The 144,179-nt window shown below is 41.0% G+C and overlaps 3 protein-coding genes across 3 annotated transcripts; 2 read left to right on the forward strand and 1 right to left on the reverse strand.

Annotated features, from left to right (window-relative positions):
* Nucleotides 1-3,957: 3,957 nt before the first annotated feature.
* Nucleotides 3,958-34,496, forward strand: FAM180A (family with sequence similarity 180 member A). The gene is made up of 3 exons (XM_075050872.1): nucleotides 3,958-4,255; nucleotides 30,427-30,527; nucleotides 31,557-34,496. The coding sequence occupies exons 1-3, from the start codon at nucleotides 4,180-4,182 to the stop codon at nucleotides 31,896-31,898; spliced, it is 519 nt and encodes a 172-aa protein (XP_074906973.1). The 5' UTR covers nucleotides 3,958-4,179; the 3' UTR covers nucleotides 31,899-34,496.
* A 1,235-nt stretch (nucleotides 34,497-35,731) lies between these two features.
* Nucleotides 35,732-64,261, forward strand: SLC13A4 (solute carrier family 13 member 4). The gene is made up of 16 exons (XM_075050874.1): nucleotides 35,732-36,965; nucleotides 42,532-42,660; nucleotides 45,221-45,357; nucleotides 45,904-46,085; nucleotides 46,837-46,891; nucleotides 48,546-48,585; nucleotides 49,286-49,363; nucleotides 50,843-51,033; nucleotides 52,360-52,479; nucleotides 55,347-55,448; nucleotides 56,593-56,694; nucleotides 57,794-57,933; nucleotides 59,044-59,174; nucleotides 59,976-60,137; nucleotides 61,816-61,953; nucleotides 62,578-64,261. Exons 1-16 carry the CDS (start codon nucleotides 36,867-36,869, stop codon nucleotides 62,713-62,715), a joined length of 1,944 nt encoding a protein of 647 aa, XP_074906975.1. The 5' UTR covers nucleotides 35,732-36,866; the 3' UTR covers nucleotides 62,716-64,261.
* Nucleotides 64,262-68,787: 4,526 nt separating this feature from the next.
* STMP1 (short transmembrane mitochondrial protein 1) lies at nucleotides 68,788-75,413 on the reverse strand. Its single transcript, XM_075050873.1, has 3 exons — nucleotides 75,254-75,413; nucleotides 71,640-71,693; nucleotides 68,788-69,251 (listed from the first exon to the last, which is right to left on the reverse strand). The coding sequence occupies exons 1-3, from the start codon at nucleotides 75,266-75,268 to the stop codon at nucleotides 69,171-69,173; spliced, it is 150 nt and encodes a 49-aa protein (XP_074906974.1). The 5' UTR covers nucleotides 75,269-75,413; the 3' UTR covers nucleotides 68,788-69,170.
* Between the last annotated feature and the right edge of the window lie 68,766 nt (nucleotides 75,414-144,179).

Consider the following 144,179-nt stretch of genomic DNA (forward strand, 5'->3'; position numbering starts at 1 on the left):
CAGGGCAGACTGGAACCCCGCCTTGGGCTTGACAGAAAGTCATCAAAGCCAAAGCTGAACTGACGTCATAAGCTGGTATTCTCCAGTGAAAAAGACCTTATTTTTCTTGGAAGACCCACAGGCTGCTGATCTTGGAGCACCCATTGCCTTGTTTCCCCTTCTATTCTCTGTTTAGATTATATGTTATCTCACCCAGTGGGTTACTGAAGAGGACATAGAGGTACCTCACCTGAAGCACTGGTCGCTCCAGAGCATCCCCCGGGGAATACAGGGTTTCTATACTCCCAGCCTGCTGAAGTTGTCTTTTCGCCATGACAGCGTCTATGATGGGATGGAAGGACATCTGTGGAGTACCACTGCCAGCTCTCTGCTCTCACTGTGCATGGGCTGTAAAAGGCAGGTGGCAGCTTCCCTGTTCGGTCTTCACTCACTCCTTTCCTCCCTGCCCTGTTTCCAGGTTTCTTAAAAAGACTAAACAGACACTCACTGACAGCATCAGGATGGAGGAATCAAGTGGAAAAGCTGCTCCCTTGGTATGTAGTCATATCGCTGAGAGTTGCATAAATGTCCATTTTCACCTCAAACAGCCTGTCAGAGGCAGCAGTTGGTCACACTTTTCTTGTGCCTGAAAGGTCTTGCAGATACTGGGAACACCGGAGGACTTGCAGCTCCAACATGTAAATTTATGAGAATTGGCAAAACATAAATATTCACCTTAACATAACTGTGACAGTGTCTCACCTGACACTGATTTAAGACCTGAATATTGACCTGCCAGCAGACCAGCTCTCAGCATCCCAGCTTCAGCAGCATGGTACCCTCTCCTACCAGACACATCTTCAGGATGAATTCACCATAAAACTCCTCTGCTTGATACTTCCAAAGCCATCTAGGAGCATTTAATATTTATAAATAGTGAGGATTTCTACCCTGCTTCAGCATTCATTATAGTTGCAGTAATTCAAACCTCCAGCATAGGCAGAAACTGCCTTGAGCTGAAACCAAGCAACTATCTAATAAAATATAGTCATGAGATGAATAGAAGCTGTACAGTTGAAGTGCCCTGAGCATGCTTGAAAGATTTATTTCCTGGCTTCGTCTGAGGGCTTTTTAATAGGGAGGATATGACTTTCTATGTATATACTTCCACATGGGAGAGAAAAAGATCTTAAATTTTAAGGGGGAAAAGGGGCATTTACACTTCTTGAGGAGATGCCACAGGGAAAGCATTCTTTATTTTACATGGACCTGTTATATTTACAGCTACATTTCCTGTAAGAGAACAGATGTGGGTACATCATTCACAGTCTTAAAGTAAAATTTGCCCTACAGTTGTGGTACCTAGAGAGAGGCAGTCAAAGCTGGAACGTCTGCAGACTGTACTGTGGGGATTTGAAACACGGATGAGGAGAGTTTGTACTTGAGTTCAGATGAGGAAAAGGCTGCTAGAGAGGATTCTGTAGCCAGACTCAGATTAAGGAAAAGTAAATAAATAAATTAATTTAAAAAAAAAAATCACATAAAATGTAGCTTCAGAGCAACATCTCCAGGGTCTGAAAAAGGAGAGATCAGTAATCATTTCATACTTTCATATCCCTTTGACCCGTATCCAGTCTTACGCATCTCTTCTGTCTCTCTCAGCTGCTGCTCCTCTGTTGCTCCTAGGGTGCTTGCTCCAGAGGCTGGAGGTGGAGGGGAAAATTAGGGAAGGAAATTCCTGGGATTGTTCTCCTCTCCTTTTCTAGGCTGGATGTATTAAGCAGTGACAATGAACGAGCAGAGGAAGTGTCCCATTCCTGGCAGCCAGGAGGCAGAGCCATCCTGCAGGGATCTTTCTGCAAAATAGTTCCGATTCTGGTTTAGAGGGGGACGAAGCCTGTCTGGCCTCCTTCATCCTCTCTTATCGGCTGCTGTTTCCTTAGATGTAAACAATGAAATAATACAGCACCTCAGAAGAGTTTCCACCCCCCTTCCCCAAATACCACTGAAAATGTGTTCCTCTCTTATCCCACAGGATTTTAAGTTTTCTTGTAATTTTCTTTAATTTCTCAAGCCTGCAATGTGCATCCTAAGTGCTGCTTCTCCCTTGTCTACCTGACTTTGAAACATCTTGTTCACAGACCCTGCTGACGTTAAGACCATTGCGCCAGCATAGCTAGGCTGATGCAGTTAATGAAGCCATCTATACCCACTGTGTTTGCTTGCTAGAGGGCTTTTACTAAGGTGGTTTACTAAATTAAAGTGTACTTCCTCAAGCCCTCCCTTCTGGTTGAAGTCTTTCCAGTAGGAGTTATACCACAATGTTTTTTCCTCAGCAGTTGACAGATTATTATCCCCTCACTATGGTGCAACTTGCACCTTCCTGATGCAAATCATCATGATGCACATCATCTCAGAATTGGCCATGCTGATGACTGGATCCACGTCCTCCAGACAGCAACTCATGCTGTCCTAAGTGACTTATCTGAGCTAAGTAGGAATAATCATCCTCTTGTGGCATCTCCCTTTCTCTGTCCCCCTCTCTAGGGAACATAAAACTACTTTATTCCAGCTCCATAATTTCCGGACAGATACATGAGTGAGCCCACTCCTAGCTTTAACCTTGCATTCAGACCCATCCCTAATACATCACGGTAACAAGAAGAGTATATAGCAAGAGACTTAGTTAGCCACCCTCTGCTTGAATTATACCTTTCGTCATCCCCTTGGCATGTAAAATACTGTCTTACGTTCATGTGCTGTTCATGTGGGAGTAACCTGAGGCAATCTGAGCGTAGGAAAATCTGTACATGTAGGAAAAGAAGTGGAGTCGCCTTAAGCAAGACAACCTTATTTGACCCTCCTCCTGCCTTTACAGCTGGTGTTACTTGAAGCTGGGACAGAGAAGAATGAGGGGACTGAGACCAATGCCAGATGTTGGCATGCGGCACACAGGAGCTGAACAGGTTTTCTCCATGCCTTCCTGCCAGTGCCCATTAATACTGAGCCACACTGTCCTCTGTCATTCCAGCTCTTGGCCCTTTCCCTTAATTCTTCTATTTATACTTTCTGAGCTGGAGTCTCCTTTCTTATGTGCCAGTTTTACGCCAGTGTAAATTCGTGGATTTGTTCCTGGCTTACACTCACCTATAAAAGAAGAGTATTAGATTCATCACTTCTAGGCACCAAATGGAGTATCCCCTATCCCTCGATTTTGCTAAATACTCCTTGTGTTCCTATTTTTCATCGGTCTCTTCCAACACACAGCAACCTGCTGTTATTCCAGTGCTGTATTCCCACAAAGCACCCCCTGATGCTGCTGCTGAAGCTGTGCCAGGGACACTACATACCTGCAGCTTCCCCCATGCTGGGTCGCTCTGGGATAAACACTCCCAGTGTGGTCTTCCCTGGGGCCAGTGTCAGCAAGGAGACGTCTATCGGTAGCCTTTTTGTCCAGCATCACCTCTCCACGTTCAGCCTGGCTATTGTAGATTGTCCTTAGGATTGCTTAGTGTTCCCTGTAGTAGTGTTGAAGAGAGCCAGTCAAGGATTTGGACCTTCCTGCTCTCTGCACTGGGCATACGGAGGAAAAGGCCAGGATTTGTCTTGCAGACTGAAGTCTAAGCGCGGCATTATATGTTCTTAATAAAGGAGTGATTATACGAATCACAGTAGCAAAATGCTCTCGCAGAGCACATGCCCCACTCCCTCGCTTCAGCATCCAAGGGCAGCCGTACATCATCCCAGAGGAGGCTTTCACCTTAGACACGGGTTAGTGTATAGCCCACTGTGTTACAGAGGAGTAGCTGCAGAGCTAGGATTCAAGAGTGTCCTTTAATGAAGTTACTTGTGGCTGTTTATTGGACAAAAATAAATTCCAACTGGCCCATATAACAAATGAAACTCAACTACAAAAATGTAATGATATTTATTCACACAGCTGCCAGCAAACTCACATGCACCATGAGTCATTCCAGATGTGGATAAAAACAAAGTCTGTCTGTGAAAGTAAGTTTCCTGATCCCGAGGAGACTTGGTTTGGGAGAGGAGCTGCACACTGACTTCAGCTGTACTCAGAAGAACAGACAGGTTCTCCTTCAAAGGGGGAGGGGGAAAGGAAAAGCCATTTATTTATTCCTGAAAAGAAACGAGGTAGGAAATTGAAAAGCTAATATTCAGCTAGACATTTTAAAGAGAAGGATGCTTTGGAAGACTTTGCTGCTGCTGCTGTTCTATTACAGTGCTCATGCCACTGTGACCCACAGATGGAGCAGAGGTAAGATTTAAACATGAAAAATTATTTAAGAGAAAATGAGTTTGTAGACTTGGTCTGAAATTATGTTCCATTATACATATACGTACATATATATACAATTTTTCCCTCCCAACTCTGGAATTCTTTTTCTCCATTAAACAGGAGGTCAGCTAAATAATTATATAGACAAATAGAAAAATACACAGGCATAAATGCATAAAGGTAAATTTAGATATTTATTCTATTATAATACAAATATAGATATAAAAAAATATCCCAAGAAACAAAACTACATTATTTTCTCACTTTTCCTTTCTCTCTCCTTCTCCTTTTTCTCTTGCATTAACAAAAATTACAGATCATGAAACCTTAAAGCAAAATCCTTTGCAGTCACAGGTGGCATAATCTTCTGCTCCAGCAGGCAGATACCTGGTAATAATAAACACAACAATGCCTGGCTTGTGTAAGGTGCCTGGGAATGCCCACCACCCTACCCTGACAGACTGGCACATACAACACAGAGAAAGCTACCTGCAGCGTTGTCAGGATTCAGCTGCCAATATGACGATGTATAGTTGTGACATTATTCAAGTGTGTGACAGTAACATATGAAATGGTTTGGGACTATTGGGCTGCACAGGAGATGCTTGCTTAAAAGCTAGTGATGATGTCCTTTCCCTTTTTTCGTTTCATTCTCTCCTCTGGTATTTGGCACATGTTCGGTAGCTGCTGGAAGTGGAGAAAGGAAACACCTCCCAAAAGATTTCTTTGGTTCTGATGTTGAAATTCACAGATACTTAAAGGAACAGGAGTCTGTTAAAAAATTAAGCATTCAGATGCCCCTCTCCCCACCCCAGTCTCCCTTGTCTTCCTCATTATAGCTAGTTCCTTTGTAGTCTGCTGTTTGGGTTTGGTTTCGATTTTTAGGGGAGGCAATGGCTGAATAAGGCAATGAAGAGCTATGCAGTTCTGCTAAGGCTGGACGAATGCTTAATTGTTCCTTACAGTTAGTGGGGGCTCACTGACAGGGCATTGACCTGGGACTCAGAATGGCAGGTTCTTTCCCCAGCTTTTCCATCAGCCTCTTGGATGATGCTGGATGAGTCATTATAACTGCATGTACCTTACTTTTCTCTTACTGTATAACAGAAGTAATGACATGAATTGTCATGTAATTTAATTCTGTAGATAAGAGTTTGTCCTTCTAGGGATGGCACATAAAAAGGTGAGGAAACCAGAACTAGATCTGTATATACGAAAAAAACCAACCCTACCTTTTGGAAGAATGAGGTCAGCTCACCTATGAAATGAAAAAAAGGCAAAGCGGGTTCATTTCCATGGAATAATCACTATGCAATTTAAGGATGTTCTTCACTTTTGCAGACACACTTATTTTAATTAAACAATAACAACACAACTCTAAAAGAAATCCATGCAACTATTAAAGTCCAATTTTAATCACCATGAATATTTAAAGGAAAACATCAGAACTCTATTGTATCTTGGGAAAGCAGATTGTTTTCAAGCTGGAAGCTCTAGAGCTTCTTTTTGGAGACTTCAGAGGGAAGGGAAGATTCATTCCCTGTTGTGATAAGGAGTTCAGTTCTCACAAATATTGTGTACAGCCATCTGCTGACGAGGAAACCAGATTTCTTCTCCACAGCTGCTGGGACTGTTCAGCTCCAAATATGTTTTAGAGGCATGACTCCTTCAACAACAGGTAGTTCAGGGAACCTCCACTCCCCTAAGCTATCTATGTGTCAGCTCAACCAATCTCATCCCAATCTACAGTATCTAGAGGGCCAAAGCACTGTCCTAATTTTTAATTGCTTAGAAATCTCAGAGAAAATTTGAGCACCGAGGCACGACACACCCTTCTGCACACTCAGAGCTCTTCCCTCCCTCCAGAAACAACAGACTCTTGTCTGGGTTAAACCTCAGACATTTAAGTCTTATCCAACTCCTGATCTGAGTTTTGCAATGGAAAAGCAAAGACAGATCAGCATCTGGTCTGATGGAAATGAAAGACAGATCTGCATATCATCTCCATGTTGACTAGTAGTCCAGAGTGTTTACAAAACAGTAGGACAAAGGGTCTTGCTTTAATTACCAACAGTTGTTGCTTGCAATAGAAATGAACAGTCAATATTGAATAAAACAAGGTCTAGCCTTTACTGTTTTTTCACTGGGGGCACCCAGGCAGCCTTGGATGCCCAGTCCTTGTAACCAAGTATTTAAGCTTTGGCTCAAGAAATAAGTCAGACGTGAGGAAAGACTTGTGCTGACTGGTGAGTGGGAACTCCAGACTGCCACCTCCCTTTTCCCTTTGCTTTTACGAGCATCAATGAATGGAAAAAAAAGTATTTCTGGAAGGAAAACTGAGCGCTTTTTTTTTGTTTTTTTTTTACTCCCTCAAACATTTGTGTTAAAAATCTCACACACTTCTCAGCCTGCCTATATCCAGCTGTGGACATTGGTCCAGAAGTTACATGCAAAGCTTGGTCCCTAGGACGGACATGTTCAGAATAATAAAGAAAAGATCCTGAGTGGTGATGAAATAATTTGCTTGTCATCACCTCAGGTTTCCTTGAGCCTCTTGGGGGCTTAGCTGTATGGTATTACTCTCTCAGATTTTGTGAAGCACCTGTCTAGGAAGAAAAGGTAATGTTAGGTCTCTACTGAGTGATATTCCCTATGCGATGGTAGAGGTGTGGTGATATTAATTTCGGAAGGTCTCAAATAAGAATTCCAGATCTTAAGAGATGTTTTTGCTGGAGAAACCAAGGAACAAATCCTGTTCTTTGACATCAAAAATAAACAAAAAACCCCATGCAGCTGTTGTAACAGGAGACAGTGTCACTGCTTGCCACCCAGCTGCTTTTATCAAACTGCTCTGATGAGTACCAATACATTGGAAAGCAGAAGTTAGCTCCAGACCTGCATTATAAGAATTGCCCATTCCCTGAGGAGAAACCCTAAGGGAATCCTTATTAGCAAGTTTCATCTCAGCTGGCTGTAGTTTATTTGCTCTAAGGGCTTCCTGATTCAAATAAATGGCACACAAACAGTAGCATGCTTGCTGCGTGGTTGCTCAGGGAGTGAAGATGCAGTACAATTTCTTGTGGCTGTGGCTTCTTGGACAGTGGGGAAGCAGCTGCAATGGGAAGTTCACCCTTCAGTGGAGGCTGGAAAAGGAGATGTTGAAAGACACAAAATGAGAAGGTAAAACTCTTTTCACCCATCAGCGAGAAAAGGATGTATGAGCTATATTAGCACCACTGAGGTTTCATGCTTTTGGGGAATGGCTGTGCTGTGCCTTCCAGACCTCAAAAGCAGTACTGCAGTTACAGCCAGATCTATCTGGTCCACATGCATTATTTTGTACCATCTTTAGTGCTCGGTGAAAGTCAAATGGTTGTTCCATAACATCAGGGAAACAGTTTGTTCTCCTTAGAGGCTTACTGCAGAAGGAATTACTCGGGAGAACAGAAGGCCCATCCTCCTTGATTTCCCCACAACAGCGCAAGCTTTTCGTATTTGCTCTAGCGTTGTGGCAACTGAGTTTGTGAGTTTGATGGAGCAGCTGCTACATGAGCAACTTCTGCAGGCTGCTTCTGCTCGTGGGTTTAGCTACAGCAGGCTGGCAGCTCTCCGGTGCCAGGAGAGGGAATCCAGCCTGTCCTTTTATAAGGAAGCAAAGTTTAACATATTCTATACTCTGTGATCATTTGCTACATACCAGGTTGCTGGTGATCTTGGTGCGTGGGCAAAGGATGAGTGCCTTGGAGATTAGGGCATGCACGGCACCCCCCCACGTTTGGACCTTATTTGCCTCTCTTCCCCCCATCTCATATTGCCCCCTTACAGCCAGGCACTCCAGTCTCGAGCAGCTTCTGGGATTCCACCACCGACAGTAACACTTGTTTGATATTTTCGACGTGGACAGCACAAGTAAAGGGAATGTGACCTGAACACAGCATGTAATTACAACACAAATGGTCAAACACATATATGCCCAGCGGGCCTTGAGTATACCAGGTTATGGTCTTGGTTTATTTAGGACATGCTGGGGTTTCAAAAGGTCTGGTCCAAGGGTAAAAAGAAATTACACCAGCTGGACTGGATACAAGAACTTTTTAAAATGCAACATCTATTTAATTTCCTTTAATTTCCATGAAGCCATTGTTATCCAATTCTTAAAATATTTCGTGCATATAAACCAATGAAAGATATGAAATGTTATGAAACAGAGCCAACTCTGCCTAAGCCTGGCTGTGTAAAGAATGTTTCTTCTTATGGAGAAAATGTAATATTTCCCTTTTCTTTGGCTCCCATGTGATCACTTGGAAAATTGCCTCAACTGCCCCAACTTCCCTGCTTGTTGGACCCATTCCAATGACCTCACTGGAGCTGCAAAAGGCTTGATTGAGCTGCTGCAGAGGTTTTTTCCCACCTACCCTGAGTCTGTTCCATAAGTCTGTGCCAGTTCCCAGGAATGTGTGTTTGTAGGCTGGACTGTCCTGGTCTGGGGCTTTATTTGCCTGATGCAAATTAGTACTGCACCAAGTACCGCAACTGTACCTGTAAAGAGAGGGAGGCACTGCCTGAAGGGCAGTCTGGGATTGAAATTCAGAGGAATTAGCTTTGCAGCTGGATGACCTGAAGACGACAATTTATATATCTATGCTTTTACTTCCTGAATTCCTTTGCAGAGCTGTATAAGAGATGAGTATAAATCTATGTCAGAGACCTAAAATAGATCCATAAAACCCAAATTGTCCGACACTGTAAGTAGTAGGAAGGAGGCATTAGAAGAATATTTTCTGCCCTTTAAAAAATTAGAAGAAAGCAAGGACAAAAATATGTTTTCAAGCAGGTCTGGAAAATATTTGAGAATTAATGAACCAAGGAGGCAACTAGGACATCTGCATGGCACAATGGTGTGTAGAGCAGAGAACACAGACCCAGGGCTGAGGCAAGCTGCCTGCCTTGCACATCACAGGAGACTGCAGGGACTGTAGCTGGTGTCCCAGCAGGGTGACAGCTACGTGTATGGCATGTGCCCAAGGGAACGAGCTCTGCCTTTCAACAGGGATCAAGTGGTTGGACCCGGTGCCGCAGTGATATGGCCGTACTGCTTCTGGCTCTGACATCTCTGCCCTGTGCTTTGCTGTGCCGTGCAGACGTGGCCATCCCTTTCCTCGTGGCAGATCCCTTGGGCACCAGCTGTGGTGGGAGTCTCAAACTGTTAAACAAAGCGCTACTGCAGGAAGACCAGGGAGAGGACTGAAGAAGGCGCTGAAAAGGGATTAGTTATTAGTACCTGGGAAAGCTGGTTGGTGTTGTGAAAGGTAGCTAGAATATAACAGTCTCTGAATGGATTGAACCTGTGTAGGATAAATAGCCAATAAGGTAGGGCTGCAACTGTAATCAAAATCCTTTCTAGCATGTCCTGATTCCCCAAATGCTCCTTTAGGGGCAAACTTAATTAATTAAACCTTCATGGAGTTTGATCCCTGAATCAGAATTCACAGTGGATACCTGAAACTGAAAGACATACAAAGGATGCTTAAAAATATCAAAGTTTATAATCTCTTCTAGGGCAGTGATGCTAAACTGTGATGAGATCAGAGGGAGGATAGATTATAGAAGCTTCCACATCTTAGTTTAGATCGCAGATGGATATTGTACTCTATAAAAGCAGTCATGCTGTTAGCAAGGAAGGATCTAAGTGATTCTGAGGCTCTTTTCACCACAAGAAGCAGCCAAAAAATGGCTAAATCTTAAAGCTCATACAGTCATAAACCAGTTGACAGAATAAAGGTTAAAAAGAGAAAGGAGCTAGACAATTTTGAGGAAATCTTGGTAAGCAACAAGAGGAAGACACATGAGGTAAAACTGTTTTCTCTTTGGTATGTGCTAGTGAGAACTATGAGCTGAAAGTGGGACCGGTAGAATGTTCTCAGTGATCCCAGTACTGAGGAATGGCAAGTCAATAAAGCATTTGCTGCCACTTTGGTTGTTTTTTTAGGATTCCTGCATGCTGTAGTGTCCCATCTATTTGCCTCAGTCCCAGGTATAGAGCTGTCATGGGAATCCAGATCAGTTTGCACAAGGGTCCTCATGTCCCAACCAAAGTCCAGCTCAGAAGCACCTCCTGCCATTCAAATCCCTCCTTACACTTTCACATGGAAATAGCTCCCTTCACCTTACCTTTAACAACCACCTCACTGCTCTTACTGCATGCTGTTAAGCCAATGTTCCCTTCCATAGGTGAAGCAGCTCTGTTACAAATTAAATAACATGTACTCATGCAAAGACTGTAGAGCACTCTGTGAGTTCCCTCCTGATTATCTTATACTCGACTGCTGAGCCCAGAGACCCCTCTGGTACCTGGTTATGGGAACACATAGAGTAAAAAAAAATCTTTCCTTCTGCAAAGAACTTTCCGTGTAATTAAGGAGAGGAAAAGTTAGCATCCTTTTTCATTGTGAGGCAGGGAATAATTAGATCACTTGCCCCAGATCTCTTCAGGATGACTGCGTGCATGTAGTCCTGTATGTTGTTAATAGTGGTGATTTTTTTCTAATTCTGTTTCCGAAGCATAAAGTGCTTTTCTTGTTTTCTTGGGGTAGATCATGCCAGATTCAGCAGGAGCGTAATGACTTCACAGGCGGAAAGAAATCCTGTCACAAGCACTGAACAGTACAATGTCATTTGAAAGGAAAGTCAGCAGGTCTTAATGAACATCATCAGGCTGCAGAGGCTCTGATTACTCAAATAGTGACAGGCAAGATGTAAATTGCTGAGGTAAAGCACTGAGCGGTGGAGCAATTAACTTTGCACGCAGTGCCTGTGCTCGGGTTCAGGGCAGGGCAGGACCCACAGGGCTGGCCCAGGGTGCTGGAGACCAACACGGGTGCTTGCCCATGTGCACAGCCTGCAAGCATCTCGAACCGGGGCTCTGCAAAGCCACGCGCTCTCCTTCTGCATGCCTGTTGGTCTTCTGAAGGGACCTGAGTCCATCCAAGGTGCAGAGAAGCATCTCTGGGCACGTGGAACCAGCTGCAGCAAAACAGGGAGCTGTGCAAGTGCCTTGGTTTAAGTGGGCAAACCGGTCTGCTCTTCGCTTTAACGTTAGAAGCACTGAAATGTGCAAACCAGTACCACTGGAGACAAGGAGGGTTTTGCCGCTCTCCGGAGTGAGGTCGCAGTCTCAATCATTATCTGGAATTTGGTTTCCTGTAGTAACCCTGATTGTTAAAAGCTTCCAGCGCAAACACGGTATTTGTTGGTGAAAGTGTTTTTCAGCGCTGGCACTGGCATGGGTGAAGCTGATGCAGGTCAGCTACATGGACAGCTGATGGTGGGAAGCAGAGGAGGAAATGTATCAAAGCATGATAAAAAAGAAAAAAAAAAAGCAACTTGAGGATAAGCTGCAAATAACACTTGTGGGGAGACACAGAAACAAAAGTCCCCAAGGGGACAGTCACCCATGGGGTTTTCTCTCCCACTGGAAGGAAAGAAAGACAAAGAAGGGATCCTGTATGCCTCTATTGTCCCTGTGTCTCCCATTACCCCAAAATCCTGTTTTATTTGGCTGTTGCTACGGCAGCTTTATGATATACCCTCCACAGCATACTTGCTCGTACAGAGACATTAAACTAGCCCAGGTCTGCACCACAAGTCACGGGGGTCCCTTCTAACCCTTAGCTGGTAACTTTTTTTTATCCCCCCTGAGATGCTCCAGGCTGCAGCAATAACCAGGCTCCTCTTGCCTCACTATCACGGTGCTTGTGGCAGAGCGAGCTCAGTGCTGGGCTTGGGACTGAGAAGAATGTGAGGAGGAGAAAAGCGAAGTTAAAAAAGCTCCACTATTCCCAGTTTCCACAAACATTCTTTTCCTCTGGTGAAAGCATCTGTGGGGCCTTTCCTGGCCCAGTTTGCCGGTTAGGTTTGGCAGCTGCCCGGTTCCCCTGAGATCGGCACGCATACCACTCGTCCTCTGGAAATTCCTCCCCGGCCGCAGGGAAACAGGTCACCAGCCAGAAGCCGGGCTCCAAACTCACTGAGTCTCTCTCCGCTCAGGAGGAGCCAGGTGGGTAGCTGAAAAAAAGTTGCTGACAAAGGGAAAAATAAATTGTTCAAAGCTCGGAGGTTATTTGAGAGGAAATGGGGCAGTGGAAAGGCGATGCTGAACGGCATTTGGAGAACCAAATGCACAGGTCTCCTGCGATGCCTGCCTGACACCCACCCCTCCATGGCACTGGGGGAGCAGAACACTGATTAGGTTTTGCCTAATTGTGAAGAGAATGAACTGCATCGGGCTGGATGTGGATATCTGCTGTGAGCCAGAACATTAGGATTTCATCCTCTCCATCTATTTGGCAGGTGGTGGCATGCCCCAAATGGAGTTGATGCTTCTAATCTCTTCTCTGTCTTGGAAAGAGTGCAGGTTTTCCAATCTGGCAGGGCTTATTTGAGCCACAGAGAGGGAGACAAGAGAGGTGAAGGCAAAAGGCAGAGATGCTAAGAAAGAATAAAGAGCTGGAGGTAAAAATGGCAAATGGAAGGAAGTAGTATGAATGAGAGAAAAAGAGGAAGAGAAAGGAAAAGTGCAGAGAAAATGTGATAAATGTGGATGGGAAAGATTAAAGCACACATATGTTTGTGATTAGGGTGGCATTCACCCCCTTGTCAGCATGGTATGCATCCCTATTTGAACCCCTCCAAAGATGTCCATCTGTGACAGCTGGTCTTCATCTTATCCGTCTGCTTCTCAGGCTCGTGGGGTAGCTGCATTTCTCTGGAGCTAGCACTGCCTTTTTCTCACATAAGCAGGATTCATGTTTGCTTCTGGTCCCCACCAGCCTCTCGGTACACCAGGATATTGAGATACACTAGTCTGGGCAATTCACCACTGGTCACAGTATAAAAGTTAAAGTTACTGAATCAGCAATATGTTGAGGTCTCTACACATTTTTTTTTTTTTTTTCCCCCCTCACTTTGAGCTTTCTAAACTATGTAGGTATGAAAAAAGACTCTTCCCACTGCCCAAGCAACAGCCTGTTTTATTCCATGGAAGCTGCAAGGAACTTGCTCTTTTACAGGGCTATAGCATTTCCCATTAGTACCGGTCAAGCTTTTCCATTAACACTAGTCATACTAACAGTGCCACAGCCGCACAAGTCCCTGTTTCACCCTATCAGTCCCTAGAGAAATGGATCACGTTTTGCAAGCCCTCAGTTTCCTCCCTGGTTTTCATAATGCTCACAGCCATGACATTACATTTTTGTTTATGCCTGGTTCTGAAGAAACACAAAGTAATTGTTTATTGAGTTTATTTATTAAACACAGACTTTATGTCTGAGGGAACTGTTCGTGTCTTAATCCCCCTCCTAAAATAAAAGACATGTAAGGCATGCCTCATTTTTATTTACGGCAATTGTTCAGGGCTTGGCACTGAACAAACTCCATTTCCAGTTAAACACTACTTGTAGACATCCTAATATAGTACAGCATGTGTTAAGTGAAACCATTCATTTGTCGTAGTCGCAGCAATTTCTGGTTTTCTGGATTACCATGCCAATTTGGCAGAAAGTTTTGGAAGGTAATAAGTGTAATGATAAAAACGTATATACTGCTTGTTTTGTTGCTTTCTACTGCCAGGGTTTTTAATAAACAGAGCTCAAAAGGGCTGACCTATCTTGACTTGTACTTAGCAAATCTAAAGCTCAGTTCGGTCCTCACAAAGATACAAGGACAGAAAAGTACCCAAAGATCTTTCCACACTGAGGCATCCCGTAACAGGCATGTGATAAAATCAACAAAAATCAGATACAGTCAGGCCCATTTAGGCTCACGTGGCAAAGGGCAGCGTGTGACTGCTGTGTTGGGCTCTCCAGCAGGAGGAGGATGACGATGATGTGGCCCTGGTTCCCCACAGGATGCCTGGGAGAAGCCAGGGTGAAACGACCAGGCAGCACGGTGTCTGAGCTCAGCTCAGAGGATCCCAGTTTTGATGAATGCCCTACAGATACCAGGTGCCCTCTGCCAACCATCAACAACAGCCAAAACCTGCTTTCTGGCCCAGGCTTGGGCTTTTTAGCCGCATTATCTAACCTTCCTGCCTTCCCGCACCAGGTCGCTGTCTCTCAGTGTCCCCCATCCCTCCCTAAAACCAGCCCTGCCGCACAGAGGGACGTCAGCAGCCACTTGGCTGAGGTCTGGGTAATGCTGAATGCTGCGGACCAAGGGAATCCTCCAGGAACACAGAGAGCTGAGAGGGGGATTTAGATGTTTAGCAACGGGACTGAGAAAGATGAGGCAGTCACGAGCTGGCAATCGCACGGACGGGGGCCTTGTCTTGCCACGGTGCTCTGTTTCTCATGTTCACAGCGGGGAAATGCTGTGGGCTCCAGCTGATGAAGAAGACTGTCTTTAAAGAGTCTGCCTGCTAAATAGCTAAGTGTTAGGGATACCGGAATAAATTATACTTCCCTAGAAAGACACTCCTTTTCTAGCCAGAAATTGTGTTTAGGGAGCAGGCTGCTGGACATTTGCTGGGAATTTCTGGAGGCCTTTCAAACCCTGAAAGTCTAACTGCATGTGCCACAGACCATCAATCCAGCACGCATCTGGTTATGTCAGCCCGAATCTCTGTGCATGGCGCTCACAGGCAGCTGAGGTGAACTCCAAAGCTGAACAACACGTGCACATATATCCTCCAAAGGAACATATGGGGACTCGTAAGCAAAATATCACCATCAAGGCAAAGAGCTTGGTTTCTACTTGCATAAATTTGTCACTGAAGTAAATGCAACCAACTCGTCACGTTTTCAATACTCTATACCTCTCCCTCCTTTCTATTTACATGGTCAAAGATGGAAGGGTGTATCATGTCCAGCTGGCTTTTTGGACCCATCTATGATGTCCCCCAGCAGCTTTTCACTCCTGGTTGAATTCATGCTGCCAAACAAGACATAAACTCTCAAAGAGGCAAATGTATTTCCCCAGATGCCTCTGTATATGAATGCCGTAGCTTATGTATGTGTATATGTATATGAACCCAAGGCTGGACCTCAGGACCCCCTGAATGTCTGCCCGCTGAGGTGGAAAAGAGTGCTATTCCTTCTCACTGCAATTCAGCTGGGAGCACCTACCTGAACATATAGTAGTTATCTGTTTTCAAACCCCATGCATCTCCTTATGGGTGCTTTTGTTGACAAAGTAGTGCATGCATTATTTAAACAAAGTTATAAATCACCTTCTGAGTGTCCCTTTCACAACAAAATGGAATGCTCATGCCAGCCTCTCTCTGTAACCCAATGCAATGGGTGACATCTATTAACCCAGTGTGCCCGAGGAGCTCAGCCATGACAAGCTAGTTTGCATTCTGCTTCATCCTTAATATCTGCACGCTGCTCAGAGGTTGTGGTGGGTTGATCCTGGCTGGATGCCAGGTACCCACCAAAGCCGTTCTATCACTCCCCCCCCCTCAGCTGGACAGGGGAGAGAAATATAACAAAGGGCTCGTGGGTCAAGATAAAGACAGGGAGAGATCACTCACCAATTACCGTCATGGGCAAAACAGACTCAACTTGGGGAAAATTAACTCAATTTATTACCAATCAACCAGAGTGGGGTAATGAGAAATAAAACCAAATCTCAAAACACCTTCCCTCCACCCTTTCCTTCTTCCTCGGTGCAGCTTCACTCCTGAATTCTCTACCTATCCCCCAGCAGCACAGGGGGACGGGGAATGGGGGTTATGGTCAGTTCATCACACATTATCTCTGCCACTTCATCCTCTTCAGGGGCAGGACTCCTCACACTCTTCCCCTGCTCCAGTGTGGGGTCCCTCCCATGGGAGACTGTCCTTGATGAACTTCTCCAATGTGGGTCTTTCCCACGGGCTGCAGCTCTTCACAAACTGCTCCAGCGTGGGTCCCTGCCACGGGCTGCAGTCCCTCAGGCACGGACTGCTCCAGCGTGGGTCCCCCGCGGGGTCACAAGTCCTGCCAGAAAACCTGCTCCAGCGTGGGCTCCTCTCTCCACGGGGCCACAGGTCCTGCCAGGAGCCTGCTCCAGAGCGGGCTTCCCACAGGGTCACAGCCTCCTTTGGGCACCCACCTGCTCCAGCGTGGGGTCCTCCCCGGGCTGCAGGTGGAGATCTGCTCCACCGTGGACCTCCCTGGGCTGCAGGGGGACAGCCTGCCTCACCATGGTCTTCATCACGGGCTGCAGGGGGACAGCCTGCCTCACCATGGTCTTCATCACGGGCTGCAGGGGAATCTCTGCTCTGGCACCTGAAGCACCTCCTGCCCTCCTTCTGCACTGACCTGGGGGTCTGCAGGGTTGTTTCTCTTACATGTTCTCACTCCTCTCTCTGGCTGCTGTTTCTGTGCCTGCTGCAACTTTTTTTCCCTTCTTAAATCTGTTATCATAGAGGCACTAATCCCATCGCTGATGGGCTTGGACTTGGCCAGCAGTGGGTCCATCTTGGAGCCGGCTGGCATTGGCTCTGTCAGACACAGAGGAAGCTTCTAGCAGCTTCTCACAGAAGCCACCCCTGTAACCTCCCTGTTACCAAAACCTTGCCACACAAACCCAATACAGAGGTCAAAACAGAAATTAAAGATTAGTGGGGCTAGCATTTAGAAGTATAAATAGGGGAACAATGGTTAGTTTGTTGTATTAATGTGCTGCAGTATCTCAGACAATGATTACCTCTTCCCTATAGGCCAAAGACCAGTAATAAAATTCCCCTAATATGACAAAAGGAAGTCTTCTGAAGATGACGCAAGACAAATATCAATCACATGTTCAAAACCAGATGATCTCTATAAGCTTACCTGGGAGATCATCATCACTACCAAGCTGAGGAAGAACTGTCATGCAGAATTATCACACGATGAAGTCTAGTTTTCACAAGGAGTGCTTCTCTAGGCACAAGACAACAGATATCAGATTTACCAAAACACTTTTCATTAGCGGCCTATAATAACAACCCATGGAGTGTATACATGCTGGCAAAAATTTTTCTAAGTAAGCACACATTTCATTATGCAAGCTTCAGAGTCTTTGAATTAGTAAGAAGAAAGCCCAAATCCAGGAAAAGATAGGTTCAAATTTACAGTGTGAGTACCACAGCAGCTTATCTAAAGTGCTTCTCCACAGTAATACTGTTTTCTTTACCAGTCCCCACGCAGATGAATTAAATCAAAGAATAAACTCCCAGCTGGTTTTAGTCAGCAATATGCTAGAGGTTTTCACTGGAAATCAAGTCTTCCTCCCTTTCTCCAAATTTATTCTTCCTAAGTTTAGAGCATGAGGTCATTAACATTTTTTCCTTAAATATTTGCTTAGACTATTTTACTGTAAGCCAAAATCTATTTTACAAGTTCAGCTCAAAAGAGTCCAGGAGAAGAGAATGTATGGTAAGGAAGAATAGCACTGAATCAAATACATGGGACAAATTGGCAGGGTCCTCTTGGGCTGAAGCCATTGAGAGATGGCATCCACAGGGGCAGAAACTGCAGCAGCAAAAGATGTTGAGTTTGGAATTTCCACTGATTTTAAGAGCAACTGTCAGCGTTTTGTGCCTTCCAGGTCCCACTCCTCAGAAAACAAGATATTTGGGTTATTTTGTTGGCTGTAAGATTTCTGTAAGCCTGAATCTGACCTTCTCTCCCCTCGGATCCCAAGCGTGCCTTTCACAGCACGGGGCTCTCTGTGACCTGGCTGCCCGCAGAGCGGCATCAAAGGGCTGGTGGTGCCAGCTCGGGTCATCTGAGGCCCTCGTCCGTGGTGTCCAGCTGCCTTTAGCAATTTGCAGTACTCAAGGTTCTGGCAGGGCTTTCGGTATTTAATGGTGAATCCGGTTGTACGTCAGTCTCAGCTTTAGTTCAGCAGATTGTGAAACCTGAAATATCTAGGAATAGTCAGATTTTGCGAGCATGCAATAACAAGGAACAGTGGAAAAATGACAGCTTTTTAAAATGGAAATCCCATGTGTGTGTTTGTGGAGTGGGGAAGGCAGCTATAATAATAATCCATTTTGCGTTCATCCTTCAGATTTCATTGCTATGTTTCCAGCAATATCACAAAGACTGTCTTGGCCCACCATTGCATCTGTACACATTGAAATCCACCAATAGATTTTTGTGGATGATTATATTTGAGTTCCATTAACTTTTTGATATTAGTTTCATGCAGATGCACAAATTAACATAATGGGGCCCAGACTTTCTTGCAGGTGTGAACTTGACAGAATAGACGCCTTCTCAGAGTGACCCTCACTCACTGCTCCAGGAGAGACACATGGTTCCCCTGCCTCTTACCCAGGGACAGAGCAGCTTTTCACCCTTCATGTTCTGCTCAGGTGGTGAAACAGCTGTACCAGTCCAGTTCAGAAACATACCTGAATCCATCTTCAGCTCTTAGTTACTTTCTCAGACTTCTTGTCTTTATCATCACTACTAGAAAACATACAATGCTTTGAAAAGGCATTGCCTCCAGAAGTAACTCATTCCCTCACAAAGACCCAGTATCCCCCTGCTTTCTGTTTATTGGGCAAGGCTGATTTATACACTTTCTCCATCCAGCACATATTCATGTCGTTAAGAAAACCAGCAGCAGGTGCTCTGATATTTGGAGCTCAATGAACAGCTGGAAAGGCAGCTGGGGTTTCCCTGGTTTTGAAGAACAAGTGAAATCCCAGAGCAGAGGAAGCAGAAAACTGGGGTTTCTGTATTCTCCTCCTAACAATTTATTTCAACTTGGATGGGGTTTTGGAGGAAAGGGGAAGACAATTCTGGTTCTTTCTAATCTGAGGGAGAAGAAATGGTCAATATAATGTTTATTGCTCCTCAGTTTTGAGCTGCAATATTGATAGTTAGTGAGTTTGAGGAATAGGTTCTTGTTTCACATGTGCTACTATATGTGTTAGCAGTTCATACGCGAATAAAGTAATAAATAGTTTGTTATCAGTTCAACAACAGTCCCTAGATTCACCATCAAACACTTGAATTTACTTCTTAGTTGAAACTATTCACAGATAGCTTAAGTGAATAATTCCAGGGTCCCCATCATTTCTTCTTTCACCTCAACTAACAGCTCCATGATCTCAGTGGGACAGTTCCCATAGAATAATTCAGCACAGGACAATTCAATCAGCAATAACAGGAAACCTTCATTATTTTTCTTAATCTGCAGATCATATGGCCATAGATTTTAAAGTCGGGATGCCCACGTATTTTTTTGATTTGGCCACCTGCACAGAATTTCAGGTAGAATTTCAACAGATCCAATGCATCGCGTTCCATTAATGCATATCTTCTGAAAAGGCAGACAGTTTGAACTGGAAGACATCACGAGGTGGAAGTCTGTTAATTCTCTCCTTAGCTCGTAGCAGGGCATTGCCATTCTCCCAGATAAAAAGGCAAGGTAATTTCAGAGAGCTCCTAAATCTACATAGTATTGGTTGTTTAGATAAAGCACATGATATTGTTCCTATTCTCTGAACAGACATTTTATGGAACTAGTCAATGACAACAGTTAATACTTGGACTGAAGAATCTGAGCTGTCATTCATGACAATGAAATAAAATTCATACTGCTTGCTGCTAGGTCTGTGGTTCAAACTGGACCTTTGATTCCTTTCTCACCATCCGGTCTTGGAATAAATTTTAGATATTCTTTGTGCCAGTCGAATTTACTCTGTTAAATATTCAGTGGGATGCAACCATAGAAGGGAAAGAAGTGGTTGGCAGCTAGTGGTCCTGCAGCCAACCCTCACCTCTAGCAGGAGCAATGACTACACCAGTTGATGTGACCATCCACGGAAAGGAGCCCATGAGCTTGGTGGTTAGATCAAGGGTGTGTAAGCATGAGGAAGGGCTTCTGCTAACCAGGGCTGATGTCCATCCTTACGTCATCTGAGAACTGGAATCATCACCAAATGTCCTAAGAGCAGTTGGACCACACTTCCATTGGGAGTTTCTCCCATGTAGGAGCACTGCTGGTGTAGCAGCTGTGACGGGGAGTGGGACAGCTAAAATCTACCAGTCTTTTTTTGGTTTGCTTTTCCCCCTGGCTTGGCTCACTGTGTGGCCACACAAAGTGGTGTCGGCACAGAGGGAAGGAGGGAGAGCCTGACGGGGGGGCAGGCGTGCGGGACTACCCCTTGCAGCTGCAGCTGTGATTAGGTCAGCCTCAGCAAACCCCTAGCTACTCAGTCACCTTCGCCTGCCAGAAAACCAAGGAAGCCAGACTGAAAAAAGAAAGTACAACAAAATAGTAAAAAGGCCATTCTTAACTACTGGACGCCTTTCCTCTGTGCTCAGTGTCTCAGCTGTGTGTAAATGTGTGCCTGGGAGGTGGCGCAGGGCTCGAGCCCCCCGCTTTGGGCTCTGCGATGCTAACATAAAACCGGCAGGGAACTGGAGAGACAAAGACTTGGTTTTGAAGGGCTTTCCTTTCAGAGCAGCAACAGTATGGTGCATAGAACTCTTGGAGCTGCTGCGGCTCTGTCTTTCCCCGTGAAGCAGAGCTCTGATTTCCATTGCTCTCGCTCCACTGTTCAACAGGAGAGTCATCCACTTTGCTCTGCTCCTAGGGTCCTTCCCACAGCTCTGCACCGAAACACCAACACCCAGCTGTATTTCTTCCCTCCCTTACTCCCTCCCTTCTCTGGTCCTTCCTGGGAGAAATGGAAGTAGATTGGATCATCGTTATATCCCTTCGCTTGTTCATTTGTAAGAAACGGTTTCAAATGTGGTTAATTAAGATTGCTTTGTGTCTTCCCCTTCCATAAGGGCTGTTGTGAGCAACACAGATAGGGCAGGAGAGGTGACCCTCCAATGAAGACAGGGATATAAAGCACTGGTTCATTTCCCAGCTCTGCCTGACATTTTCAAATGTTGTCCAAATGTGTTGCCAAAATTGCTTATTGCCTCTGTGTTAAACCTGTGGAACAGGGTTGATATTTCCTTTCTTTATTGCTGTCCTTCACTCATATAGTGTTCACCATAGCCTATCCCCTGTTCCTGGTAATATGGCAGCAAAATGAAGGCTAACAATATGTTTCACCTACTTCTTTCCTTCAGTTTCTCTGCGTGCATTTTTTCTCTCCATGCCTTCTGTGGCAACTTTACTCCAGCACGTTAAATGTCTCTTTTGGCTGACTGCATCTTTTTTTGTGAGCATAAATAATTCCAAGTGGGGACCCCCTCCTTATGACCAAGGGAAGAATAAATAACACGGCATACATTGCTCCAGGCTGGAAACAGGTGAAAATGCTGCATAATGGAAATTCCATCTGAGGGAATAAATTCTCAGACCATTTTAGTTGGTTGATGCTAGTCATATCTTTGAAACCATTTTACTTAAATCATAGAGGAAAAAAAATATCCTCTGCCTCTCACAAATACAGGCTCAGATGCACCATTTCCTTCTCTAGCAATATGCATTTCTGTAAACATAAAGGGTTTTTGGTCTTTTTAATACACCTTTATATTTCTTACTTATGCCAAGTAGCTAGAAAGGCTATTACCACTCTAGTTTTTATATAGAAACTCTGTTGCATGTTAATCTAATCTAACACTTCTCAGGTCATTTATGAAGTGCAGAAGTGCAGGCTGGAGCAGGTTCTGTTTTATGGAACTGAGACACCCTTTCAGAATATGTGTGTTTCTTAAAAAGGAGATAAATTAATAAAAGGTAACTTTGAAAAACTGATTATGTGATGAACTAAGGGATCGATACAATTTGTTGTTAATTTTAAGTGTTTTAAACTGATTTTTTTTTCTAAGAACAGTGTTGCCCGTTGCCAGCTTTTGTAGGGAGATCTACTTCCTACATCCTTACTGACAAAACTTAGACTTTCAGGGTGGAGCTTTTTTCTTTTAACCATTCTTTTTATAATTACAGAAGAAACAAATGTCTGTTCTCACTTTTAGCCAACAGGCAGGAATAAAGAGAGACCATTGCTGCTATTAATTTCAGTCTTAGGAGCTAAGATAGCAAGGATATGGAGCTGAAAGTAAAACAAGGCAAATTCTCTTGGTAGCTGCTTTTAAAAATGTGCTAGTTCATGTTGGTTTGTAATTAAAATGTCTTCTCCATCTCACTGCTGTGTTCTCCTAAGGGGCATTGGGATTTAATCTCCCAATAATGGAGATTTAAATGTATTAAAGTTGGAATGCACAAGCTTTTGCATTGCACTTGTTGTCATGGGAGCTACTTATGTGACTAACTGCAATTCCAGATACAAATTTCAGAAGCTAGCCTATAGCACTGCAATGTTTTTCCCTTGTCTTTCTAGGTTTTTGTATGTGTTTCCCTTATTTTATTCCTCTTATTCTTCCTCCAGCTTCCCGCTCTTTCCATTTCTCCTGTGCTAGGGCAAAGTGTTCAATCATTTCTAATACAGCAGTTTTGATACCAAAAAACAAAAAGTCAGGAAGCATAGAGGAGCTCTGCCTGAGCACACTCCATTGCAGGGCTGACCAGCCAAAGCTCAGGTTCTGCTCTGGCAGTGATTGCATGTCCGGGGCAGTATAAACACCTTGCAGATCATGAGCACGCATCCTTCTGCAGATGAGGCAAGCGCAGGACAAGAAGTAAAGAAGGATGGGATTACCATGCATAAAACCTGTTCATTGCTTATTAACACTGCTGGTTTTGTGATTTACGTTACTACTTTCACTGCCCACAACACACCTCTCATAGGTCAACACCACTTCACCCTGGAGGAAGCAGTGTTTCTAGTACCAAGATCTATTGCAGGCACAAAGCAGATGAAAGGCTCAGGGCAGCAAAATATTTAGTGACTTTGATTGGCTGCAGGATGGTAAGGACAGGTATTTCACAGTTAGCTTGAGGCAGTAAATTGGGGATAGTGAATTATTGTTCTAGCAACGGAGCAACTCAGCATAAGGACCCACTAAAGAGTCAACTGAGAGAAATAAAACTCTTTACATATAAAATACACTTCTGGTCTGATTGTAAACCCTCATAAACAAGGTGATCAAAGAGGAACAAAAAGCCTTTATCAAGGGTATGCAAACTTTGACACTCATGTCCATTTCTCTTCTGCAGTGCATGGTCAAGGAGAAATGTAGACACTGAGTTCAAAACAATGCTTCCCATAAAATGTTAAAGAAAACCCTCTTGTGAGCATTTCAGGCATCTGCCCTGAGATCCAAAGCAACAATGGCTTCTAGGAACTGCCCAGCAGTCTCTGCAACAAAATAGGTCCAGCCAGCCTAGATCACTCATAATTTTGCACAGCATTATAATGGCTGCTGTGTCTGCCTATACAATCACCTTGTAGACAGCACTGAGTTCCTTTGGTTTAGCAAATGCTTGAATTTATCTTGAAGAATCATCTCCATCTTCCAAAGAATTCAGTGCTAGTGAGAAAATCTGTTATCAGGTTATCAACAAATGTCTTGACAGGAGCCTCGGGCTTCTCTGAGATCCATTTAGTGCAAGTTCCAGGCAGGGTAGAAAAAAATGTCGTGACACAAGGAAAATTTCCAGCTCACTCACTAGTGGAACCAGAATATGCTCCCGGCTGACTAACAGCAAGCTTAAAAGGGTTATCCATCTGTCCCAGGATGTGGCTTTTTTGACTCTTGCAGAAGCTAGCATAAAAAAAAAGGCTGAGCATGACCATGGATTTTTTTATTTGCTTTCCTAGCCATGTGATGTTTAGGCTAAGGAAAAGCTCACACCACTGGAGTATAATTCAAATGCTGTTTCTTTGGGCTTGTTGTAAGACAGAACAAAACAACAATAGCCAATGAATTTATAAAAAAATATTTTACATACTTTACCATGCCTTCATAAACAATAACCTATAAAGTTTTACATTTTCCTTTCCTTTCCTTTCGGGGTCAGTACGCATATTTGTTTCCACGCACAAATGCACTCACAGCACTGAACAACTATTTTGTAGTAAATACTTTTATTCACTGCTTTACCAATAAGATAAAGCCAAGCAGGGAGAAATTGCTGTCATTATAATTTGGGATGCATTAACTTCTTTGTATTGAGGCCTACGAGTCCTGACTTCAAAAGCTTTGAGCAGGAAAGGGAAACTTTTGCTGTGATGGATCAAGCTGGATGTACTGCTGAGCTTGTAGCAGTTACTGCTACAGGGTGGTTGTGAGCCTGCAGTAAAAAGACGGTTGTGGTGGTCTGAGAGGATATGGTTTTGTAGAGCCCTATTAATCCCTGTTACAACTCCTGGTGAACACATAAAGGAGTTTCAGAGATCGCTTTTCCTTTTCAGGTCCATCTCTGAACAGGAACTGCTGCCGCCTGTGCAACCGCTCCCTGCCTTGCACTCCCAGAAACAGGGGGCTGGTCCCAGGAAGCCAGTGATGCCAAAAGAAATTATTTTCATGAGTTTCTTTAGAGTCAGGCCCCAGTAATCTAAGACATAAGGACACAACCGGCAGCCTGCTGACTGAATTTGGCTTACAGGACAACTCCAACTGAGCCACTACCTTTCCCTATGCCAACAGGCAATCCTCCTTTGCTTAGCTTGCAGGGAGTCAGGAGTTTTGGCCCCAAAGTCCTCCTTGTTCCTCTGCTCCTCCTATCCTTCATGAAAGGGGTCCCACTGAAGCAATGAGGTAGCCTTTTTGCATGCCCCTGAAGTCAATCAAAATCATTCCTACTGAGTCATGACCCCAGTTAAACTGTGTTCACATCCTGGAGCCCCAGGGAGCTGTACGTGCTTTGGAGCAATGCCTGCGCAGGGCCTGATTCATGTTCTTGGCTTCATACCTTTTCACAGGAGAAGAAAAGGGCATCGATGATGCACAAATAATTGAGCACTACTGCAGCTATGCTCTGTACTTATTGAGCAAACACATCACAGGCAGCAATTGGGAAATCATGAGCAAGAGTGTGAACTGGAAAGCAAAACTAAACATCTGTACCCTCCCCAGTGAAACTGCATGGAAAACCTGGGAGAGGATCATAAATGTTTGTCACGGGGCTCATGAGGTCCAGAAAATTCTGGCACAGTTCTTAAGAAAGATGAAAGCATCTTTAAAATAAAGGCTATTGTCAGCCTCAACTGTGACATTACATTTAAACCATAAAGAAATTTCTAAGCTGACATGAGCTAAATAGTTAGAAGCAGGCCAATGAGTTGGCAAATATGGCTGCAGCTTTTGTTTAAAAACCAAGGTAGTCCTTAAGGAGAAGTGGAGTTGAATCAACAGAGCTGTGGGAGACTGGATGGACTCCTGCAGTGAGCAGTGCCAAAACCAGGGACTGCTGCACCACATTTTGACACGCACTTTTAGCCACCTTTCATGGTTTAACCCCAGCTGGCAACTAAGCCCCACACAGCCGCTCACTCACTCCCCACCGGTGGGACTGGGAAGAGAATCAGAAGAGTAAAAATGAGAAAACTCATTTATGACTCATGTCATGAAGACAGTTCAATAAGTAAAGCAAAAGCCGCATGAACAAGCAAAACAAACCAAGGAATCCATTCCCCACTTCCCATGGGCAGGCAGGTGTTCAGCCACCTCCAGGACAGCAGGGCTCCAGCACACCTAGCGCTTACTTGGGAGAACAAACACCATCACTCCAAACATCCCCCCCTTCCCCCTTCTTCCCCAGCTTTTATTTCTGGGCATGATGTCTTATGGTCTGGAATATCCCCTTGGTCATTTGGGGTCAGCTGTCCCGGCTGTGTCCCCTCCAACTCCTTGTGCCCCCCCAGCCTCCTCGCTGGTGGGGTGGGGTGAGGAGCAGAACAGCCCTTGGCTCTGGGTGAGCACTGCTCAGCAGGAACAAACACATCCCTGTGTTATCCACACCGTTTTCAGCACAAATCAAAACACAGCCCCATTCTAGCTACTGGGAAGACAATTCACCCTATCCCAGCCGAAACCAGCACACCACCCTTAGGACTAGACTTGTTTGGTGCCCACCATCCTGAGGCAGAAGCAGTGGTGAGCTCCAGGGCACAGGGTGAGGCCCTTCAGGGTCGGGCGGGTGGGCTGGGAGTGGGTGGCTGCACGCAGGGACACTGGTCCCATCCACCTCCAGCCCTGAGGACTCAGTGGGCAGGGAGGGAGATCAGATCAGGGAGCACTCCTAAGCCCCCTTTGAAGAAGGGATTTGGAAAAGGATGAGCCTGGTAGTATACAGCTATATAACAGAAAATGCTTTCAGCAAGGATAATCAAAACCTTATTTTTCCTACCTCATCTCTGTGCATCATAAGCTTTTTGTTATGTGACTGTTCAGCCCTTAGGACAGAAGCGCCCACTCCATTGGAGATGTCTCGACACATTTGTAAAAGAGGTAAAAACAATAAATCAATGGGAGTCTTTCCACCGACTTCAGAGATTACAGGGTTGGGCTTTCTCTGTCAATACTGATTAGGGATCTCTGCTCCCCAGACATTCACGGCTACTGCAATTGAAATTAATTGGCTCCAATGTCAACATAAAATAATGCACATTGCTCTGCATCTTCCTATGAAATAATTGCTTGATAACTTTACAGGGAACTCCCTTGGGGAAGAAAATAGTAAAGAGATGGCAAGTCACAGTAATATTCCTCTGCTGTTCTTTGATACAGCCCAACTAACTCATGTCAGAGATGGAATTAAATGCAGGAAGAAGTCAAGTCAGCAGAAAAGTTTCAAGTGGAATTTGCAATCGGTAAATGCAGAAACTGGCTGCAAACCTTTCTCTGTCTCAGCTTTTATGCTTAACTTACATGTGTGTTAAGTCAGTGTAATGAAAATCAGAGAGTGCTTGCTCTAAATGCTCACATAATCTTGGAGGAACTCATGAATTCATGGAGAGGACTGTGGAGGGAGTGATGGTGGAAGGATTTGATGACTGTGCAGGAAGAGAGAGAAAGGGAAGGACTGAAATAAAATGTGGATCAGGAAAATCAGATCACCATGACAAATACAGATGAACTCTGAAAGAGGTTCTGAGTAGAGTCTCTAAGAACTGTAACAAAGTTTGATATGTTTTGGGAACAAGATAATGAGATCGGAGAGTCAGTGCTAGCCCAGTCCCCACAGAGGATCGCGTGCCTCTGATACGCATACAAAGTCCTTTCTCACAATATGTAAGATGTGAGGAAGAAGTTTTTCACTGTGAGGGTGGTGAGGCACTGGAACAGGTTGCCCAGAGAGGCTGTGGCTGCCCCATCCCTGGCAGTGTTCAAGGCCAGGTTGGATTGGGCTTTGAGCAACCTGGTCTAGTGGAAGGTGTCCCTGCCCATGGCAGAGGGTTGGAACTAGGTGGTCTTTAAGGTCCCTTCCAACCCAACCCATTGTATGATTCTATATAGCAGCTCAGGCTTTTGTCCTTCTGAATCTTCTAACCTAATCCATGTTATCCTGGGAACAGCTGAGTAGGAAACCCCAGCTGCTTTCTGAGGTGTTACCTGTGATTCAGCAAGCGGGTCAGTACTAAATTGATAATATGGCATTCGTTTTTGTGCAAGTCCGTCACTCAGGCTTTTCTGGGTGAGTGGTGATGGGCTGAATCTGATGACTCCTAGCTCATCTCCGTGGTGGGAATCTGCACTTGGCCTGAAAACTAAAAGCTATGGGTGTGATGACAATAAACATGACAGCACTGAAGCAAGATGCCACAGACACCTTTTCCGTGGCTCAGGGAATATTTGAGATGTAAACCATCTGCATATGTAGTGGTACTCTGCACTCTGAGGCTGTTTCCACTGAAAGGGCATCTAAAAGGCATAAAAATGAATCGTCATCATTATGGACTGGATTTCTGCCAGCTGCTTAGTAATTAGAGTTTTAATTGCCCAGTAATAAAAGTTTTAACTACTCAGCAATTAGTGCTTGAAGTTTCAAGTGCTTCACATGCACTCAATCGCATTCTCAAATTGCCAAGAGCAAAAGATGGAATAGCTCCAGTGTGTCTCAGCACAGCTCTGAGCAAGAGGGGTGAACATCAGTGATGGAGCAGCAGCAGAAAATGGGTATAGCCCAGTTTCCAGTGGTCAGCCAGGCAAACACTCTCACAGAGCAGAACCTGCAGGCAGCTTGTGACCTTTCCCAAACTCGCCACCTCCTCAGCTGGGCCAGACAAGATGCTCGGGTGGTAAAGGCATCATGCAGGGAAAGGCTACTGCAGAGACAAAGTCCTTTTCAACATCTCTGTTCTTTTACTTGGTACTTTCACTCCTTCAGGCTTTTAGTCACATACCCTGCAAGTACTATTCAGTTATTTAAACAAGTTTTAATCCAAACGTACATGGATCCAACAGGAAGCACCTAGCTCTGTAAGTGTCTTATCAAAATGCCTGAAACCCATCCCTGCAGGATGCATTTACAGTTAGTAGTATCCAGCTGCAGGATGTTTATTGCAATTCAACAAAATATTTTACCTATACTATATTCCCTAGCTAATTCAAGGCCAAAATATCCTTTGCTGGGTCAAGCATGAATTACTTCATACCTAGTATTATCCTAATTAATTTTCCTTATGCTAGATAGTAAAGGTCCTAATTAACACAATCTCTGAGGGCCTGGTTTCTTTCTTCTTGCCTTGCTAGAACTTAAATATCATTAACAAGTCAAACTTTAACAAAGTCAACAGTTGGTAACAGCCCAGGAAACAAGACTGCATTTAGGCTACAGAGTCTAGAAGAAACTGCATATTCGTGATCTGCTTGGGTAATCAAAGAGGCAAATTGTCTGAGGAACCATGTAGTCAGGGAGCAGGGACAACTTTTCCATAAAATAATTACAGTTGCTCCAGCTTTTTTTTGCATGCCCAGAAGAGAGAGCTTTAAGTGACATTCAGGTTTTCTACAGGCAGCATGCAAAACCCATCACAAGAACTTTGGCAAAATAAGACAAAATTGATCTAGTAAAAATATTTCATGGAAAAAATCTGGTAGAGAGAGGGTGGGATGAAACTTTTCAGAAATTCAAAGCAAGCTGCATGTTCTGTTAAATGTTACTTGTAATCGTAGAAGTCTAAATTTTGAGGGGGGGGAATCATAATGCCTTTCAAAATGTGCTTTTTTTTTTTCCTTTTTTTTTAACTAGTTTCAAAATTTATCTATTAGCAAACAACAGTTAAAGTCGAGAAGTGAAGTTTATGAGGAAATGAACTGATAGTCACATAAGCACAGCTTTAAAAAACCTTCCTGTTCCTGAGTATTAGAAAAAAGCCAACAAATCCAAACTATGGTTACCTAAACATCAACATCTAAATCATACACACATAACATTAAACAAAACAGAGTTTTTCCTCTCTGCTCTGAAAAGAACTTACACCTTTTAGTAGTACCTAGTTATGGGGTTAGTAACCTAGTTAGTAACTCAAAGCATTTAGGTGGTCTGTAATGTAGCATGAGATATTTTCTATACTCTGGACTGTACAGGTCATTGATCCCACAAATGCTCTACCTCACTGGGGTGCTGAGTTCAGGGGCTGTACGTCTGTTTTCTGTCTCATTTCCCTGAGACAATATCTGCAGTACACTTCATAGTGGTGAATAAATACCTGATCATAGCAGACTTTGTTGTTTGTAGCTATAACACTGTGAAGTATTAAAGTCATGATAAATTGGGATTCACCTCATTGAATGTAGCTGTCTTGTCTAAGCTGGTAACAGGCTCGATGAATAGACAAAACCATCTCCAAAAGGTGAGTCCCTCCTTCCGGACATCTATGCACAGGACAGATAAGGTGATCTACCCTCTGGAGGAGCTGTCTCTGTCAACTAAGGAGACATCAACATTTAGACGGCTGAAACCAGGAGAAATGTAGGGTCTTAGAAGTGTGACAGTAGAAGAATGGCCTGAAGAAAGTAGGCTTTGTTGAGGGTCAGTATTGATTTCCCCTTGCAGAGCCAGGAGAAGAACATGTATTTCAGGCAAAGTTGATGTTGCATTTATCATTATCATTCCTTACACCGTGTCTGCACCTCAGAGTCGCAGGCCTGCATTATAAACCACTCTGTGTTAGACATTGTAGAGATACAGGACAAACAGCTCAGTCCATGCCACCCATTTTATTTACAGTGAGAAATCATACTGTACAGTAAGTCTTTGCAACAGGCAGTTCTTTGGTTGAATTTACCATTGAAAAGTGTTTCCTCTTTTCAGCATTTGCCACCCTGTGGAACCTCTCTTTTCCTGTTATTGTTTTCCAGCTATGCTTTTCCCATCTGCTCAGCGATTCAAGAGGTCCTCAGCTGCCTTCCTTAACCCAGTGCTACAAAACTCGCTGGAAGATGTCGTCCTGCTTTATGAGGTTCAGTATATGGGAGCAGATGGTGCTTCAAGCTCTAACCAAGACTGGGGTTACTGTCCATACCGGGGTTATCCATTACCTGTTTTCATGTCACTTGTACTCATCCCAGCAGCAAATCCATTGCTGACTGTGTAATAGCTCACCAGAAAGGAGGGAACAGACATATATATTACAAACTCGGCTCTTTCAGCACTTAAGCAGGCAGCAGTTGCCTGCAGTACCTCAAATGTGGGTTCTAGCTCACTGACAGGCAAAATGAAAACCAGAGCAAATGCCTTTCCACTGAAAGCAACTTTCTTCCAGAACAGTTACATATTAAAAACACAATGCATTTAAATTCTTTGGTCTAAGTCTCAGTCCCAAATTATTTGTTCAAATCATTAAAGCCACGAGTATCAGTCATTGCAAAGTAATCTCAAGGGCATGACTGTTTCACTTCAGAATGGTTCAGGTCCCCTCTTTCACAGCAGTGGCAACGGCAGATGTAACACACAGCCTGGAACAGTGTCATATGGTCAGCTAAGGGAAAGTGGCCCACCTGAAGAGGGTACGTGGGTCAAATCTATCTATCCCAGACTTTGAGAAACTGGGATTGAATGTCCAAACAGGGCAGATGGGCTGGGACAGGGAGCTAGGCCACCTCCGCTATCCCTGACAGGGTAAATGGCCTTTTCCAGCTGCGCTGCTGCCTCCACCTCTCTAATCCCCATGTGGCCCCAGCAGCCACCCATGTCTATTTTGGATAACAGAAGACTACCTGCCCTTTCCTTTTCCTCTCTCCTTTCCCCATAGCCTGGCTCTAGTTTTCCCAGGTAGTCCTGGAACATGGACACAGAACTCCTGGAACACAGGAGTCCAACTTTCAGTTGGAGTCTTGATAGTCTGCCCCACCTCCAGCCAGTACAATGAGAGTTTTGTCTCCATTTGACCTAAAGTAGAGACCTAAGGACATGTTGTTAATTCACATTTACTCTGCCTAGAGTCTCTTGGAGAAGATAAATAGCTTTCTGTGTTCTGATTTTGTACCAGTTTCTTTTAGCTGAGCTTGACATTGACAAAGGTCAGAGGATCTCCATCAAAGACGAGGAGCTCGCTTCGCTGAGGAAGGCTGCTGAGTTTGACACCATCTGCAACGAGATTATCCCCAAGAGCATCACAGAGATCCGCAGGCTGACTAGCAGGCTGTCTTCCTACCCAAGGGTCCTCAAGAAAGAAGACTTTGAAAGGACAGTGCTGACCATGGTCTATACGGCCTACAGGGCCGCTCAGTCCCGGGGGCACCAGAAAGACACTTGGGTTGAATCCTTTGTCAATCTTTACAAAGCCCTGAAGCACGACTTGATGTTCCCATACAACAAAGAGCCATCATAGTGGGAGACTTGGTGCAACGGCACCTCAGCCACCTCTTCTGGTTGATAAGGGACACATGTAGCACGTCCACCACTTTATTCTGTAAAGAGTTTAATAGCCTGCTTCATGAAAGATTATTTGTTTTCTAGCTCCCTCTTGTGGAATCCACTTTATAGTTCCATGTTAAATGGGGAAAAATGTTATCGTCAGTCCTGGGAATTTGATTTTTGTGCTGGCTTGGAGGCACACTTTGTGACAGGCAAAGAAGGGAGTCTGCTGTACACCCCAGACAGACATGCCCTTGTTTATCCTGTGGGTTTCGTATAAGCAATACATAAGTATACTATGCTTATGCTCACATACCTATGTGTATGTGCTGGAGAATGCTGCTTTCCTGGCTAGGGAAACATGTTCATATTTTGGCTGGCCAGTAAAAGAATATTATAAAGAGATGCAAAGGCCCTCTGTAAAAGAAAGAGGTTTCATAACTGTCAGCCTTCAGAAATTATGCCACATATTATTCATTCCGAATATTCCTGTAAATAAGCACTGTCTGATGCACTTCATTTGGCTGAGCCAGTTTTTAATCACAAAAACATTTGCAGAAGACAAAGGGCATTGTGAACACCAGCAGCAAACAATGCCTGTGAACATATTCCCTGCTTCCTAGAGCTGCCTTCCCAAATAGTCTGCAATGAATCTTTCATTATTTACACATGACTTTGCTTCTGCTCCTTGTTTTTTGAGGGGAACATGGATTTGTCCTCAGCAGAGTCAAAGGCAAGACAAAGGCCCTGTTTAATTTAACGATGACACATTTTTCCTGGTTCTATCACTTGAACGTAGGTCATCTAAACCCATGCTTCAGAATCCCCCTGAGGCAAGGGAGGAAGGTGCATTAAAACATACCTGGTGCTGAATTTAGCAGTGTGGCTCATTTTTGATGGTAAATTATATATTAATTTGTGTGTGTGTGTATATTCATGCATGTGTGTGCGTGTAAGTGCTGAGTACATGGGAGAATCCTAAATTGTTCAGTCAGGGAACAACTGCATCCGACCACTTAGCAGAAAAGGCCATTCACTAACCCAGTGGTGGGAATTATGAATTTGGAAGCAGTGGAAAAGCAGTACTTGTTTACAGAAAAAATTGTTTTTAGAAATAGTGCAACTGATTATTATAAACTGCAGCATAATGATGGACAGAAAATGCACAGAAAAAGGAGATATATCTTGTCAGATAGATGACTAGCAATGAAAAATACAAACTCTTCTAAAGCAAATCCCCTAATTTTTGTGAACGAGTTATACGAACTCTGTTTCTCTATTGATATTAGAGATGTTTCTACTTTCAGAGCCCAGGAAAACAGCTGAACATTTATTTCATCCTTTCATACCAGCATTCTCTATCTCTCTGTTTGCATTATATCTTAAGGAGACAGGTCCAAATCACAAATCCCTGAGGCTGTAAAAGAGAATTGAGGATTCCAGCCCCAGTTCTGAATCATGTTTAACTGCTTTTGCATTACTTGAACAAAAGGAATGAACTTTTCTGTGTCCCTTAACAGGGATACACTGAGGACTGGAGCTGAAAAAAAATAAAATCCATCCAGCACCACCTTGCTGCAGCAACCAACAAATAGTGCAAGCAGTCAGAGCACGAGGGGTTTGGCAATCACCCGTGGGAATGCGGAACCACAGCAGCCTTGGGGCAGGCTGGCAACAGCATAAGCAGCTGAACAAAGGGCTTATAAAAAAAACAGAGTCAGTCTTGTTTCTCCCAGCAGTTTCTGTATGTGCATGCATGAGTGTGCATGTTTGCATTTAGACGCACGTATGTGTAGGTACACTTTTATACCTGAAGATCTTTGTTGGCTATCTTCAAAGCCTTGCTGCCATATGGCAAAGAAAACTGAAAACCTCAACGACAAAGCTATGAGCCACAAGCATCTCCGTCTCCTCTACTTGTACACACAGCTCAGCACCCACAAAGCAGCCTTGCGCTGCAGTCCACATGCCCTTTAAGCCTTCAGCTTTAACACTGGTGATCTGCTTGTGTTTTCTTCCCACACCATGCTTTACAAACATATGGAGGGGAAATGCCATGGAACGCACTCCTGCCTTTCCAGCTCTGCTTCTTGGCTCCCTGAAGCACCACTTGCAGGAAGAGCCTGGAACCAGGGCAATTCATAAATTCCTTACGGCCAGTGACTCCAAGTCTGCAAAGAGCAAGCACCACAGCAAGTATTAATTGCTAGCAGTCACCATCCAGAGAAATACCTCCCAGCCACTCTCCTCACCCCACAACAGGACTGTCCAGCAGTTGGAGTTTACTCATCAGTAAGTATCCCATAGAAAATAATTACAGATAATTTTGAATATCTGATCATTCCCTATGGCATACATACCTTACTGTACCTTACAAATTGGTAACGGAAACCTTTATCTCCTCAACAGAAAATAAAGTTTTTGCTGAGTTTGTGTCCCTCCTCCCATTACTGTGTGTAGTGTAGGGAAAAGATGTATTCCTTGGGAATGTGCTTGGACTGCCCAGGTTAATTTAACAGAGACTATCAATGTAATAATAAAAATATTCTACATAAAACTAATTGGTTTTGCACTGTATTGATTTCAGCATCAGATTTACTGTTTTGCAGCTTGCAGCATGAGTGACCGGTTATCTTGGACTGTGAAACTCTTCATGGGAGCAATGGTACAGGAGAGAAGAGGGAACAGCCCTTTCCTCTGACAAGTAGGAGGAGGTAATAAATAGGAATGAGAGTGTCTCCTTTTTCCAGAGTTCAGGTGGGAAGGAGCACTCTGCCTCAGGGCAGCTCTTTGGGCTTAGGGCAGCTTCCCTCCCTCAGTATTGCTTAAGATGCAGGTGTAGGTTGCCTGCTCCCTAGCTCAGTTTGCATCTCATCATGTCAGACTGAGTCATGTTTATATACAGTCCTTCTCTCATGGGTTAAAGAGCCATGGCCTCTAAAGGGCACCTTTCATCCACCCTTTGACCTTACAGCTCATAAAAAAAAGTGAAATAAAGCATAGATTTTTTTCATTTAAAATAAAACATTTTTACATTTTTTGAGTATATTAGACATTGTTTTAGTTTCTCTGAAACAACTGACAAAACAGATACAAGACACAGGGCAAATGGGTGTCTGTCTACAGGTCGTGTATACAACCAGCCAATGGATTCAGTACTAAATCTCCAGTACTTTCTGCCCCACAAAGAGCATTAATAACAGCAGAGTTGTAGAAATGTTTCTCCCCTAAAAGAATAGAGTAGAAAGCTGTTGTGGTTTAACTCCAGCCAGCAACTAAGCCCCACGCAGCCACTCACTCAATTCCCCCCCACCCAGTGGGATGGGGGAGAGTATCAGAAGGAAAAAGTCGTGGGTTGAGATAAGAACAGTTTAATAGAACAGAAAGGAAGAAACTAATAATGACAATAGTAACATTAATAAAATGACAATAATAATAAAAAGATTGGAATATACAAAACAAGTGATGCACAATGCAGTTGCTCACCACTCACCAACTGATGCCCAGTTAGTTCCCCAGCAGTGATCCCCCCAGGCCAACTCCTCCCAGTTTATATACTGGGCATGACATCACCTGGTATGGAATACCCCTTTGGCCAGTTTGGGTCAGCTGTCCTGGCTGTGTCCCCTCCCAACTTCTCGTGCCCCTCCAGCCTTCTTGCTGGCTGGGCATGAGAAGCTGAAAAATCCTTACCTTAGTATAAACACTACTTAGCAACAACTGAAAACATCAGTGTGTTATCAACATTCTTCTTATACTGAATCCAAAACACAGCACTATACCAGCTACTAGAAAGAAAATTAACTATCTCAGCTGAAACCAGGACAAAAGCCTCAAAATTCTCAGTCTGAGTCTGAATCCTACTGTTACTAAAGGCACATGAGCCAGTACAGAGTTCAGCCCATGCCTTACGAATAAGTGGTGTTCATGGATCAGGATGGAAGAAACATGAAAGACAAAAGATGCTGTCTAGAAAACAATGATTGTTTATTTATCATCAGTACTGGGACCTTGAAACAATAACAGACTGTTCAGCAACTAAAAAAGGTCTTTTTCTCCATTTGTGTGCATGTCAAAAAAAGGAGGCTGCTGATTTTCTCAAAGGTTCTGACTGGGTTTTGGATAATGGGTGGAGCAACTATTACCTTCCACAGTCCTTATTGGTGAATTAGAGTTGCGTGAAGCTTTTTAACAAGTTTTCATCTTGAGACCAAGTATAATCTGTGTTGGAATTGCCGTCCTGTGAATTCCAAGCTCAGGGTGAAAGTAGGGTAAAGGTAGATACAAAGAAGCCAAAACTATAGCAAAGAGACAAAATTTGGAGGAGCTGCAGATGTTTTTTTGTTTTGTTTTTTTCAAGAAGGAATACCTGCAAGTTTGTTTCTGTGCAGTGAACAATAGATTCTTGGTTTTAATAATTTTCTAGCAGAAAATTAACCTGTATTTGAGACATTCAGACTATCAAACAGGAGGAAAAGAAGCAGCCTGAAACATATCTCACCCAGTTAATGAAAACAGGAATTACACTGCTGGATGATGGAAGAAAAAAACCTTCCAAAACATGGGGATAAGAATGCAACACAGCTACACCTGTGATTCTGAATTAAAAAGAAAAATTATCAAAAGATCACTATGCTCCAACTTGCAAACCTCTGCATCTTATGGTGTGATAATAATTTGGATGTGCTGGTGAGCCCTACTTAAACTGAATGTCTTTTTAATTGAAAAATCATTAAGGTTTCTTTTCAAAACAACAGATTGAAGAATAAACAAATTAAGAAAGCTATTTTAGGTGATTGGGTGGGGATAGGAAATGAGGCAGTGAGAAACCTTTCAGGGAAATCCAGGTACAGGTGAAGAAAAAAGTGGAGTGAAAGTTGGAGTATCCGAGGAACCGGAGAAGAAACCCAAGGAGAAGAAAGCCACCAGAAAGTAAAAGAGCATGGCAATGATGAAGGAGATTCTCCGATCCAGAAATCTCTTGCTTGTTGTTCTCATTCCACTTCTGCTGCTTCCTCTGCCACTCTTATACCCCAGCAGCGTAAGTACCTTTTCATTTTCTTTTTAACAAAGCCTCCGAGTGCAGTAGGTAGTCATGCTGGGTAAGTCTGCAGTGTGCAAGAAGAAAGGCAAAGACCTAAATAAGCATTGCCCTTAGAAAAATCAAGGACTTAAATTTGAAGGACTGGGAAGGTAACTGAGAAGTCATCACAGTAAGAACCAGAGCTACCTTGAGTCATGTCACAAGTGCAGCTGAAGAACCAGGTGAAGCTAGTAAAGCACTACTTTAAAGCAGAAATATTGTATCTCTTCTTTTTGTACAGTAATGTGAGTGTGGAAGAGGGAACAGAACAAACATATCCACTAAAATGTTCTTTAAGGAGAGGTCTTTAAAAGGAGCACTTCTAGTGTCATTAGCTTTTAATAGTAAGTATGCATGGAGGGACTTCTAGTACCTGAGGATTTATGAATACTACCGCTTTATCAAATAGAAATGCAAAGGATTAGAAATTGTATAGCAGTTTTCAAAAATAAAACTGTAGTATTTTGTTTAGAAAGAAAAACAGTATTCATAGCAAGGAAATGTTCCTACACCACTGAACTGTATGTTGCACTTTGAAAAAGTTTTCCTGCTCTGAACTTCAATGTATATCTTGGCTGTCCTCTTATAGTAGTTTTCCATCTCTTCTCTCTCAAGAGAGGGAATGAATGACAGACAATTGTGCTCTTCTTCAGAGAACAGCAGAGCTCACCATTTCACAGAGGCTTGTTTTAGAAAAGGGTTTAATCTCCCCCAATGTCACTGGAAGGGTGACATAAGAACAGATACTCCCTGACATGCCCATATGGCACTGTAACTGCAGCATGCACTATGTGCCTTGAGAACCTCTCCTAGGAAATGAGAGATTCACTGCACTAAAATTTGTCACCCATGTTTGCTCCCTATGGGATTCAGAGACACAGGAATTCAGAAGCAATAAGAAAACTCTTTAATAACCAAGGGAATTGTAATAGCATCGTATGGGTGCTGAAGCAGAAGTTCACTGACAGTATTGCTGCAAGAATTGCTATTATACAGTACAAGCTCTTCTGCGCTATTACTGTGCACTTCATAGTGTTGCTTTACTGCAAAGTGATATGAAAAGCCATCAGATGATGTTTTACATCCACTTTATATATACATGAATGACCACAGATGATAAAGCATAGCCATGAATCTGACCCAGAGTTGGACAAATGTTTATAATGCTGTTAAGAGAACATCTACACCAAATAAACCCAGTTGACAATACACTATTCAAGTGGTTTAGTGTAGCATTTACTCTGTTACAACCAATTGAATATGATTACTTCTTAAACCTGAAGATTAAATTTGTCACCTGCTCACTTACTTACATTTTCATTTATCAGACAATTATGTTAGTTTTCTGTCTTCCTTATAGAGATCAGAATTACCAGGTGGTTTATATTTGCATTTCTGCAGGAAATCAGCTTGCAGCTTCTTTGATGATACCAGCATAACTCTGGAAATATCAAAGGAACATTACATATGTAGTGGCAAGAGCAATCAATGGGAACACAAGGACTCAGAACTGTTTGTACGGCTAATGGGAATAATGTCCACAGCTTCTTTTCTATTATTTTATGACAAGAAATGGTTCGGTAAAAAAAAAAAAAAAAAAAATTTGCTTGAATTCTTCTTCTCTTTCCCAAGTTTATACCTGAACAATGACTTGTACAACAGGTTTTGGACGTGCATAAATGCCTTTCAGGTCATGACACATAAAGAAAAAAACATTGTGTGCTTTACAAACTGTGGGTCTTCTTCATTCTGTCCTTATTCCCCTCATTGTTGACAGTGACACGGAAGCATTTTTGCCTTTTTCTTTTTCATCTTTATCCACCTTTTTTCATAAAGCCACTCTTGATACCATAAAGCATGCCACATGAATTCAATCAGTTGTGGGCAGGGTCTCCTATGACCGGTGACCCTGTGGCCACACTAAACCCAATCAAGGACACGTGGATGCCTCCTCCAAAGTCAGCAAGGGGTGCTGTAAGCTGGGAGACCTGCAGCATCAGGTGACGTTGACACCTTGCCAAATGAGCAGAATGGACCCTAAAGCACAGAACATGCTCTGAACAGCCATGGATGGCAACTTTCATTCAACTTTGTTTTTATTTCCACAAGCTGAAGGGAGGGAAATATAGCACGATCCCATCAGCTCCAAGATGGTAGTCCAGAAGCTAGACTACCTCTTTGCACAGCTTAACCACATGCCTGCCCGCGAGATATGCAATGCACATCCTCAAGTGGGCAAATCTCCAACACAGAGTTTATTCTTCTTCTTAATCACTCTGAGATCCTTAGATGTTTTAGTTACAAAAGTTTTATGTATGACCCTTATTGTGGAATTTTTAGCCTTTCAGCTTCTATTTTCTTTTCACATAAGGGACTGACTGAAGATAGGTGATAGTCCCTCCAACCATCACATGTTTTTCTATTCCCTGCTTCAAGCCCTGAGGTGGGCTTAACAGTAATTTTCAGTGGTACAACAAGAAGTGAGAAGGGTGAAACAGTTAAAATTATACAGCCACTACTTCAGTCCAGTACTTAGTAGCTCTGGTAACCATTAATTAAATATATAAACTCAGTTCAATTAAACAGAGGAGATTAATATGGTTTCTCGTGGAAATGAGCTGATTTAAAGCACTGAGAAAATAAAGAAAGTTGCTAGACAAGCTGATTAAGTGTTTAGTGAAGATTATCAAACTGGACTTTCCTAGTACCCAGTTTTATACCATTTAAAAATCTGCTTTATTTTAGTTTTGTTTGTAAACTGATTAGAGCCTAGCGTGTAGGAAACACAAAGACTCAGTGCCCATTGCAGCTAGGTTTTGATAGAGATGCAACTTCCCTTTGTCTTATTCCATTTCCATTATCAGTCTACTTTATTGCTACACACAGAGGAGTAATAGAAAATAACAATCTATGCTCAAAGAAATTAAAAAGAAGGATATATTTGGAGTGAGAAAATAGTTTGGAATCAGGTTAGGATTAAATTAATTTTATGAATTTTGGCAAAACATATCTCTTGGACCTTACACCTGCACTGCTTCAATATAAAAATCAATGCTTTTTCATTAAAAGGCATTTTTCCCCTCAGACAACTGCTGGATGTCATACAGAGCCCATACAAACATAATAGTTTGTTAGCAGAACCTAATGAGTTAAAAAATAAAAAAAATGTGTCAAATAGTCACTAGGTCACAAAAATGGCCCTATGCTCTGCTCTCTGTGGAATATTAACCATGAAGTATTATGTAGTTAAAGGTGACTAAACAGCAAGTTGGCTAATATTTATAAGCCAATCCATCAGCTCCATGACTCTCATCTAAAATAGTTCTGTCTTCCTAGTAGAGATTACTAAAAATCTCTAATGCCCGTCACCTCACTTCTTAAATTATTTCCATTTTTAAGTCAAAATTATTGTTTGGTTTTTTACTGAGTGATCACTTGAAGTTGTTACAAACTGAACACTGGTCTTCGGAGTTTCAAACAGCATAGCAATTCCATTTTATAAAATGCATGCTTCATAACCCATGAATGTTAAAAAAATCCGTCTGATCTCATCCATCCTAAGCCAACCTTCTCAAGCCTCTCTTGTAATTTTTTCTTGGTAGCAATGAAGCTACAACTGCAGTACAATCTTCTACTGTAATATTTTGCTGAAGGACCTCATCATAGAGGACTAATGAAACATGCACTGGGGAGCATAAAACCTAACCCATTCTTCTATAATAGTTAAGGAAGAGAAACAAATATGCACATTTCTGTGCAGTTCAGAGTACTTGTCCATCCATAAAGGAACAATCCAGAGCTATAGTCTCTAAAGTAATTGGACTTTATCTGATTCAAGGAAATTATTTTTTCTGATGACCTTATCTCAGTTATTTTGGTGGCCCTGCTTACTTGAATCAGAACTGTTTAATATTACACTTTTCTGAAACAGGAGTCAGAGCAAAGTCTGGCAGCTAATTTAAACCCAAGCTTCTAAGCAAGTTTGGCTGCAATTTTTAAGCAAGTAAAGGAAATGGCACATAGCAATCTATCTTAACTGTTTCTCTGGGCTGTGTTCTGCCTGTTGTTACTATAAGCTATACTAAAAAAGAGGAACAGCTGATCGTGGCTCTTTGTCAGAGGTAATGTAAAAAGGGCATGTATAAACATGAATTTAAACAGAAGCTATTGATTCATTCTATTGAACCCACACCCTTGTATAGTCTTACTTTAGACTTCACCACCTTGTTCACAAAACTGATTGCAAAAAAAGGAAGCGTAATACACGATCATCAATTTGCACAAGGATCTGTGGGAATTCCTTGTGTGACTTCTTGAAAGCTGCTTAATTTGGGAGTCATCCAGTCAGGAAACAAAAGGAATGAAATTATATTTTAACACACTCAAATAGCATTTGTGAACAGTGAATTTTCTAAACAATAGCCATTGTGAGCTGTGAATCCATACGGATTGGTAAGTTCTTATGGAATATCCAGTGAATAGTGAAGAACAGGTAGATTTAGAGCTGGTGCAAATCAGTGCAGATCCACTAGCTTCCATAGAACTGCTGGTTAGACCCAGTACAGGAGCTGGCTTCAAATTTGAGAAAAAGAAAGGAAAAACATTTTCCTGAGGGTAATTTCTATAATTATTAGTAGCAAATATCCCCAGGCTTCTAAGGATAACAAACTGAGCCTAAGGAGAACTCCACTGAATACCATAAATAAAGACATATCTATCTAAAAAAATGTACCAGAAGACTTCTGTGGACTAGTTGTGATTTCATGTAAAAATATTCAGCAGATAGCATCTTTCTCCATCATACACCTGCTCTCCAGGGATGCTCAGCGCGATCTTGTGGCTTTCTCTGCCAGAACCTTGGACAGCAGCAAATTGGTCTGATTTCCTCCCGTTAACCCATGGCCTCTAAGGCCTTCAGCTCTGTGGTCGGCTTCCAAGGGTCTGTGGAAATCACCTGAGAAAATAAAAACAACTGACACAAAATGTAGGTTTGCACACTGTTTAAAAAAAGCAATCTTTCAGAGTATTTCCCAAAAGAGCCGTTATGTAGCTTTATCCGTGCTAACGTGGCAAATGTGAATGTTCTCATCTGATCCTGAAAACTATGGGTTCCTATTCTTGTCCAATATTGGAAAGAAAGCTGTGTAGAAATACCAGCTCCACAGGCCAAATCTGAGGAGTCATGGTTGAACATTTGGTAAATATTGGATTATGGAAATCAAACAAACCTGTAAATGCACTTGGAACCATTCTTTTGCCGATAAATATTTTTATCCCAATGTTTTTCCCTAGCTTATGTGCAAAGCCTTTCATTAGTGTCATCTTCTGGAACTGGCTATTCAGGTGGTAGCCTAGATTTCACACCCAAACAGCTGCACCTTAGGAGGTCCTTATGCAGTCCTCGTTGATTCTTTTAAGTCCAGGTACCCACAGCCTGATGAGTCCTATGAACGGGTTCACCAGGCTTCCACAGCAGGTGGTGGGGCAGTTACACATAACCTCTGTGCTTTCTTTCTCCCTTCAGGAAGCCTCATGTGCCTACGTGCTGATCGTGACGGCTGTATACTGGGTCTCTGAAGCCGTACCTCTTGGTGCAGCAGCCTTAGTTCCTGCTTTCCTGTACCCACTTTTTGGAGTCATGAAGTCCAGTGAGGTCAGACCAGTATGCACTTTTTTATCATTTAATATTCTTACTCTCAGTTAATTCTCTGAATAAAACTAATCTTAGTGGGCTAGCAAGACTAAGAGGTGTGGGAAGAAAAAGTGTACGTCTTGTAATGTATAACTTGGGCCAACCAGCTCTTTCTTCTACTGAAGATAGATACAGGGAAGGCTGTATTAGCCAAGAGAGGTGTCCATCCTGTCAGCTACTGCATAACCAGCAATTCCCAAAACCTATTGTATCAAAGGGTTCCACCTTTCCCCTCCTCCAAAACCAGGTAAACAGCAGTTATGGAATAAACTGTAAAGTTTCTTTCCGATTATATTTATTACAGGTGATGTGTAAGACTAGGGAATTTTGTTATCCAGGTGAATGTCTAGTCTTTTTTCCAAGCTGTAATCTTAGTGCTGCCTTGTAGCCATGAGTTCTAAGAAAAAAGGAGTAGCTGTACAAAAAAGTCTCTATGATCAGTTCTGAATTTTCTTACTTGAGGATTTTTTTTTTAAAATGTTACTTTCTTTCATGATATGCCAAGAATTTATTTTATTTAATCTACAGCTTTTTTTCCCCTGCTTTTTTCTCTCTCATTTTTGGGGTTGGGGGGCATCCCACTTGATTTACAAGGACTAGAAATACAGATAAGAACACAGAACAGTATACAGCAACCGTAAAATTGTTTATTTCTAACACAATCTAGCGCTGGGCATACCCATAAATGGATAGAGTCAAGCATGAACCAAGAGTTTTATGACCTGTCTTATTCCTCCCAGTGGTATAACAACTGTGTAATATAATCAGATACATTTCCATACCAACACAGTTAAGTATTTTCAAGATATTTTTTCTACCATAAAGATAAAGTAGTTACGTATTTTCATTACAAAAATTCTGCAGCATATTGGAGAGGGAAAATTTAAGGGCAGCCTGACAGAAATTCAATATAATATCAAATTAAATGACAGTGAGACTACTGCAGAGAATGTATTATTTGCTTTAGGAACAGAATAAAACCCTGTATTTTAAAATAAACAACTCAGATGATGCTGCAGTATTTCCAGTCTGCTGTTCTGGTGTGCCAAAGAAACCAAGGGCCCTTGCCTAGCAGTTTAAGCTACAAATAACTCACAGGGTCTTAAGAACATAAGCCAGTGTGTTGTATATGTTTATGTGTGTATTAATAAGAATATTAGTATTCACTTGTTTCTCCAAAATGACTGTGAAAGGAATAAAGGAAAACAACAGATTCTTTGTGCTGCTGGCTTGATGGATTCCCTTCATTCAGTTCAAGATCTTTTTTTAACAAGGTAGCAGGAAAATAAAGAAAGTTAATGAGAAAGAAACCAGTGGAGGAAAGCCAAAAAAGTGATATTTAAAAGTTCTGGCACACAATTGTGATGGACAAGTCTATTTAGGTCACCATAGGGATTTGTTATAAAAATATAATTAAATACTCAACTTGCTGCAGCTTTCACAAAATAACATTAGTGTCATTCTTGCACTTTTATGGAGCACCATAAGTATAACTGAGGACAATGGAAAAACTACTGCTTCTACTGATTTTAATTGTTTTAAAATGCTGGCATCTACATTTGGTTAGCGGAATAGTTTTAAACTGAAGAAACGATGTTTTTAGAAAAATATTCCAGCAACAGCTTGGGAAGGATTGCATGAGAATGAAATGAAAAATTTAGCTAGACTCCAAGCATCTGCGTGTAACTTTTATTTTCTCCTATTTGTTTGCTTTCACACAAGAGAGTGTGTGTGTGTGAATGTTTTTGTTTGCTTCATTTGTTATTTTTGTAGTCACTTCACAGAACATCTCATATCTTAGCAAGCCCCACATTCAAGAATGCTGATTTGGAGGACCATGCATTGTCTCTGAATTTTTTCCTGAGCCAGTTGATGGTTTTTGCTCATCCCCTTTAAATTAAAGTTTTCTTTTTTTAAACTTTGCCCTGTTTTCCTGATACAATGGAGATGGATTTCCACTGTGAAAAGTTCTAGTACGGGGTTTGTGGATCATCACAGCAATATCCCAACTTTTCATTATTGCATTCAGCGAGCATGTCCCAAAGGACTTTTTTCTGAAGCTGTAAGTTCTAGGGATGCCACATTTTGCCCAACAGTTGAACAAGACATAAGAAATACAAACAAGGTAGACAATGACATCTCCAAAAGCAGATGAAGCACATGAATAAGCTGCCTTCAGTGCAGAGGTTTGTCTGTGGCTGTTTCAGGCTGGGCCTAGCTGAGTGATTAACTGCAGGCAGCGAGCATCCTGCTCAAAGAAGTAAAATCTATCTTGATGTCTTCAAAGCTGAGAAACCTACTAACAAGATAGATATAGAGCCTTGTTATTTGTAAACACAACATGAAAGAGATTAAAGAGAACATTTTGACTCACAAATTCTTCATTTTCTCCAGCTCCCCATCATTCTTTCCGTAAGGGGAAAAATTCCACAATACCATATTTCTTCTCATTCAGCATGATCTCTGTGTAGGGTAGCTACTGCTTTTTTAACTGACTGTTTCCCCCTTGTCCTTAATGCAGGTGGCTGCCGAATATTTCAAGAACACAACTTTGCTCCTCATGGGCGTGATTTGTGTGGCAGCTTCTGTAGAAAAGTGGAATCTCCACAAGCGAATCGCCCTGCGCATGGTCATGATGGCTGGAGCAAAGCCAGGCATGTGAGTGAACCTTTGACTTTGGGGCAGTCTGAGGCTGACAGCAGCAGCGTGAAAGAGCAAATAACAACTCCAACTTTCCCATCCATGGGTACAAGCTAGCTTGGTTTGGGGCTCTTTTTCCTACCCACCTTTCCTTTCAGAGTTTGAAAGCCTACAAATTTTCTTATCCTCTTTCTGCCACCTCCTACTCCTTGGCTTGTTGTCCCTTTGCTTTCTATTTTTTACTGGTACTGAGTTTAGTCTCTCTGTTCCTTCTTCGCCTGTTGTTTAGCAAGCACAAAAGGATGATTAAATCCTGGATAAGCAGAATTCTCACGTCACATGCCGATTTTTACGTGGGGCAGCAAATGGCTTCCAGTGATACATTGTCTTATGACAGTTCTCAGCACAAGGCAGCATTTTATCTGCGCACAGTATGATATTTTGGCACCCACAAAAAGAAAAAGACACCGTGTAGTTATCAGTTGACTAATGAAAACGTTAGGCAAGGAGGCCCTTAATATTTCTGAAAGTGCCTCAAGAAGATTTCCCTGTGTTGTATTCCAGGTTGCTTCTTTGCTTTATGTGTTGCACCACGGTGCTCTCCATGTGGCTTTCCAACACATCCACCACAGCCATGGTGATGCCAATCGTGGAGGCAGTGCTCCAGGAGCTAGTGAATGCTGAGGAGGAGCGCGAGGTCATCAGTACTGCAGGCAGCACCATTATTGAAGAAAACGAGCCAATAGGTATTTGTCAATGTTGGCCATTCTTTTCTCATTTGTTTTTCAGTGACCAGACTCGTCGATACACATTATTCAAATTCTATTGAGGTCAGAGTTGTCTGACTTGTACTGCCAAAGACCTAGTCCATCCTCTTTCTTTCTGTACTCTGATATTTCTTTCAGAAAATGAAAGATAGTTTCAAGATGTGATGGGACAATTGGAATTGGGAAACTATTTATGTTGAATTAGGGCATTACTGGAGTTTGTGTGTCATAAACTCTTAGGTCATAGGATTTTACAGGGCTGGAAGGAAACCTCTGAGAAGAAAGTAACAGAAATGTAGAAAAGGCCCAAAAGTGTGCTCTGTGACAACCCCACACTTGCCTGTTCTACCCCTGCCCTCCCAAGCTGCCCAGGTCAGAGCAGGTGCCACAAAAAAACCTGGTTAGAGCTCTGTTCATTTCGTTCATTCTTTCCCAGAAAGAAAGGATTTGGGAAGAAAAGAATCTCTCTTTTCTTTCCATTCACAGATTCCAGTCTGAAAATGATGTCATTTAACCTTGCCTATTGTACATAGGCATGATAGTCTTTTAATTGCCAGAGGCATGTGATGGGGACAATATGACACAATAAAATGCTGCATAAGGGTCACAGAGTAACTGAGACGGTTTGGACAAGCTTTTGTTTGCAGTAGCTTTTCCAGGTTCGGTGGTGTGGCCCAGAGGCTCAGCTCAGGTCTTACCCCAAGGGCTGCTTTCTCTTCCTTCATTGCAGGTCTCAGCGAAAAGCATGGCCAACCTTCACTGGAGCTTATCTTCATCAATGAGGAGTAAGAATGAACCCTGTACATCACGACTGGAGATTTGAGCCCTACACAGGTTGCAATGAGATGAACCCAGGAGTAGAGCCAGGAAGGGCAAGCAGAAGCTTACGAGTGAATGTTTCAGATGTGACTGACAAGGAAGGCTTATATGAGAAATGGGATTAATGTAATGGTCTGGATCTCACTAAAGCTTCCCAGTATTTACTTATTTCTTAACACTATGGGCATTTTAGAGAGAAGGAAAATGCTTCTCAGGGTTTGAAAGATCTTTTGAAGTTTGTGTTTGTGCTGTATAAGAGAGTTCTGCCCACAGATTTTTATTTCTGTTCCCCTGAAGGAACAGAGGTGGAGAGGATCCGAGCACAGTATGGAGTGCCCACAGGACATATCCAGAGGGAAGACTCTTACAGAGGATTCCTGAGGAAAGTCTGAACTGTCAAGAGCATTCAAGAGAGAGATGTGGGGCAGGGGGGGGAGTACTAACAAAAAACACCCCTCCTCCCCCCAAAAAACCTGTAAAATATTTCTTTTAATATAGACAAATTTCTTCGGAAGTTTGAAACACTAGCAGTTTCAACCAGATCTCTATTTGCGGTAAAATCTAGTAAGGTGAACAGGGCAAATCAAGGAAAGGACTAATTTCTTTGTCAAATCATCAAATCAACTAGCAGTTCAAGGTACACAGGAGAATATACAAAGTTATTGTCCTTAAACTATAGTATAGGTTAAATCCTAAGGAGCATCTTCTTACAAGGTGTGAGAATAAATCACACAGTCCCTTCTTGAGCTCCCTCTATATTATTCACAAGTGTTAAAATAAGAGAAACAAGTTCTTGTTACACCTTTAAAAATTTACTTTAAACCAAACATCATTCAAACAGCACATGTTGATGACTTTAAGTTAACTTGCAAGGTCTAAATAGTTTTCTCATTTCTCTGGAGACTAATGGGTCCTCCAATAGTCTCTCTGTTATCTCTTTCTATCCCAGCCATATTTTCTGTGCAGTATAGAATCAAATTTTCAGTTTGGCATTGTGCCATTAATCCCTTTAAGCCCTATTGAAGAATATGTGTGGGATATTTCATAACAGAACTATTATTAAAATAGTATTACTCGAAAAGAGCTTGAAATTTGGCAGGAAAAGAAAAGAAGCACATCTTCTGGAATTAAATCTGTTTTCAATGTCAAAGTAAAAGTTCAGTGGATTGTTTGCATGGTCCACATGCCACATAGGCCAGATTTTAGTGAAAGCTTTAATGTGGTACAGGTAGGTGCTCAGAAACAGCATTGGAGAGGTCAGCAGAGGAAGAACTTGAGTAGAACAAGACAGTGGTAGTGCTGGATTGCCTGGTGATTCACTCCACTGTGAATGGAGTTCATGCCTAGAATGGGGTATGTACTACCTAGAATACATATTTTTTCTTGCACGGAGGTGGAACCCCATTGCTACACAGTTAGAGATAGAGCTGTGAAACATAATGATGACTCATGTATCTGGCCAAGACACCACATAAAAGGTACTTAAAAATGGTATTCATCACCATTTCAGTAGGCACTAGTTCTCCTGCAGATGTTGCCCCTCCTACCCATGATGTGTGCCTTTTGAGGGAGCTGGGTGAACAGGCAGTTTTAAAGTATATTTTCCTTTCTTTGTTTTAGTGCTACTACTACTGACTTCAGCTCCTTGATGCACTCAAAGGTATTGTCATAGGTAGTATTTTCTGAGCTACACTGTCTTCTAATGCAGGAACCATCAGAGCAGAGTCCACACAGCTCTGCAACAAACTGCTGTTTCCTTTATTTCAAACAAGTAGTGGTTGTTGGCAGAGAGTACGTATTGCAGAATGTCCTGCGTTGTATTTAACCTATCAGCCTGCTTACACATATCAAGTTGGGGAACATTAGCTCTGTAGTGTTGTATTTATTGCTGGAGATCCTGAGATCCTGAGATCCAGTCAGTAAACTAACAATTCCATACGGTTTCTAGCAAGTTCAGATATGACCTTATATTGTCCAAGTATTGCCAACTTCTGCAGCTGAGACACCTCAGTTACTAGAACAACCTACACATACCACAAAGTCACAGCCTCTAGCAAGGGACCTGTTAGATTCTCCTACACGGCAGAGGAAGAAGACCTAAACTTATTATAATCTGACTTCTAAGATCACGTTAAAATAAAATCAGGTTGCTGTTGGTTTTTTTTAAATCTTTTTTTTCTAGTGTAAAGTTTACAGCTGAAATTTTAGTGTGGGGTTTGGGGGTTTTTTTTGGCTGGTTGGTTGGGGTTTTTTTTTCAAAAGCCCACTACCCATGACCTTTACAAAGCATCATAAATTCTAATCTAAGTGCTCCTAGGAACAGAAAAAAGGCTAATCTAAAGGCATTTGCCTCCCTACAGAGTATGAATGGTGTGCACATGATAGCCAATCCTATTGGAACAATGAATTCTAAGAGCAATGGGCAGCACCTACCTCAGGTAAGGAGATGTCAGACCCAGGGGGTGAGGGAAAAGCCAGATGTGAACATCACCTGCTCCCCACTGCTTCATATTTGTTCCCTGTAAGCTGTGTTACATGGAATCCTTCTCCATCATCTTACAGCAGTCATGGCTTGGCCTCTTGCTAGTTCTTGCTCCCATTTAGATGCCCCCAGCACAGGTATATTCAGAAGACTCTCCCCCAATGGCTAGTACAATTCATTTAGCTTTACATTCAGTAAAGTGATCACAAGTTTCCTTTCTTACTTGCTGTTCCACCCACTTTATTTCCACAAAGCCTCCATGCAAAGTAGTCCAACTCAAAAATAACAATCCCTGACACACAAAATCTTGCTCAGAACTAAACCAGCAGCAAGCACAGGCCATTTAACTGTTCAGCCAGTTTGTTAGGTAGTCTTAGTATCCACCTCCTTTTTGTCTTGCCAAATATCCACCATCAAAAGCCTCCATTACATCAGTCCATTCCAGTATTTCTGCTTCTCCTGAGTGGATCCAAGAAGCAATTGATGCTCGGACTATTGCATAAGTTGATGTCCAGGAAAGATCAGGCTAAAATCAACACACGAATTTGCATTCACAGTTCAAAAGAATCTAAGTGTATGTTTCCAAAAAGGGCTAATGTGCTGCTCCTGACACTTAATTTCTTCTTATACCCATTTCCCAAACACATTCAGTGGTTATTTTGTAACTCATATACTCACTTCACTTTCAATCTACAGGAATTTTGGCCAGGGTACCCTCAGGATGATGATGAACTTATAGCATGACCGATTTTACTACATAAAACCAAATCCAAATTAATAAATTTAACAAAGCTAACTGAACCACTTGCTGCCTTTTTCCTGATCCTAAATTGGAGCCTTGGGTTGCATGTGAAGTAATGTACCTTTTTTCCAGTACAAGAACTTGATTTACCAGCATGGAGACTTTCCTGTCACTGCTAAGAAAGCTTCTTTTGGAACAATATTTTCCTGCAGCTTTTTCTTCCATATTCCCATTGCCCAGCCTTTTTCATGCCATTTCTGAGGCCGCTAGCACTCCATTCCTAATTAGACTCCCTGAGCCAGTATAAGTGCAACAAGTCCACCAAACATTTGTCTGGTGGCTGCTCATAAGCCTCAAGGATTATGGATTCCTTCTGCTGCAGTGCTGGCATCCCGCCCCTCAGCCCACAAAGGCTTTCGGTATCCTGCTGAGATTCCAGTCAGAACTGGAGCTGGCCAAAACCATAGCCAGAAGTCCAATTACTGTTTGTCCTACATTTCTGCCACAGACGAGGCAATTTCAGGCCCCTGGACAGGTTTCTAGTTCTGATCCCAGTTAATCCCTGTGAAGAAAAAACTGCCCCCTCTTACGCAAACCTGTTGTTCGTCTGGGACCAGTATCACCATGGCATTAGAGCAAGTTGGGCTGCTGTTCTGATCACCTGCTTTCTTTTGTGAATGTATCCCCTCACAGGCTCAGATACTGGTCCTGCCTCCTAAGCCCTCAGAACTGGGTCTGAGCACTAAGTACCGGTATCAGACCAGACACGACCACATGGTCTGTAAATGCCTCTCACTGAGCATCTCCTACGCGGCAACCATCGGAGGACTGACAACCATCATAGGGACCTCCACTAGCCTCATATTCTTAGAGCACTTCAACAAGTAAGTGATGTTGTGGTTGTGTGAGAATGGCAGATGGGTCTTTATCGTCTCTGTGGCTTTCCCCATGGGTTAGTTACTACCTCCAGGAACCCTTGTAAGACAGTCTTTCTGAAGGTAATTTTGTTTCCTCCTCTACTCTAATGTTATTACTAATGGTTAATGGTTGAAAGGAGGAGCTTAAGTTAATACATATCCATGTCTTTCTCTCATGCAAAATAAAAATAATTCCTCAGCATGTGGTAACATTTAAGTTTCTTCAGCAGCTTCTTTTGATTTTACAAACTGGCTATCATGAAGGCAGCAGGCACTCTGGAAAAGTAAACACTAAAGCCATGAAGATATAGCAAAGATGTCAAAGATAAATACAAAAGAAGAAATGTCATAAAATCAGCTTCAAGTTGTTCTATGGGTTCTTAGAAAGCGGGTTCTTATGGTGAACATAGAGGCATCGCTACTATTACTTGGGCTGCTCAACATGTAGTGCAAAAATAAAAAAACTTAGAAATGTGGCCTTACACTTTTGCTTCAGAGAAGATGAGAAGCAGCTCTGATCAGCTAAGTACTTCCTTTATCATATATGCCCAGGGCTCCCGAAGTCATGAATGTTACCTCTGTCAGAAGACTGGTGGTAATTCTCCTCATGCACAGCTATGCATCCAAGCTCAAACCTGATTCTGATCATCTACTGCTGCCACTGCTGCCATGGTATCCTTCATTTCTCTCTCTGAAATGGTGGTAGCAAAGAAAACTAATTTTGGAAGCCATCCTTAATGCAAGGATTTGGATTTTACAGAATTTCCAAAGATCTTGCTGTTATGACTGTTCCATCAAATGCACATATCAGACATCTTTGTCAGAGTCCAGCAGACTACAATCATTATTTGTGTGGTCCACAATAAGTCATACAAAGAGATTCTGGGTGGAACCATTCTTAAGTCTGCCGACACTAAAAAGGGCTTTAACAAAAACCACAGGTAGGGCCAGAATTTCACTCCTGGTAACTCTAAGGGGTTTTGGAGCTGGCTAGACAATCCAGACCATCTGGCCTTAAAGGTGTGAAGTGCTATAGGCTCATCTGTTGGTCAGGCGTGGTCAATGACTGACATCCTTTGGCAATTGCTTTCACTATGCACATGTAATGCAGCTGTTGCAAACACATACTGATGCAATTTGTCTATCATGCCATGACAAATAGGTATACATACACTATATTACATATAGTAATATATATGTACTATATTACATATAGTGTGTGCATCTATGTATATTGGAGATGCCTGTCCTTTCACTGTTCTAACTTCTTGTGCATCCTTTTTTCCTTTACAGCCACTACCCAAATGCTGAAGTGGTGAATTTTGGAACCTGGTTCTTGTTCAGTTTCCCCATCTCCCTCATCATGTTGGTCCTGACTTGGTTCTGGATGCATTGGCTGTTCTTGGGTTGCAAGTGAGTGCAGGTTGTTCAAGATGCATGGATTATGAAAGCAGGGCATCTGGGGCTCCTCTAGAAAATGTGTCATAAAGATGTTTCCAGTTGCAAATGACAAAAGCTAAGGCACAACTTCCTCCTTCTTGCCAGAACAATTACTGGAGGAAATCTTAGTGCTTAACTGCGCTGCACAGACAGCAGTGCACAGTATTGCTGCTTGAGAGTGAAGTGCCTAGGTATTGCTGATGGAAATCCTTATCATGCATTCAACTGATTTTTTGACTCTCATGACCATGAGGATCCCGTTGTGGACCAAAAATCTTGTTAAAAGTCCTTTTGGAAAAGTACAGCTTAAAAAATGAATAGAAAAATAATTGCAAGTGAACAAGTTACTATTCAGATCTGCTTCCAGCTCAATTAAATTAATGTAAAACCAGTTAGAAGTAAAGGTAAATAGACTCCATGTATATTTCTCTTTAAAGTGGAAAGGACTCACAGCCTAAGACACGAGTACATTTTGATACCAGTAAGACCCTTAGCACCCAAATAAGAACAAGGCTCAGACTCCTAGTTCATTTGTACCACGTATTCTCTTTGCAGAGGCACGCCGCAAAGTTAATGAAAATTGACTAAATGTGTGCATTTAGAGTGGACTAGTTAATCTGCATTAAACTGTGGTGCAGACACATTTACTCAGAATTAAAGTGGCCTTAATTTGATTTAGTTTACTCTTAAAAGTAAGCTGAACTGACATCACTAATTTATTTCACCTAAGACAATGAATAAAATGATGCTTGCTGCTGACCTTGACTAGATTTGAAGAGGTAATTTAGAGGTGAATAGCTCCACATCCTTCTCTCAGTCAGTCTCCTGAGCCTTGTAGTTCCAAATCGAAAGGCTAAAATAAGTCCTCTTTTTTTTTAATCTTGAGAGGAAACAGGCCCTAGCATGACCCTCAATTACTTGCTTTTATTTTTAAATAAATATAATTGAAATTCCACATTGCATCCAAGACCTCATACTGATTAATGTTGTTCTAAATAATACCAGAGACTGAAGCATTATCGACTTTTTGCGAAGTACTGGTTGATTCCAAGCCTCCTTAATCTCTGACTCTTGTTCACTGCAGTTCATTAAAGAACATATTATGTTAGGAGCTTGGCTACAATACTCTGCCTTCAGATCCTCCTAAGCCTAAAAACACTTATAACATGTTGAAACAGCTGCCTAATGCCTGTGCATAAATGTTTACTGAATTCCCGTAATGTTCATGCTCTTTTCCTAGGAAGCCCAGTGTCATCAATCTGTTCTTACTTAGCCCCATTGGAATAACATGTCACATGTGATTTTTAGGCTCTGGACTAGGTCAAGGGGGAAGGATAACGGACCCACCAAATGGTTTTTGGAGCAAAGCAGAGCTAAGGGTAGAATCATTACTATAGAACTGGCCGTTATAAACCACATAGCTCTTCAGCTGTGTTACTGCTGGTGGATTTTACTGGAGTCTAACAGCAAGGTTTGCAAGGGAATTTAAATACTTGTAAGTGCAGAGTGGTGCTAAACACGCTAAAACCAAGTGTCAGATAGATGTCCATTTACAAGTGAAATGAAAAGCCTATTTAAGACTTTCTGTTAACCAGACAGGGCCTGCCTGCATTTTGAGCTATGCAAATTCCTTTGAGGATCTAGCCTTAACCAGGTACATGGAGTGAGATTGTAGTCCATGGTTTGGCCAGTGCTATGGCATGGATCTCTAGTGGAGTACCAAATGAGATATTAAAATAGAAGGGACTATAAAAGCATGCCATTGTGCTCCCATGGTACTTCAGTCCCTGAAGTCCCTGCTGCTGCAGCCTATTTTAGACTGGCTTAGCTGCAGAGGTTTCTCAACCCACCCCACGCACCTCTGTGTGACAGAGGGTACAGCTGGAGCAGAAAAGCAGAGATCTGTGGCTCAAAGCACAGCAAAGTGATGCTACTGGAAAGAATAAAAGGAAAAGGTTTAAGTGAGCTTGTGAGTAGCTTAATTTCAATTAGGAATGTTGAGGCTTTGTTATTGTATGAAGGCAATTTGAATAAACTAAGGATTTCACCTAATTTTCATACAAAAGTAAAGCAGGTTTAAATATATTCAGCCATGAAATGTGCTTGTATTTCTATGTCCCTGGCAGAAGTACAGGTATTTTTCACCAGGACAAAACACTAGGCTGATTCCCTTGCCCTCTGTGGCAGAGGCAATTTGGTGTTACACTGATTGTGCCTGGTTTAGAAACAGCTAGTATTAGTAGAAGCAGACAGGTCGTGAAAGCTGTTGGGAACCTCAGCACAGCTTTCCCCCATTACTTCCTTGTGAATCCTGAATATTCAAGTCAAACCTGTGCTCAAAAGCCAGCCCGAGCCCTATATGTGTTGGATACCCCTGATCCAACTGGAAAGCATACAGTTTCCCCATTAAAAAATCTGTTGATAGCTGGCCTCTGTCAGTCTTTCCATGTGATGACAGAAATTAGCCATAGCCTTTGGAGGTTTCTGGCACCAGAAAAATCTGGCCACCGCCAGCTGTTTGAAGAAGCCTACAGAAAGGGAGCCCAGCCACAGCTCGAGATGGCTCAGCGATACCAGTCAGTATTAGTCAGAGCACCCTGGGACCTTTCTACTACGTCTAGGATTAATTCTCAGAAGATCTGGAAACTCGGCTACGCAAAGATCACATGCAGTAATTTCCCTTCACATTGCCATCAGGCCTTGCCCCAGTCACATTGTCTCCTAACAAACAGCCCCTGGCAACTGGAATTTTCAGTTTGCCTCATTGCTGTTATTTTTTTACGCCTTTTTTTTTTTCCACTTGATGCCCTTGTCTAATTTTACTGTGCTATCTACCTCAGTTTTAGAGAGACCTGTTCTGTGAGCAAGAAGAAGAAGACCAAACGGGAAGAAATGTCAGAGAGAAGAATTCAAGAAGAATATAAGAAACTGGGAAATGTTAGGTAAAACAGACCTGCCTTCCTCAGGAATTTGCCTCTCTAGGCAGGACCATCCTCTCATATTGCCCTCCATGTTGCCTTTGGCTCATGTAGATTATTCTTAAACTGTCAGCTCTTTCTCCTCCTTTCCAGGCTAGAAGTAGAACTAAATGCAAAAATGAACTAAAATCGAAGACTTGTTACAAGCATGCATTTATTTGCTCATTTATTTATTTCTAAAGAAAAAGGAAATAAAAGGAAAGATTCAGGTTTATACCAGGGTCCAAAGGTCATCTGAGTCAAGGTCTGTCTCTACCTTTGAACTAAACTATTAAAGGACTCCCCTTCCCAATTCAGGCATATACTCGCTTTGGTGGATAGAAGTTCACTGTTAGCAAAGGCTTTGCACCAATCTCCCATGCCATGAGATGTCCAGCCCTCCCAGTTGCCCATAATCTTTATTCATGGTGGCAAGAAATGTCTCTTGAAAAGCTTATTTTGCAGATTTTTCATTTTTCAAAAGGGATGATACCCCATAAAATCCATTCTTCCCAAAACATTTTTGTGTTGTTCAGCTGAAATATTGACAGATCAACTTGCTGAATATGAGCAACTCTGAATCTAGACTGTTGTTCAGACTATGCCTAAATATGAAATCATACTTAATTTAAATCTATCCTAAATTAAAACTCAGTATCCTCAAGTCACCTTACATATATTCCACGTGTTTAAAATATCTGTGTTAATCTAGATTGTAATTTGCTCCTACACTTTCTATACTTTTAAAAACTGCAATAGAAAGTGTTCACAGTGGAATAGTAACATGAGCTTTACCTTGTTAACATATTTAATCAGATAATAATGCAAATACAAAACAAGCATTTATAAATATTTTCCTTCAGGTCTTGCCCATGAATTACTGAATTGCAAATACAGATGGATATTTTTAGCCTATTTTTTACTGGGTTTTTATGGTTCTCAGCTGGGAGCAAAACGTAGAATTCTTTAATTAAAAATAATCTTCCTTTCTATTTTCCACATGGTTTTTATCCTTTTTTTTTTGAACCACTTTCTACTTAGTTACTTCTCTGAAACTTGCTCTCAGGTTTTCAGAAAGACCTTGGATTTAATGCCTAGATTTTTTTTTTTTTTTTGCTTTTGTTTCTAGCTATCCTGAGATGGTGACTGGATTTTTCTTCATTCTGATGACCTTGCTTTGGTTTACTCGTGAGCCTGGCTTTGTACCAGGGTGGTCATCTTTTTTTGAGAAGTAAGTGAAATTCCCAAACAACTGCACAGGAATATGGCCTAGCTGCTTCTGACTTTCTGCAATAACTTTTGGCCTTAAAACATCATCAGCACTTTTAACAATGTGTGAAAAATTAAGTCTTTATTAAAAAATTAGGATTTTTGCTTTTTAAACTACATCTCTTCACATGGTGGCAAATTGTATTCTTTCTCAGTAAACAGAGTGAATTAAGTAGGGAAAGTAAAATAAATGTATTTCAAATGTAAAACAATAGGAAGGTGAGATTCTGAAGTTAAAACATTTTAGTGCTTTCGTAGAGAAGCTGTCACTGGAATAGATTGCAACTATAATTCAAATTAATTTTTTTCAATTTTATTTTGAAATAATAATTTTTGACAGAAGTGTATTTTTCTGAAGATAAATTTTATCAAGATGTCCATTTCAATTAAATATTACACAGAATGGTGAATGAAGCAAATATTTTTTCTTTTATTTTAAATAATGTTAAAACAAATTATATTAAAAGTGACTATAACACACACAATGCATATCAAAGAATAAGTGATTTGAACTTAAATTTTCTTTATGTTTCTACTGCATAAAATTATTTTAATTTTTCATCCTAATTTTGACAGGAAAACAATTTCTAATATTGGGATTTCCTGTGGATCTCTGGAGTTTGGCACTCCTCAAAATACTTTTTCAGAATGAGTTTTAAACATTTAATTTAAAACCAATCTACAGTTCATTTCTAAAGGATCACTTGGGTTTGGCTTTTTCCCAGAATGTGTTCATTCTTTCTTGCTTTTAGTAAACACACTATTTTTCTGTACCTCCAAGTTAATAGGTTTGTAAACCAAAAGGGATTTCTTTTTTCACTGGAATGTTAAAAGTTGTTGAGCAGTGATTGAAGTTGGCTACAGGAGTCAGTTTAATAAATTGGAAAAAAAACCCAATTTGTATCCTTGATATGCAGACATATTTTTCTAGTGGGCTGTTAGTAAGACTTCAGAAGTGGAAATGCAAGTTCACCTGCAACAATTTGCTTGGAGCCATGTACCCTGTTTGGAAATGTTTCTGTTATTGTGTTTTTATGATAACCCCACTGTTTCTTTCATAGGAAAGGTTACCGGACTGATGCCACTGTCTCTGTATTTCTTGGTTTTCTCCTTTTCCTGATTCCAGCAAAAAAGCCATGTTTCGGAAAAAGAGAAAAAGGTGAGGAGGATGCAGCAAGAAAGAGATCTGGCACATTTTCCAGTGCCTTTAATGACATTTTTATGTTCTCTGTAAAATGTCCCAAGAAGAGATTTTTATTGTGCAAGGTCAGGGTTCAGTTTCTCCTCTGATATCAACTCTTCCTACATCAAACCCCCTTTTTTGTTGCTTTTATTCATATTGTCTCATCCAGCAGATGACAAATACATCTTGTATCTGAGGCCACCATCTCTTCTGTGTAAACAGTTATCAAAATTTAGGACTGAGTTTTAGGAAAGGTTCAGATGGAGTTCCATGCAGAGAACTGTAAGGCAGATGTTTGCAAAACTGGCTGAAGATAAGATCTAGTAAAGAATTTGGTCATCACTTATACAGCAGAAATCATTGATAATGTCATAAACATAAAAGAGGTCAGTAAATGTCAGAAAAAGTTCCAATTTTGTGCAGTGCTTCTCTCACAGTCTTCTTGATAATAATGATTGTTATTTCACATTCACATTTGGGTAGTACTCAGTGGTATTGATCAGTTTGCTGTGCCAGGCTTTCAGCTGTCCTGTATGAAAATATAATTGCCTGCATAGACTCTTATGTAGAGATTACAGATGTATATAGATATGTTTATTTTTTATACTGACATATATTATGCAGCATTTAAGAAAAATGACACTCTAACTCCTACTTCAAGAAAACACTCAGACATCTAAAAAATTAATGTCCTCAGATAAAACATAGGGGCATAAATGCACTTTATCAAGCTTCATGGCCTACTGGAGAGAGAAAATGCCCTTCTTTGAGAAAATAATCCCATTGTATCTCCATCTTTGTAGTCTACAGATAATTTGCACATAAGTATACACAACAGAGCACACAGTCCCTCAAAAATCTATAGAATGAAACACAGGGGTTTATAACTATTCATGTCAACAGAGCAGCCAAGGGGAAGTCAGGACATTTGAAATTAATATGCTGCATTTTCTGAGACCAAGCTAACCAGAGAAATAGGTTACACACTTCTTCTTCACCTCTCTCACAGATAGTTCTCAAGATAACTTCCACGGATATTACATTATTCCTACTAGTGTGAAAAATATGAAGATCTTTGCAAAGAGGCCAATGTAATGCTGGTCACACACTTGCTTTTTTTTGATACAGGAGATGGTGAAAAGTCAACAGATATTAACACACTGGATCCCATCATTACCTGGAAGGACTTCCAGAAGACCATGCCCTGGGAGATTGTAGTGTTGGTTGGAGGAGGTTATGCCTTAGCAGCTGGGTGCAAGGTACTGACTTAGATTTTTATCCTCCTTCCTAAAAAAATTATAAACCTGGACTTTTATCCTTTTGTATGCTCCCCAGTTTGGATTTACGATGTGGATACTTCCAAGTTTGTACCTAACCTAGTCCCTACTCCCTGCATTCAATGGACAGCTACCTAGCTAACAAAAAGATGGTTAAGGACTGAAGTCAATTGTGTAAGCAGCTGCCATTTCAGATGCTTTAGAATATCTAAATATTCCTGCAAGGCTGGCAGACATGAGACAGGATCTGAGGGAGACCTCACACTTCTCAGCCAGCAGCTAACCAGACAGAGGGGGAACATCTCAGCTGCCACGACTCAAGCTCCTAGCACTGACTGGACAAATCATACTCTAGGCTCTACTGACTGTATCTACACGCAGTATAATTCAGGAATACACAGCTAGCTCTCCTATAGACTCCTACACGTAGACAACTAAATTTGTGTATTTGAGTCTCAAAATGAATACGAAGCAGACTGTGCAATCCTTCACCACCAATTTGCAATACTCCAGTTCACATCCTAAAGAAAGAGGGAAGATCAGTCTTGGTGCCTTTTTAATGTTATTAACTGCCAGATGTATCTCTTTGTTACTATGGACAACTATTTATTAGACACTGCAGTGAAATCCAGTTCACTGAACAAAAGGAAATGCAGAAAGCATTGACCTAAACTTCGTTTATTTGCTGGTGGGATTCTCTGATGAAACTGCTCCAAAGAGAAGAATCTGTTTTACAAACATACTAAGTACTTAGTAATTCTTACACTTTTATCCTTTCCCCAGACCTCTGGCCTCTCTACGTGGATTGGACGCCAAATGCTCTCCCTGAGCAGCCTTCCCTACTGGGCTGTAACTCTGCTGGCTTGCATTTTGGTGTCCCTGGTAACAGAGTTTGTTAGTAATCCAGCAACCATAACCATCTTTCTGCCTATTTTATGCAGCATGGTGAGTGAAAACAATGACATTTTTAGTCTGTTCTTTCCCCACAGGCTTGTGGGAATGTTTCAGGACATTAAGGTATTGGCATTCTGTTCACACAAAACCCAGCCTGTTCCCAAGCTACTGTTCTGCAGTCTTGGGCTTAGGAAAAATAATAAACTCAGGCAGCCAAAAGCATATTTTAGCACCAAGAAATTTATTCAATACGTCTCAGACAAAGGGAAAACATAGCTGCTGTGCTGAGGGATTCATAGTCTAAATACAAGAAAAGGTGACAATGCAATCAACAAGATAGGTAAAGTCCACATAAAGCTTGAGATACTTTTATCAAAGTTATTTTAAATGTTTTGTTCATTAGTTAGTAGTGACCCACTCGCTACTTGTAAGAAAAGGCTGTAGTACTGAATTTTATATCAGATTTAAATGTGTTCAAGGGGGTGATCTGGTAAGCGTACTGTCATCCAACATGGAAAACAACCCGGTCCAGTGGAAGGTGTCCCTGCCTATGGTAGGGGGGGTTGGAACTAGATGATCTTTAAGGTCCCTTCCAACCCAAACCATTCTATGATTCTATGATATGATTCTATGAAAGCAGAGATGTTTGTAACGGACAGAAAAAAACCAGGAGACTGATAACAAAGGCAGAGCAAAGAGATACAAATTTCATTCTATATTTGAATAGCAGTTACAGAAAACTGTCTTATTTCTTTTCTTTTATGTAATGTGAAGCTTTTCTCACCAAGAATGCAGGTCATTAATCATGTTTCCCTATTATAACAATTTTATGGGATTGTCCCAAAGTACATTATGTGAACAGCTCTGAGGTAACATGAAGATATGGTCAAATGAAAATAAGTAATTATGTTCGTACGGCTTCTGAGTTCAGATTTAGTTCTGCTCCATGTAGAAAGAGACTCTCCTAAAAAGAAATTTAGAACAGTAATCTACTTTTAGTAGTCTGAACTGCCATCTTAAGGCAGTCTCTCTTTTTTGACTGTAAAAGTAACCTGGAGATACTTCCCTCTCCAAAATGAAGTTAGCCTTGTGAATACCCTTCCCTTTCCATCTGACATAAAACTAGGCCATAGCAATGTAAATGAAAATGCAAAAGTTTCACCACCACTGAAGGCTGTAGTGGAAGAACAATTCTTTAGATCACTGTAAAGAATATTCCATCATCACTGCCTTCTCACCATGTGAGACCATGTTTGGACCACAAACAACTAGTTTTCTTAACCACTGTGCAGGAGGCCTTTACATAGCGGTCTCTGTATCTTCAGCAACTGAAAGAAGTAAGTTCTTCGTGTCAACCTGTTGTGACTTCTCTCAGATGCAGACTGAAGTGGCAGGCAGTGTTAAGATCCAGAAGACACAACACAGAATGACGCGGAGAACAAGTGGGAGAAAGAGCAAAGGGGTCCTAACAGCAGCAGTCTCCACCCTCCCTCCATGTGAAATGTCTCAAGAGAAATCCCTGGAGCATGACCAGCTCCAAATTATAGCACTACTCTGCTCTAAAAAAAACCCCAAACAACAAAAAGACTTCCACACTTAAGTTTAGAAACTAGGGAGATAAGACTCACAGAATCTTATCTTCACATAATGCAGAGAGGGACCTTTCATCCTAATTGTGAGCAGTGGCTTTTATTGGTTAAGTGAAACACCTCTCCCTCTCTCCTTCCAGTCAGAAACCCTGCTTATCAACCCTTTATACACCCTGATTCCTGTCACCATGTGTATCTCGTTTGCGGTGATGCTGCCAGTGGGTAATCCTCCAAATGCCATTGTCTTCAGTTATGGGCACTGCCAGATTAAAGATATGGTAAGTCTTGAGATTGGGTATATCCTCCCATGCTTCATGCAACCTCAACACCTTGTCCCCACATCCAGCAGCCAATAATAACAAGGATGATATTGGCGCTAATATAAAGTCATATTGATCTGCACTGCTGTTATGTGACTGAGCTGCCAGATTAAGAACATCCACACATCTGCTGTAGGATATGCACCTTTCTCATCTTTATCTTTTATGAATGTAATGGTCTAAAGAGGTATCAAAGAACAGGAGTACACAATCCTTTGCATTGACCTGTTAAGACAAGCACTGGAGAGCATGAGAAATTAGATTTATCACATAGCTTCACAGTAAGTCATGTAGTTATCACCCTGCTATGTGTGGTATAACTCTCCGTTCTAATTATCTGATTGAGAAGTTCAAATGACAAACTGAACAGCTTTCAAATGAGCTGCATCAACCTCTGACTATCACTCCTGAATACGCCCACAATGTACACTCTGATACATAATACTGTGCTTTTTTTGGGTCTAGAAATCAGTATACATAATTTATCACACTATATATGCCAGTATACATATATGCATGCACCCTACTGCCTTCTTTTTTCCATTGTCATTGATTGTGCTCTGATGCATTTTGCTTTTGTAGGTGAAGGCTGGCCTGGGTGTAAATCTGATTGGCCTGGCTGTTGTCATGGTGGCAATCAACACTTGGGGAATTAGACTCTTCCAGCTGAATAGTTTTCCAGAATGGGCAGTGGTCAGCAACGTCACTAGCCAAACATAATCTCCAGTGAAAAAAAAAAAGAAAAAAAAAGAAAAAAGTGCAAGACCAAAGCAAGTTGGGAGAAAATATTAAACATACATTGCACATACAAAAGAAAGGAAAAAACTTGTGCATACATAGAACCAGGATGATAGCAAAACCATGAAGAAAATCTACAGGGAGATCTTCTGCGTAAGCTTTTCAGTTCTGAAAAGCAGTGTGAGTTAAAGGAGAGATTAGCTTTGCTCCTCTATTGCTGCTTTCACTGTGATACCATAACTCTGAAAAAACCCTCTCCTCCAAATTCTCTGCCTATGGGTTTTTCATGTCCTAGAACAATTACGTAGGACTTGTAAAACAGGGGATATAGGACTCCAATGACAGAAGACAACTATGCATACACTGGTGTACTCAGTAGTAGGATATTCAGTCCTACCATTGACTCCTACAGTGAATGAAGGGTGAGTCATTCCCAAACCCAGAGTTTTATAAGCCTACTCCTTTTTAAAGGCAAATTAGTATTCTTCTTTTGAGATGACTCACCACTGTGTTGGAAAAAAACACTTTCCCACCTAACCCATACGGCCTGCACATAAATACAGCTACCAACTACCAGCTACAGCACTTCAAAGGGATAATAGAAACCACCAAACAGATAGGAAGAAGTCTCCTCAGAAGGAGAATGTTTTTTTTCCACAGCACTAGTATAAAGTTTCCAATATTGCAGTACTTGCAATCTCTGTTTCGGAAGGAAGAGCTTCAGAAACAGAAAGTTTTGTTCAGTACCTTCTTTCCTTATCATTGTACTGCAGTGGGAGCTTTTTCACCAGGGGAAGCTGTGACCAGCAAAACCTTACCAGGCCAACAGATCCATTGCTCTCCTCTCTCTTTGGCTGCTGTTTAGATAGTTACGCAGTTATGATTTCCCTGACAGAGAAAGTACAATCTAATCCAAGAGGGCACTCAGTGCTGCTCCATGAGTAAGAAGGGAGAGGGCTGAAGCGGAGTGGTGCTGGTGTATCTCCTCATCGTCCACGTTCACTTGAACATCACACTCACCTGCTCTCTAGCAGCCCAGAGAACAGGAACTTCAAACATAGGAAACCGTGACACAGAGCAGATAACTACCAAACCAAAAGGCCAATCTCTTTATCACCTGCAAAGTGAACGCCCTGCTTTTCTGACTGGATCCCTGTGATACTGGGTAAACCTTCTCTTGTATTATGTCCTGTTTTTAATAATTTCTTTAATGTCAAGGCATTTAAGCTGTATATTAGGATGATTGGATCTCATGTAATCACACATATATATACTTTAATGAATTTTTATGCTTTCCACTTATAATCTAGGCTCTCAAGTTGTTAGTGTGAATGTCTATTCTGCAAAAATAAAATGTCAATAAAGTAAATTATTCACTACTGCACATTCTGGTGCTCTGTGAGAATATAAATGGGATATATTTCACCTCATAACCCACCAAGCCCTTAGGAAAGGAGTGTTGAGACAGCAGGAGGTGTTGGTTTACTGCTTCTGTCAAAACAGAGGTCCCACAGACTTGTCTCGGAAATAAACAGACACAGTAAGAGGTCATAGGCTGGCAGACGGGGAGCAAAATGGGAAAAGCACAAAAGGATGTCTTAGCCCTTGTACCAAAAGCAGAAGGCAGCATCCTCTAGCAAAACAAATGCTGTTCATAGTAGTTCCTGTAAATTTGGTTTTGAAAAACAAAGTGTTTCTGTGACTCAACGCCTCAGTGCATCCCCATGCCCTCCCAATCCATGAAACCAGACCTCAGCCTCACTTTTTCAACTCCCCTCACCTCCCCAGCTCCCGTGTTCCCCCTATCCCAAGCGTGCTGCTCTGCTGCACCCCAGCACACAGAACTCACGCCTGCCTCTGGATCCAGATCCTCCGCACCCCCAGCTCCCCTCCTTGGGTGCCTTCCCCCTCCGCAGCACGCAGCTGCTGCAGAGCGCGGACCCCCACACGGCGCTCAAAGCAGCAGTGCCCTGGCCTCCCTCCCAGCACAAGCTGGTCTCCCAGCAAGCTGCACCCAGTACCGAAGCCACTGAAGCAGGAGAGAGAGGCTGCAGTGCCTGGCCACCCACACAGGCAGCTTTCTTCAGGAACAAGCACTGCAGCGGGTGGGGGTGTCTGCAGTACCGAGGGTCCCGTCCGCATGCACAAGGAGCAGGACATCTCTTTGTTCACAGTCCCCAAAGTTACTTTCAGCCATTCTCCCCCTGCCAAGAAACTCTCTTCCTTGCTGCTTCTCTTCTCAAGGCTTTAGCCACTCTGCACCTTTTATTGTGCACTCATCTTCTAATCCTTTTCACTTCATGCTTCATCTACCACCATCTTCAAATTGTGCAGCTGCTTGACAACAAATCACTCTCCACCCTTCTAATAGTTATTTCGCTGCTCAGCTCGCTTCCCGTCAGGCCTTGCTATCCCACACCCTTCCCAGGGGATATGAACGCGGGATATTCTTATTTTCAAGAGAGACGAGCAGCTGGCATACCAATTCGCTTTAGGGAGACCTAGAGTTACCACAAGTCAAACTGGGTGACCACCAACACTCTTCTGTAATAACACCAACAGCACCAGGTAAATGGATGGCGCTGCACATGCCAAGCAGTATTTCTTCAGAAACATTTCCAGGAGTCCCTGGCATAGTTTGTCCCACAAGATTAGTGCAGAGAAATTTGGAGTGGACTTGGGCAAGGAGTTTCCCCAGCAGCCTTCCCTCCCATTTCGGTGCTCTCAGCACACTTCCACGGCCACAGCCGCTGGCAGTCGTCACTGCCGTGTCCCACCAGGCATTTGCAGGAAGGCAGCGTGCTGGACTGGCCCTTCTTCCCTATCAGATCAGTCAGTGCACACACCACAGCCACATTCTGCCCTTAGATGTACACGTACGATTCCCTTCATTTCACTGAAGACATAAGAAAGTACATGAGAAAGTATTTAGTGGCAGAATCTGAATATCACAAAGGAAAAGAACGGGTGAACAAGCTCAGGGTTGGCAAGCTGCATGGCTCATACTCTGATAGCAATGGGTGCTGACTGCTGCTATTGGTTTTTTTTTTTTAATTAAAATAAATGGCAAGTGGACAAAGAAGTGGGAAATTTTCACTGGTAATTTATAGCATACTCTCACTCAACTTCTCCACCAATAACCAAAGTTGAAGTATTTTCTTCAGAGGGGAGATAAGCCTGATTTTAAATTGAATGATTTCCAGATGCTTTTAACATTCAGCACATACATCAAGTCCTAAAAACAACATTTCTGCTTTCAGCCCAGAATTTAAGATTCCTATACAAAAAGTATAATCACATTAACTAGTAGCAGTATACTATTTTATCTTACAGTTTTATATTACCTTTTCCTAGAATCCTATTAAGCCTACATATATTTTTTTCCACAGTGATATAAAGCCTGAACAATTTAACTGAAGTAAACTGAAGTGATTTACACTGAGCAATTCTTTATTCTGTAGCTGATAGAGTAATGGTTTATTTCTCAGGAAAAAAAGCAGAGCATCATAGCTACACTTAATACTTGTACACGCGTTGTTCAGTTCTCTCTGGTTTGCAGAAAATGTGAATAATAGAATTTAAAACAGGCCGTTACATTTTTTTTTTCATACATTGATTAGTATCTTACTACTTGGGTTGCATCTTTGATCCAGTTGTCAGAGAAGGGCTCTAATCAGTGTGATGAAAGGTTGCAGAATCTCTGTTTTCACACAGAAAACCAACAGTAGGTTCCACTCCAGCATTTGGGCTCACAGGGTAGGAAAGTTACTAGTGTAGTTATGGTTTGAGTCAGTGATTTACATGATTGGGGTATTTAGGTATTTTCCAGGTGTATTAAAGACTAAAGCCAGAACTGACTTTGGCGGGAACAACTATTCTGAAGGTAATTTATGAAATTTGTTTTATTTTTCAGGAAAGTAAATTTGACCTTCTGTGATTAATGTATGTTTCAGGTGAAAAAACAAATAACCTCCACAGCTATTTTATCTCTCTACAAATGCAGTAAAAATTATTTTGGCTTGGGACTTTGTAAAGTAAATGTTAGCATATACCACCAAGAAGTGTAACAAATGAACTAAATATCTCTTTCTTATCCTTCTGAGGCAAAAATAAAGCAAGCTGTACAGGAAATTTCTGTATGGAGTTTACCAGTAACATATGTACTCCAATACCCCCCGTCACTTCCTAATATTCAAAATAATTCTGCATCACATCCAGTGGATATTGATTTTTACATATGAATACCAATTCACAATCATGTTTCTGCAAACACAGATATAATCTAGGCTTATGAAATGAACTCCTTAATTCTGAAAACTCCTATTTCTTCCTTTACAACATTTCAATTTCACCAGTAATCTAAGGGCCACCTGTAATCTGGGCCAACAGTAGTCTGGGCCCTTCAAAGCACACTTCCACATGCTCGACACGTGTAATAGATCTCTCCAAGAAAGCAAGCATAGAGGAGTTGTAACAGCTGTTGGTGCGCGCAGCTGCTCACACCACGGGATAAAGGAGAACCATGAAGGAGAACCACAGTGGAAAAAGGGGAAGAGCACAAGGAGTCCTGCCCCTGAAGAGGATTAAGCGGCAGAGACAACATATGATGAACTGACCACAAGCCCCATTCCCTGTCCCTCTGTGCCACTGCAGGGGGTAGGTAGAGAATCCAGGAGTGAAGCCATGCCAAGGAAGAAGGGAGGGGCGGAGGGAAGGTGTTTCGAGATTTGGTTTTATTTCTCATTACCCTACTCTGATTTGATTGGTAATAAATTAAATTAATTTTTCTTCATGTCAAGTCTGTTTTGCCCATGACGGCAATTGCTGAGTGATCTTTCCCTGTCCTTCTCTTGACGCAGCAGCCTTTTGTTATATTTTCTCTCCCCTGTCCAGCTGAAGAGAGGGAGTAATAGAGTGGCTTTGGTGGGCACCTGGCATCTAACCAGGGTCAACCCACCACAGTATGCTTTAATCAAGAGCCTGAAAGAGTGGAGGAGGTCATTCTCTCTGCTTGTCCCTCCTACTTGTCCATAGCAGTCCATCAACAGGCATTGTTAATAAAAGCAAGGAGAATATCCTTCTGGTACTTTTATTTGTCCTTCACATCCTGCAAAAGACTGTCAAGGGGACTCAGTGATTTAAGTTGCCTTATGGAGTTGATAGGACTCTTCTATTTCACAGAAAAAAATATTAAATTTTATTTGATAGACTGTTGAATTAATAAAACTTATATCTATTCAAATTACTGCAATATTTTCTTCAGAGTTCACAACAGGATTTGTGCAAAACTATGCTTTCCAAATGCAGACTTTGCTTTCCACTCAAACAGAAGAGGACAGTGCTACAATATGATGTGTATTTTCTCACACAACAGGGGTTTTAGTGGCAGCAGTGGGTGAAGAAGAGCACACCAGACAAATAATGAGGGGGGCAGCAGATAAATGGTTCTAGTCCTAAGAAAAATACATGGTAGACAACTGAACCAAATGCAGAGGCAACGGGCTGAAGACCATGCACAGGAATGAGAAATTAATGGGAATACCAGACATTCTTGATAGAAATGCTGAGCTCTAGTCCTTGTTCCACACCAAGAGGCAGTAAAAAAGCATACTTAAAACAATTACACAAACTGGACCATTAAGTACATAAAGTGAATGGTTTTGATTCACAACATAACTGCTGACCTCCACGAGCCCCAATTACCACTTATGGAAGATAAATCTTCTCTCTCCTATGCTCCCCATCACTCCAAAGACATCCTCAAGCAACCAAGCAGAAGGGAAAGAAGAGGAATAGACAATAAAAGAAGAAACAATGAATTTGAAACACAGGTTCAAGTTGATGGCCTTTTACACTTTTTGAAATCATCCACATTTGTGCAAAGTCTACTCTGCTGGAAGTGATCATTTAACATAATGGAAAAAGCAGAAGCTTCCCCCTTCCCTTCAGTCTCATAGTTTGACAAATGAACCTTCCCATCTCCAATAATGGAATGTTCATCTTAAGGACAGTGAAGTACCGCTGCTCAAAACAAATGACAAGAAACCCTGAAAGTTACTTCTTGATGCATTTAATTTCTTTTGCGATGCTCTAAGAACTAGGGTATTACAAAGTGTGAGGTACACATAGTAACAGGACTAACAGGACTCCAGTTGGATCAGGTAAAAATGGGTTACAAAATATTAGGAAAAGCAATAACGAAAAATACAAACGATCTTATCCAGTCACATATCAGCTGTAAATCCATATTCTGAAACCCTTGCAAATCAGTCCCAGGAAAAGTTCATGGCTGCTCTTTCAAAAGAATGACATTCCAGCTCTAGGAGACTAAAAGTGGAGGAACCTCCCACACCAACCCTCTACTTGATCTTTGTTGCCTGAAAGGTAAATTGCATCCTTGATGCACGCACAGAGGTGACCTGGGTAACATTGCTCTCTTAGGACTTATCACTGGGAGGTTTCTTCTTAGCTTCCACATCCTTCTTAAAATCTTCAAGCTTCTTTGCAATGTTGGGAATCTTTAAAGACAAAAACAAAAAACAAACCAAACCCACACAAATTAACAAAAAAATCCTGAGCTACATGAGCCTCAGCAGGAAAGACAATACCATAAACACAGCAAGAAATTCTATGACATTTAAACTGGTTTCTAGGAGATACTTGCTTCCAGGATCTGTTACCTTGCACAGAGGTTAAAAACAAAAGAACATCAAGCAAACAGCAGATGAAAGCACCTCACATGAGGCTTCAGGAAATATTTTAGATTGTTAAGACTAAAAGTCAGCCAGTGGCGATGGGAACAGGAGGGAGGAAAAAAAGATCACTTCACAGGAAACTTAGTAAGACCAGTCTGGCTTCCTCACTGAAAGAGGACAAACTGCCAAGAATAAGCTAATTTAAGCACTGATGCGCAGACTTTAATAATGACTTTCGGAGGGGAAATTAGATTGCACTATACTGGTCACAAACCAAGAGAAAAGAGATGTTCAAGAGCAGCAAATTACGTTCTCAAGAAATTTATGAAGAAATACTTCTCCTGGTCCAGTTTGTAGGAATCAAAATTCCCCACCAGGGAATTCTACCGCATTGCAAATTGGCAACCTTTTGCAGTTTCACACTTGAATGAAAATTCAATTTACCGCTTGTGAACTTCAAAACTTCAGCTTTCTCTTGCAAATAAAAGCATTTTGATAAAGCAATCCAATAGTAAATTTTGACAACTTTAAAAAAAAAGAAAAAAAGAAAAAGAAGAGCAGCAACTTTTCAGGGTAGGGAATAAATTACCTCATGACTCTAGCCAAAACTGGGAATTGACAACATAGGATTTTACAAGCTGACTAAAATGAAAGTAAAGCAAAGTTCCCACTGGTAGTTGTGAAAAAAATCATGGGCTTTTACTTCATATGTAACCTGACCACAGAGCAGAAGGAAAGTTAATCCAAACAGACTGCAGTTTTCTCATTGGATGGTTTGAGGCTGGTAGTACAAGTAATACCGTTAAGTTTCTCTCCTACCTTGCCTTTCAAAGTTAAGCTCTGTTAGAGCAAATGACATTAAGAGCCCAGCCTGTAACACATGTGACATTTAAGCTACACCAAGAGAACTCCATTGTTGTCAGCAGAGCCCTCCATGTGCTTATAACTAAGCACATGTGCATACAGCTGCAGAATTAGGACCTCATTATGACAAGTTTATCTCAGATGTCATCTAAAACAAATCATCTTCGATACCAGCAACAAAATTATCATGTTCATCCTGCAAGTCAGTGTTACATTCCCAGGGAACCATTTACTGCAAATCAAAAGCATAAGTCCCCCTCTTGTGGCAATACTTTATTGGTGCTGCCTGAAAAGCACTATACTATGCTTACAACACATACTGATACACCCAAATATGTTCTTATTGTTACATTTTCGTAACACTGTAAAACATATATTGGAAAGAGAAACAAGCCTTTTATTAGTACTCTTTATGGAGTGACTAGACAGGAAGATTCATAAAAGTTTGCGCATGAGCACAGAGCAAAAAATAAGAATTCTGCAAGCAAGATGACTTCAATACTGAAGATAAGAGGAAAGCAAAACATAAATGTCAGAGATTTGAGTCTCAACAGCTTTTTTTTTTTAACTAGGCTAATATAGATCAGATAAGAAAGGAATAAAATTTATGTTAAATTTCATTAACTCCTCTAGCCTATAAACAGCTAAGTGGCACTGGTCTTACATGGGATTCTGCTGACTGCAAAAATTAAAAGCTTGTATTGAAGACGCAGCTCTAAATCTTCTTCTACTCTAACTCTCACAGTGGAAAACCTCTGTTTACTGTGAGAACTGAGGAAAGAAAGTTCACTTTCTTTCTTTTCTCACTGTGACAAAAGAAGGAAAGAAAGACTGCGGGTCAATATACTGTTTGAAGTAGGAACAGAGGCCAAATTTTCCAAAAAAGCTGGCAAAACTTGTTTTCTTTATTACAGAAGACAGAAATTTCAGATGCTCTGAAGGATTTTTAAGTAACAAATAGGTGTGCTGAGTGGACAACACCGTAAGCAGGCAGACTGAGTCAGGAAACCAGTATTTTAGTGCCAGTACAATCCATGAGCAGCTACTAAACCTCTTCTGCTTCTCCTGGCTCTATCTATGTACATGCCTGTTTACCGTATCTGTGCTCTAGGACCCTAAGACCAGTTAAGGCTCCAAGCCTTACTCTATCACAGAGAAGATGTCAGAGGTAGATGTTTTTGTTCCATTTACATTCAAATTCACCTGTAACTAAAGTCAGTACAATCTGTATTCTGAATCAATAAATAAACCATCAAAATAAAGACTAATTCAATTCTGACTGAGGGAAAACAGCCTTATATTTTCAGTTCAGAATAGGTTTAACTCTGAGAATACAAAGATACTCACATCATAGTTCTGAGCCAGATACATCCCAACCACATTGCCAAGAGTAAAACCAAGCTAAATGGAAGAAAGGCAGAAAAAAAATAGTTAACATCCTTCCATCAAAAGCATATTGGTTAAAATTTTTTTTTTTTTTAAAAAAAAAAAGGAATATTGCAAGTCATGTGAACACTAAAGCATTTCAATTCCACTCCTACTTAATTTCTCACCTTTCTTCCAATAGGTGCAATTTTACCCATCTTCCTCATCAGGAAAACCTTACCATTATTTCCAAAATACAGCACAGTTGTGTTTTCAATCCACATCTCCAAGACTATCTGGACCAGGCTATGATCACCTTTGTAAAGTTCTTTGCACACACACAAAGGCAGTAACTCCTATGAAAATGGGGGAGATAACAGCAGGGACCCACATATCAGAGCTCGTGGTCCACACCTGGAAAGCCTAAAGCAACACCCCACTAAAACAATACTCAATGCTAGAGAGGGACAAACATATACAAAGACATAACACAGTAATACACAGTAAAAAAAAAAAAAAAAAAAAAAAAAAGATTCACAAGCTTGAAAGTCAGCACGGAGGCTCTGACTGCAAAAAGATCCCGGTCTCACTTTAAAAGGTTTAAGAGTAGAGTTCCTCCACCAACTTAAAATGATGTAAACCCACTACTTCTCTTCTGCAACAACTAACAACTGTGCACCTTCCTGACCCCTTTGACCCTAAGAGATTAGTTTTCAGCCGAATCCACTCTGATCTAGGGGCTCCTCTATGGCAAGAAAGCACTGTTGGTTGGAAGCAGGGTACAACCTCTTCTAACAATGGTGCAAACTCATGGGTGCTGAAGGGTGTCTCTGCAAATGCACCCTGGAAGAAGAGCAAGAGCAAAACAGAAGAACAGTTCTTGGCCCTGACCCTGTTTGTCAGCTGAGGAAAATCCTCAAGTGTAACAATGCTCTTGGAGTGAAAGAAATTCCTCTCTTCAAAGACAGGTGATGACATTTTCATTCAGCAACTCCCCAAGATCCTACATTTTATTTTTATTGTTATGTTTCATAATAAGTAGGTCCTATACTCTGAAAGCTCATTTGACTATTTTGGAAGGGGACACTACTAATATTGTGCCTTCATTCACTGTCAGTAAAAAAAAAAAATCACTCTATATGACAGCTGAGGCTAGTTCTATTTAAGAAAATTATTATTGCTTATGGTCACTGCTGTCAAAATAAAATATTTTAAGAAAAATAAAACCACTATCCAAAATAACAACTTTGCCATCACATACTGACTAGTCATCTTTTCCATGCCCAAAGCAGGATACAGTACAGCTCATCTTTTCAGTGATTCAGACTCCTTAAGCATCACTGGTGAAAAACTAGCTATAGAAAACTAAAATTTGTTGAAAACTGCCAAATGAGTCATGACTGGAAGTTACTTCAGTATTTTCTTAAACAGACTTTTGGTCTTATTCTTTGTTTATTATTACTTTTTAAGGAGCTTAGCTTTAACAACTTAAGAAAAATTAGAGTTCTTTTTGTGTGTACTGCACTGGTTATCATTTGCTCTTGTGGTTTTAATCATCAGTTAAAGAAGTACTCCGGGAGATATTAACAAACATTGCACTGATGTAAACCAGACTTGTGATTCCTCTTAATGAAGAGCATCACTCTAGCAGAGGAAAGTTTCCTCTATCTTTAGCACTGTCTGAGAAGTCACTTGAAAGCACAAACCTGGTCCTTGTTTATTAGCAGTTTTCTAGATTTTCACCCTAGAATATTTCCAAAGATGGGACAACTATCATATTCTGCTGTGTGATAAGACTTATTTGGTACAGATGCTACTGACATCAGCCCTCCCTTTAAGTGTACTCCTTTATTGAAAAGTCTAGCACTGCATTCAAGAGCAATCCACCCAGTTACATTTACTTTTACAGCTGGCAATTGAAGCAGAGCAAAACATTTCACTATTTAGACTTCAATTATGCATACAGCAAAACATATAGCCAAATAAAATTTGCACATTAACTAAGGACAACAGGGCTGACGTAGACTTCAAGGTCTTCCAATTTCTACCCAGCATCAAGTTGCATTTTAAACAAATGTTTATTTTGAGCTTAACTCTTGATAGCAAAAATACGTGGTTTGCAAGATTATCCCTTTATCTCCCTGTTACAGCCCTAACAAGGGAGAGCAAGAGTCAAACACCCAATCTACACCCCAAGAAGGAAGAAACCCAGAATTAGTACATCTTTTTTCTAACTTTTAGGCCCTAATTAAGAAGTCGTAATTAATAAGAGGTTTTCATCTAGCAGCTGCAACAAAAAAAACCATCAGCAGCAAGCAGCAGAGTTGATAAACACAGAAACTTTGAGAATGCCTAAGTGTATTTACTGCTACTGAATGCTTTCAGTGGAGTGAAGAGAGACTATAAAAGACAGCTACAGAAATGACTGAGGCTTTTGTAGTTGTTATTACATTTTATTTTGAAGTTGCGATAAAAAATAGGCCTTATTTATTCATTTCATAAAACCACGCAAGACTCTCCGGACTTACAGTAGGCCTTTTCTTCTTGCTCTGTGCCAACACTTGGTATGAAACTTACTAGCCAGCTGAATTACTCTTCCCCCAACAAAACATCAAAGAATATCACTTATTGTTTGTATTTACTGGGACGTACGGAACACAGCTAAAACCCTAGAGTGTCCCTCACAACACTACAATGTAAAACGGGGGACTGTCTCCACGCTTTGGTACAGCAGAAACCAGCATCTTTTTTGGTCAGGTAACTTATTTCCACACTTGGCAGTAAAAATACCATCAACGATTAAGCATTTAATGAAGAGTCTCCAGGCATCTAACTTCAGACACCCAGAAGAGTTATGGGGAACACACAGAAACACAGAAAGGAATATTAAAATGACAAAAGTACGAAACCATTTAGTCTATTAATTCTGCTGTTGCTAAGGGGGTTTAACGAAAGGCAGTAATGAATCACGAGCCCTTGCCTTAACTTCCATATGCAAAAATCCCCATCTCCAGTGATAAATATTTAAAGGCGAGCAAAAATGGCAAGGACCGAAGCGCACCGCTCTCACAAAAGGAGGGACGTACACACGCCAGTACGAAGAAATGTGAGCAGCAGGAGGGCATTACCGTGAGCAAGCAAAATCTGCTGAATCCCTAAGGCAAATTAAGGGCACGATTTGGAGAGAAAACAAGGCAGGAACGTCGCCGAGCAGCTGAAAGGCCCCGCTCTGCGGGCAGCGGGGACCGAAAAGCGGGGCGAGGCCCCGCAAAGGCTGAGGGCGGGTTTGAAGGGGCCGGGGAAGGGACACGGAGAGCCAAAACCGGGCGCAGCCGCCCCGTGTCAGCACCTTCACGGCCACGGGGGGCGAGTCACCCCCCGGGCCGGGAGCACCCGAGGCGCGCAACGGCGAGCGCGGGGCTGAGGCGAGAGGCCGCCCGCCCGCTGGGCCTCGCCGCAGCCCGGCGCGGGCGGGGACCGCACACAGACACTTTCCTCCCCTCGGCCGAGCAGCGGCCCCGCCACCGCCCCCGCCCGCCTCGCTCCGCCCCGCGCGAAATGGCGGCGCCGCCGCCGCCGCCCCCGCGGAGCCTTACCAAGAACTGCAGCATGGCGACCGCCCGCTCACCGGCTTACCCGCCCGCCCGCCTGCCTGCCGGGGAAGTCAGGCGGGCGGCGGCTCCTCTTCCGGGTGCCGGCCCGCCCTCACCGCCCCCGATGGGGAGGGGGGGCGTGGGCCCAGCACCGCCCGCCCGCGCCCCTCAGGCGGCTCCGCGGCTTCTGCCCCGCCAGGCCCCGGGAGCCCTCCCGGAGGCCGACGCTTGGGGCGGCCGGTCCCAGCCGCTTTGGGGGATAAGGAACCGCGCAAGGGGGGCCGGCGGGCCGTCTTTTAAGGCCTCCCTGCCCCTGCTCAGGGAGGCGTCCAGCCTGCCGCGCCTGAGGGGCTGCCCGGGGGGCGCCGAGCAGTGAAGTGAGAGCTCGAGTTTTTACTGCCCGGGGGGCGCCGAGCAGTGAAGTGAGAGCTCGAGTTTTTACTCTACGGGTGACTTCAAGCTGGGGCCTTCAAGGAAGGACAGGGAGCTAGGCATCTAGATGCGGGTGAAGTCCCGCATGGTTTGGGTGTCCCCTGCCTCGGTGCTTGGGAAATCTCAGCCTCCCATGCTGGAGAAGGCTGAAAGAAAGGTTTTCTTTTTCTTTTTCTTTTTTTTTTTTTTTCCTTCCCTACTGAGCACTCGCTAGACCTCCTCCAGGGTACCCATGGCCAGGTTTGGGGACTCAGTGTAGGAAAGGCTTGGACAAGTTGGAGCAAGCTCAGCAGAGGCCGCGGAGCTGACCAGGGCTGGAGACCTCCCGGCGAGGAGAGGCTGAAGGAGCGGGACTCGTGCGGGGGGACCTAATGGCACCCCCCAGGGCCTACCGGGGGGCTGTTGGTGAGGTGGAGCCAAGCTTTTCATAGCTGGGCACCATGGGAGGGTGACAGACAGCAGGGACAAGAGAATACGAGTGGACTGGGCTGGATTTAAGGACAGACTGTTTTGTCACTCACGGGAGACAGGCAGGCAGTTGGCCCAGATGGCCCAGAGATTGTGCTGTCTCCGCCTTCGGAGGTTTTCAAGACCCAGCTGGGTTAAACCTTGAGCAACCTGCTCTAAACTCAGAGCTGACGCTGCCCTGAGCAGGCGGCTGGACTAGGGTATTTCCACCTGAATCATCCTATGATCCCACAAGAGCTTTCAAAAAAACTGTGTTCCCTTTTTTCTTTCCTTTTTTTTTTTCCTAGCACGATTAGAAAATGAAGAGTAGTTGTCCTTTGTGTAACACTGGGGTTAGTTTCTTTTAATGGCTACGCTTAATTAATTGAGATTTGAGCAGTAAATAACAGGGAAATTTCACCTGCTGAAAGTCAGTAAGAAATTGGAGACTTTTATTGCAATGTATTCCAAATCTCTTTTTCACATACCATTTCAGATTAAAAAAAAAAAAAAAATCAAAACAAAACACGTGGCTATTGAGAAACTATTAAGCACCTCTACCCTGAAACCAAGTTTACTGAAACTAAGCCTCTGTTTCCAGAAAGCTCAAATGCTCCATCTAACAGAAAACATGTAGCTTCCTGCCTTTCTGGGGCAGGTACCCTGGCAAAGTAAAGAAGTATCTTCTTCCCATTCTACAAAAGGAAGCACTGAAAGATACTAAGTAACTTCTTTTTTAGTCCTGGTGATTCTGTAGGGAGGAGCTGGACTTGAGACAACTTTCTCCTGAATTTCAGGCTATCCCAAAGCTACTGTATTGTACTTCCCTCCCTGGGCCAGAGCTGACTTCTGGAAATGGCACGCAGAGGTTTGGATGGATGTGGCACAAGAGCCAGGGTTGGGATTCCTTGCCTTCTGGAATGGCGCTCCCAGAACTCTTGGAAATGAGCTTGGTTCTAAAAACAGGAACAAATCACCTAGTAATAACTATTTTCCTAATGCTGAGGTCTTCTACATATGTACAGGATCAGAGTGCTGCGATAATATTACAGACTCCAGCCCAAGTACATGTCAGGAATCAGGAGACAAGGCTTTCAGTCATAATAATGCCTCCACAGTATCACCACAGGGAGATAAAGCTTCTCCTGTTTTCTGCTTATTAAAAATGTTATTGTGCTTAGACTATAATGAGTACAACATCTGTTAGACAGTCTTGGCTCAACAGTATACACACTTGTTTTCCTACATGCCATGAATTTCCTCTGTGGCATTTAATGGGGCAGCCAAAAATAATTATTTCCTTTAAAGTAAATCCATTCCATTTACATCAGCTAATGCTGAATCATTTTGAGTTAGAGACTGTAGAGGGTGGGTATGGTGGATGGCATATGTTATTGGAAGGAAGAGCTCAGTCTGATAGCTATAAATGCAACTGTAATGCTTTTATAGCTGAGGAAAAAAAAAAAAAAAAGAAAAAGAAACAAGCTTTCTTCTTCTGAGCTCCCTCAAATATGCCTTCACCACAGACCAGAGAGTCTTATAAGCAGGCAGCACTTACTCCAACCTGGGCATTGGCTGTAATTTGTTTGGAGTGCATTTATTTGACCTTGAAGAAGAGAAGGAATTGGGAAGAGGCACACAAGACTTCCCGTCTCCAACACCAGTGATGCTGTTCTGGGCAATGTTCAGGGGGTGGAAGGAGTCCATTGTGCTACATGGCACTGGTTTTCTTTTGCCTGCTTGGGGGTGGGTCGGTTACATGGCCTGCTTTTCATTTGCTTTGCTTTTTTCATTGTCTGCTTGTCCTGCCAGAGGATGATAGAAGTCATAAACCTTCTCAGACCAGGGGCTCAAGGCTGTCTGGGTCTTCTTTAAGGTAGCTCTTGCAGCTTCTTCTCTTGTTGCTACCAGCTGTTGCCAAAGAGATTGGTAAAAGCATGTGGAGAATAAGCATGGGACAAGGAGCTGCAGCCCAAATGGGAGTGCATTGAGCTTGTGTGATACTGAGCTGGCTGCACTCAGCAGAATAACCCAGGTAAACCTGGGCTCAGTGAGGCTGACAGCTGATTTACAGCATCTTTGCTTTAGCTCCTTCCACCTTGCCATCACACACACAGTTTAGGAAATTGAATCTTTTGTGTGGGAAAACAACAGGTCCAGTTGTTGCAGTGTAAAGAAGAATTTAAAAGTCATGGAGTACCTGTGAAATCCCAGGAGCTCAGTTAAAACCAAAGCTGAAGTGCTGAATATCAAGTACAGTGAGTTCTTCAGTCACCTGCAGATGAGATATACAGATAGTCTGCTAATTTTGAACAATAAGTATGTGCAGGCAAGTTGTAAAGGCCACAGTAACACCCATACATATAATGAACAATGTCTTTGAAAACAGATTGTCCCTTGTAACCAAGAATCTGGAAGAGTAAACTACTAAAAATGAGTAAGGTTGGAAAACTCATCTTTCTAACTGAGATAGGGACAAAAAAGGTATAATTTTTAATACATTTGCTGCTGGTGAAGACTTTCTCAGTGTTATCTACTTTACTCAGGTGTTCTACAAGTATAGTCAAGCCCGAGAGGTATGCAGAAAGCTTGTTTGTCAGGAAATACTGGCTATTCTACATTATTCTCAATTGCTAAATCATATTTGAAAGTGCATTCATGTTGATTTAATATTGATTTTAACATGCATGTGCAGGTATATATATATACTCCACGTTATGGAAAGTGGGAATCCCTTTCTTAAATACCTTTCTCAAAGGACAATATTTCATTTACCCTGTTTTTTACAGTAAGTTTTCTGGTGTATGAATGTACCAGGACAAGACAGTTTTGTGTGTTAGGCCCTGTAGAAAAAGAAGGGTGTTATGCCACTATATTATGAGAAATAATAACAAAGAAGAGATTATACTCTTACACCCACATAAATCTATGGGCCCAGATGGAATACACCCCAGGGTGTTAAGAGAAGTGGCTGACATTGTTGCAGGGCCACTGTTTATAATATTTGAAATGTCATGGAGATCAGGGCAGTGTCATACCCAACTACAAGAAGGGCCAAAAGAGGGCCCTGGAAACTACAGACCCATTAGTCTTACTTCAAGCCCTGGGAAAGTAATGGAATGAGTTCTCCTAGAAACTATATTACAAACCAAATGAAGGAGGTGATTGGGAAAAGCCAGCACAGATTTAGCAAAGGCAAATCACGCCTGACAAACCTGATCACATTCTACAACAAAATAGCATTTTCTGTCAACATGGGGAGAGCACTGGACTTCAGCAAAGCATTTGACACTATTTCCCACAGTCATCTCCTGGACAAACTGGCAAGATACAGACTGGGTGGGTGGTCTGTGAGATGGGTAGGAAATTGGCTCACAGGCCTCACTCAGAGGGTGGTGATCAATGGTGTTTGCAGGAAAGACTGAAGGAGTTAGGTCATTTCTCCCTGGAGAAGAGAAGGCTCAGGAGGTATCTTATCACAGTATTCCAGCACTTAATGGGCAGCTACAAAGAGGATGGAGGTTTTCTCTTCACATGGAGCCATATGGAAAAGACAAGGGACAAAGGGTGCAAGTTGCAGCGGGAAAGGTTTTATCTTGATATAAGAAAGAAATTTTTTACAGTGAGAACAATCAATCACTGGAACAACCTTCCCAGGGACATGGTAGAGTGCCCGTCAGCAGAGGTTTTCAAGATGCAATTGGAGAGGGTACTAGATAATCTCATCTAGGCTCCCTTTCCCACAAAACATTGGACAAGATGATCTTTTGAGGTCCCTTCCAACCTGGCTTTTCTATGGTTCTATGATACTAGAGGTGATTTATGTCCCAGACTGTATAGGTACTTTCTCCACAAATATTTGACCCAGTGAGTGGTCAACCAGTGATCTTCTCACTCTTCCTTCCGACTTACTTTTTCTGTACAGTCAGTAAATATGTTATTATCTGACCTGAAAGCAGCAACAATAAAAGATTTGATGTGATAATTGTGTTGCAAGTGCTTGAGAGTTAATTTGAATTAAGCAGTAGTAGTGATGATTTAGCCATGATGAAGATGTAAGCAAGGCAAGGTTAGTAGGGAGGACTAGTATTTTAGCAGTCTTAACTGATACCATGAGGCAAAACAATAAGCTGTTGGCCATAGAAGCCCTTTCTCAGATCTGAATATGATTTAAGTCACAGCATACAAACACTGACTAAAAAACAAAAAGTAGTATTCTTGTACCCTCATCGTAGCTAATATACAACTTTGAATGTAAGCCCTCAGGATGCATAAATTTAAGTGTCCTTTTAACACCACTCCTCATTTCCAATGTATAGCTGAAAAGGGGAGTGGAAATCAGATTTCCTTGAGCTAGAAATTCTGTAAAATAAACACCAGATGGAGCCAGAAAACCATATATTAAAATTTCTGTTTACGTTTTCTTATGTGTAATCCTTAGATATTGTTTTCAGTTCTGCCCATTTTCTTTTCTTTGCCTTAGTAAAATATCTTTTATATATCTGTGATGTGGTTGAACAGTTTCTGAGGGGCTGTAAGTATTCAGGACTTTTTTTGTCTTGCTGTGGAGACATGCACCATTTTAGTACACAATACACTGCTTGGAAGTGGAGGTCGGTCTAGACACTTTCTCAGTTCACTTCACACTTGAAGTATCCTAACCTATGATTCTACTGTTTTCTGTTTAGATCCAGTCATTCATTTCTTCTTCCTTTTAATGGAGGAAATAGATTTTTCAGTCTTACCAAGCCTTGCATCCAAAAATCATGAAATAACCGTCTACCCTGCCAGGCAAAGTAGAAACCTGTCCAGTAAAAGTTCTAGTGTATAAAGTCAAACCCAAAAGACTGATAATTTTATATTTAGGCAGCGTAATGGAGTATCTTGAATGCAAATGAGTCCTGGTTTTAAGTTTTTACCCTGAAGCTACAAGATCTAGAACTGTTCTCTGAACAACTCCTCCCACAGCCAGCTGAGCTGTTCCCATGACTGCATGCCCCTGGGACAAGGAATTCAAGAACACTGAAGGCTGAGTCAAGCAAGAAATTATTGAGCAATGATACCTTTCAGTTCTAGCTGCTGGGCTATGGCCTGACAAGGGCAGTAGTACGAGAAGGACCTTAATTCTCCCGTGGTTCACAGAGTCATAATTGCACGAGCAGATAATAGACTTGTAATGAATTCCTCTCTGTGCCAGACCTGCAGAGGGCATGATTGCCAGTCATGGAGATTTAGCTGGCGGTGTCAAGCTGTAGCTGTGCATGCAGCTGTGGGAGCTCCTGGTTCAGCTCCTCACGTTCTGATTTAGAGACAATCGTCACAATCACATCAGATGTGAGACACTGGCAAAATAGCCCCATCACTCATAGGATGACAGCAATCACCAGCATGCCAATTTTCTGAAATCGCTTTTCAGAACAGCACTAGGGCTTTTTAAGAATTCAAGTCCTATCAAATGTGCAGGAAAATGAGCAAAGAAAAAACTGTTATTTATAGCGAAGCTTGCTTGCTGCTGTTCGGGCCCCGAGTGCAGCAGCAGGCTCCGCAGTCTCTACTGCCATGCCTGGGTTGTGAGATAGAGATGGGAGAAACCTCACCGGGGGCCTCCGTGCCTTGGGTCTGAGGCTGCATGGGTGCTCCCGTCCTCGGTTCTGCCCAAAGCAAGGCTGCAGCTGTCCTGGCCACTGTCACAGCCTGGCCGCCTGGTCAGCCAGATCTCTGCCCCACTAGAGCCTGCTGGACCACCACCCTCAGTGCCTGGTGTCCTCCCCACACCCACTGGGCAGCCCACCCCGCTGCTCCTGGAGCACTGCTTTGTTCTCACTAGCCAGAGTGCAATCACTTATTCCTAAGAAAGAAGGACAATAAAGGAACTCGGGTGAGAAACCTTGGTGGAAGAAAAGTCAGTGCCTTCAGAACAGCTATAAAAGGAAGACATATGTGATATAATTAAAAGAATATAATTAGAATGTGTCTGGCAGAACACCTGAGATTTAAGAATAGTTACTTCTTCTGGATGTGAGTGGGGAGTGTTTATGGCATTGGATGAGTGCTGCTCTTTCCAGTGAATACTCCTCAGTGTGACATTCTTTGTCACAGCTGGTTCTCTGGCAGAAGAACAAGTTCAAAAAAGGCTTTGGAGGTGAACACAAGAACACCGTATTCTCTTTAGTGCAGAAAAGCTGCATGGTTTTTAAGGCAATGTTAAACGATACTGTAATTTGGCATAAATCTGTGCTGGGACTGGAAAGGGCAGTCCTTGTCCTCTTCCCCTGGGGACAGCTGAAAAACAGGTCCTACTTAAATAAACAACCTTTCCCCTGCGTAGATTAGTTCTTCACATGACTAAAACATGCCAGCAAGAAGCAGGCATCTGCAACAAGCAACTATACTAGGAAAGCGTGTACCATCCTTTTACTGATAAGGTGGGTTTATTTAATATCACCATAGGTTCTGAAGTTCTTAAGCATGCTTTCTACTGCTAAGGTGTTGCTGGCTACTAAAACAATAAAACATCACAGTGATATTAGCTGGTAGCTGAAGATGCATAAGCCTTCTTTCACATGTGTTCAAGAGTCATCCAGAGCTTCTGGAATTAATATTATGATATTTTATATAAGTAAAATCCATGTAAATGAAACATCATACTGGAATTTCAGAGTGATGAACAGTAGATGGTGCTCTTTTCCTGAGTAAGAATTTAAGAAATATTTTCAAATTATCAAAAATATTATCAACATCTTTCAATATTTTTATCCCACAGATAATATTTATTAAAAATTAAGTTTCAAACACTCTTTTCCTTCCAAAAGTCACTCCAGATTTTCACTATATTTCATAACAGAGAGACACTGGTTTAACTGACCCACTTCATTAAACTTGATAGAATAATCTAATTATGGTGTTGCACTTTGCCAAGCAGCTCTTCAAAAAGAATGAGATTATTTGTCCAGATTTTAATTAGCTCTCCTCTTTCTATCATAAGGTTCTTTGTTCTACTTTTTGTGGGGAAAAAAAACCGAACCAAAACCCAACAAACAAAAAACCCAAACCAAAACAAAACAAAAACAAACAACAAAACCAACCCCCAAACAAAAAAACTTCGTACTGTCTGGTCTTATTTTCTTAGACATCATTTCTTTAGCTTCTTAAAATAATCTGAATGTAGAGATCAACTGTAGGGTCTGAATATTTTACCACCTGTTCTCCTTACAGTAGGAATGTCAACAAGAAAAGACTTTTTAAAAGTGCTCTCAAAGTTAATCAAAAAATCTTGTCTTGGAAAGACTTCCAGGTTTGCACTGGGAGAAGTTCAGGTTCCTTGGGATGAGTCACAGCAGTCATGCCTTTACAGGACTGTGGCTCTATATATTCAGTTTATCTCTGATGCAAGAATATCAACAGTGATGCTTCCTGCTGAGCCCCATTTATATTTCTTTTTAATCTTAAATGGTAATGAAAAACCTGCACACAACACACAGAACTGAGAAACCCCACTTACTTGATTACAGTTATTTGATATTCACTTTCTTTCTTTGTTTGATGACTGTCATACTCACTGGCAAGCAAGCAGAGTTCAAATGCTTCCCATCACCAAGTTTCCAAGAAATTTTGTGCTGGCACTTCCCAAGTTGCCATCACTGAACAAGACAACCCATTCAACTGTATCTGGGAATCACAACTTCTGTGAATGCTCTTTGGCAGCCCTGCCCCTGCCTGCTGCGCCTGGGAGCCTCAGAGACCTGTCCTGGGGAATTACAACCCCAGAGCATCTCAAGCCTCCTCCTGGCTGTGGGGTTTGGGCTAAGGATTTTAAAGGAGCCCAAGGAGGATTTAGAGTTTCTATTGCTAGTAAAATCCAAAAGACTTCAGATGCCTTTCTGAGGTGCTGGTCTTAACTATAGAAAGGCTTGTGTATTTAGTATACTGGCTAATCTCAGTCTCATCACTGTAGTGCATGAGAAAGCCAGCATCTGAGGCTAGCAAAAACGAGTAAAGTAAAAACCACTGCAAGTGAAAAACTCAGATGCTTCTGAAATACCTTCCCTGTAAGAAATATATTTTTCCCCATAGATTTTAATGATTGATTGATAATAATTATTTTTATCCCATGGGATCTTCAAAAGCATCCTAACGATGAGGACATCTTGACCTCTTTTCCATAGCTGTTCAGTGTGTGTCAGGTCTCGTGTGACAGCTGCCCTTACAGAATGAAAATTTACAAGAATTTAATACAAATGAAACAAAAAGTCTGGAACTCATACTTTGTACACAATTTTTCCTACAATAATTTTTTTAATCCTTTGAATGATTCTTCTGTTTAGGCCAATGTGATGTTACAGGGAGTATACGAATCACTGTGGTTTCAGACAGCTAATGTCAAGGTCATAGTAGGATGAGAGACTCTAGTTTAGGCAAAAATACTCTTTTTTTTTGCCAGATTGCTCAATGTAAGATCAACTTTGTGCTCTATATTTGTCTTCAATATGTCATTTAGAACAGGCGATTTAGTTCTGTTTCAGTAACTGAGTGCTCCTGCTTTCATAGACTCATTTAGATGTGAAGAATGAGATCCCTCGCTTCAGTAGGATAATTTTTTAAGATGGACTGATAGATCTGTCTCTGTTATGCTTGGGAGCATTGTGGCTGCATAGGTTGTAAACTCTGTGGATGAGGAAATGTGACAGACTTAAAGGCCTAACTCCAAATTATGAAAAGCATTTAGGGCCAAATTTACAAAGGGACTAAAGTTATGCCTTACCTTCTGAAATGTTATTGAAGTAATGAACTGAGATGATCCAGCTGACCCTAACTTCTCTCTGGTAGTGCTTCAAGAAACAGCAAGGCAGGCTCATGCTTTCCACGAACAAACATTTTTAGTCACACTGTCATATAGGTACTCTATTAAAATAACACACCATGTTCATGTACAAGTGTCATGTAAGCTTTATATAATATTGCTCATATTTTAACATGGTGTAAAAAACTAAATGAAATTAAATAACATGCTCTGATGATTCTGAATGGGAAAAATTTTCACTCCCAAGGAAGCATTTTAAATATACTTTTTTTTGTTTCAGATAGAAGCATCTGTGGCTTCTGTTATTTAATTTCTGAATGGGAGAGGAATGAGTAAGCTCAGGGATGAATTGCTATGTGTATTTGATTCTGTGTTCTTGTGGGAGGCTACACAAAGGTGTCTTAAGAGCTTTGTGAAGTGCACTCTGCAAACTATTGTAGGCCAAAACTAGCATATATTTTCTGAATATATTATTCTTACTTTCACAGGAGAAAAAAAATAGGGAGACACAAGTGCTCCAGCTTCACTTAAACCACTTTGTATTGGTCATGGTCTTCAATAACACATACATTCAGATACTCTTAGCCTGACCCTGCATGGCAATTCTTACACAGTGGTGCTTAGTATCTCTGTGTGTATTTTGGCCTGGCTTTTTGCTAATTTTGTACTGTTTGTTTCAGGAGATCATGTAGGTCCTGCTGTTTTCCGAGCAGAGCTCCCTTCAGAATTCTGTTTACAAATGCTTTTTTGATGTTTTATTACATGGAAGCAAAAGTTGCTCTTCAGATACAAAGATCTGTGCTTCTTGAGAGGCGTCTTAATATACTGCTAGTAGTTGCGAGTTCTTTTCACATTAATTCATGTCTTGCTACTTAGGTCAAAGCAAAGAGGTTCTGGCAACATCCATTTTAGAGTGAATATTAATAAACAATGTGATACTTAATGAGCATGAGGATAGAGACTTGAATAACAGGTATCAAACGCATGCTCCTGTTGCCTTAGTAACCATTCGTTCCCCACTGAGGATTTAACTTAACCCAAGAGTCAATGTAAATTTAACCCTCAACTATTCAGCTACTTCCCTATTATAGTAAAAGGAAACATTTCCTAGAGCCTGAATAAAATTGCTGGAAGAAATGGTAGCTAATTTGTAATATTGTAGCAGATCTTTGGCTCAGTTCACTGTTCACCTGTTAAATACCCTAAGGGCAGGACACTTTCCCCTACCCTTTTTGTTTAAGAACCCTGCACATAAGGGTCAAAAGCCTCATTAAAAATCACTTTACATCTGAGAATGAGTTTCTGTGGAAACCCACAGGTAAAGAAATATTGTTCTAAGGTTACTGATGCTTGTTTAGCAAAGCGGTTAGCAAAAAAGAAAGATAATATTATTTTCTCCTTCCTGTCCCTTATTTGCACCAGATAGCAACTTGCACGTATAATGCACTTAATCATCATGAAGAAGGGTGGCTAGATAATACCTCTTCCACTTTTTAGCATCTTTCTTCAGCATAACCTTCAACAAACACCATCTATCTATAGAAGAACAGAAAACTGCAGGTAACTCCTGGCAAAAAGCAAAGACAGTCTTAGTGTTACAGTGAGAAAGTAACTCATGGATCTCCTCCTCCTTTCTGACATTTCCATATGGTGACTGTGGAACCAGGAACGCTTTTCAGGTTATGCAACAGCCCCTCCTTTCGTTCTTCTCTCAGTCGGATTTCCAGCGAAAGAAAATCCCGGCATGAAAGCCAAAAGGGGTCATGCCAGGTCTGGGAGGCTGGGAGACTGCAGTAGACACCATAGAGCACGCCAGCCCCTCCACGCAGGCACAGCCTACGATAACTTAATGGTCCCTCTGCCCTCTCTCCATACACAGGGTGCCCAGGCAATTATCCTTGCAGCTCATTCCAAAAGCTAGCTCTAATTATTATGGTTCATATCTGCTGAAGCGTGAAGAGAATTAACTCAAAGCTTAAAGTAAGAAAGAGGAGGAACCAAAGTGTTAAGCTGCAGTTGGAGCTGCTTCTGTACTTAGGGAATTCTTCACAGTACACTGTAAGTCATATCTGAAAGATATAAAGGGAGAAAGGGAATTAAACTGCTCTCCCTTCATGTCTTCTTGAACTAGACCCTAAAAGACCTGATATCAGATGAGCTCCACAGAAGTCAAATCTATGCTACGAATTTGTGCTGACATTGCTCAGGGGTATGAGGAGGTGTGATCCCTGAGCGGCAGACCTGTGCTAGTAGAGAAACCTTGGTAAGAAGCAGTTATAGATAGGAAAGCTGCACTTCAACATGTCGCAGGTTGCACTGTATGGAGCACATCTGCTGGAGCTGTATTACCAATCCGAGCTGTTTGCTTTAGTATATCCCAGACTCGGTGAAGCCTCACCAGGCACTATCCTCTTTATTTAGATTTTACCAGATACGTATCTTTTTTTCCTTTCAGAATCTTGTTTTGGTGTTTCAAAAGTTTCATTTTCCTTCTGTCTAAACCACTCAGAGGAGCACAGCTGTGTCGTGCCACACAGCCCTGTTAAGGCTGTTGATGTGCAGCAACATATAAACCAAGTTCATTTTGAATGGTCTATTGAGTTGATGGCCTGGACCCCGGGCAGAAATGCTTAAACACAGTCTCCAGAGAACCTTGAGACTTCTTTATAGGGGAAAGGGTGCCTGCTGAGAAAAAACAGTATGTAAGCATGAAATGACAACTTACATGACTGTGCAGGAGCAGAACTGCACAAAGGGAAGAAGCACAGTTGAAAAGGCCTCTTTAATCCTGGTACTCCCTAATTTTTTAGTGTAATACATAATTATTTTGGATGCAGTATATTATTTATGATGTGAATGCCTCAGGACAAGCTAAATGATTTTCAAAGTCCCACTCCACCTCAAATAAAAAGGCCCATAGAAACAGCAGAAAAAGAAGTGAATTATGCAAATAAGTCTTATTTGGAGAAACTATTTTGTTGCTGTTGTTCATAAAATATCTTTTAGTTTCATTCTAATTAGGCATTTTTCTCCCATGATTATCTCCATTCCCTCTGCCAAAGGATCCCATACATTTTGCCCTGACCTTTCTACCTCAGTGTTTCCGCCTCCATTACACCTTGGCACAGGTTAAAGCCTAAAGCTCAGAAATCCTGAGAAGAGCCTTTGCTGCAAAAGCCAGGCTGAAGACTAGGCAAGATAAGCACATTTTTCCCTGGTATTTGAATATGTTTCTTCAAAGGAAGACGGTAAACTAGACACAATAGGCAAGGTGCCATTGCAATGCTTTCTTTGCACAGATGACAATAATGACTATGATGCTTTTTGTTCTTTTTGTGGTCCTTCATTTCTTTATTCAAGCAGATGCATGTAACACTGCCCTTAAAGTGAAAGCAGAAAAACCCATTCTGAGGAACCCACACAGCTGCAGTCATAATCTCTGCAGTCTAGCAAAGCTCTTCAATACACTTTTAAGTCTAAGATGTGAGCTCAAGAGCTTGCAGTGGTCAGGGGCCACTTGCCAGTAGGCTTTGAGTTTACAGAAAGAGAGGAGTAGCAAGATTTGAATGTTTGGCTTTAGAAGCAGGGCTGTCATGCTGTGGAAGTGTCATGGATCAGGGTGCTGAAGGATGTTCAACTCCTATAGTCAGGAACAGCTTAGGTAGCAAGGGTGCTGAAGGGGCACTACACCTTATCTTAGGCTTGTATTTGCACCATCTGCTTTGCAGTAGTGCCACCATCCATTTGGTCCTGCAGCGAACTGGTTCAAAAATTAAACCAGGCAAAACCAAATCAGGCTTTCCTGCCAGGGCTAGTTTTCATTTGATTTCATTCCCTAAATCATTTGGTTATGTTCCCTGAACAAGGTCATAGGATCAGAAAAGTGGGAGCATGCAACATGCAGCAGGAGGAGAGAGATGGTGCCACATTAGACTGGCTTAAAACTGTTGTGGAACTGCACTGTTAGGTACAGTTGCTCTCACTCGTAGCAGAAAACCAATCTATGTTCTGTTTCTTTGATCCTCTGGTAAAATAATGGGCTGGAGGGAGTGCAAAAGCTACAAAATCAGCCTAATATGTTCCTGCACACTTCAGCCCCACAATTATAAGGTGTAACTGATTACTGGATATAAAAAGCTCTTCAATTCTTGGAAAATTTGAGTATTGAAAAGAAGGTCCATTTCGTGCATGTGCCCTCACTCTGTTTGCTTTTCGTATCTTGCAACAAAGAGAAGTTGTGCTGTTGTTAGGTTGTTAGTAGCAGAATTTCAAAATGGTTTTGTGTCTACAGACTGCACATCTGTTGGCTGTCAGGTATTATTCAGATTCCTTTTTGCTTTGAGAGAGATGTATGGCAACATTTAAAAAGATACCAAATAACCATCCTGCAATAAAGCTTTTGATGAACATGAAAATCATGAGGCCAGACAGGCAGGTAGCTGTTCAGGTTCTGCTAGAGTGGGAGTGTGAAAAGGAATCAGTGAATAGGCTCTTAGATCCAGTGGGAGAGTTTCTCTTCTCTCTTCTTCTTTCCCCTTGTATTTCTGAGCCTCAGAGGAAAAAACACTAACAGCATGAAAGTTAGCAATATTGGAAATGTTGTGGAGAAAGCAATGCTGAAGGGTACAAATGCAGCTGACACAAATACATTGAAAACTCCTGTTATAGATCCCTGAGTTCTTTGGGGCAATGAAACCTTTCTGTGCTCTCTGTGTGAGCACTGTAACTTGATAAGACTTCTAAATTGTAACGCAATGCCAAGGGAAAGAAAAGATAAGTGCAGCAAAAAGCAGCGTGCTGACTAGGAGGTAAAAACACTGCCACTGACACAGGCTTTTCTTTTGAAATCAAGCTCATGGGTATTATTTTAACTAACTCATACTACTGAGAAATAGCTGTAAAAGATTTTCAGTCCATTAATATGAAAAATTTTTCATGAGCAGATGTCAATACACTTCATGACGAAGTCAGTATGATTGGCATCATTTTGCAAATGAGGAAACTGAGGCATAGAGAAGTAACAGAGCTTGATTCAAGGTCACTTGTCTCTGACAGTACCACAGTGAATACAGTCCAGGAATCTGGAGATTGAGTCCAACATTTTCTGTGACATTATCTTATTTAAAGTGTGTGTGTGCGTTTGTACATATAGATGCACACACATATATACACAAACATACGTACTAGCAGATATTCTAGAAATATTTGGAAGTATAATTCTATATTATTCCATACTAGTAATCATCTTGTCAGGAAGGCATTGAGCACAACTAATCAAAGAGGGTTCAGAATAATCTTATCTCTAATCACTTTCACCTTTGTAATCCATTAAAAGACACATCTCTGTTGTGCCTTCCATCTAATTTTTTTTCAAGAGACACTACTGATCTGACATTTATTGATCTGAGCTTGTCTTCCAAATTGCTAATTTGTTTATATGCACCTAAATGGCTCTAACTGGGTTTCTGCCAGGATTCTGGTAGAATCTGAAATAGGCTTTTTTGATAAATGAACATGCAACTTGTATAGTTTGTATAATAATATCTGATTACTGCTCATTGTGTTTTCGCAAAGTACTTTAATATAGCAAAGGACAACACTAGCCCGTGGGTACAATGGCTACTTTTGTAAATGCTGTAACTTATCCTTTCAGTGAACCCCTTTAAGTAAGCTGAAGTTAGCCTGCCCAAAATTGTCCCAAGGGAACAATGGGATCTATTTTTTTATTCTTTAAAAGGTACATTTTCATTATCACAGATCCTGAAAATTAAAGTCGTATCGGCTATTATAAAGAAATAATAACTTAGTAAGCAAGTATCAAATGCAAGCCACTGAGTTACTTTTTTCCTTTGAGATGATCACATCTGTTCCAGTCACATAGGAGTACACTCAAGTATGAAATGGTGGGTGAGAAGGTACAAGGATGATACAATGGGACCAAGGGTTTTGTGCCAGCACTCTAAACTTGCTTATTAATTTGGAGAGTGACAAATCAGTTTTGTTTTATTTTTCCTGTTATACTCATCATGTACTTAATTTGTTGTGATGCTGTTCCAATCCTCTGTTATTTTAAGAGACAGAACTGGTTAGAAATTTGCTAGCAGTACTTCCACTTGAAATCACTTGTTTATCTACTTTCTTTGAATAGTCATTTATGATTTCATTCAAAATGGCAGCATAATGGTTCCATACTACTGTGGGAGTCAGTCACAGTGTAACTTCTCAGGAAGTTCTTTCTTCCTGAGGAGATCGCTGTTAATCTTCAAGGGACTTTTCTAGATGACATGTTACAAAAAAATACACTGAAATGAAATGCTCAGAGGATAAAGTTGATCCTAACATCTACTGGAGATATTGCAAAGTCATATCATCAGAAACTCATTTCTAAGGCCACCATTGGGCCATCAGAGGCAGATTGAGGACTTGTGAGTCTGGGGTAGGATGTGGATGCAAGCCTGGCAATAAGAGGCTGAGCCCACTTGAAGCCACTCAGCTTGCCCTCAGCCTGTTTTCCATAGGGATCTGCTAAATCCCAACTCAGTTCGTTGCCGTTTGCCTGTCTGTACTCTCAAGACAAAAACAACCTCTTCATTTCCATTCTGAAGAAGTAACTTTTGCACACTCACTGTCTGGCTGGCTGCAATCCATTTAAATGGCCTTATGACCATCTAGTGGCCAACACGAAAGAGTTTGCATCTAAGTGTTGTGTTTTTAACTCAGAAAACTCGGGAGAAAATATCTAGCTCCAGAGAGAGAGATGAGTGTATTACCAGCAATTTAAATGGACCAGAATTTCCTCTCTCATCCATGCCATCTTCGGATCTGATTGATCGCCTCTTCATTTTATGTCTCTGTAACACACTCTAATGTTACTCCCTGGTACATGTTTTGGATGCTTCCCAACACACTTGTTAACCATATAAGTGAAATTATTCTCTTACTGTGAGAGCAGCAAGCTAGTCAAGAAAGCACTTGAGCAGCTAAAACATCAAGGAACAGAAATGTTCTCCTCTTTCACGCATAGAGTAAGAGCTGCACTTCTGCGAATTGGAGAAGAACAAAGTCTCTGTGCAGAACCTGGGCACAGTAAGAAAGGTTCTCAGGTGCTTATATCCTACAGCACTGGCTTTGTGAAATTAAATCACACAGTATAAGTTGAAATCTAAGAGATATTTATGGCATTTATAAAATTGTATTTATAAAATTATTTAAATACTTTCCCACTGTAGTGTTGCAGTTATTGATTATGAACTAGAAAATTAATTCTGCAACTGTCTCAGCATGAAGAGAAATGTGGAAAAGGGGATACATCCATGAAGCTTCTTCTCATTTGCTGGTAACTCAGAATGCCCCCAGGAAATGTAATAATGGGAAGAACCTATCAGGCTCAGAAAAACAGAGAACATAAAGGTATCACCCCCTATGTACACAGTAATATATGTTTATCAAGCCTTTGGATGTGACAGACTGATGTTTTACCAGATTTTGCTATGGTCAAAATTTATCTAGTCAATGCTTCATTTGTTCTTACGGATAATCTCAGTATTTACTGAGACTCCTGGGTGTCCAACTGAGTGCACACATGCTTGCTTAACTCCTCCCAATAATGGTTCATCTACAAAACATGCACTGCGAGTAAATGGATCAAAACAACTAGAGCCAAGAGCCTTGACCACAGAAGAGTTCTCCCAGTTGCAACAAACTGGCTGAAGCCCCCATCAATTTAATTCATGACGAGTCTCGTAGATGCGGGCAGACCTTAACTTTATTCTATCAACCTTTCTGATCCTCTCAGAACAGGAACTGTGAAGTAGTAGGTATCTTGCACTTCTCTTTTAGAGTTGTTTTTATTTCATGTTTTTCCTCTAGGTTTTCTCTCAAGAAGATGCTAAAAGGCACATTTCAATCAACTGGGCTGATGTTGTCAAGCTCATCACTGAATTCCTATGGGGGGGAAAAAACTAACAAAACTTTCTACTGAAAAGTGAAAAACAAAACTCTCCACTCCAATTATGTTAATCAGGAATCTGTCTGGAGGATGGAAGTAAAGGGCTGAGTAGAATTAATGGAGGAGAAAAAACCAATTTATTTATTTATATTTGAGTCAATGCATCTGACATCTTGCACTCTAGGGGCCTTGCTGTCAATAAAAATATACCACCAAATACTATTAAAGAAACTGTACAGCAGCATTTCCTCTTTCATAGGAGGCAGAAAATATATTAAAATATACGTCAGAATTATACAGTCATAGAAAATAGGGCTGGAAGGGACCTCAATATACGTCAGAATTATAGTCATAGAAAATAGGGCTGGAAGGGACCTCAGTTAATCGCCAGGATCATGTTGGCACCTCATGCCTAAAATATACCTGGCAGACATCTGGAAAATCTCGAGCAGTGGATATCCCACAGCTTCTTTGGACTATCTATTCACTGTCCTTAGTATTAGTCCCTTGTGAGAAAGCATATGCTTTTACCTGAAGCCCTGTCCTGGGCTGCCAAAACCCAGCCTTTTACAGTGCAGCTGGAAGCTACTATAGACTACTGGAGTTAGTCCTGTCAGTCTCTCTCTTTCCTTTATATGCAATATTAGCCTAGTCATATATGCCTGCTGACAGCTGTTGCTAAGCAGGGCCTAAAGAATAAGATATTTTCTCAGATATTTGTCTCAGCTAGGTCTAGATTCTGCCCATTTGCAAGTGTAGGTGCAAAAAGGAGGAAGAGAAAATGAAGCTGAGAGGAGCAAGTACACCTCTGAGATATTAGTGTGGCTTTGTATTGGCTCCATAAGTTCTGCCAATTTTCCTCTGAGCTGCATGGCAGGACTAAGGGAAGTGATGGCAAGTGGCGTGAGGGTAAATATAGTTGATCAAGTGTGATAGGCCATGAAGCTTTCATGCACTGTTAATCAGAAATTTGGTTAAATGCCTCTTTTCCCCTCCTCAGTACAGCAGTTGCCACCATGTGCCCTCACCACCAGGACAGGGACAGGAGTAGGACTCTCCTAGGCTTCATGGCTTCAGTTGTGCTCTGAGCAATTTGTTTTCAAATGCAATCCAAAATACCTGGAATTGTGGGGTTTAGGTCGTTTTGGTTTTGTCTTTTTTTTTTTTTTTTTAAATCCTGTTTTCCATTACCTATGGAGCACCCTGTCAAGTAGCAGCACATATTTCATGCCACATTTTCCTCCTTTTCATCTGGTTCCTGGAGCTTTGTAGCTGTGCACTGCACAAATCCAGACACTCTCCTTTTGACGCTAGGTTTCACATAATCTTGAAAAAAAACTTTATCGAAATTGAATGTCTAGCAGCCTCTGCTATTCAAGTGTGATTTTCACAAACAATGAAATTACTTCCATAATTTTGTTCTTGGGTCTTGAAAATGTATCTGCTGTGTATTTTTAGTACAAATTTACTTGCACCCAAAAACAGTTCAAAATATTTTACTGCTGAATTAGTATAATGATATGGTAGATTTTTAGCAGAAAATGAACCTATTTCTAATTTAAATGTTGTAGGCTTTTCAGAGAACTGATCTCTTTTCATAATATTGGGAAAACCTACCACTTCTTTATGTAACTGAAAATTCAGCCACAACTGGTAAAATAATTAAGAATTCCATTTCTGCGTAGTGTGCAGCAGGAAACAAGCAACTCCGACCAGTTTGTTTGCTTGACTGAGTAGGCAGTTTTAAAAATGACATCGGTGTCTATGAGCACAGAATCGCATCCAGATCCAGTGCCCTTCCAAACGCAATCTCTTCTCAGCAAACATGCCCTGGGATGAAGACCCATCTCATATCAAAATTGCCAGGCAAGTCAGAGTACATCCTTAGCTTCGTGATAAGGACTCTGTTTTGTTCGCTTTGTTTACGTGAAATTTCCATGAGAGCAGAAGTGGTTTGGTGGTGAGTGCTTTCTGCTTTGCACAGTAGGTAGGTTTGCTGAGGGAGGGGAAGGGATTAAGCCTGCTGTGAGCACTGCTCTGTACAGGACGAAAACGATGGTTTTGGTTGTGCCCTTGTACACCCCCCTCCTCACTCCTGCCCCTCACGGGCCAGTGCAGACAGTTTTATCATCCACCAAGGCTCATTGCCCAGCGTGGTGACACTAACGCTGTATAAATAAGGCAATAATAGGTAGAATCAGCAGACCAAGGGATGGAGAATGCCCTGTCTCTCTTAAAGAGCATCCACAGCTCTCACCTTGTCCTCAGTCAGCAGAAAATCACCTCCCCTCCTGTTCAATCTACTTTGAAACACGCTGCGTCGGCCAGGGGGAGTTCGGCCACGTTAAGGGACAGAGAACGGGCAGAGAAGTGCCCGTTCCCAAATCAATCTTTCTCTGTCAGAGGGTGCAGGATGCAATCTGAGGCAAACTGGAGAGGCAGGAGGATGATTTTAGACAGCAGGCTGGCTGGGGTAATATATTTATCTATTTATCATTTTAGGCTTTGTTTTTAAAGAAACATGCTGGCTATATCTGTAAACATTTTAAATACTTCAGTTGGTGGTAGGCGTGGGAAGGGGATCCAAACAGGGCTTCTGGGCTTTTTCCTTGCTGTTCCTTCTGACATGTCAGTTCAGAGCAGTTGGTAACATAGCGACAGGCTGCAGCACTTCATTATCATCACAATCTGCTACCTTTTTAATATAGTATCTGACATTTCAGTCAGACAGAGAGCTTCATCCTTAAGCTGGCAGGAACTTTATGCCTTGCACTCGAGAACACCACCTTGCTGACTATATGGACCAGGGCACACGCTCTCTCTCCGTGTTTATCTAGATATGTCAAAGCATGGCATGAGACAAAAGGCAAAAATATATAAATACAACTGGAAGACTGCAAACAAGAACCAAGCCACCCTTTGCGGTCTGGCAAAACCATTTCCTTATTATGCGGTTTCCAGCAAGGGATCACACAAGTATCTTATTTGAGAGGAGAAAATCCAGAGCTCACCCGAACTTTGGCAGCGGAGCTGACGTACCCGTCGGGGCAGGCGCTGGCATTGCCCATGCCGTTGAGGTCGTAGGGCAGGTGCTGACACCGAAAACCCCGGAGCGGTTTCGGTGGGACACGGGGCTGCGACTCTGCTAACGAGGCAGGAGGGTACTTTGGAGATTACAGCGTGGGAAAAAAGAGCTTGGGAAATGCTGATTTAAAGGAATTATCTCCACGCCTAAGTCTTTTCCTTAGGTATATTGGAGATTTATGATTTCAGGCTTGTCTTCTTTGTGTGGCTCATCTTTTCCATTCTGTTTTGCTCTGCCTACTGGCCCTTATTGGGAACCAGCAATCTTAAAACCTAACTAAATGGCAGAAATGGGAAAGTGTAATAATATCTATTGTTTATTTCCATCTCTGCATCTCATGATGTCTAAGTATTACTAAAACTTTAGTAAAATCAAACCTGGAACATAGATGTCACTAATATTCATTTTCCAGATGGGTAAAATGAGGCACAAACAGTTGCTGGCCGTGTACAGGCTTTTCTACCTCTACTGGGTAGCAGTGTGTCTCCCAGGAAGTCCGTGAAATTTGTGTATTATGTGGACAAGATGCCGTTCCACCTGCACAAAAGTGATAGGATTTGTCTTCAAATAGGTAACCTAATTTCTAGATCAAAAAGGTCTGATTTTGTTGGATTTTGCTTTCCCACTTTAACACCACTGACAAGCCTGATGTTTCCTGTTACAGTCAGTTGAGATTTCGGTCTGGGGTACCAGCATGACTGAGAAAAGAGGTCTAGCCTTTCCTCTGTTAGATGCTGATCAGCAGAAGGGCTGCCATGTTTACCCTAGAAGTAGCTACACAGGAGTAATGTGCGAAATCCGCATCATTTGTGATGCCCTCTGTGTTATCCAGCTTGAAAGGCTAGGTAGGCTTTTGATAATATTTCAGCAAAAATTATATCTTAAAAGAAACAAATCTTTGATCAAAGCCTAAAATCACCTCATTTGATCTAAGCTGATTTAACAGATAGAAGTAGAATAAGAGGATGATTTTCAGTACTCTCTGATTTATCTTGGCTGGAATATTTTTCTGCAATAATTCATGTACTACAACATCCATAATCTTTCTTTTATTAAGGCTAGACTATTTGCTTTAATGCTAGGTTTCAAATGTCACATAGGGTAACTCTAGGGATTTTGTGAACTGAATTGTTGACAACATTTTTCTCCTTTGTAATTCACTTGAACCACAGGCTGATTGAGAGAATAAAAGCCTGTAGCCTTTAAGTTATGCTGACACATGATGTTTAGCAGTGAAAAGAGAAAAGTAAAATCTTTTTTCTTGTCAAGGAGAAGCAAGTATGTAAAACATAATCCTGATCTGATTTGTGTGCAGTATTCCACAACAGTGATTTAGGGGAAAATTTTCAAAAGTGCCCCAGTAATTTAGGAACATTTGTCTTAATTTTTAAAAACCTCCAGGACCTGTGAGAGCATAATTTTCATTGCAAGTCAGTGAGACTTGCACTCCTAAGTCATTAAGGTCTTTTGAAAAACAATTATTAAATTCTCAGGAGCCTGTTTTCCCCTCTAAAACTCTCAGTTGAAATTCAGGGGTTTTTTAATGTATTAAACTGCCTTAATACCAATACAAGTTTCCCTCAATCAGTCTTTTGAGCTACTGCATGGGTATATGTGGGAAATATGTAGGACTCTATGTTATACTAAAATACTTCTAAGTTATTGGAGCTTTGATTACCTTTAAAAACAAGACAATGCAATTGTTATTTGCTTTTAAAAAAGGTCTGTCACATGCAGCAAAACTAACCTCTCTGCATATATCTGCACTACTGCACAAGACTGTGGCTATCTTCAAATGAGCTAAAACATGTAAGCTGCTTGTGCACTGTGTGCCCTGCTGCAATGCTGTGCAGCTAAGTCTTCCAGGAATCAGAGGGGGGTTTAGTCAAACCTTTGTACAATACAGAGTTATTCTATTGGTTTACCAGCACCATTGAGAACTCACATAAATGCTTCAAAATAGCCCACGACAGTGAGGCAGAGAGTTAATCCTCTCTCCTTCCTCCATCCAGTCTCGTTTCTGGAGCAGAAGACAATGAAAAGTTGGGTTACAGAGGCAGGATACCTGGCTAAGGAATCAATCATTTTTTTCAAAGCATAAACCAGGGGCTTCATGAGGAGATGATATATGCCAAAACAAAACTGTGTTGTAGTCCAAGATGTCTGAATGCCGCATTTAAAGAGTCACTATTTTTGAAACACAATTTAAGCATTAGCTGTGGTAATAGGAATTGACCTTATTCACTGTCCGTAGGAAATCCCCCCGTTGCAGGTATGTCGATGTTTGTGTTGCCAGCATCCTGACTGATGACTGGAGTACATTAAAGTGTGTGGTATAGGCCAAGGCCAAGCAGTACTCTGCAGGTTAAGGCTTGCTTTTAACAAAGCACAATAGTTTTGCTGGCTTAGGAAACAGGGAGTTTTATCACATCTATTACATCATGCTGATGCGGTTGCTAAACAGGGTCATCGTGCATCACATGGGAAAGACCAAGCTTGCTCACGGAGGTTCACTATTTGTGAATGATGGAGTAACAAGATACCAAGAGAGGCTGCTGACCATGCATTAATTGATCCAACATACCTCTTGCCCTGATTGCTAATAAGCACCAATAGACATCACCTGTAGACTAAGAAGGGCATCACACAATGAGAATGTACCTGGGAATCATCCTAATACTGTTTCCACGTGTGTTGAACGTGCTTCCTGTAGCAATTGGAAGTCACCAGCGTGTTGGTGGTCTGATAAAGCTAGCAGTCAGCTAGGAAACCTGCAGGAGATATCAGCTGGCAGGCAAAAGAAGAGCCATTGAATTTATAGCTCACAGTCACGGGAGCTGCAAGACAGCTTGAGTCTGCTGTGCAAAACCAGGCTCCTACCATTTGTTATATTGCATAACAGAAGTTGGTTAGCAAACATCATCGAAGGATATGAAACAAACACTCAGGGCTTAAGAAGCTCTGTAGCTTCACTGCTAAGGTTGTTTTCCACAATTTTGCTTGTTCGGTGTGAGGTGAAAGGGTTTCTTCACCATTACAGCACTAGACTGTGGAATATTTTTCTGAGACCACTCTAGACTTTGCATTTCATTTTGTAACAGTTATTTCCCTGACAATAAGTGCTTGCTGAGGCAGTCTGGATCTAAAAGTAGTGCTGATCCTAATGGAGGAAAAGAATGGGATCTGAATGAAGAATTTGGTTTAATACATTATATTGATGTCTCAACTAAAGAGAGATTTCTGAGAGTACTTCTCCTGCAGTTCTGTAAAACAGTACTTCCATTTTATTAACAATGACTGAAAGAAAGAAACAATTACCTACATTTTTTTCTGAGGCAGCACTTTCTCCTTCTGAAGTCCTTATAATGAATTGCCATTCTCTCTTCTCCCAAACCAATTTGTTCATAATTGCTCCCTTTGAAAAAGAACATGTTTGAAGATTTTGATTTTCAACTTCCAGGCCAGGTCTTTAAAGTAGGGAGGCAAAACAAATGAGCACAAGCTCAGAAGTTCTCCTGTTTTTTTTGATGAAAATAAGAGCTAAAATAACAGAATAGGCCAATGCTCCATGGAGCTCTAAAACTGCAAAAAGAACCAGAAGTTTCCCATGAGGAAACTGCCTACTTGTGAAACATTATAGGGCTTCATAAAAAAAGAACATCTGCCTAACTCCAAGTACTGGTAATTTGTATTCTATAGGGGAAAAGAAAAAACCTGTGCATGATTTGTTATGTGAGAAAATATAGCCTGTCACTTAAAAGAAAGGAAACTGCTGTAGGTCATTTTGGGTACATTGCTGAGTCTATCTGAGCAAGGAACTTGATCTTTTTGCAGTCCAGTTTATATAACTATTTAAAAGATGTAATGATATCTGCCTCACAGGGTTTTTTTAAGCCTTGTTGTTCATAAGATACCAGGACAGGACCAATCATTGGAGGGACTGCAAAGTATAATTAGTATCCTAGGAGTACTAGAAGGTTTCATGCTTAGGTGATACTTAAGCAATTATCTCTGTAGGCTATTTCAAAGTGCCTAAATCCCCACATTTCAGTCTATCAAACACTGCTGAGCAGTCCCAATCTATGTTAGCACATAAAACAGATAAACAGAGATAAAGATATAAAGATAAAGAGATGAAGATAAGGATAAAGATAAAGATAAGGATAAAGACAAAACCTGCAAACTCCCTTGTTTGGTTCTTCAAGCTATGTAGTGAGCAGTAAGCAAATACCATATCATCCAAATTTGAAGTGATGAATCTGGTTTTCCTCTTGACTGTATGACTGAGATATTCCTTAATTTGTTCCAGGATGTTGACATCAGGAGTCTTGGATGCAAAGCAGGCATTTTGATAGTGTGTCTGAATTAACTCGCTGTGAATAAAGATGATATTTTACAAGTTTTCTATTATACATAACTGAAGTGGTATTGTACTGGAACATATTCATCATTGCTGCTAATTACTGACCTAAGTAAAGCCAATGGATAAACTAACTACTCTCCTTTTGGGGGTAAATAGAAGGAGCCATTAAACGTTTGGGTAGCCAGGGATGGATGCAGCCTCCCTCTAACGGGAGGCGCTGAGCAGTTCTGCCGTGCGACTCCCGGGATCCCACGCCAGCACAGCTGTCACTAACGGGGCCAGGCAGCCCAAATCCATCCAGCCCCGTGGACGTTTGCATTTGGTGGTTCAGCTGGTGTGGTGTTGGTCACGGCCAGAAGCGCTGGGAAGCATAAGGCTGAGCAGAAGGTGAACACTACTGATGGGCGCCTTCTTGGGGGGCTGGCTGCCAGGACCAGCACCGGGGTACACATGGGTTATGGGAGGTGGTGTGCACGTTTGTGCGTGGCAAAAATGAGAGCAGCAAGTGTTAGCAACACTTTGAGAAAAAACCAAGAGCCCTTATTTCATTTTGAAAAAACCAGTTTTCTTTCTAAACAAAGACATTTTTTTCCTGCTTGCTTTGTGGAAAATTGGAGTTAAGGCATGTTATAGGAGGCAAGTAATAAACTCAGTTTTAACCAGTTTCTCCTTCTGTCAGTACTTGCATCTCAAAGTTTTAAAGCTCTGCAGCTGTATCTTGATACAAGACTTTCTTGCCCTTCCTGAGAAGATTTATTTTCAAAAGTTTTAATTGGATAGAGATTATGCTAATGTTTATACAATAAAGAAGCTGAACATTGATACTTTTTTTTTCCTTTGCAGTTTAGGAATTTAGTGATGAATTTAGTCTTCTAGATAAAATGAGGCATGTCCCAATATATGCAAAGCACTTTGAAGAATAAATGCAGGTTTGTTGTGAAAATCTTTGCTTTTCAAAAGTACAAAATTTGTACACACTTCAAAGTTTCCTCTTACAGCTCTTACTGAGGGATAAGGGTAGAGGATTTGTGCAGGTCTTCAGTGAGAGAAAAACAAACAGTTATACACTGGAAACCTGTAATACAAAAAAAAAAAAAAAAAAAAAAAAAAAAAAAGCCTTGACTTTTCCAAGGAAGTTACCCCATGCATGAGCTTTCCTATAATGTTCCAAAATACTGGAAGATCAATGAAACCAAAAAGGCAGTTCCTGTTACTGTATGTCTTAGGCTTCCTTTGTATTCCTGTAGCCTCTTTTTTCCTCTTCCTATGTGTATGTATTTTTTCTCAGAATGTCATTGTTAGTATTTTATGCTAAAATTTATGTTCTGCAAAATAAACCTGTTTCAATGTATGTTTGATTCTGTTCTATTAGAACAATAATTTATGTTGCCATGTTATTTAACAGTCACCTACTCTTGCAGCATCACTTGTGTTTATTCCCCTCAGATAGATAACTCTTCTCCAGAAAGATGCAAATCTAATTTCTCTTGCACTTTATTAAAAATTCTACAGTACCTGTATCACATGGATCACCTTTGGTACTACTTCTTATTCATAAGACTGCTGGAAGTACCCTTCTTTATTAAAGTTGTCTTTTTTTTCCTTTTTCCTTTTTTTCCCTCCTTCAGTGTCAACAGAATAATCTGTATATGATGTCATCGTACCGCCAGTAGCAAAGTAGCAGCTTTAAGTCTTCAGAACCCCACTCTTTGTTTTGGATTTAGGACATTCAACAACTCTGAGTTTGGATGAAGATTCAAGAACTAAGTTTATATGAATACATTAACAAAAGACCCAGTATTAGACAAAATAAGTAAACATAGAAAAGACACAAACCCAGAATACTTTAAACTAGCCACAGACCTTCCACCTTCATCAGGTACTGCTGGGTACAATCTCCTTGCTGAAATGAGATGGCTGGACCTGTGTAGAAAAGGAAAACAGTTGTACTCCATCCCATACAGGGGCAGCTATAGGAGGGAGCTTCTTTGACCGCAAAATGAAAATCCACCAGAGGGGAACCTGATTCCAACAGGTGTCCTTCAAAGGGTTTGAATCTGCCAGCAGATCCAGTCACCGGCAGCTCAGTTTGCAGAACTTTTTCAGGTGTTTCTTTAAATTGAGAGTTATTATTTGAAAATGGACTTGTCAGATAGTGTAGAAAGAGTCGGAGCACAGCAGTGGCATCAGAAGAATGGCTGGTGATCTCTCTGAACTCTCTATCACCCTAATTGCACCTTCTTGATCACTTAACATCATGCTCAGGTCCCACACTGTCCAATGGCATGGAATAAGAGGTGGAGATTGTACTGGGTTTTGCTGAGATAGAGTTCATTTTCTTTATAGCAGCTCATGTGATGCTGTGTTTTGGATCTGTGGCCAAAGCAGTGTTGATAACACATGTATGGTTTAGCTATTGCTGAGGAGTGTCAAGACCTTCTCTGTTTCTCATGCTGCCCCACCAGCGAGTAGACTTAGAGTGGGCAAGAAAGTGGGAGGGGACACAGCTGGGACAGCTGACCCCAACTGACCAAAAGGATAACCCGTGCCATATGGCATCACACTCAACAATAAAGATGGGAGAAAGAAAGACGGGATATTCAGGTTATGGCACTTGCCTTCCCAAGTAACTGTTATGCATGATGAAGTCCTACTTTCCTGGAAATGGCTAAACACCTGCCTGACGATGGGAAGTAGTGAAGAAATTCCTTATTTTGCTTTGCTTGTGTGTACCACTTTGCTTCACTTATAAAACTATCTTTATCTTAACCCATGATTTTTCTCACTTTTGCTCTTCCTATTCTTTCCCCCATCCCACTGGGTGGGGGGCATGAGTTAGTGGCTGTGTGGTGCTGAGTTACCTACTGGGGTTAAAACACCACAGGCTTCCTTTACTATTGTGATTGGTTTCTAAGCCAAAGGAGCAGTTTTATAAATGACACCCTCCTCTGGCCATTTCCCATGATGTATCCCAGATAACAGATAGTTCACCAGCTGGTAGAATATTTGGCCATGTTAATAGCACGACCTGTGTTTTGCAGTGATTACAGAACAGCCATCAGTCTCTGCAGCTGGCATTTCCAGTCCTCATCGTAGATGGCTTGTATCATCTAAGTAGGCAGCTTTGTATTGAGTGTTAGTCTCAGAAGGTGATCCATCAGCCTCGGAAAGGTGGCCATGACCTCATATGCTGTGATTTGCATCAACCTGAGAGAACGAGTTTATGGAGAAGGAAATGAAGGTCTTTGTTGCACAGGCTGTTTGTATGCATCTGCTCTGACAATCCTGTTGGAAAAGGGAATATGACCTGTGAATTTCTGAGGACACACATTTGAAGAGTTTTGTATAATTTGGAGGAAAAAAAATGCATGTAGTTATTTTCTGGTTTTGAAATGGGGAAAAACCCAGTGCAATGAAATAATTGTCACCAAGTGATCTAAAATGTCAAGTGCTTTGGTAACTATCAATATAGGCTTACAAATGCAAGAGGAGTTTATTCCAAACGTGCCTCTCTGAAATGCAGTCAGTATAGCAGATTCAAGAGCCTTACAGTGGCAACTTAGTTCTGTCAATTGTATAGCTGTAGTAAGAGAAGACAAAGCAGAAATGGCACTGTGCAGAACCGCACAGTTTAAAACCTGTTGTTCCTGATGGTTTTTCAGTCCCTATTGCTGTCACTATGAATGCTGTATCAGCAGTGGGGGGCAGATGCCAAAGCCTACCTTGCCGAAGCAGAGTAGAGTCATTAGCATGACACAACTTCCCGAGAGAAACTTCGAGTCCGTATTTCTGAGCAGAGGTCTTCTATTCCCTGAAGTAGTTTCAGTGACTACTACTGCTTGACTAATTCATACTTTCCCCAAGAATATCATCCACAAAAACCACTTTTCACAAAAAAGCTAGGAAAATTAGTAACAAATATGACTGTCAGTTTAATGGAGAGTTTTCTATGCTCTCTGTAAGGATTCACTTCTAATCCAGGAGTTTTAGAGGGTGACATTTTAGGCAAATGTCACTCAGCAGCTCGTATTTCATGCAGTATTTAATATCTCTACTCAAAGGTTAACCCTACTGTTTAAAACAAACTATATTTCCCAATGTGTTGCAGTGCTGGGAATAGTGCGGAGCTGTACTATTTCAGCAGTGGCAGTTGCCCCCAGGGAAGCTACTTTTCCTTCAAAGAAATCTCTGTCTCCCAAACCTCCCTACTTTTTCCATGAAAAGATTCCTTCCAAGAGACCAGCGTACTCCCTTCACCATACTGCCAGACAACAGTTGATGGTTCAGAGGAAAACCAGGTATTTGTGTTCCCTTTATTGTCCAAATGAGGAATGACAAAAAGAACAGAAAGCAGCACATGACACACAGAATGGCAATGAGGCAGGTCAGCAATGTGCTTGATAAGAAACTTCTAAAGGCAGAAAAACTCATAATAGGAATTCTTCAAAATGTATCAAAGCAGGGAGCCAACCAGAAAGTCAATCAGGATAGAAAATTATCCAGGTGTAAAAGGAAAAAAAAAAAAAAGTGAAAAAAGTAAATTTTGTTGTAATGCCCCAGCTGTCACTGTGGAGAGGTTCATAAAAGGGTCCTGCATTCAGGTACAAGTCTGAGAACCTTTTACAAAATGAAAGATCGGCAGAAGAGATAATTGGAACAAACTAACACAACTAATAATAACTGCTAAAATTATTTACTAAAGCATGTACTTAACTTTTAAAGTAAGGCTTTGTATCAGAAGACAGAGAATGTTAAGCCAATTTTTAAGAGAGATTTCAGAAAAATACAGCTCAGTAAATCTGATTTCTGCAGTAAGAAAACTGCTAGACATTATAATAAAACAGGAATAGTTTCCTATGTGTAAGTACAAAACATTGGGGAAAAATCAACATGTTTATCATTCATCACAGATTTGTTAGATCCTTTGGAGCAGTCAAAAAGCAAGGGATAAAAGGGCCCTGGTAAATACAGCATTATTGAACTTCATTTCAATCACTGAATTTCTGAAAAGCTACTTCAAAGGTAAGTAAATGGTTTACCATTGATATTTTCACTCAAGAATCTTTTCTAGGGCTTGTGCTATTCCATGTATTCATAAATGATCTGAAAGAAGGGGAAATTAGTGAGGTGATAAAATTTGCTGCTGACACAAAATTAGTCATCATAGTAAAAATTAAATCTGCTTAAAGTTTTGCTGGACTATGTATGACACTGAATTACAGAGACATGAAATGAGAAATGAAATTCAGTGTTAACAAATGCAAGGTAATATACATGCACAGAAAAAAAACAAATACATAAATACCCACATAAGGATAAGTTTTGGGGAAAAAAAATATTGTGATCAAACAGAATGCTTGGACAATATCATAGTGCCATGGTGTAAAATTTTAGTATTCCATATATTGAATACATAGTGTAGTTACTCAAGAAGGATACAGCAGGCATAAAAAAGGTGCAGAGAAGGACAACACATATGATAAGACATGAAGAGAGGCTAAATAGATTAGGACTTTTCAGCTTGGAAAGAAACAGCTGAAGGGAGCTACGACACTCAAAGCAGAAGAACTAGGGGTGCTCTGATCTCATTCCAAACTGAAACACAAGGAATTTATTTTTCAAATGGTGCATTGGCAATTTTGGAACTTATTTCTCTAGAACATCATGGGGAAAAAAAAGTATTGGCACATTCAAACGTTAGACAAATTCATCTAAATCCTGTAACGACTCATTTCCCCAAACAAGGCAAATATCCAGGAAGAACTACTCTCTCCTTGCTTTGATGCCATGTTCTTCCTTATGAATCTTCCAGCTATGGTCAGACATAGAAAGCTGGGAGAGAAGAGCTGAGTCTGGCTTTCATTCCTATCCCCACTCATCCCTGGATCCTTCTTGTGGGAACTGGTTTCTGAGGAGACTAGGGAAATTCTGCAGCGTTTTGGGTTAGGGACTGTAATTCAGGGCAGCCTCCCTATGTCCCATGTGAGAAGTATAGGGTAAATCTCAGTTCTTTCCTGTTGGTGCGTGACAGTGCAAAGGACATCTTAATGGAAATCTGGTTAAGATCTTGCTGGAATTTGCAGATTTCTTGTTCACCACAGCAGGACACTGTAGAAAACATGCCCTGAAAGAACCACCCAAAACCAACTCTCACCAAAGTTCTTTCCCATATTATAACACAAAGAAGAATTTTCTTTTCAGTGTTTCATTAGACACACAGTGGTACTTGGTACTGATGAGAAGTTTATCAATGCCAAGAACAGGGAATTGTAGAGGAATAAAAGTTTATTTCTCAGTTAAACTACTCCTCATTACTTATGAAACAGTTCCCTGGTTAAGAAACCAGAACAACTCTTCCGAAAAATTTCTACCAAGAAAACCTTTGTTTCACAGCCTAACACCTTTGGAGGCTTAAAAAGATACTGAAGGCCTCCAATAATCCACCCCAAATCTCATTTCTCTTTATCACCTTTGTGCCCTTGATCCTATCATGCTCCAGCTACTCATAATTAAACCTGTCAGTCAGGCAAATATCCTGACATGTTCTGAGTGAGAGAAATGTAGCAGACATCGTGCTGAGGTGTTGCTAATGTGGGAACCGTGGACAACAAGTTCAAGCAGTGAATTTCTGACAAGAAGAGGGAAAAAAAGATGCTGAACTGTTAAGGGGACTGGCTAGTTAACAGGACTGGCTGGAGCCACAAGCTGCCTTTTATTAGTTTGAATTGGTGTCAATATAGCACTACCATTGTTGGTGAGAACTAAAATTGTTGCTAAGCATCTCAAGGACTACATCAGGAATAAAATTAAGTTTAAACATATGGGGCTAGGGGTGATGAGGATGGGGCGGGCAGGAAAGGCTTTAAAAAGCTTGCCTTGCTACTTCCCGTGTCATTTTTTTCTGCACAGAAAGAGATGACAGCCTTCACTTGTTTCATTCTGGCATCTTTTCATTAGTGCTAAATTAGCTTTCTAAAATCAGGCAGTAGCACCAGGAATGTTGTCTTTGATTAGAGCAATTTTAAAGCTGAGCTCATTCTTAAGTACCTTGCTGAATCAGTGCCCAAGTTTTCAGCTCCTATTCTTGGCCTTCAAAAATATGTAGAATTGCACTGCTAGTTTGATAAACCAAACAGGTGTCTCAAGGGAAGTGTGTATTTGACTTGAGTTTTCTCTCTTTCCCTTAAAAAAAACAAAACAAAAAACTGCATGTTACAAATCTATCAAGATTACTTTTTTTTTCTTTCTAAACAGTTGAACAGATTTTAAGCCATAAGCATTATCTATTTTGACTTACCACTTCATCTGACTCACTGAATTTCATCCAGTCATTTCTGTTTTGAACCTAATAGCCTGTAAATGAACTAGAACTTTTCTCCTGGGTAGACATGCAATCAAGGAAAACATTGATTTTAAATTTATAGTGTATTGTTTTCAAAAAGTGTTTTCTCTGTACATCTCAATTTAAAAATCTGACAACAAAGCATCTTAAAACAGTCTCAGGATATCACACTGTCTGGAGAAAGAAACTTCTGCAAAATGCTCATCTGACAATAAGGAGTGATGCAGAATATTATATTAGTGAAAAAAACCTCCATCTTTATATTCAGTTCTTGCTCCAAAATCCCTAGAATCATTTCAAAGGGAAGCAAACTTATTATCTTATCCCAGATTTACTTTAAATCTCAAAATAACATAATTGTGTCTTATTTGCAAGTGATATGAGAATGCTGTAGTGGTGATACCTTTTAGCTTCATGAAACAAACAGTTTGAACTGTATGTCTTGGTGTGCAAGGGACAGCTTTCTCATGTAATTCACTAGTTATTTTTGTGAAGGAATAGAAAGATCCAAACCCAGGAGGGGAACTAAAATGGAGTTCTCCATTCATTCCTGAAAGCCTCCTACTTCAGAAATGTTTGTGTTAAAAGTACATAAGACCTACAGTGCCGGAGGCATGCAAAAAGGGCAGTCTTTGTAGGACCAAATTGGATTTTGTCATTGAGAAGCACATTGCACCAGTCAGGGGGAATTCACAAAGATCATGCAAAGCTCCTCTGTTACTGGGATGCAGTCTGTGAGGTTAGGTTACCCGAACTACTAACAGCCCTAATGTACTGACCTTACTTCTGGGCATCAGCCAAATATAGAGACTCCTTTAAATCTCATCACACCCTACACACAGACAGGTGAGATAGTGAAAAACAGGGGTTGCTATGCTCTCTGCACACTGGTGTGGGCTTCTTCTGAGGGAGGGGATTCTTCCGTGCTATTTCTGACTGTTTCTGCACCCATATTTTATCCATTGCACGTTCAAAGTGATCGTATCAGACCCCAGCATCCACGCGACAGCATGCCTTTTGCTGTGAGTTGAATGAAATCACGGTAGAGTGAAACTGCTAGGTATCTTTTTATCATGGACTTCACAAAGATGCATTTGCTGTTTTGGCCAGCTCTGACACATGCAGAGGTTTAATGATAGTTTGAAGGCAGAATTTGAAAGGCTCCTGGGCACGGAGGGAACATGAAAGAGGAAACAAGAGGTGCCGAGGTGAGGTGTGAAACCCGTTATCAGAGGTGGGGAATGTTTCAACCATGCCTGGAATATCTGAGGTGTTAAAATCAAAGACGTAAGTGTATTGTTTACAGTGTGAAAGCCCAAATGTAGGAGAGCGCAGCGTATTTCGAAACTCTTTAAAGGAAGCCTGCACAGTGTCAGCGTCTTCTCTGTTTAGGCTCTGGAGGGATCTTAGCAAAGAACTCCGTTTCGTGCCAGAAATGTTAAGCAGCTTGTCCTGATGGCTCAGCTCTACAGGAGAGCAATCTTTGTTGGTGTAGCTCCCAGTGTTGTGCAGCTGCTTCCTGCTAGTCTGGCTAGAAATGTCAGACCACATAAAGATCTGAGAACAAAATAGCAGCAGACAGGTTTTCTCTCATCTGACTTTTCAATAGAGGCATTATTACATTTTAATATTTCTATTCCTATTGCCTGCACTTAGAGCAGATAGTGTATAATTTTATCCCAAAGCACATCCTCTCCATTGTATTTTCTACTACAGTAAACGGAAGAACACACAATATGCCTTACATTTGATACATGAAGTAGCATTTTCTATTGTCTTCCACAACTCAGCCTAAGAACTTTCAAAGTTCCATCCAAACAAGATGGCTTTTTTTTTGTCTCCCACCTCTACCTGCCTCTGCCACCTTTCTCCTTTCTGAGCAAAAATATAAATAAAACAAATGCTTTTATAATGGAAAGAGTCTGAATGTTAAATAAGTTCCTCAGAGTTTAGCTGCCATCTTTCTGAAGGGCTTCTGATGGCTAAATAAGATTTGGCTTTATTCCTCTCATGATTCCTTTAAGTACACAAAGATGCCAAAAATAATTTTCTTTTCTTTTAAATTCTGTAGGCTTTTCAAAGGTAGCCAGCAACACAGATTAATTCACATATTTCTTCCCACTGGCTGGAATAACACCTTTGCAGGTATCATTTCATTTTTATTTCCCCTATTTCCCTGTGGAGTATGCACTTTCATGTTAGAATCTTTGGTCCTATCACTGAACTCTCTATCAAGTTTAAGAGTTTTAGATCCAGATAAGAACAATGAAGAATATGTCAGAAATATAGAAGGTTGCAAATATGGTGGAAGTAGAGTCGCCAAATTTCTTTTTTTTTTGTCATAACGTAGGAAATAATACAAAATAAAAGACTATAGTGAAGTCTTTTAGTTGACAGGGTTGATTTTGATTTTTTTTTAAATCTGTTTGGTTTTATTCCTATCTAACCTGTCAGAGATTAGTATAGAAAACAGAAGCTGACAATGATTTTTGAAACAGTGGTTACATGAATGGCTAAGCCTGCTCCCTTGAAGCAGAAAAAACAAACTGCAAATTACAAAGTTCTTTTCAATATTGTTTTTTTGACTCTCCCTGGATCATTTTGTTCAGGCAGCTTTTACCATGTGCTCAAGTGCTTCACACATAGCTTAAAAGACCGAAGAAGTAATTTATTAGCTAATACACACAACAAACCACTACATTTACCAAGCTATTAGTCTAAGCATTCATATGCTCACAATCTCTAATAAGAAGCCCTATGAGTGTTTGCAGGCCAGGCAATGATCAAAGAGGGGGCAAAGGATCAGCCCCCACTGCTCTGTGGAAGAGGCCAACCCTCAATATTGCTATTTCGCTGTTTTGTAACTCCCTGTTTTCTCTTTTAGGGTTTTATGCACCAAGTCTCCATGTTGGTGTTTTTCCTCTTAGATCCTCAAGCTGCCATGAGTTTGCACTTTTAGCTTCTTTATCTTGCATGAGTCTCTGCACTTCCTCACATCTCTTTCTCACAAGAAAACAATTTGTTCTTACATTTATCTCCAGGTTTTGTAGCCAGGCTGCACTGGAGCTAAGCTTGGGTCCCCAGAGAGCTGCGTGCCTTGGCAGAGCAATACACAGGAGGAGGGTTACAGTTAACAGTGTCTTTGTATTGCCTATATTTATGTACATTTAAACAGAGATGAGCACAGTGGTTGATCCCACTCTGAGCTATTGTTTCAAGGCACCTGTAGATGCAAGAAGATATTACATCGGTTTATACATGGTTCAAATTACCAACCAGCTTGAGTCCTGCTTCCTCATCTGATTCAATTTTGTCTGTACCTTTGGCGCACAGGAGTTTTCCATTGAAACAGTGGGAGTACAAATGATAACTGTATGCTTATCCTCATTTTCCTTTTGTTGGCTCGGGGGCTTAGCTTCCTGCCCCACAGGGAAGTTTGGATAACTCATTGTCAAGACAACACTCTGCAGGATCGAGGACTTGCATAAAAACCTGTTTGCCACAATGAATGTTTTCAAACAAAGCACAAACCCACCAGACAGTAGGTGGTAGTTCAGGATGGTATCTCATGCCAGAACATTTCCACGGAAAAAGAAGTTGAACCACAATTACTCTGTTCTGTGGAAGTCATTAGATTTTTTTTTGCTTCACACTGGTTGGTTTTCTTCATCTCTTTTTAATTATATTGAAATTATTGATGCAAATTAAAGACAAAATTAGAAAAACTAGGAGGGAAGATCACTGTACAGAAGAAAACATGCCAATGTCTTCTAAAGAGATAAAGAGGTTTGAAGATGCTGAATAGAGCTAAAAGGAGCCCCATGTCATGAATTATGTTGGCCAGTGATTTGGAACAGAGAGCATGCTTTATCCTGTGAGACTGCAACACCTTGCATGATGTACAAGCGCCTCACAGACAGAAATTATTATCACCATTTATAATATAAATGACCATATCTGTGTAACAGGGTTCATTACTAGATAATACCTTATCTGGACTGAAAAATTAAATTGTACAATAGCAGCACAATAGTTCCCTTGACAATAGAGCTACACAGCTGTTAAACTGAAACTGGTCACTGCAAGGACATTTAGAGTCCTCCAAAATGCAACATATCCTGTGCTCACAAACCCACTGGTCTGTAGAATTCACTGTTTATTATTTGTGTATGTGAAAAATAAATTTGTCTCATTCAAATTGTTGCACTTTTTCTTATGTGTGCTTTCACCAGAAATCCACTTTGCTTCAAAAATCCTGGGCTTTTTGAGCAATACAGCTGCCAGAGGATTCACAAACACTCAGAGAGAGCTAATATTGGATTTACCTATTAAAGAGTGTCTGAGAAGCCACTGTCTTTGGTCACTTCAGACTCTCCTGAGAGCGCCTTGAGGGAGCTTTGTGAAGTTGTGCCGACTCTTTCTCACGCTAAGCCCATAAGCCATATTCTATTGGCTGAAGCTTTTCCAATTTGTGAATGTCTTTGGCCATATTAAGAGGAATTTGAGATGAGCTTATGGAGAATTAGAAATCCTTATTCAGAACCCAGTAGCTTAGCTGCTGGTTATTATTCTGCACTGCTGGTTTTTCTAATGTCAATTTCAATGATTTTCGTTTCAGAAAAATCATCTCAGTAACACATTGGGAGCAGGAATAATACATGGCACTGTTCGGAGGATACTGGCTCAATAAATATAATTTCTGTTCAACCCATCTATTCTGCTAGGATTTTTTTACAACTATTAATCTTTTTTTCTTTCTTTCTTTTTTTTCTTTCTTTGTTCTTTTTTTTTTTAAGAAAAGGAAAAATAAGTAAAGGTGAATATTATTCTGTGCTGAGAAGAAGCCTTTTCTTCCTCTATGGGATTTAAGAATTCTTGCTACTTAGTATTTCCTGAGGTTGGAAATCTACCAGGACACCACGTTTGCTCTTCCAAGTATGGCTCAATTTCATTTGGTTTATACCATTTAGGAGCTGGAGGACAACAACAACCGAGCCCTTAAAATGCCAATAAGCTCAACTGAGATCACCCTGTAGTCCATAACCCTCTTCTTTTCACCATACTAAGTGAGTGCCAGTATTTGCACCTCTCCAAAGACAGATTTATTTGGGGTATTTGTTCAGTGTGCTATTTTAAAATAAATGTTATGCAAAAGAAGTTATTAAAATAGAATTCTATACCAAGGGCATATATTTAAAATAACCTAATATTCAGACACTGTACTTTATCCCAAATTCCTTCTGGTTAAATTTATGCATGGAATTCATCAGCTGTATGACTACAGCCTCTGTAATCAATGCAAAGAGAGAGGTACCTGCAAAACATTGATTCAGTCCACCAAGGTCTTAAAGCTCTACACAGCTAGAGAAGAACTGTTAAATATTGCAAAATTCATATAGAAATGCTAATCTTTATTTTCTAAGGAAATTATGGTTAAAACATCCTACAGCTTTTCTATTTCCCTATGTAATTGGTGCTTTTTAATGTTTTTTACTCTCAGGAGCCTACCAAGAACTACGTTGAAAGCGTGAGGTCTCTAAATGTATCAGCTGCAGTAATTTTATACCTTTAGAGCATTTGTTTCTCTGAAAATATTAGTTATATCTGCCTGATTCACCAATTTTTTCTCCTTCAAATGGGCTTTGGGAATCCAGAGATTTTCTCTTGTAGCTTGAAAAGTAGAAAGAACTGAAATATGGTGAAAATTATCCTAATTTTTTTCTTTCCAAACTTCATGTGAAACAGAGGGGCTGGATCTTCATCTTGTGTCTAAAACCTTTGCTTCACAAATACCTTTAAAAATCTCCATCCATTTGCTGTCCCCTCCCCTGAACAAGAAACAGAACAATAAAAAGAAGGCATTAACCTAGGTCAGGTTTTCAGTTCGGATCACTGTCACAAGCCTTGAGCCGGCTTATGGAAGAGGGGAGGAAAAGGCCACATGGATTCCTTCTTCTTGTGCCAGTTATAGTGTTCATAAAAGCTATGGACACGTTCAGCCTTCAGCTGTGCACTGCTAGAAGATACTGAATGCAAAAACTGGATGGGGATGAAAAACCAGTGCCATCTTTGCCATGGGACAGTTGCCTCTTGCAAGTAATCTCCACTGAACATTTGTTATGGATAGGTATCGGCTCTTATGTATGGAAATTCTTTGTTTCTACTCTCCCCTTTCTTTTGAAGCTGAGTAACGTTAAGTGCATTAACATACACTATTGTTGGTATTTACTAGATACAGAAAGCATTTACCAAGATCAGTGTAGATGACTGCCACACCAAGCTGCTCACTGGTGTTTCTAGAAGGTCCTCCTACCTGAATCTCATCCTGTTTCCTGACTACTTCAATTCCTTCTTTGTGCTCTAGCAAGCCATGGCTATGACCCCAGTTTATATAGTGTTCAGAGCTAAATTAATGAAGGAGAAGATAATCAACCTCTCATGAAAGGAAGGAGTATAAAAGATACTAGTAGGATCAGAGAGAAAGAATCCAATGTTGTCTGAGTCTATATATCTGAAAATCATTCATCACTGAGCCACTACATTGGGAAGATAGTATTGGAAAAGGCAGTACCCGCTGTAACAGGGACTGTGGCTGTGGTAAGAGTACTGATGAACCTTGCCACTAGCTTAACTAGGTGTCAGATGCAATCCAGAGACCCAGGAGCTGATCATGTTGTAGGTGATGTATCAATCAACTGCATTCCTTAGGGAGCTGCAAACTGTGGAAGGAACCATTTCATTATAGCATTAAAAGATATGAAGTCTATATAAGTGGAGTTTATTTTGACAGCTTTCATGTCTCCTTTCATGTCCATGCTGAGAGGCTCTCCCATCACAGGAGGTTTCTGTTTCCTTGCCCAGAGACCAATCAAAACAGCAGATGAACCAAAAAGTTTGCAAATTTCCTGAATTTCTGTGTGAACACACAAGCTTTATGACCTATTTTCTGAGGTTCTATGACAAAGTCCTCTTTTCCCCTTGTTTGTTAGAATCTCTCCTAACCAGTCTTCTCCCTGTGAAACATAAATACCTACCAAAATAATAGAATCTCATAAATGAAGAAGAGTGTTCAAATTAAAGGTAATTTTTCTATTGAGTAATCAGACTGGAAAAACACTTTTCTCATTCCTCTAGGTCACATTTTTATTAATACTCCCGCAGCTTTTAACCAGCATAAGGTGTTGAATAAAAAACGTGCTACACAAACAAGGAGAAGGGAATAATCTCTCCACCCACCTGTTGTCTGTGGTCCTGTTAATAAAATCCAGTTTGCAGTTTCCTGCACTACAGGAGCACACTGGTGATTACTGTTCAGCTTCTTGTCCACCAGGACTCCCAAATCCTTTTCTCCATAGCTTCTATTTAGCTAGCCAGTGCCCAGTTTATTGTGTTGTATGGGGTTATTACAGGCCTGGTGCAGGGCTTTGATTTGCCCTTGCTGAAAGTCATGATGTTCCTGTTGAACCCATGTCTCCAGCCTGTGAAAGCCCCTCAGAATGGCAGCCTTACTCTCCAGCATATCAACTACTCCCCCAATTTATTCTTGTTTGCCAGCCCATTGGGTGGGTATTCAATGCTGCTAGTAATTAATGAAGAATTTAAACAGTGTCAGTGCCAGTATCAACCAGCAAGCAGTGCTACTGGTACCCAGCTGCCATTTGGACTTTGAACCTCTGACCGTTAGCCCTTCAGGCCAACAATCCAGCAATTTTACATTCACCTTCAACTCCATCTATCCAGAACATACCTTTTCAGCTTTGCAACATGGAACACTATGCTGAGAATCTTGCTGGAGTTAAGGTAAACAACATCTGCTGCTCTGTCTCCTTGTCCATCGATCAAGTCATCCCCTCATGGAAAGCAAATCAAGTTCATTAGCTGTGCTTTCTATTGCTAAAGCCATCCTGGCTGTTCCCAGTCACCTTCTTGTCCTTCATGCACCTGCAAATGGGTTCCACAAGGATTTACTCCAATATTTTCCCAAAAACTGAGGTTAGATTCACCAGCCTGTAGTTCCCCAGATTCTCCTTCTTGCTTTTCCTTTTGCATGTTTTCCTCCCTCAGAGTGAGGATAGAAGCCTCAGACTCAATTACACACCTTCCCTTTTCCTTTCCACCTCCTTAGAATTGAATCAGACTCACAATTCATTCAACAGACCTGTAACTTATGGTGAGAAAAATGTTCGTTTATGTGGACATGTGTTCTTAGCAGTGGATCTGTGACATCCTGATGACAGAGAAGGCTAAAGTGATAAATAGCAGAGGGCTGGTTTGGGATCTGGCCTCCACCTGTGTGTAATAATTCTAGTGAACCCTATTGCAGGTACTATTTCAGGGTCTCAGCTGGCTTCCTTAGCTGTGGGATTTTTTTCTATTATCACATACATTATTTTGCTGGATATGAGAAATCTTTGGTTCAAACACACTAAGATCTATCCCTTCGCACACGCTTATAAGAGGACTGCCTTAAATTTCCATAGGTGTCTATGTACAAAATTAATTCCAAGTTTCAAAGCATTAGGCATTTCAGTGAGCACAGTTGGTCCTATTAAACCTGTTTGCACACACACAGGTGATAATTTCATTCTGTGAAATATCTTGTTACACAAGAGATCAATTAAGGAGACTGTCTGCTGGAAACTCAATTAGAACTAATCAGTTTTACCCTACTAATCTCTGAAAGGAGTTTACTTATACAGACAATGGACCTGGACATATCATTTAAATCTTTTTACCTTATTAAGAAGAGGTTTAATCTTCTGATTTCCTTAGGTGTATCTTAAATATTGTTTTGTCACATCCCATCTGTGGCAGTTCGCAGGATAAAAAGTCATTCAGTTAGGGGCTCAAAGATTATTTCCATTTCATGTAAACCCTCCTACTTTCTAGCAACTTGCTCTGCAGCAAAGGAAACAGCAACAATGCAAGATATCTTCAGATGTGTCTAAAAGTGATACTTCAGATCATCTTTCAGAGCTTCAGAAACCTGGCTTTTGTTAGCTGCTCTTCTGTGTCATATCTGATAGTCTTCACCCAACTAGTTCAGACTGCTCTTTGAGAAGCAGAATCTCTCTTGTAGTTAGTCTGAAGAATATTTGATGCTTAAACAGGAGCTTTAGGAGGTTTTGGTTCTCAGGCTGTTTCTGTGGAAATTCCTGCTGATCTAGCCACAGCTGGTCATGCTGGCCCAATACTTGCTGAACCTGCCAGAGTAGCAGCTACTGCTTCTTTCCCATCCGTATGCAGAGGATATTCCACCAGGCAGTGGCCACTATGTCTTCCCTTTCTGCTGTGGGCAGGCTGGTCTCCGAGTGTGGCATCACTAGTTGGTCAGAGTCCTCCTAAAACCTCTATTGGGCAGAACTTCTCCTTGTCCCCAGTATTTAGTGAGTGAACAAATTCCTTTCACCTCTGTGAGTGAGGAGTGAACTGCTGCAGAGTACTGAGCTTTATCAAGAAGGTATCTCAGTGCAACATCCCGTTTCTTTCTCTTTATAAAGGATCTCATCCTCTGTAGGTCACCGTGGTGTGATGGGGAAGAAGGTCTCCTGTGTTTGTATTCCAGCCCACCTGTGCGGATGGGCTGCTGAAAATAGTCTCTCAGCTGCCGTAAAAATGGGATAAAGCTTTCATTGCAGTCAATGTTTATATAACTTGCAGCTGATTAGTGGGATTCTTTAAACTGTAACAAAAGAGGTGGGAACACAGGAGCAAAGGTGAAGCCAAAAGAAAACAAACAAAAGAAAACACCTTTAAAAGTCATAGAAATGGCAGCACGATTTGTAATAATCACTTCCTAAGAGAAATGGCAAAGCACATGAAAAAACCCTACACTGTTACTATAAGGAAATAAAACATTTCTCTGTGAAGGAAATTACAGGTGTTTTCTATCTAATGTCAGTGCGGGTTACTGAAAATACATTGACGCTTCAGTTACATTTTGAGACCATGAATGAAGTGTCAGGATGCTCTTTGTCTATCTGATTCACCTTTGTAAAGAAGAGAAAGAAGAGAGAAGTGTTACATGTCTGGCATTTTTACAGCTCAAATTATACTTTTCTGCAGTGAAAAATCCAAATTAGAAATTATATTTGACCAAATTGATTCCTGTGACTTAGTGAGGCCAGGCAGCAAAAAGGAGGACCTCTCACAGGAGGTCTGTATGTAAAAAGTCCTAGTCAAAACAACAGTCTGTCATTCCTCTTGCAAAAGGCACTCATGCAAAAAATTAGACATGATTATGTGTCTTCATGATGAGAAATAAATGATGTCTCCACCTACCTACTCTTCCTGAGCTACGGAGTGGATCCTGTAATGACAGTGTACAACCAGACAAATGAGGTGAAAGAAAATTGACCCTTGCAACGTAATGTGTGATGATATGAGGAGACTGAAGAACCCTTTCCTAAGTGCTCTTCCTCCTGAAAAAGCTGATGCATCATCAACTAGGACAGGAAGTTTTTGGAAACAACATAGCAGCACATCCATGAAGACTCTCAGCAGCCAGAAATACTGCCTTTGTGTTCTAATAATATAAACTTTGCTTGGGATTTTTTGGGGGAGGAGGGTGGTTTCTTATTTTTTCAGCTGTTACGACTTGCCCATAAAGATTTGCTTTGTGCATAAACAAAGGTGAAAAAGTCTGTTGGCATCCCAAGTGTCCTGAATCCTAAAATCAAATTTAACTTCAGTTATTACAACTATTTTTAAGTTATATATTATAAACCATACAGTTCATGGTGTCAAGACAACTTTCTTCCACTAAGGAAGGCCTTCAAAGAAACAAAGGTGGCAATGGAGAACATCTTTGGCAAAAGTTCAGGAATTTAGTCCTGGATTCACCCCATTTAAGGCACTTAATTGAAGTGTCCAAATTTAGACCTTAAGTTCTCTGCATTCCCTTTAAAATCAGTGTAATGATAGAGACATTTCTAGAGTCCATCGGGTCTAGACTGATGTTTAAAGCTGGCTTTATTACTGTTGAGAGAACTTAGCATTACTAAGTTCCCAACATAAGTTTCTCAGGTAAATGCAACGGAGGCAGAGGAATTTTGCCCGATTATAATTATAAAAGTAAAACTGTAAGGAATTGATAGACTTTGCCTCTCACATAAATGCGTTCACATAATGGAAGGAATCTATGGGATTCTGTATACAACATAATACATTTGTCATCTCTGGAATAAAATATGGTGTGCTGTATATCAGCAGCTGGGAAGACAAACTGTAACGTCCAGCTCTGTGTAAGTCCCCAATCTAGAAAGGACTGCAAGGTATTTGAGGCACTGACGCACAATCAGTAGAGAGAACTTTAGCATTAAGTATTCATGGAAAACAGCCATTCACAATTGAAATAAACAGCGAACAATTTCTTGGGAGGATGAAAACATAAGTTGGCTTGTCAAGGCTCTTCTATCCTATAGATCAACTGTTTTAAATACAAAGAATAGATAGGCAAATCACTAGCTCTTCAGAAATGATCCTTATAATAGGTATGAGTCTTATCTTCTCCTTTGCAACTGCTAAACTGCTTTGGAAAACGTGAAAGAAAAGAACCTGATTTGCTTTTGTAATAACAATTGCTCACAGCTGATACAGCCATAGTCATGTTAAAAGATTCTAAATGAAAACACAATCCTTGCTATTAGAAATATGAGAGGTGAAAAAGAAACAGTCTATTGTATAGTATGGGGCATACTATGGGAAAGTATGACAAATTCCATGTCTTCAGTGTCACTGTTAGTATCACTCACATATGAAATATGAGATATGTGGCCTTAACTTCTTTTTAATTATTAAGTGAAAAAATGTTAATATTAGCTGATTTGCAGAAGCCTGGATGTCTTTTATTTCAAGCTTAGAGTAGTTGAAAATGCAATGAAATGCCATTGATGCAATTCTAATAGAGTTATTTCTGGAGTTGCTTCTAATTAGACTAATACTTTTATTTGCTGTCTCTTCCCATTCTAGAAAACGTGCAAACTAGTCCAAAACTATTGTGTCCTATGCAAACTTGTATGTCTGATTAAGCCATGGTTTAACTAAAGAGTTTCAGTAATGCCTATGAGAGTCTATGCGCAGTTCTAATTGTAACAACCTCTAAAAGAATCAGGGTTCACACAGATGTCTGGATTCAAAGAGTAGACTAAATAAATATCCTGGAGGCTACATCAGCCCTGGAACAGCTTACATCATATAGAAAGCAAATTATACCTTCAGCTGAAAATACGAACGCATTAAAACATTGCCCGGTTTTGAAACAGCTCCATTTACTGATTGCTGTGAGTAAGAGCAGAGTTTAGCCCTTCATTCACGTATTTAGCTGCACAGTGGTAGCACTCAGTCATATCAGCGAAGGGTCAGTGCTCTGTTCTACAAACAAAAGGGAAAAGAAAGCCCTTGCTACAAAGAACTTACAACGTATTTGTGTGATGTAATATGTGGATGCTGTAGCAGCTAGGAAAAGAGAAAAGTGATAATAATGGGGTTTTATGTAGTTCGTGTATTAACTTTATATGAAACACTGACTGTTTCTGTTGGCCAGCTATGACACAGCCGTAAGCTTTCCGGTAGAAGGAGATCTGGATTTAAACACAGAAATTACATTAAACTCCTCATTCATAAATATAAGGTAAGAGGGGAAGTAGCCTGTGTTTCCATGTCAGCCTGTCACAGTTGCTGAGGCTGCTGTGGGGGCATGAAAGCAGAACCTAGTTATTGGGGTAGTGATGGGGCTCTTAGCTTTGATTATTAGACAGCCAGGACTTCACTACTGATTGTAGTCCTTCACTTAGGGACGGACCCATGCAGAGGGCACGAAATAGAAAACCAGCAGAAAACTCTGAGGTTTTATCCCCAGATAACAACACAAATAATTCCATGTAAACAATTTTATTAGTACATACCTTCAGCTAGTTCCTGACATAGCTTATGCCCACCCTTGGACTGTTCCACAAAGGAAAAAGTGAGCATGAGTGACAAGCAAACAGATCAGAGATCTGGATGAAGAACAGAGCCAGGAACATCTCCCGGTGTACTTTCTGCAACAATCTCCCATTTTAATTAATTGAACACAACTGTGTTTTCTAACGTTCATGAAGAGAATAAAATCCCTTAGTTTCAGTTGCTGCTTTTACAGCACCACAGGATCACTGCCTTGGAAACTGGAGGGCATTACCATAAGTACAGTCAACAACAAAAGCAGCTTTAGGCTCAACCGTCAGCACTCAAAAGTAGGATTCAGGTCAAAGTCAGATCCCAGTGTAGCTTAGGAAAGAAGAATGTCCTCAATGGAATGATGATTTTTTTGAAACCAGGCCAAAGGAGCCCCCAAAGCACAGTGCAAGTTTGCGAGCGATGCAGTTACGGAGAGCAATCAGAGGGAAGGCGTGGTATCCCTCGTGTTTCTCCTGCCTCTTTCAGTTCCACTGGCCTTTAAGAGCAGGGCTACGTGCTTTTGCTCTGCTTTGGGATTCATCATCATCCACTGTTTGGATTTAACACCTTCTTTACTTTAATCCAGTTGGTATCAGTAGTGCCAGAGAAAGGATTATGGGCACTACGTTTAATATGATTTATAAATATATTTCTGTCATGCAATTATTATTTATTCTTTGAAATGTTAGCATTCAATTTTACCATTAGAGGGCTGTATTTGGTACTTTTTCATCTGCTGCCTATTGTATACTTGTTTGTATCTGCCAAAAGCTACCTGTAATAAGATAACCATGACACATCCAAGTGCCTTGCCTTTCACCCAATAAGTGATACGTACCTTGTTTGCTATCAATATCCAGACTACAACAGAAAGAGGTAAATCAGTAAGTGTTCCATAAAATTCCTTGGTGAACCTCAGAGGTTACATCTGCTACTGCTGGTGACTCAGGAGATGATTGGCCTACTTTCTCGGGGGGAAACAGGTAGAACAGAATTCTACAGTGAAATCTGGGAGGGACGTCTCTGGGAGAAAATCTGTCCTCGCTGAAGTCAGGAAGCAAATAATTGAACTGGGTTCCGGATTTGTCTTGCTTCTTTCCTAATGCATTAAAAGTCAACAAGGAAAACTCCTGTCACTAACTGAGGAGGTTAAGATGAAACTTTATGTGTAATCACATCTATCTGTAACTCCCAATTTAGGATTTATTACTGCTTTCTCTGGTACCTGTGGGGTACTGACCATCAGTGACAGATACAGGCACAGTTTGAATGGGGAGAGGGAGGAAGGAGGGGCATTGCCACGGTTCCTACTTTCTATGAAGAGCAAATCATGCTTTCTGCTTAGGAACTCTTAGGTCCAAAGACGCCTGCAATGAATTCATACAGAAAGATATTTTTTATACATTAGAATTTTTTTAATGCAAACCAGAAGTGGTCTGGCTAAGTAATTCCATCAGGGTTATTTTTTATGGCAGTGGCTGTACTGTATTTTCTGACCATTAGGAAGTACAAATGCTTAAACATTGTGATTGAGATATCACTGTCTGATAAAGGGAAACTTTTTGCACAGTGGAGTTAGCAGAGATGTTCATTATTTAGAAACTTCATATATACATATAAAAATTAAGGTGAAGCAGGTAGCACTTTCCCAAGTTATCCAAGTAATGCAGTACCAAATACAACTCTGTACAACACCTGGTTATATCAAAGGACAACATTATTTTATATTTGCCATTATAGTGAACTCACTGGGCTTTGTTAACTGACTTCTCTCATGCATCCAGATTAGAAAATGTCAAACCATTGACTGACTGTTCTTCTGAGCAGTCAGTATCAAAAGAGCACTTCGCTCTTTTGCTGGGCTTCAGGGGACATTTTCCAAGACACAAATGACATGCAGACACTGACTTTCATTATCTGGACTAGAAATTGTTTCAGAGGTTACGGACATTAGGGGCTCCAATGCTATATATCAGGAGAAAATTCTATCAAAATACCTTGTTAACCAGGGCACACACATGAAAGATTATCATAACTCTTCATGAATAAAGCTATGCTCTCAATCCAGCAAATCTTTTACAGACATGATTATGTCCCTTGATGTTCAGTAAGGCATTTTAGGAGGACACAGTAGCCATCTAGAGATGTGCAAATGTTGGAAAAGCTAGAAATTCAAACCTTCATATTCCACATCAAAATAAAGAAAATTTAATAATATAAAATTTAATAAAATAAAATAAATAATATTTTTTTTTAAAAACAGTTGCTTAAAACACCAATATGTTTTGTATAGCCAGTAAGAAAGTTTGGTCCTTAAAAGCATTGCTCTGCTGGTTTTACATTCTAGTCAGGGTCCCTAACATGTCTCTGCCCCTGACATTTGGACAGGGAAAGTAACTGTGTGCAGAAATGACATATGGATCTCCACTGAATGCTTTGAGAAAATGGCAGAAGAAAGGACACGAAGCTACCTGTTGTCCTCTCTGCTTCCCAATGTTAGACTATGCAATATGAAAAACAGCTTTCAGAAAAAGAGACAGAAATTTAATTTATCTTCCTAACATGTAGACCACAACATGTCTACCCTGAGCCATGGTATTTATTTTTATGCACACTAGCCACACAAAGTCATGGGGGAGGACAACAGCCAAACAAAACAAATCAAGGAATGTCCCTTTTATTTTTACCTAAAGACAAATTTATTTTTTAGTTTGCTTTTGACTGACAGCATATCAACATATGGATTAACTCCCTCTTGTCATTATTGGCAGGAATGCTAATGTGTCCTTTTAACACTTGTTGTGTCACCATATTACAGACTGTTTTGGAGAAAATGTTCATGAACAGTTGATGGAAAAATTCTGCCAGAATTCACGCACACAAATTAAAGTTGATTAGTTTGTTGTGACAAAAAACCCAACACTAACATTTCTAAACTACTAGGAAAAAGACAAGAAGATTTTTTTTAAAAAAATCATGAACACTGTCATTGTCAGGAAAATGAAAAGAAAAAAAAAACCCTTCAGTAAAATATTGGTAAATTTCTTCTAATAATTACACCTACTTTTATTTGTTTGCATTATCCTATGGCCTTCATCTTTGAACTTTAGCCACAGTTCAGGATCTAAGTGTGTCAAGTGCTGTAGGTAGTGGTGCTGTGGACATGTAAACCTGTTTTCTGCTCAGAGAGACTTGAATTAAACTATATGACAAAACAGATGGACAGAGACAGATGGGAGGAGTAAAGGAAAACAATGAGGCAACATTTGTGGGTGTGCTTGGCTTCTGATCTCAGTACTCCAAAAGCCCAGCAATCCCCACTTCTGTGAGCACCACATCAAAGAAGATTAAGCAGTGGTTTGAAAGGCAATAACACAGATTTCTCTGGAAGGTTGTAAGAAATAAAAGATAGGTGGAGGTGTCACTCAATGCCTGAATGTATGCAGTTCAGAATTTAACAAGGGTGTGATGAAAGTTGGCCTCAAAGACCACCTGGAGCAGGAAAATGACAACTTGATACTGCAATAAGACCTGAAGAGCTTGGAAAGTTAAAAAAGTACTTTGTTTGATGCAACACAGAAGGGGAGAGCAATTGCAGATTGTGAAAGTCAAAGTGACGGACGAGGAAAATGACCTTAGCAGCAGCCTTCTACATGGACACTGGCAGAGCAAAACTGCTTTTGACAGGAACAGACAATATGATGCCACAGCAACTGAATTGTAAGATGGCAAAGCTTTAAGAATTTAAATGGATGATAAAATTGTATCTTTGCAGTGCTCTGCAAGCTCCCACCACCACTGAAAAAGAATCTGCCATGTTTAAAAATAGGTTTTACATGTCAATGTTAAAAAGCACTCTAAATTAAAGATTAAACCTAGATTACAAACTTAAAAGATAGATCACTTGCATCTCCAATGATGCAGAAAAGGGCTGTCTCAGAGGTAAAAGACAAAGATGCATTTGTGAGGAAAAACATGCCAGGAAGTACTTCTCTGTAGTGAAAGCAGTAAAACAGGAATATAAGAAGAGCATGAGGAAGATAGGCTACACAGTGAGGTCATTGGAACAAGTAAAGGAGTTGGGAAAAGGCAGTCAAAAAACATCTGTTTTTAATAGGTAAATTTAATAGTTTAAGAAGAGGAAGACAAAAGCAATGCAAAGGCACTCTGTTTGGTCAGGTTCCTCCTGGGAGGCTGAGAGGACTATTTGTGGAACAAGTAAAACGCTGGCTGCACTGAAGGGAGTCCTGAAGACAGTGACAAAGTGATTGATAGTTGGGGTGAGAAAATCCACTAAACGGGAGAAGAATTGTTAACTGGGGAACAAAGACAGAAAAGGTGTAGTGAATGTTGTGTGGCATTTCTTCCATAAATGCTCTGAATGCAGAAAGAAGACCCAGGAAAAAAAGGCAATGGGGACGAACCAGGGTTTGATTCTAGCACAGACTACAATGAGGCGGAAAAGAAAAGATTTAAGTATCAAAGAAAGCAAAATCCTGACAAATATGTTAACAGAGGAAAGAGAATAGAAGGGAAATCAGGAAGAAGAGTGAACCTATACAAGGTTAAACTGTAAAGAGTGGGAGGAAAGATGGGCAATGGCAGGAAATCAGTAGGTACTTACATGACCTTCGGTGAGCTGCTTGCTGAAGAAGTTTTTTAGTAAAAAGTACCTAAAAAAGAAATATACCTAGTGACTGGCAGGAACAAATATCAAGGGGTCACTGAACAGAAGATGGACACCTTCTAAACTAGAGTCCTTATGAACAAGACTCTTTCTGACAGGACGGTAGGCGAATATTACACAGTACATTTTTGCCTACAGGACAAGAGAGGGATTCGGTATGGTATGAAAGCCAGAACTGCTGCAAAGGTCAAAAGTTAAGTTTAGAAAAACAATGAAAAATTCATCAGGAGGCCAGTATTAAGAGAAACATGCATTGACAAATGGAACAAAAAATACTTTAGAAAAAAGTAACTCTGTTCTGTTCTATTGCAGTCCACATATAACACACAGGAAAAGAATATTTTAAGATTAAACATCCAAAGCTAATCTAGGCTGCAGTAGCAAGTGTTTGTCATCTTAGTATTTCTGGATCTCACGTTCATTGCTCAAGAGTTTATATTTAGAATGAAATGTGACTCAGAATGAATTAATGGCATCTGAGGTAGGTATAAAAGTGACTCAAAAGGGAGAAGACAAGGAAAGAAAACAGTGGTGCTCAAATTCCTTGGGGTGAGAATGTGTCTTCCCGTGGGCAATGACAGACTCACCTGTTGTATGTGGGATGAGGGGGCAGTCAGTATTTTCAGAAGTGAGCACTTTGTCTTCTCAACCCCTCCAGATTTGGCCACTATTCCTCCCTGCCTGGATGTTTCCAGAACCCACAGATGTCCATGGTTATTTCAAATTCTTCTAATACGTTTCCATTGGTACTTGCCTGCATTCAGGGTCACCTGCCATTTTGTCCCCTATCACTTCCTCTTTTCTAGTCCTGCGTAACATATTTCACATCATTTTCTTGAAGCATCATATGGGATTTGTGCAGAGCTCATACATACTGGGAGTGAGAGGAAAACAGATGTGGAAGTAGGGTGAAAAGCTCTCAGTTTGACTGAAAATACTTCACAAATAGACATTTTCTTACAAGATGTTTTAGACAGAAGTCATAATGCCTAAATCACTAATTTCTGGGCATTTCCAAAGACAACAAGCCAGAGAGGCTGATGTTTATTTCTGAAATAATTTCTTCAGCCATTTGGTTAAAATTCCAGAGGCATCTGTTCCTCTGAGCTAGTATTACAGCACTTGAAAAATCTCCTTCTCAATACCATTAGCAATTCTGCAGCCACACTTCACAGCCTGTCACCTAGAAAGGATCTGTCTTCCCCGATTTTAGCCCTGCATAGTTAAATGTTCAATCTTTAAACTGTTTTTCTAGATGCCTTCTGTAGTTTCTGGAAATAGAAATATACCTTCCACCCTCTGCTGTGGCATAGAAATTGTACCCGGGGACTTCCAGAATATTAAGCTATTCTTGTATGTTGACTTGATAAAAGAATACCAAAAGTTTTGCTCTAGGACTTCTGTAATCTGTAGACAATGTAAGAGTAGTACAATGAGAGCAATATACCACAAAGACAGTGGAGATAGGTTTTGTTTTTATTTTTCATTGTAACAGTTGGAAGCATTTTATGAAAGCATGCAATTACTATCAACTCTATTTTAGAGGTATCCTGATTAAACAAATAATAATTTTAAAATCTAAAAAAATTAGTTTTAGTGTTGTAGGGTTCTTAAAATTTAATAGAAAAATTATAGAGATTGTTCTGAAAGTCACTGGATAAAGACTCACAAAAGTTCTCACAAAAGAACTTTAGTTTGGCCTTTCTGTCAGTTCCAGTAGGAAGTAATTTGGTCTCTCATTTTTTATCACAAATATATATGGAATAATATTTCTCAGCCCTCAGACTTACTGTACAAAGTAATTAATGAGCATTTATGAGTCCCTTGTAGTCTAAAATCGTAAGGACTACACAAAAGCAAACACATTTTCTTGTAGGTAATGGAATATTTTCAGTGCAACCAGCTGTGCAAAAAATGGGAAAACTAGACAAAACAGAAATTTGGATTTCTTTCAATTCAAAGCTCCAAGCCCCAGAAAATAAAAGTTAATTAATAAATAATTAGTTTATAATAAAATCTAGTTTATAATAAAAGATGTGTTCCCCCAGGCTTCTGAACTTTAACTGAAGTTTTGCTTCACATACAGAGAGTATGAACCCCCCTCTCAATTTACTGTCTAGTACTGACCAATACCAGGTGAATCGAGGGTCAGATTTGTGTCTGAAGGGACCTTTAAAGCAGCATTAGAAGCATTAGATGACCATTTGGTACTGCTCTCTTCAGTAACTTTCCTCCTCTTAATCAAACGACCAGGAAGCACTCCAATCAGCAGCAGGAGAAAGAAAAACCAATGTGTACTGATCGCGCAATCGCAAGACCAAAAACATAGAATATGGTCAGCAGTGAGGATCCTGTGTCACCCGGCATTCTGCAAGTTTCACCTGCAGGCCTAGAGTTTAAAAACTGGAAACGCAAAGTTGGTTTTTGAAGCCTGTAGTCACATGCCTCCTTGATTTTCCACAGCAGGCAGAAGACAGCAGCTGCTGCTGAGATGCCTGCCTACAAAAGCAACGTTTGTCTTGTGTTATCTGGACATCCTCTGTCCCAGTGCCAACTTCCCAGCTACACTGGGACTGACTTTGAAGCCCACGGTAGCAGTGGGAATTCAGAAATTTTGTATATCAGATCGATGCTTAAATATAGTCTTCAAAGTCAAAATTAAAGCTGTAGGTTCCAATGCGTGTTGTGTGGCAGCACAGACAGGGAAAATGCTCAGCGCTGAAGAAATATTCATAGCCTGTAGTGACGCAAACTATAGAGCCGCTCTGCCAAACTGTGCAGTCCCTGTCACTGGAGCCACAAATCCTGGGAGGAAGAGAAGTGGAGATGTGCCTAGGGAAAAACTACAAAAAGAGGTTGGGGGAAGGAAGTTTGGGGGAAGCAAAGCCTAAAGAATGAAAAGAAGATATTAATACATCTTAAATACCTAATTAGATACTTTTCAAGCACATAAGTAACCACAGGTCAAGGAGAAAGAGTGTCAGGCCTCTGACAAGTGTCAGGGGGAATTTACTGACTGAAGGAGACATTGCCGAAATGTTAAATGTCTAGACTTTCATTTCCAAGGAAAGGATGAGAGACAGATACTATAAAAACCAGAAAAGATATTTTATTCTTTAAGAAAAATGAAAATCAAGTGAATCCAAACATCCTGGAACACAGAACTAATAGAAAGTAGCAGAGAAGATGGGAAAATATTAGGTATATTGTGAAACTCTTCTGAAATTTGAGACTGGAAACCACAAATCTGTGACATTAACTAGGGAAAATCCAGCTGGGAGAGAATGGAGAAAACACAGTAGGGTACCAAAGCTCTGTATTATATATGTAAAACTGATGTTTAGTACACAGGAGAATCAGTTTGAGGAATAAAAAAGTGTTTTAAGAAAAAGATTATAAACAGGGGGTTTTTTGGCTGCCAGGTAATCCTTTGCTGCTTAGCACTAATTTAATTTAGAATTAAGTAAAGATCTTCTGGAGTATCTAAGAGATGATTGACCTGCATAGATAAAGAGTTGGATGTTCAAGACATACTTTGAAAAATAGCAAATTTATAGCCAGTGAGGATATTCTTATTTACAGCAGGGAAGAAAAAGCTTCTCATTTAAATTCCAAAGTTTCATTTATAGTTTTTGCAAGAAGTTCTGTAAATGACCTTTTAAATACTTTTAATTATAAACCCAAAAGCAAATCCTTTTTTTTTTTTTACATAGACATTGTTTTAAAATGCAACCAGTTCTTCTAATTTGAGACACGGTATAGTCTTCTATGTATTACATGAAACCTAAACCAAAGGTTGAATTCTACACTTCTGGATCGAGCAAGTTATTTGGCTGGTGGACTGGACTCTTAATTAAGTAAGATGTGCTACCTTTGCTTTTCTACCCTTTACAAAGTGACAGAAGATGAAGTGTTAACAGGAGGGTTCTTTTTTACCTACAGAAGAGACACAGGGCAGCCACTTACCATCTTTTGAGAGCATCTATTTATTTATTTCAATGCCTTAGAACACTGCAACTATCCAAGAAATGCAAAAGGTCAATCCCATATTGGTTATGTTGTGTGATGGGGACAATCTGAATGTAATGCTTTCTGATGTGCTATGCTAAAAGCACTGGTTCTGTGAAGATAAATGCCCACTGTATTCATTTCATGTTGCTTTCCCACTTTCTACTTCAAGCAGTTTCTGGCTGCAGAAGTGACATAGATCTCTATCCATTACTAACTTGAAAATCTGATCTAAAGCTCTGTGAACCTGGAGGCAGTGCTCACTAAATTGGTATTAAAACCCATATGAGGAATTACATAATCTTTTAAAGAACATTTCATTTGCCAGTGACCTTTTCAGCATTGGAACTAGCCATTTGTTTGGCAATGATTTTTGCCAGAATAATCTTCAATACTGGCATGCACCCTTTATCTAGCAAGAACCCTGATTTTTTTTCTACAGCCCTGTCATATTACGCTATGCTATACCAGGTAGATGGCTTTAATATAACCAGTATCACTAAGACAGATTGGATATGTTGTTAGTCAACTACGAAAAGTTGTCTATAGGTGCAGCTGATGATACACTAACAGCAGTGTGCAGTGACCGTAAAATTATTTACTTATGAAACACTTCCAGAAGCAATCTATTGGGCAGCAGCTTCAAACCCTCAAAATTACATAGAGTCCCATTGATATTAAACCTGGCTGAAAAAAAGATTAAATGCAACATGTCTGGGTGAGTGTGTGAAACACTGGCTTGTCCCAGGATGCTTTCAGTACTTTACATGTGATTCTGTAGATTTTTTCTGCTAGCCATGTCAAATTAGCCATCAGAGGAAATTAAGCCTGCACTAGGTTGAGCAGAGATACCAAGCTATGTGACATCTTGTTCTCATCATCCACTGATGGTTCCTCACCTTTGTCACCAAAAGACTACAAAGCTTATTAAAATAATTGCTGGCCTTTTTTTTTTTTACCTGAGACATTACAACAACAGCAAGGAATACTTTATTCTTTCCAAAATTGTCTGAAGGTCCCTGGCTGTGGGACTGTCCTTGTCAGAGGTGTCAGAATGAATCAAAACCCCAGCTACACTCAGAGTTCAGATCAAGACCTTTCTTTTTACAGGAACCTTTTAGAGATAACAGAAGATAAAGCAGAAAGGGCAAAAATGTATTCCAGCTATAGTTTAACTTTTTTTTCAACCTTCAGGTCTTTACAACTGAAATTACTGACACACTATAATGCATTTGCATAGTGAGAGAGACCCAATAACACGAGGTTTTTCGGAGGGTGTTAGGAAGGACAGCAGGTACTGTATTGCAGTTATACTAAAAAAGTTAGTCTCTCCAAATATACAGGAATAATTGCTGTGCATGTTTCTAGTAGTCAAAAAACACAACTTGTTTAGTCATTCTCTCAGACATGCTATGAGATCCTTTGAAAAAGGGACATAGACACCGATTATCAACCCCTGTGAATAAATCTGTAAAACCACATTCCAAGTGTGGAAGTCCAATTTATCTTGTGAAAGTCTTCTTCTAGGTAATTTTATCAAGAGGTTGTCCTCAGCAGAGGGTTAGGGAATGAAATAATTTTTGTAGCTGTTATTGCTCTGATATGAATTTTTTGAGCTGAAGGTTGAAATGGAAGCTCCTCAGCCTCACAGTCAAAAAAATACTTAATACAATGCTTTCAGACTTAAAAAAGCTTTGCTGACATTATCTTATTAATTCTTTCACTACTTTTTCTTAGAAAGCCAAAAAAGAAAAATCTCTCCACATGGGAAGATAAAGTGTGCTGTGAAGGAGGACAAGAGGTGAACCAGAAGAAGGTACTTTTGAAATACTGTTTGAGAGTGGCTCCCAGCGTACTTTTCTCCATCAGCCTTTCATCTAGATGAAAATCAGTTAAATGAATAACACCTAGTCCATAGGTAGTGTGTACAGCTTCAAATCCATTGATTTCACTAAAGCTATAACGTTACATACATGTTGCAATCAAATCTGTATTGCTCAAATATTTATCAAGTCCCTCATCATAGACTTCAGCTCAGTTCTAATAAAAAATAATGTATTTGCAGTGTTTATATGAGAACCAATAAACTATGAAGATGAGCTTAAAAATTGGTATTGTTATTAGACTGTAAAACCACATTGTAATGCTATCAGAACTTCATTTAAATTTACTGCATTCATTTAGTAATATTCAATTTGTTTTTAAGTTTGTTGGGGTTTTTTCCCCTATTTTACAACCCATGCTTTGTTCTCACTTGAGAATTAGGTTGGGATTCACTTCAGAAAAAGCCCTTTTTCTCTATCAAGGGATAGATCTGTATTAGTATCTTGTTTCTATGTCAATACTGTACTGCTCAGGAATTACAAATTCAATCCCAATGGTTCAAAATAGTCTCCAAAGTGTAACTGGTTTCTGTAAAAATGCCTAAATATGCCTGAAGAAAATATACCAGTCAGGTGAAATAATGTCTTGGCACATGGCAGTCATTACTGGTGGGTGCTGTGACATCATTTGCACAAGCCCCGAACTTGGAAGCTCTTTCTGTGGAAGAAGCACAACTGTATCCCCTACCTATGGCACTGAGTCAATTTTTTTTGAGAGGGGTCAAGGGAAGGATTATATTCCTTGACATCTTCTCTATTTTAAGAGAACAAGTCAAACTTAAGCCCCTTCTGATACTTCCCTCAATGTCCTAAACCCTGCCAGCTATTTCTGATGGGATTTATGTTGCGTAGAGGGAATAGGTAGTTTGCATTTATGGGGACTATAAAAAAATCAAGTGACTTGATACATTTCAATAGCAGGAACAGGCAGAAAGGCAGTTTCTGAAGCATCACAACTACTGGATGCCCTGGACTGAGGGTGCCCTGCTGTCTTCTTTTCTCCTCTGTCTTCCTCTCACAAGCAGAGAATTTCTTCCAACTCCTCTAGGCTCCTGTTCTTCCCATCTTAAAACCTGACAAGGACCACTAACTGGGGCAAAAACTCTCCCTATTTCTCACCCCATCTAGTTTCAGGAAAGAGCTGTCTCCCCAGAATCTAGATGAGCGCAGCAGGGAGGACCATGGTGAGAGAGAACTGCCAGGGGCTGGGCAACCCCAGGAGGAGGTACGTGGTGAAACGGGAGGCCACGGCATTATTGCAGTCCAAACCCTTTGAGAGCAAGCCGATAAAAGATTGCTAAATACTGCTCTTGCTATTAGACAGTTCAGCGTGACAAAGATGTCTTCTTCTTTTCATTTAGCAATATCAAGAATTTGTGTCATGGAAAGGATACTGCAAACAGGAAATTGGAGGTTCAGAGTAATGGGAAGAATAGGATTTGGCCATTTTTTTAACATGAAATAACCAAAGTGGTGAAGGCTGGGAAGAAAAAAGAACCAAACAAGCTAGCAACAATATTTTAGCAATGCAGTAACTGAATTGGAAAACACATGAAGTAGCAAAGCTCTTTTTCATAACAGAAGAACAAAAAGCAGGCAAAAATAAAAGGAAGTGAATCCCTTCTCATACAAAACAATGCCATTTGACTATAACTGATCTATATTTCAGTGAGGCAGCAGAACCTCTGCTGTAACAATAAAATGAATAAAAGAGAACATTAGAGACAAGTAAGTCACTTAGAAAATTAGTCCTCACCCATTCTAAAGTGTTTTGCATTCTGCTTGGAATTCATTATGTGCAATGTCACATATTATTGCATATTCCTTCACAAGATAAAAACCATTTATTTCCATGTTTATGAAATGTTATTTTAATTTATTCTATTGCTCCCTTACCAGCTTTTTATTTTCTTATGCCTGGAAAATTTCTTTTTCTCACTGATCTCTTTGTGCTACCTATTTCACCCAGTATTCCTTTCTTCCAGTTAAATAGAGCAATAAGATTTACCAGGAAACAGAGGTGAAGTAGTCTTGGGGTTATAATTCCATATATCTCTAACTGGAACTACAGGGGACAAGACAAAATGTTTTCTGTCAGTCTGGTGTTTTCCTTAGTTGGCCTCATTCAGTTCTGACTTCAGGACTTGATCTTGAAATAAAGTAGCTCAACACATCTGGAAACTAGGATGTTTTAATATCTTCTGTCTCTAGTGTACCAGCATAGAACACAGAGATGGAAAAAGAATCTGTTAGCACCACTTACTCATCTCAGACTTGAACACTCTATTCTACCTGCAAACTTGATATTTATTTTCTCTCTTTTTATAGTTCAGTGGCTTCACAGTTCTTTTTCCCAACCATTTTTACTGTAGTCATTCAATCAGTCATTTTCATCTATATTTTCTTCTGACAATTTCCAGTGCAAGTCTATGAATCTCCAGGTGCAGGTTTGTCTTAACATTTAAATCAGTAAACTGGAGATTTGACGAAAGATGAATGAGAATAAAGAGTGATAGGAGTATCTCACCAGGCTAAACAAATCTGATATTCTGTGAATTATGTTAGGCTTATTTCAAGTTTAATAATTACTTGCAATTCTCAAATAACATGTAATCAAAACTGTACTGGCTTCACCTCCAAGAGACTATGCTGATTCTATTTGTAGACAGTTTATGCAAAGATACATTCTTCACTCAATTTTTTTCATACATTTGCATAAAAAGCTTATGAAAGTTAACCTCTGTTTCAGGAATAGTATTTCTAACTGCCAGCCCTCTAAACCTGATCTGGGATGGGAAAGGCAGGTGAGGTCTCGCCAAGGCAGGCACGGTCACCCTCAGCAGAGAAGACGGCGATCCAAACTCACTTCACGTTGCTGCTTATGTTGGAGCCCTGGTCGAGTGCAGCTCACTCCCCTGGGCGTGTGCTGGCTCAGCAGCACCAAGCAGAAACAAATCACTCCTTTCGGCTTTTAGGAATTAAGAGCATAGTCACTACGTTTTGTCAGAAATGCCTGTCTTTCTGGTTGCTTCTCTAGGGTGCCCTCACTTCAAAGTATCATTTGTCCAACACCCTGTACATACATAGCTCCTGTGTGTCTTTGCAATCTGTGCTCAAACGTGGGCTCTGGCTGACAACACCAAGCTGTTCATGACACCTCTTCAACGCAGTTTATCTAAGGGAACATTTCTGCATAAGCCAGCCTCTCCATAAGCACAAATATTTCTGCTAGGGCAGCCCTTTGCTTTGCTCTGGATTAAAGCCAAATCTGAGCCGAGTCATGTTGTGGCCAAAATAAGATTTTTAGCTTGAATGAAAACTTAAACTTATAAGCAAGCTATTAGTATAGATGTAGCCAGAAGTGGTAGACTCATACCACTTACACAGAGAGACTTACAAGTTTAATAAGCAATTCCCTTTACTGCATGGTGAGCAGCTTAGAAAAATTATGTTTGAGAGACATGATTCATGTAACGTGACAGTTTAAATTCTGACAGAGTTAAATGCATAATGCAACTCTATAGAAACTTGGGAGGGAAAATCTGCAAATCTTGGTAAGCCAATTTCATGAAAATAGTTTTGAAACAAAAGTTCTCCTAGTCATCAATACTTTCATTATCTCTTATTCAAGATTAAATGCTTTGATGCAGAAAAATCCTGAGCACAGTATAACTTGAGTCCTGTTCTTGACCAAAACTTAATGCAGTTGTTTCAGCAACATATCCCTTACAAAGGGAGATGTCATCGAAGGCCTCACAGGTAACACTGGTAACTCTCCAATAACTGCAGCCTTACAGTTGCTTCTGCTATTAGGTGAACTTTGCTCAAATTGTTGGCTGATCTGGTTTTCGGTGTTATCTACTTCACAAGCTGCTGACAATCAGTTTCTGCCAGATGTTCTTGGAATCAAAGCAGAATCATGAACTACAACTGCAGCAGACAGTTGGGACAAACACAGTCTGGGATTTATTGCATATATTTTTTGTTATACATATATTACATGTATGTGAATATAAACATTCAAAATCAGTCTGACACCACATGGTGGAAAACAATGGACTAATCAACCATGCAGTACATGAAAGACAAATTATTTACTTCATGATTATGAAACTCATCACCAATACGTGCCTTGAATCAAGCTGCTCTAAGATTTTGTGAGCTTTACTGTTCCTACTCTATATGAGATTCCCACGGTCTGTGCTACCAAACTTCCAGGGCCAGATTCCCGTTACTGAGCAAAAGGAGACTATAGTCACATTTCTTAGGCATTTGCCACTTCATCAGACCACTGGATGGTCTGGACATGGCAACTTTTACATTCTATACCAATTATCCATTTCTAAATCTTGGGCGATTTTAGAACGCTACTGAGCCATAGGCTATTGGTCTGGGGAAAGAAATCAGAAGGAAACATTGGTAGAATCATGGAATGGTTTGGGTTAGAAGGTACCTTAAAGACCACCTAGTTCCAACCCCCCTGCCATGGGCAGGGACACCTTCCACTAGACCAGGTTGCTCAAAGCCCCATCCAACCTGGCCTTGAACACTGCCAGGAATGGGGCAGCCACAGCCTCTCTGAACAACCTGTTCCAGTGTCTAACCACTCTCACAGTGAAGCATTTCTTCCTAATATCTAATCTAAATCTACTCTCTTTCAGTTTAAAACCACTACCCCTTGTCCTGTCACTACATACCCTTGCAAAAAGTTCCTCTCCAGCTTTCTTGTAGACCCCCTTTAAGTACAGTAAGGCTGCTCTAAGGTGTCTCCAGAGCCTTCACTTCTCCAGGCTGAACAACCCCAACTCTCTCAGCCTGTTCTCAATATGAAGAAATAGAAAACACACAAGCATTTAAACCATAGAGAGACAAACTGTAGATGCAGGATCATCTATGAGCCAGTTATATTCATTACTATTCAGATCAGTGGTGTTCATTAGTATTTGCCAGCCACAAAGGGGTTAATATACAAATAGTTTCTCAGCTGCAAGAGACTTAATTAAACAGCTACAGCTGAGCTAAAGACTTCAGTATAAATAGGGTCAAATAGTAACCTGGAGCTTTTTTGGTTGAAAAGTTCCCAGTAAGCAGCCTGTTAAGAAGCTACTTCAGATCCGTGTCTGGAAATCCTGGAGCGAAGTAATAAAAGGTGTGTACTTTGTACATAGTAGAGAAACTGGACAGTGGGGGAGAGAAGTGAGCATGAGGGAAAGGAAATAAAAGCACAGTATGGTAAACAGTACCTAGAAAGCTGAGGAGGAAGAAAAGGAAGCACATATGGTCCTTGTTGTGTGGGATTTTGGGAATACAAAACAGGAAAAGCGGGAGGGAGTTTGACCATGGGAAGCCTGAGAGGGCAGTCTGCAAGGTGGGGGGAGAGGGACACGAATTGATTGTGAGAGTCTGGTTATGCAGTAAATTAAACCAGAAGGCATGCCATGACCTAATCTAAACTGGAACCGTGGGGAAATATGGAGTATCTCTGGGAGTAAGTAACTGCAAATGAGAAACGGGCTAGACTATCTAGCCTGCCCTTAAATCCTGAAAGGTAAATGAAATCATCTTTGGGGAAGTCTGAGATACTTCAGACTGATAGATACTCTTTAAAATTCTGGGATATAGCTGTGGGAGAGGCATTTTTCTATTGAGAGCATGCTCATTGAGAATTGCGAGCAATCTCAAATGGTGAATGCAAAACATCCTTGAGTGATGCTTACTTATTAGGTTCCTAATGGTATCGTTCCAACTAACAGCTGAAATGTGTGAGGTTGAAAAATGGCAAATCCTAGTAAAACAAAAGCTGAAGACAAATGAAAGACTTTAAAATGATGTTAACTTTATTTGTTGTTCATGAGGTTCTTTGTGGGAAAGAGGCAAACTGAAAAAAAAAAACCATTCCACAGAGCATGAGGAAACTGTTTTCCATCCTGTTCTGAAGGAGTACTTCTTAATAAAAAATAAGGTTTCTGGAAAGAATATTCTTATTCTGAATGTTTTGTATTTAAGGCAGTAGAATTATGCTCAAGATAACAAAGGAAAATAGTCAGTACCTCTTACTTATTGTATCAGAACTGTATGTTGATACTAAGCCAGGACCATCTGCTTAGTAAGAGGGCAGACATTTGTGAAACAAGATCGGTAGATATAGCTGGTTTGCTTCAGCCATGTCAAAGTTAAATGGTAATGCCACCTCAGGAATTCATGGACTGGTGTTTAAACTATGAGGTGATCTTTCAAGAGGAGGAGGTAGAGAGAGGCATAGGGAATTTTTCTTTTTTCTTTTTTTGGCATGTACTCTGTTTTCATGTCACTTTGAGTTTCTTACTGTTTTATCACAATGGAATATGTCCTACTATTTATGACTGCAAAAGTCTTGATTTGCAAACTATTTATGTTTACTGATTGAATATAAACAACATGAAAACTTCAAGAAGTTTTACTGACAAGTTATAGGCTATGGTAATGTTTATAAAGGTGCATAACTTATTAACTAGATTGTTGGTAAAAACCAGCATTTTAAAGAGATCATCCAACCAAACAGTGAACAAGACCAAAGGTGCAGTAAACATGGCTTAAGAAGTCTGGAAACGTAGCTAGATTTTCATATTTCAAGTTAGAATGATTTTTATTCATATACTTACTAACACTGACTTTTCAGTGTTACAGCTCAGGAGGGGAAAAACATCAAACCATTCAGAATTATTGTCCTTCCAGTAGAAACTAAATGCCAAGATCTGGCTGTGATCAAAGTAAATTAATTTCTATTGTATTCCTGTTCTTCATGCTTTGCTAAGTGAATTTACTGCTTGTAAAAGGTAACAGATTGACTGCCGTGTGAACAGAGGTCTTCTATTGATCTTCTGAACAAATGTGACACTGTGAGATGCCAGATGTTGTCTTGCTAATGTACCAATTTTCTGATCAGAGGGAGCACCATGAGGGCTTGAACAGAAGTTCGGCTGCAGTCCCTAGTTTATCTGCCCAGGTGCTGGGTAATCCCAGAGCCACTGTGGGTGCTGATGAATTTGACCGGAACATGAATAAGACAATGCCTTAATTTCACCACAGATTGCTGACCTACCCCAAGACCCGAACCACTCAACAGGAATGGAAAATATATGTATGTGGATATATTTGTATGTGTACCTGTATCTGCTCATTGTTTCATATCTAGGTATTCATTTTCCCTTAGCCCCACTTTTAAAAATGAGGAACGATGCAATTATAAAATATCTACCTTGACAAAATAAACACCACATTTTCAGGTTAAAATGAATCTCTGAAGACTCTAAATTACCATGAAAGTAACCTGTAGATGAAAATTCTAACATGAACATTTGGAGATTAAACATGGTTGAACTCACAACAGATTTCCCTGATTTGTTTCAATGTTATTGGACAAATATTTTTCCTAGTGAGTGTTGTAAAATTTGTGTTTTACCTGTGTAATATTGCATAGAGATCAACTTTTATTCAATTTCAATGGAAGATGAGTTCTCAGCAGTAAGCTGGGATTCTCCCTGAAGCTTGTTAGGGCCCCTCACCATTCAAACTAAGAATCTGAGACAATGTAAAATTATGATTTTTCTGAATTTATCTCACAGAGCTATCAGGGCAAAACTCAGGGTCATTTCTCTTAGGAAGACTTAATCTCACTTCTTTCCACATCACCTACAAGGGGGTAAATCATTTAGGCTGAGAAATGCACTGGAAAAGAGAGATATTTCACTGGGGAATTGGTAGAGTTCCTAAATTTCAGGAAAAAAAAAAAAATCAGTTTACCAGTGTTGTGACCAAAACATCTTTGTGAGTTGTACAAAAAGAGCTGAAACTGAGTTTATGATGAACCTTAGTTGCAAATGTTGCCTCTTCTAAATTCATTTTCTTGATCAGTAATCTTAATACATCAAGATGAGAAGTGCTTGGTTTATGCAGGTTGCTGCAAGTACACTCACAAATTCCCCTTCTGCAAAATGCTGTTCCTTGAAAACTCTGTCCTGTTCGTACCAGGCACCTCTGTTACTATCATTGCATCCCTCAAGAAGGAGTACTGCAATTACAAAATAAAATTACAAGCTGTCGTGATTTAACCCCAGCAGGCAACTAAGCCCCACGCAGCTGCTCGCTCACTCCCCCAGGGTGGGATGGAGGAGAGAATCAGAAGGGTAAAAGTGAGAAAACTCATGGGCTGAGATAAAGACAGTTTAACAAGCAAAGCAAACCAGGAATCCATTCCCCACTTCCCATGGGCAGGCAGGTGTTCAGCCATCTCCAGGACAGCAGGGCTCCAGCACACCTAACGGTGACTTGGGAAGACAAACACCATCGCTCCGAATGTCCCCCCTTCCTCCTTCTTCCCCAGCTTTATATGCTGAGCATGACGTCCTGTGGTCTGGGATATCCCTCGGGTCATTTGGGGTCAGCTGTCCCGGCTGTGTCCCCTCCAACTCCTTGTGCCCCCCCCAGCCTCTTTGCTGGTGGGGTGGGGTGAGGAGCAGAAAAGCCCTTGGCTCGGTGTGTTATCCACGCTGTTTGCAGCACAAATCCAGAACATAGCCCCTACCAGTTACTATGAAGAAAATTAACTTTATACCAGCCAAAACCAGCACACAGGCTAAAGCAATATTGAAATTAGTTGCAAGATTCATTCAACTAAATTGTTGTGAACTGTTTCTCTCCTTCTCTAGTAGAAAAAGTTACTTTAAAGGAGAAAGAGTGACTTTCACCAGACCACAATATACACAGGACAGCTTGATATTGAACGTCCGTATAGCATGAGAGTAATAAACAAAAATGTGTGACTCCTGTACTGTGACAAAAGACAAAGATCTCTCTTTTTTTTTTTTCTCCTTGATTTAGCATTTACGAGCAAGCTACTGTTACACCAAAGTAAAAACCCATAGGACCTGATTAGTTGTGATGAATTAACATTAGACACGAATGGTTTCTACCTGTCTGGATGGCTTCAAAAGCATCAAACCCCGAGCTTATCAGAAATGCTGTCTGCAAGGTTCTGGCCTTCCTGGTATTTCCATGATGCTAATTGCTATCATTAGCAAGTTGCCTCCTCACCAGAGATGCTTATAAAGGACAAGATTGTGGGATTGGGTTTTGGGTGATAAGTGTGCCATCTGCTTTCCTTTTACAGCCCCTAGTCAGATAGATTCATCAGTGCTGCTTTAAAAGAAGTGCCAGAGGGGGAAAAAAACCAAAGGGTTCTTTACCAGATGTTACCCAATATTTTATGATAGATGAAAAGTAAGATAAATTGATGGTGATTAGAAAATTGTTGTCTTCTCACTATTCTTCTGGTTACATTTCAAAGGGTTGTCTTCAATAATAGCTACAGGCACCAGAAGGCAGACTGTCAGGCTAATTGTGTCAGCCTGATGTTACAACAAGGACGGATTTGTGCATTTTTTTAGCCATTTCAGTTTGTGGGGGTTGGGATACTGCTTACCTGTGTAGTGTCACTGTGCTGGGAAAGGCTCAGCAGAGTGTCCAAAAACATCCAAGAAATAGCTGTGACTCGGCTGTGCTTCTCCTTTCAGTCCCATTTCCTTTACACTGTTGTAATTTCTTTTATCTGCCCTCCCCCAGCTACTCTGAGCCACAGGGACAGTGGTTTCAGAGGGCTGCCCATTTCTCATCATCTCCCTCCTCAGGTGGCCGCAGGAGAGAGTGACAGACAAAGAGACTCTCCTCTCCTTGGCTGTGGTCTGAGTGTGGATGAGGAGGGAGAAATGTTGCTTCTAAGCACTCTCATGCAGCCCAGGGTATCGGTTGAGTTTGCACCAGACAAACGGAACCTCAAATCACAAAGCAGATGAAATTTAAATCTGAAATGCTGCATAGGACTCAGGATTATCTGAAACTAAACGTCAGGCCACTGTGAAATCTGTGACTCTCTGCGGGTACCAAAGCCCCAGTGGGGGGACTGAGTTTCCCTCCTGAAAGCAAGTAATGTTAAGCACCTTGCACACAAAAACTTCTGGAAGTTAAGGGAAGGGCGGTGCAAACCGCTTTTCAGTTTTGTGGCAAGGTACTCTGCTTATCGCGAAAGACTGTCCGTGGCAGTTCAGGTTCAAACTTTTAAAGGGAGGTACTGACACTCAGAACACCGAGGGAAAGTTCAGGGTTATAACCGTAGTAGTTGAATATTAGCCACTAAACTGAGGTGATCAGGAGTAATATGTCATGAGTGGGAGCGTTTTCTCACCCTTAACTTCCAACCCCTGCTGAGCAGTGAGGCAAGTAGAGAATATTGTCTATAAAAGCTGTATTCCTGGTGGGTAAATTAGGGAGCAAGTATGGATTCAGACTCAAGTTTCACAACAGTTGAATTGTTATTTAAATGAGTATATGTGGAGTGAAATTTCCCATGTTATGAAGTTCACATCTGAGGTGTGCAGCTTAGACCTGAATTCAAATGTTCCTGACTTTGAAGCTGCTTCAAGTGCCTGGTTCAGCCATGGATCTGAGGGCTCCCCCCACCCTGCCCACGGCCCAGGACCCCATTTCATCTCCCAGGGTATCACCCCCTGTCCCGGTGATGCCACAGCAGGGCTGGGCTCCAGCTTCCCACAGCCCTGTCCTGCCCAGTCACGGCCCCCCCAAGACGTCCCTGTCCCCACAGTCCTACCCAACCATCTCATGGCTGTGTCTGGCCAAGTGCGCTCCCAGTAAACGGTGCAGTGTAACACAAGCCTATTCACAGTATTAAACCTCATTGAGGATAGTGGAAAAACAGTTTTTCTGCATGCAGTTTTCTGCTAGAGCAAAATGCTGTAAGGACATGAAAACACTCATTAATTTGAGAGATCTGAATTGGTGCAGTCCTGTTGAGATTTTATAATACTGAGTGTATCTTTTCCAGGCACAAAAATATTGTGGAGACTGTACATGGGGTGCAAGTTACATAAATATATGTAGATATGGCAAAAGGAGTAATTGTGTTTCCTTGTTTAAAAAAAAAAAAAATAAAAGGTTGTCTTTCTGATGTGTTATAAAAGGTAACATTACTCCTTCCTGTAGCAAGTTCACACCTTTTGGAAGTGTTGTGTGTAATGCTCTATTAAAGGTGAATTAGTTTTAAAGGAACTAATTATTATTAAATGGTTGCCCTAGCAACACAGAGAGGGTTACCATAGTAGCTTCTTCTATGCAAATTGAAATATAGCCAGTCTAAACCTTCGTAAAACTGGGGGGTTTAAAACCAAAGAAGAAAACATAAACTTCTTCCTTCACCTAATGACCCACGGCCATTACATAAAATCTAAGCTAGGTCAGACCCTGAGATTCTTGGTGTTGCCTTATTCCACCTGTAATGGGTCTTGTTTGCTTTTCCCCTTCACCGAAAGTTTGAGGAGGGAAATGAAAAAAAAGGTTAAACTGCATGGTATACATGTAATTCATAATCTTGTCACATTTGCTCTGTGTCAGATATGGGGGGATTCAGGTATCTGGGAAGTAAGAAAGATCCCTGAGCTAATTATTTTTCTACGGGGCAATGTAGAAATCATACCTCTCTCTCTATCCCTGCATTATCCATCACACTGGGCCAGAGAAGGGAACATCCCCTTATTTCCTTGACTTCTGACAGAACCTAACGTCAGTAAATTATTTAGATACAGTCTGACAGCATTCATATGGAGCTCCAAAAGCCTCTCTGAATCAAGAAAGCATGGAGTATTTTTCATGGTATCACGGTGAGGTCAGTAAGTAATTTTGTCACTGGCAAGAGGTGACTAAACCACTAGGAAAAAATAGTGTGCCCAGTGGGTCACAAATCCCTGTTGGGTCTGAGTGTTGCTGTTTCTGTCACTGTATTTTATTCATGTGTTTCTCTCTGTTTTCCTTCAGCTGGAGTCAGTAACAGTGCACGAACATTCGTGCCACTGGTCATGTTGCAAAGACTTAAAAAACACAGCTAAGCCATTTCCTAATCTCATGATAATGCCACTGTTGTCAAATCAGATTTTAAAATAATTCTTCAACGTTTCATGTTTTCCATAATGCTACAGTATCCCAGCTCGAAGGCCTGTGCAAGAATAAGTGTTTTTCGAAAAGGTGAAATGGTTTTCTAGTCTATCAGGTTGTGGAGAAAAGATTAAAAAAGCCCTTTTGAACCCTAGTGAGTGCTACATGCTCAACCCCTCCTCTCTCACCCCATGCCCCCTCGAGAATACAAAATTAATCCCAAATGCAATTGAAATAACACCAGTAAGCCCCAGACAACTTCATGTCTTCCTAAAGACAGTGTCATGCTTCCAGAAAGCCTGCATCATTTTGTGAGAGCCAATATGGAAAAGCAGGAATTCTTATTTTCACTCTGATATCATGAAGTTAGCATCACAATATTAACTTCAAAATGAATCTCCATTTTCACATAATTTCATGTAAAAGTCACTTCCGAACAATGGCTTTTTTGTTAGCCTATCTCTAGCAAAATAGTAAAATTGGCCATGGAGTACCAAGCTTTATGACTCTTATCACCAAGGTTTCACTTCAAATGATGCTTTTCAGTCTTCCCCCAGTGCTTAATGTCTTCAGGGGAGCTGAGCTGCTGCTGTGACATGAGCAAACCCGTCAGTTCTCAGGAGCGACTCTGCCTCGTCAGACAAGCGCCTGTTAAACCCCGTTCTGGGTACCGCTTGCCTTGGTCAAAACCAGAGGTCTCTGATGATGGATTCCCATGAGAAATAGGTTTCTAGCGGGGTAGTAGTGAAGAGAATGATTTCTTCCTTATGTAGTGATGCTATGTTAGCAAAGCTAAAATGACACTAAATAGGTAAGTATAATATTTATGCAGGACGTACTATCCATTTAAATCTGCTGAAATGAGAAACTAAGCAAAAAGTACCTAACCATAATTAATCAACAGAAACGTTTGCCCTTAATATTTTATACTGCATTTTAAGCTGACTGAACAATTCAGAATGAAGCAATTATAACTCATCAACCTTTTGTTTTCTGAAAAAAGCAGGAGCTTCCTTTAA

The sequence above is a fragment of the Buteo buteo genome, chromosome 19, assembly GCF_964188355.1.
Source record: "Buteo buteo chromosome 19, bButBut1.hap1.1, whole genome shotgun sequence".
In the NCBI taxonomy this organism is placed as follows: Eukaryota; Metazoa; Chordata; class Aves; order Accipitriformes; family Accipitridae; genus Buteo; species Buteo buteo.

What these genes read in the sequence shown, in the direction of transcription:
- FAM180A (XM_075050872.1), top strand. Translation starts at nt 4,180, where the DNA reads ATGCTTTGGAAGACTTTGCTGCTGCTGCTGTTCTATTACAGTGCTCAT. An exon ending in GACCCACAGATGGAGCAGAG is followed by an intron (nt 4,256 to 30,426) that starts GTAAGATTTAAA and finishes ATTGTTTTCCAG; the next exon opens with CTATGCTTTTCCCATCTGCT. An exon ending in ATGTCGTCCTGCTTTATGAG is followed by an intron (nt 30,528 to 31,556) that starts GTTCAGTATATG and finishes ATTTTGTACCAG; the next exon opens with TTTCTTTTAGCTGAGCTTGA.
- SLC13A4 (XM_075050874.1), top strand. Translation starts at nt 36,867, where the DNA reads ATGGCAATGATGAAGGAGATTCTCCGATCCAGAAATCTCTTGCTTGTT. An exon ending in ATGGGCAGCACCTACCTCAG is followed by an intron (nt 49,364 to 50,842) that starts GTAAGGAGATGT and finishes ATCCCCTCACAG; the next exon opens with GCTCAGATACTGGTCCTGCC. An exon ending in GAGATCTGGCACATTTTCCA is followed by an intron (nt 57,934 to 59,043) that starts GTGCCTTTAATG and finishes TTTTTGATACAG; the next exon opens with GAGATGGTGAAAAGTCAACA.
- STMP1 (XM_075050873.1), bottom strand. An exon ending in ATCTGGCTCAGAACTATGAT is followed by an intron (nt 69,252 to 71,639) that starts GTGAGTATCTTT and finishes TTGTCTTTAAAG; the next exon opens with ATTCCCAACATTGCAAAGAA.